The sequence below is a fragment of the Scyliorhinus canicula genome, chromosome 1, assembly GCF_902713615.1.
Source record: "Scyliorhinus canicula chromosome 1, sScyCan1.1, whole genome shotgun sequence".
In the NCBI taxonomy this organism is placed as follows: Eukaryota; Metazoa; Chordata; class Chondrichthyes; order Carcharhiniformes; family Scyliorhinidae; genus Scyliorhinus; species Scyliorhinus canicula.
This window is the reverse complement of record NC_052146.1, coordinates 140546579-140690757: the sequence shown is the minus strand read 5'-3', so window position 1 is coordinate 140690757 and position 144179 is coordinate 140546579. Positions and strand designations below refer to the sequence as shown.

At 47.9% G+C, this 144179-nt stretch overlaps 1 long non-coding RNA gene across 1 annotated transcript; it reads left to right on the top strand.

Moving 5' to 3' along the window:
* Positions 1 to 47389: 47389 nt before the first annotated feature.
* On the top strand, positions 47390 to 90889 carry LOC119968033. Its single transcript, XR_005461098.1, has 2 exons — positions 47390 to 47533; positions 90847 to 90889. It is a non-coding gene; the product is annotated as an uncharacterized LOC119968033 (long non-coding RNA).
* The last annotated feature ends 53290 nt before the right edge of the window (positions 90890 to 144179 follow it).

The following is a 144179-nucleotide window of genomic DNA, read 5'->3' as shown; positions in this document are numbered from 1 at the left end:
GCCTTCACTGATTAGGCAACACAGATACATTCCTCATCTTATGTAAGATTACAGTCAAAACATTGAGGAGCTGTATGAAGAAAATACGATGATCCACGTTAAAGGCAAATCCAGTGATTATATACGCTAAAAACCCAAATACATTCTTCTTGAGAGATTTATATTTTCCGTGAATGTCCGAGTGGCTTAATATCATAGCTCAAAGACACAGGAGAAAGAATAAAGACATTCATTGTTCATTCCATCACAAGACATCGAACAGAAAATCTTACTCCTCAAAAAAGATAGTTGCATGATATACCCATAACCTACTGCCGACAAAACACAGAAGGCCACTGATTGAGGTTAATGAGATTTCTAGCTGTGTTCTGCCATTGTGATAAGAACGGGAATAGCATTTGCAGCACTAATCACTTCAGGGAGATGAAGCTATACTTAAAAGCATGTACTTTTCACCTGAGGCACTCCTTTATTGGGTATCTCACGTGCGTGTCGAGCAACTGAAGAACCATATTGCAAAAACTTCTGGCATAAAAACAAGAATTCAACTACATTTCTTGCTCCATCAGTTAAAGAAAGAAAAGCAAGACATTACATTTATATGGTCCCTTTCGTGACATCATTGCACCCCAAATTACCTTTACAGTCAATTTGAAGCCCTTTAAGTTCACATGGATCACCTGGGGCCTGAGCGGTTGGGGGATTTGACTTGTATTTAAGTAAATGCAGAGTATTATTAATAAAATCGTTGAATTGGAATGAATCATTTGAGATCCCTTACTTGAGTCATTTTAAAATCGACGCTCTGAAATTTATAACAATTTCTCTTACTTTTCATTCATCCTCGTTTTCAAAGTCTCTCCTCTCTCTTTCTCTATTCCAGCCCCGCAACCCTGTGAGAAATTTGCTTCCCTCCAATTCTGACCTCTTGCACATTCTTTATTTGCTTTGCTCCTTTATTGCTGGCTGTGCATTCAGATGACAATGCCCTCAGTCCCAGAATGCTCTGAATAAATCTCTCCATCTCTCTCTACCTTGTCCTCTTTCTTCAAGACAAAACTTAAGACTTACCTCATTGACCAATTTTTTGGTCAGCTCTCCACGTACCTCCTTATAATTTTGTTTGATCATAGGCATGCCGCGTCCAGGGAAATACTGAAGATACGGACTGGGGCTGGAGATGTGGTGTCGGAGCCAGGGAGCATAAATGAGGCATTTAGGGAGAACTACCAGGGACTTTCTGAGATGAATCCGGGGGGAGAGGAGGGGGGCATGGGGCGATTTCTGGATAAGCTGGAATTTCCCCAGGGGGAGGAAGTAAAGAGGCAGGCGTTGGAGGAGTGCCTGGAGCTGAGTGAGATGCTGGATAGTATCAGGGGTATGAAGTCGAGGAAGGCCCCTGGGTCGGATGGGCCCCTGCCGGAATTTTATAAGGAATTTGCGATGGACCTGACATCACATCTGTTGGGGGCATTTAATGAATCACTGGAGAAGGTGGAGTTGCCAGAGACGATGACGCCGAGGTTCTTGTGTATCTTTCAAGCTCTCCCGATCTTTTTACCAAAGGTCTTTTTTCGGAAAGTGACACGATCTTTTCGGACTTTGCATGGGCAGAGGCAACTTTCTGGGCGTGGGCGTTGCTGAACTTTCTTCATTAGTATTGGCCGGTGAATGTGGACAAGGTGCGGTGGTGATGGGAAGGTAGAATGGGTTAGGATGGAGGAGGAATGTTGTAACGGGGTCTAGTTTGAGGGCTATGGCGACAGCAGCGTTGCCAATGGCTCCAAGTAGATATTCAGGGAGCCCGGTGGTGCAGTCCACGGTGAAGATATGGAATCAGTCGAGGCGGTATTTTAGGGTGGAAGGGATGTCAGTGCTAACGCCGCTATGCGAGAATCATGGGATTGAGCCGGGGTGGGGGTGGGGGGGGTGGGGGGGGGGTGGATAGTGTATACAGGAGGTGCAGGGAAGTGAGGCTGGTCAAGATGAGGGATTTGTATTTGGAGGAAGGGTTCGCCAATCTGGAGGAGTTAAGGAAGAGGGTAGATCTGTCAAGGGGGAGTGAGTTCAGGTATCTGCAGGTTAGGAACTTTACGTGAAAGGTCTGGAGGGGGTTCCCTAGGTTGCCGGGATATACTCTGCTGGAGCGACTGCTGCTTCTGGATGTGGAAGGGGAGGGAAGAATTGGGAATATATATAAGTGGCTGGGGAAGCAGGGAGGCGAACGGGTGGTGAAGATCAAGGGAAAATGGGAAGCGGAGTTGGGAGGGGAGATCAACTGGGGAGTATGGAGTGAGGCACTGCGAAGGGTAAACGGGACCTCCTCTTGTGCAAGAGTGAGCCTGATACAGTTTAAGGTGGTGCACAGGGTGCATGTCACTCGAGCAAGAATGAGTGGGTTCTTTCAGGGAGTTGCAGATGAGTGTGAGAGGTGTGGGTAGGGGCCAGCGAATCACACGCACGTTTTGAGGTTGCGGAAAATTGGGAAGATTCTGGGCGGGAGTGTTCGCGGTCTAAGCCAGGATAGTGGAGGAGGAGGTGGATCCAGACCCTTTGGTGGCAATATTTGGGTTTCAGAGAAGCCGGAGCTCATGGAGAGGAGGAGGGCCGATGTCATGGCCTTTGCCTCTCTGATTGCACGGCGGCGAATTTTGCTGGAGTGGCGGTCAGCATCGACATCGGGGCTAGCTGCATGGTTGGATGACCTGTAGGACTTTCTGCGGTTAGAGAAGATAAGTATGAGTTAAGGGGCTCAGCAGGGGAGTTTGAGAAAACGTGGGGGATGTTTGTGACCGTGTTTGAGGAGCTGTTCGTCGCAGGGGGTTGGGGGGAGTGGATGGAGGGTGAAAAAGGGGAAAAATCTGTGCAGACGGTATAGTTGATGTTGGAAAGTATGTTTCTGGGGTGTTTATTTGCTGTAACCTGTTTTGATGCATGTTTGTCATAAAATACATTTTAAAAAAATAATAATAATTTTGTTTGATTAATGCTCTTCTGAAGTAGCTTGGGATATTTATCTGTGTCAAAAATGGCATATATAAATGAAAGCTACCGTTATTTACAAAAATTCAACAATACATTCCAAGAAGCTAAGGAAGGTAAGTGTTGGAGCATTGATAATGTTCCACCCATATACTTTGAAAATGTGTTGTGATGTAAAAGCCATTTTTATTTTTTAAATGTGTTTTTTTACTGATTTTCATCTTTTTATGGCACATAGTCCAGCAATCAGTGAAAGGTAAATGCTTTCATATTTACAGAGCTCCCTCAGAAAGGCGGGTAGAGGCATAAAAACAGAAAGAGAATATATGCATACTCAACCAAGGAACCTTATGACGATTTACACGTCTCCCCCGCCTGCCTGTGGATGCGGACCCGATCTGGCAGTTCCACCATGATTGGGCCCAGCACGCCAGCATTTTTCTCTTTCACTCTCTTGTCCTCGGGCCCATCTTCGGCGGCTACGCTACCTATATCCCGTGGACCTCCTGTGGGTTTTTTACCCCTTCTCGCTCCCTTAACCCCCCCCCCCCCCCGTTAACCCCCTCCCTCCCCTCCGCTCTCCTTTGCAATTTGTGGCTCGCCTGGACCTCCCACCTCTCCTCCCTGCTCTATTGGTTACTGGCTATGAACAGATCTTGGAACACGTTGGTGAATGGTTTCCATGTCTTGTGGAAGCCCTCTTCCGACCCACAGATGGTGAATTTGTTTTTCACCGTACGGCATTGGGGCAGTTCTGTCCCGTCGAATGAGCAACGACCATGTCCGTCTCATCGCATTTGCCTCCCGGACGCTGGCTGCAACAAAAGAAAATATGTCCAGATCGGAAAAGAAGGTCTGGCGGTCGTATCCGGGATAAAGCGATTTCACCAATACGTCTATAGCTGCCAATTTTTATCATCGCCAATCACAAGCCACTTCCGTGAAGACAAGACAATCCTGCCAATAGCGTCTGCAAGGATTCATCATTGGGATCGGCTATTGGCTGCTTACGAATACTCTTTTGAGCACCGCCCAAGGACGCAGAGTGCGCATGATGATTCTTTGAGCCATCTTCCCGTGCAGGTCGAATCCATGAACCCTCCTCTGATAGACAACGTGATTTCTGAACTGAATTTTATGGAATCCTTGCCTGTCACTGCCTCATGTGTTGGTAACTGGACGCAAACCGACCCTGTACTTAACAAGGCGCGACATCTGATGCTGTACAGTGGACAGCATTGGCAGCTACCAGGGGAGTGATGTGACCATCAATTCACTAGACCCACGATTGGAAGTAAACTGTGGTTTTAATAGTCTTACAACTAAGCCAGCCTGCGACCAGAGGAACTGAGAGCAGGCTTACGGCTGCAGTAATTTATACTTCTGGTTAGTGGGAGGAGCCATGGGCGGAGCAAAGGGTGGAGCCCAGTACAAACTCCTCATCTCCCCCTATGGGCAGAGCCGCGCAACGGTTCACATACAGAGCCCACAAGGACACAATACATGCAAGGCAATACAGTGTGAATTACGAGGCGTATAATTCACCACATTCACCCCCTGTTAAAAAAAAGGGGTCTTACAACACCAGGTTAAAGTCCAACAGGTTTGTTTCAAACACGAGCTTTCGGAGCACGGCTCCTTCTTCAGGTGAATGGAAAGGCTCAGGAGACGCGACAACGCAAAATTGCTGAGCAAAAACTTATAGCTAAGTTCCGCACGCATGAATGCGGATTCAACCGGGATCTGGGATTCATGTCGCATTACATTCGGCCCCCACCAACAAGCCTGGACTTGCAGAGGCCTACCGACTGAACTGGCTTGGGACAATTCACACCTCTTTAACCTGGAGTTACCTCTCTCTCTGCATCTTTGATGATTTGATTGCCTGCAGGTGCTCGCATTCCGGGGCATCTCTGACTGTGTCTATATAAACATTTCTGGAACAAGCCTTTCCATTCACCTGAAGAAGGAGCCGTGCTCCGAAAGCTCGTGTTTGAAACAAACCTGTTGGACTTTAACCTGGTGTTGTAAGACTTCTTACTGTGCTCACCCCAGTCCAACGCCGGCATCTCCACATCAAAAAAAAGGGGGTGACGGGTCTACAAATTGAGCCGGTCCGGTGGCCGAGTCGTCCTTTGGGATCGGCGGAGAACCGGGGTTTCAGCCTCTTCGGGTGGCTGGGTGGTGGCTGTCGGTGAGGGTACGATTGTGGACTCCGGGGGTGATTTGGTCCGAGCTTCGTACCCGACTGGTGCGACGGGCGACGGGGAGCGCAGGAAACCTATCGGCGCGGGGGCGCGGTGCATGGGCAGTGGACCTATAGGTGTGGGGGCGCAGGGCGCGGAGGGTTGTGTGGGGTGTAGCGTGGGGGGTACCTCAGCGGTAGTGGTGGCGGGATTGGATTCTGCAGGCGGCAGGTCCCGGAGGGAAACAGTGTCCTGACGGCCGTCGGGGTATTCGATGAACGCGTATTGGGGGTTCAAATGGAGTAGGAGCACTCTTTCTACGAACGGCTCGGTTTTGTGTGCCCGGACGTGCTTCCGGAGGAGAACCGGGCCCGGTGTCTTCAACCGAGCTGGGGACGAAACCCCCGTGGTAGTGCCCCTAGAAAAAACAAATAGCCGTTCGTGAGGGGTCTGGTTGGTGGCGATGCATAGGAGGGACCTAATAGCATGGAGCGTGTCGGGGAGGACCTCCTGCCAATGGGAGGTCGGGAGATTCCTGGACCGGAGGGTCAGTAGGACGGTCTTCCAGACCGTCGCGTTCTCCCTCTCCACCTGCCCGTTCCCCCTGGGGTTGTTGCTGGTAGTCCTGCTCGAGGCGATGCCCTTGTCGAGCAGGTACTGACGCAGCTCGTCGCTCATAAAGGACGAACCCCTGTCGCTGTGTACGTAGCTGGGGAAACTGAACAGGGTGCAGGGCTCTGATGACTGTGTGAGAGGTCATATCGAGGCACGGGATGGCAAACGGAAAGCGGGAGAACTCATCAATGATGTTCAGAAAGTACACATTTCGATTGGTTGAGGGGAGTGGCCCTTTGAAATCGATGCTCAGGCGTTCAAAGGGCCGGGATGCCTTTACCAGGTGGGCCTTGTCTAGTCTGTAGAAGTGCGGTTTGCAGTCCGTGCAGATCGGGCAATCCCTGGTGATGGCTTTTATCTCCTCGGTGGAGAAAGGCAGATTTCGGGCTTTGACGTAGTGGGCGAGCTGGGTGACCCCCGGGTGGCAGAGGTCATTGTGGATAGCTTTCAGGCGGTCGTCTTGCGCGTTGGCGCACGTGCCACGGGACAGGGCATCTGGGGGCTCGTTGAGCTTTCCCGGTCGATACATAATATCATACTTGTAGGTGGAGAGTTCGATCCTCCACCGCAGGATTTTATCATTTTTAATTTTGCCCCTTTGTGAGTTGTCAAACATGAAGGCAACCGATCTTTGGTCGGTGATGAGGGTGAACCTCCTACCTGTGAGGTAGTGCCTCCAGTGTCGTATGGCTTCCACGATGGCTTTTGCTTCTTTTTCGACTGAGGAGTGTCGAAGTTCCGAAGCGGAGAGGGTTCGGGAGAAAAAGGCGACTGGTCTCCCTGCCTGATTCAGAGTGGCTGCGAGAGCAACCACTGAGGCGTCGCTCTCCGCCTGGAAGGGGACGGATTCATCCACCGCCCGCATGGCCGCTTTGGCGATGTCCTTGATGCAGTTGAAGGCCTGGCGGGCCTCAGCTGACAGAGGAAAGAGTGTGGCCTTAAATAGTGGGCGGGCTTTGTACGCATACTGAGGGCCCATTGGGCATAATAAGAGAAGAATCCCAGGCACCTCTTGAGGGCCCTGGGACAATGAGGGAGAGGGAGTTGTAAGAGGGGGCACATACGGTCCGGGTCGGGGCCCAGGGCTCCGTTTTCCACGACATACCCGAGGATGGCTAGCCTGGTCGTGCGGAAAACGCATTTCTCCGTGTTATACGTGAGGTTTAGTTTCTGGGCAGTTTGGATAAATCGGTGGAGGTTGGCGTCGTGGTCCTGCTGATCATGGCCGCAGATGGTGACGTTATCCAGATACGGAAATGTGGCCCGCAGACCGTACTGGTCCACCATTCAGTCCATTGCTCGTTGGAACACCGCGACCCCATTCGTGACGCCAAAGGGAACCCGGAGGAAATGGAAGAGGCGGCCATCTGCCTCGAACACTGTGTAGTGGCGGTCCTCTGGGCGGATTGGGAGCAGACTTCAGATCCACCGTGGAGAAGATGCGGTACTTGGCGATCTGATTCACCATGTCTGCAATCCTGGGGAGGGGGTACGCATCAAGGAGAGTGAACTGGTTAATGGTTTGGCTATAGTCCACTACCATTTGAAATTTTTCCCCGGTCTTGACGACCACGACCTGAGCTCTCCAGAGGCTGTTACTGGCCTCTATGACCCCCTTACGTAGGAGCCTCTGGACCTCGGTTCTGATAAACACCCTGTCCTGCAGGCTATACCGCCTGCTGCAAGTGGCTACGGGTTTGCAGTCCCGAGTGAGGTTAGCAAAGAGTGGAGGGGGTCGATTTTTAGCGTCGCTAGACTGCAGATAGTGAGTGGAGGTAGGGATCCGCCGAAGCTGAGTGTGAGACTCTTGAGGTTGCACTGGAAGTCGAGTCCCAGTAAGAGTGGGGCGCAGAGTTCGGGGAGTACGTACAGCTGGAAATTAGAGTAGCTGGCGCCCTGAATTGTTAGGGTCGCGACGGTGCGCCCTTGTATGTGAACACAGTGTGAGCCCGAAGCGATGGAGATAGTTTGCCGTGCAGGGAAGATAAGGAGCGAACAGCGTCTTACCAGTTCAGGGTGTACGAAGCTCTCGGTGCTCCCGGAGTTGAAGAGGCACGGTGTCCTGTACCCGTTGATTTTAACGGTCATCAGAGAGTTCTGGAGGTGTTTTGGACGCGACTGGTCCAACGTGACCGCGCTGAGTTGCGGATAGTCGACGGCTCGATCAGCTGTGCTGGAGTGGCCCCGTGATGACTGTCCGCTGAGGTCGTAGTCTTCGAGATGAGGTTCGGAGGCTGGAGAGGATGGAGCCCAAGATGGCCACCCCCGTGGATCGAATGCAACGGGTGGCCCCCATGAGTCACACGTGTCAGGTGGGGGCGGAGTCGGCATACACACTGCAGCATTACGGGGACTGCGGGCCTGCGAGTTTGGGAAGCGAGTGCTCTGGACTGCGGGAGAGTTTGGAGTTTTCTTCGCTAGGCATACCCGGGCATAGTGTCCTTTGCGACCGCAGCTGCTGCAGATCGTGTTGCGGGCCGGGCAGTGCTGCCGTGGGTGTTGGGGCTGCCCACAAAAATGGCACGCTGGTGCTGCATAGTGAGTGGGTGGCCGCGCGGTGCAGGCCTGGGGCAGTCGCTGGTCGGGGGCCCATGATGGGGTCGCTTGGTCCGCGGGGAATGAGGTCAGACTGCGGAACGAGACCTCCATGGTTGTAGCTAACTCTACAGTGTCCTCCAAGTTCTGGACCCCTTTCTCAAGCAACCGTTGGCGCACATAGTTGGACCTGAGCCCTGCCACGTATACATCACAGACAGCGAGTTCCATATGCTGGGTGGCTGTTACAGCCTGAAAATTGCAGTCCCGAGCAAGGGCTTTTAAATTGCGCAGAAAGTCTTCTAGCGACTCCGCGGGGCGCTGGCGGCGGGTCATGAAAATGTGGCGCGCGTAGTCCTCGTTGATGGGCCACACGTACATTCGGTCGAGCATGGCCAGGGCCTCCGTATATGAGGTGGTACAGTTAAGTTGCGTAGAGATACGATGGCTCGCCCTTGCGTGCAATAGGCTGAGTTTCTGCTCCTCTGTAGTTTCGGAAGTGCTTGATTCAGCCAGGTAGGCCTTGAAACATCTGAGCCAGTGTAGAAAGATTTCATTCGCCTCTGCAGCCTGCGGGTCGAGTTCTAGTTGGTCAGGTTTGAGGGCTGATTCCATAGTAGTTTTCTTCAAGTTTTCTAAGACTATTAAATTGATGTGACCATCAATTCACTAGACACACGATTGGAAGTAAACTGTGGTTTTAATAGTCTTACAACTAAGCCAGCCTGCGACCAGAGGAACTGAGAGCAGGCTTACGGCTGCAGTACTTTATACTTCCGGTTAGTGGGAGGAGCCATGGGTGGAGCCAAGGGTGGAGCCCAGTACAAACTCCTCATCTCCCCCTATGGGCAGAGCAGCGCAATGGCTCACATACAGGGCCCACAAGGACACAATACATGCAAGGCAAGACAGTGTGAATTACGAGGCATATAATTCACCACAGGGAGTTGTAAGCTTTCCCCTCAAAATTGTCAGAACTGACCGTAGAGGATGGCATCCTCTTATGGGGCACTGATTTTGTTGTCCCGGTGAAAGGAGGGACAGGCTGTCATGTTGAAGGACCTTCACAACCGACATCCCAGAGTGTCCAAAACGAAGATGGTGGCCAGGTTCAGACACGGATATCGAGACGTTGGTCCAGCAGTGCTCCATTTGTCAAGAGCACCAGAGGTTCACCACAGCAGCAACCTTGCACACATGGGAATGGTTGGTTCGCCCTTGGGCCCGTGTGCACGCTGATTTCGCCAGTCCCTTCTTGGGCACCATGTTTCCCGTCCTGCTGGACTGGTGGTCCACAAGAATGCGTTGATTACCTCCCGGCCGACCATTGGAGCATTTCTTTTTCCGCCCAAGGAATCCCAAACCAATAATGTGGCCTCCTTCAAAAATGAAAACTTTGCTGCTTTTGTGAAGAGCAACAGGATTCGCCACATCCGCATCGCCCATACAATCCGGCATTGAATGGTTTGGCAGAGAGGGGCGTGCAGATGGTTAAATGCTGGCTCACGAAACAGATACCTCGGCTCGATGGACACAAGACTGGCAAGATTTGTATTCTCGTACAGGACGCCACCACACGCAGTAACTGGGGAAGCCCCCGCTGAGATGTTACGTACATAAAAAGCAAGAATGTAGCCAGGGAAAGGGTTGGCCCACTGAAGGATAGGCAAGGGAATCTATGTGTGGAGCCAGAGGAAATGGACGAGGTACTAAATGAATACTTTGCATCAGTATTCACCAAAGAGAAGGAATTGGTGGATGTTGAGTCTGGAGATGGGTGTATAGATAGCCTGGGTCACATTGAGATCCAAAAAGACGAGGTGTTGGGCATCTTGAAAAATATCAAGGTAGATAAGTCCCCAGGGCCGGATGGGATCTACCCCAGAATACTGAAAGAGGCCAGAGAGGAAATTGCTGAGGCCTTGACAGAAATCTTTGGATCCTCACTGTCTTCAGGTGATGTCCCGGAGGACTGGAGAATAGCCAATGTTGTTCCTTTGTTTAAGAACGGTAGCAAGGATAATCCAGGGAACTACAGGCCAGTGAGCCTTACGTCAGTGGTAGGGAAATTACTGGAGAGAATTCTTCGAGACAGGATCTACTCCCATTTGGAAGCAAATGGACGTATTAGTGAGAGGCAGCATGGTTTTGTGAAGGGGAGGTCATGTCTCACTAACGTGATAGAGTTTTTCGAAGAAGTCACAAAGATGACTGATGCAGGCAAGGCAATGGATGTTGTCTATATGGACTTCAGTAAGGCCTTTGACAAGGTCCCTCGTGGTAGACTGGTACAAAAGGTGAAGTCACACGGGATCAAGGGTGAGCTGGCAAGGTGGATACAGAACTGGCTAGGTCATAGAAGGCAGAGAGTAGCAATGGAAGGGTGCTTTTCTAATTGGAGGACTGTGACTAGTGGTGTTCCGCAGGGATCAGTGCTGGGACCTTTGCTGTTCGTAGTATATATAAATGATTTGGAGGAAAATGTAACTGGTCTGATTAGTCAGTTTGCAGACGACACAAAGGTAGGTGGAATTGCAGATAGCAATGAGGACTGTCAGAGGATACAGCAAGATTTAGATCATTTGGAGACTTGGGCAAAGAGCTGGCAGATGGAGTTTAATCCGGACAAATGTGAGGTAATGCATTTTGGAAGGTCTGATGCAGGTAGGGAAAATACAGTGAATGGTAGAACCCTCAAGAGTATTGAAAGTCAGAGAGATCTAGGTGTACAGGTCCGCAGGTCACTGAAAGGGGCAACACAGGTGGAGAATGTAGTCAATAAGACATACGGCATGCTTGCCTTCATAGACCGGGGCTTGAGTATAAGAATTGGCAAGTCATGTTGCAGCTGTATAGAACCTTAGTTAGGACACACTTGGAATATAGTGTTCAATTCTGGTCACCACACTACCAGAAGGATGTGGAGGCTTTAGAGAGGGTGCAGAAGAGAGTTACCAGGATGTTGCCTGGTATGGAGGGCATTAGCTATGAGGGGCGGTTGAATAAACTTGGTTTGTTCTCACTGGAACGAAGAAGGTTGAGGGGCAACCTGATAGAGGTCTACAAAATTATGAGGGGCATAGACAGAGTGGATATTCAGAGGCTTTTCCCCAGGGTAGTGGGGTCAATTACTCAGGGGCATAGGTTTAAGGTGTGAGGGGCAAGGTTTAGAGGAGATGTACGAGGCAAGTTTTTTACACAGAGGGTAGTGGGTGCCTGGAACTCGCTACCGGAGAATGTGGTGGAAGCAGGGACGATAGTGACATTTAATGGACATCTTGACAAATACATGAATAGCATGGGAATAGAGGGATACGGACCCAGGAAGTGTAGAAGATTTTAGTTTAGACGGGCAGCATGGTCGGCATGGGATTTGAGGGCTGAAGGGCCTGTTCCTGTGCTGTACCTTTTGTTCCTTGTTCATTGTTCTTTGTTAGTGGGCCATAGACTTTGTACGCGACTGGGTTTTACTCTACTGGACATCGGCACAAAGGGGTGTCAGAATCAAGATTTGCAAAGGCGTTGCCCAGTCCAAAGTCGACCTCTTCACCGCTTCACACCTGATGATGCGGTGATCTTTTTTAACTTCAACGACGGTGCTCGCTGGCTCTGTGGGATTGTTGTTCGTCAAACGGTACTAGCCTCTTACAAAGTTCAGATCCAGGGGTAATTAATGAAACAGCACCTGGATTACATTCACTCTCGGAGTTTGCTCCCTTGTGATGTGCCTCGAAAAAAGCCTGCCCTGGATCGTCCAGCTCCATTGTCGAACCAGCCTGCTGTGATGCCTCCAGTCTCTCTCGACGGCGACATGCCCAAAGTTGTATCTTCTGACTCCGAGATGGAGACACAGACCTCGGAGGCCGCCACACTGACTCCGTAGTTCAGCTGTTTCCTGACCATCATTCACCACATTGTTCCTGCTACAGATGACATTTCACAATGCGGTATATGCTGACTGATTCAGTGCATCAGCTCCATGAGTACTTAACAGAGCCAAAGAGACTCCGATATCCTCTGCCTGCTCCTACCTCTCCATCTCTTCGCTCGTCAAGGGGCCTTCGGACATTGCGGGGCCGGAATGTATTATCCTCCGTCAGTTTATGGCGTGGGAATGCAAGTCTTCACCATGCTCCTTGTGGAGTATGGGCTCCCCTGCGAGGGGCAGAGTAAATAAATTACCCAGTGTATGGAAGATTGGCCAGTAATGCACCGACCAGAAGGAACCTGGTAGGGGTTTATTTACAGATAAAACTTTGTAAATAAAACGTTGTTCTTATTTTCACTCGGTATGGACTTCCCGTGTCCTTATTAAACTCACCTGGATATAACAAATTCCCTCTTGAAAGCCCAAATCAAATCTGTGTGCGCCGCTTTATCAGGTAGTGCATTCGAAATCCAAAAGACTCATTGACCTGAATTTCACATTCCCGTATGCCAGCGGGCATTTAGGTGGGGGAGTGTGAAATAGCATGAACAAGCTCCCTGCTGATTCCAGCCCACTTCACAATCTCAGCCATTTAATGCAGGGGTGGGCAAAGTCTTGGACAGCCTGCCCGCCCTTGCCTCAGTTAAGGCCCTGAAGTGGCCAATAATTGGCCGAAACTCAATCGTTAAGCTGACAGGAGGATTTCCCGGAGTGGCGCTGAGACCTCAAAAACCAACCTCTCCATCCATCCCAGTTAGGCTCTGCTATCTTCACGAGGCACCTCTTCTGTCCATTGCAGCTTCTTTCACTGCAAGGACTAAAGAACTGGCGGCCGGTAGCTCTCTAAGGTGGGTCTTCCTCCTGGGTGAGAGGTGGAAGTCTCGCCTGCAGCCAATTGAGGCTCAATTGAATGTGAAGTGGCTGCGGGGCAGGAAGAGCCAGGTGGGATTGATCCTTTGGATGAAGGAAAACCCTGCCATCTGAAATATCCTGGTCGTTATGCAAAGTCATCATTCTTTATGTGAACTCTGGTACTTTTGGCATCACCTTCAGTCTGTGGCCTGTGCTTATTAATCCTTGAACCATTGGGAACAGTTTCTCTTCATTTAATTAATCCAAACCCATCATGATTTTAAACACTGCTCTCAAATCTCCTCTTAGTTTTCTTTGTTCATATGCTTAAGTCTCTGCTTATAAACACTGTGCAGGGACTGTACACGGAACACTGGATCACATAATCCATGTTTAAATTAAGGTCCCTGGCCTGAGTCATAAAGTAGTTTTGAAAGCAAATAGAGTGTTCGGATGCAAAGCTGAAGCAGTTAAATATAAATCAGAATTAGAATCCTCACTGTATAAACCTTGGTCTGGCCACATCTGGAAAATTGGAACCCGAATCCACAACCTCACACTCCAGAGATAACAGTTCCAATCACCGAGTCATGGCAGACATATTGGTATTAATAATTAATTGGCATTTTTCTAATCACAGTTTCTAAAACTGATAACGATGTTAATTTCCACATGTTTAAACCTGGGGCAGTTAGCTGTTAGATACATAGAATTTACAATGCGGAAAGAGGCCATTCGGCCCATCGAGTCTGCACCGGCTCTTGGAAAGAGCATCCTACCCAAGGTCAACACCTCTACCCTATCCCCATAACCCAGTAGCCCCACCCAACTCAAAGGGCAATTTTGGACACTAAGGGCATTTTTACCATGGCCAATCAACCTAACCTGCACTTTGGACTGTGGGAGGAAACCGGAGCACCCGGAGGAAACCCACGCACACACGGGAAGGATGTGCAGACTCCGCACAGACAGTGACCCAAGCCGGACTCGAACCTGGGACCCTGGAGCTGTGAAGCGATTGTGCTATCCACAATGCTACCGTGCTGCCCTGGAATGGGAGAGAAGTAAACAGTCAAACTGCCTAACGGTTACAGAACTTGCAGATTGCACATCCTTCCCTCAGCAAGATCATTGAAACCCGCCATTCCCACTCTTTCCCAACATGTCAATGTAATGTCTGAATGCCTTCTCCGGATCTCCATTTGACTACCAACTGACTACTGACTCCGTGGCCCCAGCAACCAGCGTATTTGTTATTTTACCAGCTTTAATAACTCGGAACAAAAACCAATACAGAATTATGATTTATTACACAAAAATATCTTTGGAAGGAATATTATCTAAATGCTAAATCTTTAAGAATCAGTGTTCAGATCTCAACTGGAGTATTATCCAATTCTGAATGTCACAGGCGAAACCTTTGAATGGGTATCGAGGAGATTTCCGACAGTAATACCAGGTATGAGGGACTTCAGTTATGTGGAGAGACTCAATGATGGAGCAAGCCTAGCAACTTCAACCAGAAGTGATGAATGGACTTTAATGATGGTGACCGAGTGACCTGAATAAAACTGAAGTAAATGGAAGTCGGGGGGGAAATTCTCCACTGACTGGAGTTATACTAAACACAACGGAAGATGAGATTAGCTGATGGATGCAAATCATTTCAGCCCCACGACATTGTTCTCGGCCTAACCATCTTCAGTTGCTTCATCAATTACCTATTCTCTATTATTTTTTTTATTTTTTTACTCATTTTTGAGATTTGGGTGTTGCAGCTGGGCCAGCATTTATTGCCCATCCCTGAGGGAGTCACGTGCAGGCCAGACCGGGTAAGGATGACAGATTTCCTTCCCAAAAGGACGTTAATAATAATAATTTTTTTTTGTCACATTAGCATTGCAATGAAGTTACTGTGAAAACCCCCTAGTCGCCACATTCCGGCGCCTGTTCGGTTACACAGAGGGAGAATTCAGAATGTCCAATTCATTTAACAACATGTCTTTCGGGACTTGTGGGAGGAAACGGGAGCACCTGGAGGAAACCCATGCAGACACGGGAGAACGTGCAGACTCCACGCAGACAGTGACCCAGACTGGGATTCGAACCTGGGACTCAGGCGCTGTGAAGCCATAGTGCTAACCTCCATGCTACTGTGCTGTCCACAGTGTGAACCACATTAATGAACCAGATGGGGTTTTACAACAATCGACAATGGTTTCAATAGACTTTTAAGTCCAGATTTTTATTGAATTCAAATGTTACCTTCTGCCAGAGCGGGATTCGACACGGAGGCAGCACGGTTGCACAGTGGTTAGCACACTTGCTTCACATCTCCAGGGTCCCAGGTTGGATTCCCTGATTGGGTCACTGTCTGTGCGGAGTCTGCACGTTCTCCCCATGTGTGCGTGGGTTTCCTCCGGGTGCTCCGGTTTCCTCCCACAGTCCAAAGATGTGCAGGTTAGGTGGATTGGCCAGGCTAAATTGCCCTTAGTGTCCAAAATTGCCCTTAGTGTTGGGTGGGGTTACTGGGTTATGGGGATAGGGTGGAGGTGTGAGCTTGGGTAGGGTGCTCTTTCCAAGAGCCAGTGCAGACTCGATGGGCCAAATGGCCTCCTTCTGCACTGTAAATTCTATGAAAATCTATGACACAGGTTTCCAGAGCATTACCCTTGGTCTCTGGATTACTTGTCCAGCGACAATACCACTATGCCGTTGCCACCCAAAATGTTAGATATGGGGATGTTTGCTGATGGTTACACAACTTTTCACCATTTGCAACTCTTTAGATACTGAAGTAGTTCATGTCCATATGCAGCAAGACTCAGACAGCATTCAGGCTTGGGCTGATAAATGGCAAGCAACATTCATGCCAAAGAAGTGCCAGGAAATGATCATTTTCAGCAAGAGAGAATCATAATAATTTCCCCTTGACATTCATTGAGTTGCCATCAGGGCATCTCTACCATCAACATCCTGGGGGTTGCCAGGGACCAGCACCATAACTGGACCACCCATATCAACAATATGGCCAAAAAAACAGGTCAGAGGCTGGGAATTCTGCAGAGTCACTTCCTGACTCCCCAAAGCATGTCCTCCATCTACAAGCCATCAGCTTGGAGTGTGATGCATACCCTCCACGTGCCTGAATGAGAGCAGCTCCAACAGCACTCAAGAAGCTCAACACCCTCCAGACTGAAATGCCTGCTTGGTTGGCAACCTATCCATCACCTTTATCATTCACTCTCTCCACCGTTAGTGCATACAAATGCAGCACAGCAACTTTTGATCGACATCTGAATAGGTATTAATTGCAGGATTGTGGGGGAAGAACTGGAGTGGGGATAATTGAATAACTCTTTCAAAGGGCCAGCATAAAGATGATGGGATGAATAGTCTCCTGTGCTGTATGATTATAAGATCCTGATAACATTTGGGGAAATCCAGTTCAATTTCTGTTTCCATTTGATTGTAGATTTTTGTTGCTTCTCTTAGTTGCCAAATTTTGATTTTCTATTAATTCATTAACATGACATTTTATTGCTGATTTTTATATGTGAAATTGAATTACTTGAATTACTGAAAGTAAATTGAATTAATTCATTTATAATTTACCTATATTCAGTGAGATGCAGGAAGTACATCTAGATTCATTCTCTTATATTACAATGTATACAATATGTATCGGTAATTTGTTGAACGTCTTAATTATTTCCATGTCGTCCAGTTGAAATAGTGTCCATGGCTGGATCTAAAACTGCTTTAATCTGTGAACTTCGTCTTCTTGCCATCTGGTGTGGCCATGTCATGTGTCCACAGGGAAAAGCCATGGCCAGAGGTAGAGCAGCTGGAAAAGTCAAGATCTCTGCAGGGAAAGAATGAAGGAGGGCAAGAGACCTAATGAGAAATGATTCCTTCTCCCCAGGCAGATGCTGACCATCTGCACAGATGTAAAACTAGACTGAACAACAGAAAATTGGCAAACAGTGCTCTTTGTTCATCCTGGTCCATCTGTCAAAAAGAGACAACCAATAAGCTAAGTGTCTGGGAGAATAAGTAAATGCAAGGCAAGGTGTATTACTCTTTTCAAAAGAACAGTAGTATATATTGGGAGGGAGGGTAAATGATGTTTTAATTTTACGTTAAAAATTTTAAGATGTCCATTATACCTTTCTTTTCTGTTACAAAACAGTATTTCAAGATAATATTTTTAGACGTTAACTTTAGCCAAAATATTTAACACTCACACGATCCATGTACATACTAATATAGAGAACATGAGTAGCCATTCAGTCCCTCGTGCCTGTTTTGTCATTCAGTTAGATCATGGCTGACCTGTAACAGAACTCCATAAAGACACTGGAGAGTAATGGGTTAATGGTTATGCTCGTGAGGCCATGATGGTATTAATGATGTAAGTGTGATATCAAGGGTTAGATGGCCAAGAGGCTCAAAGAGAGCAGGACACAGAATAGTTTGTGCCTCAAAAATCATCGGTGGGATTCTGCGTTTCAGAAATTAAGAGTTGGCGCCGGGACTGAATCGGTGGACGTCTATGACAACTAAATTGGTGCTGGTCCCAGAGCAATTCATGATCCGTTAATAGGTTCTCACCGGTGCCACAAGGAATATGATTGATTCCAATGAAAAACAATGTCCGATTCGCCGGGGTCAGGGTTGCTACCCGAGAGGCTGACAAGCTGCAGTGAATATTAGCACTCCACTCCCCACACACACTCATCCCAGTCAACAAGATGGCAGCACGGAGAGCGGTACCCTGATTTGTGAAGGCAGAGATGGAGACCCTGCTGGACGCTGTGGAGGAGAAGCGGGCTACCCTGTTTCCTGGGGTGGGAAGGAGGCTGCAACCCACTGCCTTCACCAGGATTGAGCACAGGTAGCAGAGGCTGTGAGCGCCAGGGGCCCCACTGCCAGGCCTGGCCAGTAGTGCCAGAAAATGCAGCACAACCTCCTCAGGTCAACAGCACTTGTCCCAAACACCCGTAAACTGCCCCCACCCCAACCCCAGGATGCTGAAGCACTGCTCGATCACACTCCTGATTGTGGCATGGGCATTGTTGTAGTGCGTCAGTTTGTTGCCTCCCCTGGATGACTGCCATCAGCCACGCCCACAGTGGATAATCGCAGTCATCCAAGAGCAAACCCCTCAAACGGAAGTGAACCTGGAAGGTGGCAGGAACCATCGGATTTGCCAATTGAAGATGCTGTGCACACTGCCCAGGTATTGGGCGCAGACGTGCATGATGCGCATCTCATGGTCACACACCAGTTGCACGTTCATTGAGTGGAAGCCCTTTCGATTTGTGAAGATTGGCCTGTCAAGGGTCGGTGCTCGTAGGGCGACATGCATCCCATCAATCACCCCCTGGACCTGGGACATCCTGGCGGTGGTGGTGAACACCGCTGCCCGGGCATCCTGGTGGGCTCGGTCCGCATTGAAATGGGTGTATTTTGCTGACAGGGAATTTTGGGCCTCCGTGATGGCAGGGATGCACCTGTGCACCGAGGTCTGCGAGTTCCCAGCCAAGTCCCCACTTGGCGCCTGGAAGGACCCCATAGCATAAAAGAACAGGGCAACCGTCACTTTGACCACCACCGGGAGCTGGTTTCCTCCCCCATATCCCCGCAGTTCCAGGTGCGTCATGATCCAGTAGAAATGCCGTATGGCCCCCAGTCAGCTGGAGTCTTTGACGGCATGTCTGGTCCGGCAGGTTCTTGAATGATAGGTGCTTCCGATACACACGAGGCCTCCTGAAGTGCCTCCTTCTCACTCCCTCCTCAGCCTGTTAGGCAGCTGGCTCTCCATCCTCACCGGCTGCATACTGTTCCAATCGGGAAGGTTGCACTTGTTGCTCGTTCTAGGTGAGTGTGCTTAACACTCGATTTGGCTCTATTTCGTTACTTCGCTCTGGAGTCGCCAGGTATCGTAAAGATACCGCCACAAGTTTCATGGTCAAGTTCAAAGCAATAAAACCATACACCAATTAGTAAGTTCAAACAAATTAGTTTATTATAATACAATTATAATCTACTCATGCACACGCTAAGATGACTAAACTATTCCTACCACTATATAAACCAATACTTATCTTAAAGGAACTGCCGGATCAGGGGACAAGGCCTCTTGCTCTGCACTGAGTCCGCAGACTTCAGGTTGGTACGGGTTAAAAAGGGGTCAGGAGTGTCTATCTCTGGTAGCGATCGTTGTGAGACACTTACTTGCTGGCGGCTGCTGTCCCAAACCTCTCCTCTCTCTCGGTCAAGGTCTTCTTCAGTAAAAGCTGGTCGAGAGGGCTGGTCCAGAGAGGAGGGCTGGTCAAGAAGAACAAACTAAGTTTGGGACCTGTCTTTTATAGGTCCTAGGGCTTTGCGCCCTTTTGGGCGGACCCTCTATCTGCTGGGAATCGATTGGGTCTCTTCCCAATCAATTTGTTTGAATCCCCCCAATACTGAGGCTGTCCCTCGGTTGCTGGGCGGGCCTTCAGGTGCTTTGTCTTCGAACCCTGCTGGTGCCGGGGTGTCTGGTATCCTTTACAATGTTGCAATCACTTCCCTATTTGTGTCCATTGTCCCTGGGATCGTTCCATTACCATGCTAACTGTCCCAGAGATTGCCTCATTAGTATGCGGAATGTTCGTTTCGGTGCTGTCTGCTCTCTTAGCAGACAGAATACACAGTGGCTTGTTGCAGCCTGCTTGTGCTGCAAACTTTGTCCATTTTAACCTGCAAGCTTTGTGTTCCTCCATTTTGTATTGAGGGAATGGCCAACTTTGGTGGCTACACACTGCATCAGAGTCCTCCTTGAGCAGCTCCTGCTCGTACAGCCTCAGGGTATCCCTGAGGACTGCGACAGCCTGTTGGATTCCAAAAGTCCATTGTCTGTAAGGGATGGAAGGCAGATATGTTAGCATGGGTACCCCTGTGCCCAACTAGGCCCAACGGGCTACAGGGTGGCCCAGGCTGCACTGTGGCCCCTGCCCCCGTATGGCCCCCCTACTCCTCCCACCCATGCCCGTACCCACCCCTGGCCATTCCCTCTGGCACCATGCCCTTTGCACCGTACTCCTGGCTCCGTCAGTGCCCAACACCATGGGGGTCTCTGGCCCCAGCACCCGTCATCGCCAGCATGGGTAAAGGTGTCTGGCCTTACTCTTTCTAGCAGTATTCTCGAAGGTCCCCTTCTGGCGCCCCCCTGTAGAGGTTACAGCCCTGAGGGTGTTGGTGAGGTGGAGGTGGGTGGAGGGAAGGGTCGGGGTTGGAGTTGGCGTGGGGTGGTGGGTGGGTGCATCCACACGGCTGGTGACACTGTGCACAACCGCAGGCTACGGTGGGCAGTCAGTGGGGTGTCAGCAAGATGGCTGCCTTGCAGGCTATGGCATTGGCGGTCCGTGCCACGACCCCCCGATCCCGGGGGTCACCTTGCTCCCACGGGCCAATCCCCTGGTCACCCCTCTCCCCCCCCGTCACTCCCCCCGCTACTCCCTCGGCCTGGCCCCCCACCCCAGCCAGCCATATCAGCAGAAGGGCTGACAGCCCACGGTTGGGCCTCTGGGAACATATCATACCTCCTCTCCCTCAGCAGCCAAAGCATCTTTTTTAAAACCACAAGTGAAACCCGTCATCGATAATTGCTGCTGGCAGAGGCGGAGCATCGTGAGAGCCCTGGTGAATACTGGGTCAGGCCCGTTAATGAAATGCCAATGGCATTTGCTGTACGTGTGGAGTAGCTGCTGCCGAGGCACGGAGCATGGCATTCTGTCGGGCGCGCGGCACTGGCCTCAATTTTTGCCTCGCGCGCAATTCTCGGCCCAAACGCATTTTGCGATTCTGGTGTCGCTGGACGGAAATCCCGCCCCATGTACTCACCCTGACATGTTTGTAAACAGTTTCTAGAATATTTATACACCGACTATCTGAGCCTGTCATTGAATCAGCAAAGCCACATCGAGGTACGTGAAGACAACAATGCATCGTAAAAGCAAAACCTAATCAAAACACAGTGACAACACAAAACAACCCACCTTGGTGAAATAACTCTGGACATTTTAAATCGATCAGTCTACTCTTGAACTGGCATTGGGGATGGCAAGCAATATGCCTCTCCTCACCGTGCAATTCAGCCCAATGTCAGTTTTCACACACCGCACCATACCTAAGATCACCTGTTCTACCCCCATTTCATTGACTGTCTCTGACACTGCCTCAGCTCATCTATTGCTGAAACCTTCCTCAATGCCTTTGTTACCTTTCGACTTGATTGTTCTAATTCACTCTTGGTTGACCTCCCTGCTTGCTGTCTCACATTCATTCTTGGTTAAGTCAGCATCGATTTTAAAATGATCACATTCGAATTTGAATCTCTCCATAGTATCATCTCTCCCTATCTCTGCAATCTCTTCCAGCCTGAGAATTCTCCTAAATATATCTAATACTGTAATTCGGGGCAGCACAGTAGCATAGTGGTCAGCACAGTTGCTTCTCAGAGTACCAAGTTCGATTCCCGGCTTGGGTCACTGTCTGTGCGGAGTCTGCACGTTCTCCCCACGTCTGCGTGGGTTTCCTCCGGGCGCTCCGGTTTCCTCCCACAAGTCCAAAGATGTGCAGGTTAGGTGGATTGGCCATGCTAAATTGCCCTTAGTGTTCAAAACGTTTGGGTGGAGTTACGGGAAGGGTGGAGATGTGGGCTTATGTAGGGTGCCCTTTCCAAGGGCCTGTGCAGACTCGATGGGCCGAGTGGCCTCCTTCTGCACTGTAAATTCCATGAATTCAGCACTTTTGTGCAACCCTGGTGGTTTTGCCTTCAGCGTTTTGGGACCAAAGCTCTGGAATTCCTTTCCTGATTCTCACGGAGGTGTGTTTGTGTGTGGGGAGAGGTGGGGGGGCTAGTCCCATATGGCTGCAGGTGGGGCAATTCCATGGGGGGGTCATGGGGGTGGGCATACCATGAGGGAGTGCCAACTTTGGGATGGGGAGAGTCCCCTGGAGGGAAGGGTGGTGTTTCAGGGTATGGGGTGTCCCATGTGTGCATCGGTCTGGGTATTTAAAATAGTTACACAGAAGTTAGAAGAAGCTTTCTTCCTTCTAATGTTTTCTAAGTAACTGTTAGCGTAACCCTGGCACAACCATCTGAAGTTAGTGATTTAAATCGCTTTGTCGGATGGTTTCCAGCACAGTGCAATTGTCCAGGGGAAGTTAGCGCATCTGGACAATTGTTGCGTAAATCCTTACCTGGAAACGTCCGAGAGGGATTCCTCAGTGGATTTTTGGGATATCCCCCAAATCTGGGGCGCAATTCTCCGCACTCACGACGGCGCGGAGAATAGCGGGGCTCGTAAAATTTTACGGCCACGCTAGTCTGACGCCCTCCCGCTATTCTCCCCCCTCCCCCCCCCCCACGCCCGACTCCCGATACGAATCGCTGCCACCGTTTTTTTACGGCCAGCAGCGATTCTCAGCTGGCCGATGGGCCGAAGTCCAAGCCCTTTACGGCTGTTTTTACGAACGGCAAACACACCTGGTCTGGCTGTTCGTAAAAACGGCCGTAAAGTGCCGATTTTTAAAACCATGGCACCGATTGGCACGGCAGTACCACGGCCGTGCCAAGGGTGCCATGGGCCCGCGATCGGTGCCCACCGATCGCGGGCAGCGGGTCCGATACCCGCGCACTCTTTGTCCTTCCACCGCCCCGCTGTATCACTTCGCGGGGCGGCTGAGGGGCATCCCGGCCCGCGCATGCGCGGGTTTCGCGCAAATGCGCGATGACGTCATCCGCACATGCGCGGGTTGGAGTCTTCGTTAAGCCCGCGATGCCGGAGTTCATGGCTGCGGCGTACTAGCCCCGACCGGGGACCAGAATCGGTTCCCGGTCGGGGCGGGGGGGGCTGGCGTCAAACCCGCCCGGATTTGACGCCAGCCTTACGATTTCTCCCTCTCTGGGAGAATCGCTCCCCTGATTCTTGGGAGCCAGGAAGTTATAGGGCATTATACATTGCGGGCGGGATTCTCCGTCCTGGGATGCCTGGATCACGTTCCCTGATGGGATGGAGAATCTGACGTCAGTTCAAATTCGGGATTGATCCCAGGCACTGACCTGAAAGCGATGCTCCGACTCCCAGAATTGATGTCCATGCCATATGTGCCATATGCAATGGGAGCATGTAAATGAATGCACATTTGCATCTATTTAGCGGGCCCGGCAATTTATGCTCTGGCCTCCTGTGATTGTCTGGTCCCCGCAGCTGGAAATCATGTCGGCATGGATCACTTGTAGTCTCTACCAGCATGGCCCTGGCCTCGTGAACCATCGGGTGGGCCAAGGGGGTAGCACCCCCAAGGAGTTACCCCTTGGCCAACCAAGAGGTCCACCATGCCAGAGCCATGCGACTAGAGACTATCCAAGCCCAATGAGGGACCACACCCCACAATGCACTGCTTGCCCTCTATCAGACACCCCCGCATGCCCCCTCCCAGGGACCACTGTAATAGGGAGACCACCCACAGGGATCAATGTTATAGGGAGATCCTCCCAGGGACCCCTGTAATAGGAAAGTCCCCCATGGATCTCTGTAGTTGGGAGATCTCCACAGGGACCATGTAATAAGGAGACCCCACCCCAGACCCCTATAATAGGGGCACCCCCACCGCCCCCCCCCCCCCCCCCCCCACAGGGACCCCCACAATAAATCCCAGAAGAAGTTTTATGATTTAGCATCCAGCTTTCCATGTTTCAAAACATCCCAGCAAATTACTACTAATCAGTATCCAAAAGCCCGTTCTCCATGTTTTCAAATCCCAGATGAGCCCCCACTTTTGTTATGATTGCAGTTGCTGTAATTTAAAAAAAAATTTAGAATACCCAATTAGTTTTTTCTCCAATTAAGGGGCAATTTAGCATGGCCAATCCACCTAACCCGCATATCTTTGGGTTATGGGGGTGAAACCCACGCAGACATGGGGAGAATGTGCAAACTCCACACAGACAGCAACCCAGGGCCGGGATTCGAACCTGGGTCCTCAGCGCTGCAGTCCCAGTGCTAACCACTGCGCCACATGCCGCCCCCCCCCCCCCCCCAAGTTGATGTTATAACTGGATTTGAAGGTTCCAGAATGGCGCTCTGGCTCAAAGACTGTAATTTTAAATTATATTTGTAAAACGTGAAGGAACAGAATCACAGGACCAGCTATTAGTTTTTACAAGAAAAATACTTTTATTAAACATAACAGGTTGGATTATTATACAATACTCCTTTACTTCCTCTAAATTTAGCAAATACTTGCTGATTTTTAGATTACATGGATTACAAAGACATCTTGAGGCACAATGCTCCCTTACCATACCAAGTCCCTTTTAAGCACACAGAATGACTGTTGTAAGACCCCCTGATTCTTATACCATGAGCCACCTGGTCTCACTGAACTCTGGCTTCCACACCAGTGATTTCAAATTCCACTTTCAAAGGTCACACTTACAAATCTCCTTTTAAACTATGCTTTCCATAGAATGCTTACAGTACAGGAAGAGGCCATTCAGCCCAGGGTCTGCACTGACCCTGTGAAAGGGCCCACTCCGCTGCCCTATCCTCACCTAACCTGCACATCTTTTGACCATGGGCGGAAACTGGAGCACCTGGAGGAAACCTACGCAGACACAGGGAGAAAGTGCAGACTCCGCACAATTACCCAAGGCTGGAGTTGAACTCGAGTCCCTGGTACTGTGAGGCAACGGTGTTAACCACTGTGCCATTGTGCCACCCTTAGAGGTTTGTATGACAAAATCCAGACCAGATTTTCCAAGTGACACTTTTAAACAAAGCTGTGGCTCCACTTTTAGCAGCCTCTTTACAGCTCCTGTCCTGTCCAGCCTTTCTTCTGGCAGGGGTTGAGATATGTTCACTCCCTGTGGTCCAGTCTCCAACTTCCAACAAATTCAGCTAAAACCAAAATCAAAAAGCTTTTTTAATCCTTACGAGAGCCTTCAGTCGCTAAGCAACTCCTGGTAGTTCTATTTATTCTTCACATTGTAACCCTCTCTAAGCACAATAGAATCACAGCTAGGATTGAAACCAATCCCCACATGTCTTATCTCCCTATCCAACATATCACAGTGGGGTGTCTGTGGAAGGGACACCCTACTCCATCAGTGCTTAAAATGCACATCAAGATCCTGAGCTGAACATAATAATTATATTCAAACCAATATCAGGAAGGCTCCTCAGCCATCTAAAAAAATTTCCTTACAGGATATTCAGGTGGAAATGGAGCAGGAACAGTGCGGTAAGTCTTCAGAAGCAATTTTAACTGTGCATTCCTCCATTTCTAGCCAGGCAAGATGGGTTTAAATCTCTCCAGTGGTGTCTTAATGCCGTTTTGTGAGGACACTGGCATTAGCCTTGCATGATTTATAGGGAATGACTTGCATTGATCCATTAGATTAATGTTTTGGGGGTATCTTTAGGAGCAACCTCAGCGCTACCTGCCTGACCCCAGAGTGAAATGGAATTACTTTCAGAGGCTCGTCTGATTGAGATGTAACTCTTGGAAATTGAAAAGCTTGGAAATTGATCTGATAGGCTTTCTGACAAAGGAGCCTAACGCTGATGGAGGATGGTGAATAAAATAATGAATCAAAATATTATGTTTGAAGATTAAGGCAAAAAATTTTCAGAATTAAAAACAATGTACAAATGTTACCAACCTTCGGTTACTTGGTGCTCTGAAGTTTCATATGAGGAAACTAGACGATTTTCCCCCTGCTAGCTGTGGTGTTTTACTTTGCAAAATGCCTTTTTGTCATTTACAGGTTCCTTGTCCAGATTTTGGCATGCTGACAGCCATGGCTTCGGGTCAGAAGGAAGTATTCTGAGGCGATATGCAGGATTTAGTTAGTCCCGATCCCCGATTCTAGGGGCAGGTCCAATTTCCTGGGCGTCTGATCCTTGAAGCTATGGATCTTTTGTGTGGGTTTTTTATGGTGGGTTGAAGCTTGTGGGCCTGGGTAGAAGCACTCCTGCTATGTTGGCCCACAGGTAGCACTGCAAAGGCTTCTTTCCGAAACTGTCCTCGTTTCCCTTCAGCTATTGGGTTTCCTGTGGCCGAAGAAACCCAACACCCTGAGTAACTAAACAGACTAAATGGGTTAAGCGGCCTCATTAAAATATTTAAATTTACAACCCATCCCCCTGGGAGCTGATTGGCTGCCCCGTTCTTCTCCCATCTCCATCAAACCCGGTCAACGTCAGATTTGAGATTTTAAAATTTTAACCTCTGATCCAATGTCAGTCCAGACATTTTTGAGTGCTGAGTCCCGTCCAAAGTTGGCAAATGTCCGAGCTGATAATGGCACAGCAAGGGAAGCAGTGTCTGTGTAGGCAGTTGCTTGAAATCAAGGCTTGGTGGGTCTTCAGAAGACTGAGGACCCCAATTCTAGATCCGGGTTTCAGGCGCCCAGGAAATTGGATCTGCCCCTAGAATCGGGGTTCGGGCCTAATTAAATCCTGCATATTGCCTCAGAATTCTTCCACCTGACCCGAAGCCTTAGCTGTCAACATGCCAAAATCTGGACCAGGAACCTGCAAGTTTTTCCGAAATGAGGCTAAGTTGTTACCTGGGTGAGTGGAATTCACAGCCTAGGTTAACTTCCCTCTCCTTCCTCTGTCACCGCCATTCTGCCTCACTGTCTTGAAGTGGTTTGCGTCTTGATGGACCAGGTGGAACCCTGTAGTCTGTAGTCTTTTCCTACCAGTCAACGGTGTTAACACCTCTGTGCTCTAGGACAGCCTTGAGCGTATCCTTATAGCTTTTCCTTTGGCCACCCTTAGAGCGTTGGTCAACAGGGAACTGGGGGAAGAGATCCTGCTGAGGAGAGTGTTTTCTGGGCACCCAGGCGCAATGGCCTATCCATTGGCGTTGGTTCCATTGAAGCAGGTCTCTGATACAGATAGATGCAGCTTAATGAAGGATGCTAGCATTAGTCTGACGGTCCTCTCATTTAATCCCCAGGATTCAATGCAAGTAACCACTGAAGGAAGCTCTCAGGATCTTAATGTGTGGTCACTAAGCTGTCCAGGTTTGCTACAATAATGGAGGGTGTTCAACACAATGTCCTTGTAAACCAGGACCCTAGTTGACTTCCAATGGTCCCTGTTGTCAAAGACAAATTAGCACAGGTTAAAGAAGGCAATGCTGGCACCGTTGACCGGGTGCTTGACTTCCTCATTGATGATAGCCCTTTGGGAGAGGTGGCTGCTGCAATATGGGGAGTGCTGCACATACCCCAGAGCCACTCCATCTGCATCAAAAGCCCGAGGAATGCTCATCTGACCTGGGGAAGGTTGGAGAAGGACTTTCACCCTGGGGATATTTAAAGTTGGCCAAGCCTCTGATAGGAAATGTTGAAGATATCAAGCATCCTTTGTATGGCCACTACAGAGTGTGAAAAAGCATCGCAGTCATCTGCAAACTGTAAGTTGTCCATGGTGGTCAATTTTGTTTTTACCTGGAAGTAACCAAGATTGACAAGCTTCCCATCCGGATGATACTGAATGCTGAAACCAGGTGGTAGGTCATCCCGGACGAGGTGGATGATGGCATTCAAGTAAATGGTAAACAAGGTCGCACAACCTTGTGTAATCCCGATTTGGATTTGAAAGGAGACAGTTTAAGATCCTCCACTCAGGGCACTGGCAGACATATTGTCCTGCAGAAGCCTCAGGATGGGGATGAAATTCACTGGGCAACCAAAGTATTGCCTAGCTACAATGACTATTATGCACAGTACCCCAGGAAGGTCGGAAGCCACACTGGATTTCTGGGAGGATCTCCTCAGCAACAAGATGAAGGTGGTTCAGGAGGATGCGGGCCAGGATCATACCCATGATGAACAGGAGGGAAATCACCTTGTAATTTTTGCAATTAAATTCATCCCTCTCTTGCGGATGGTAATGATGGTCACATTCTTGAGAAACTGGAGGAAGTGCTCTTTGGCCCGGAAGCCAACTGTTAGAGGTGTGATGTGAACATGGTAGACCTCTGTGGGTATATGTGTGACCCAGAAGCTTTGTTGGCTTTCATCTGTTGGATGGCCTGCTTAAGCTCATCGGTGGCTGGTGGATCGCCGAGGGATTCCCCCACAGCGTGTTGATAATGGCACAGCAAGGGAAACAGGGTACCTAGGACATGAATGGACAAGACTCCAAGAAGGATATCTCTTTAATGTGAGATTTAATGGGGAAATAAAAGGGTGAAGAAGGTAATAGGTTAATACGAGTGTGTTGTCAAATCAGGAAAAAGAGAGAAATGAAGAGCAGAAAAGAAAGTCTGGATTAAGAGGGACCATTAAAAGGGACAGAAAGGAAAAATAAGAAATTAAAATGTCAGATTTAATATTCTTAAAATCTGCCTGAAAAATTAAAGAATGAAGGAATGAGACTCCACATTTGTAATTGTTCATCTTCAGTATCAGTGAGGCTGATTATCAGAAATGATCACGTGGTTAAAATATAGATTTGAAGGGGACCACCAAAGCATTTGCTTCTGCCTCCTTGTGAGCAGCAGTCTCAACTACCCACTCTATCCTTTCATCAACTTTCCAACCTCCTTCCTATTACACTCACTCCTATTGCTGACCACGTGGACTCTGCCAGTAAATCAGTGTAAAGATGCACTTTCACAGATTTAACTAGTTAATACATAGGTATTTAGTAATAAGAATTGTACAGCAGCCTTATGGCTGTAGCTGACTCCCAAAATATTTCTGCTGAGGAACCTTTCTCACCAAGTATTCCATACTCTTAGTCCCGATTGGTCACGCAGCTCATGTGACCCTTAATCCGCCTTTAAAGGGACAATCACCACATCCCTCCCTCTTTGAGTCCTTTATACAATCTTCAATAACTAATTCACTCGGCCCTAAAATTAACTAATTATTATGTACATGAGTTGGACAATTATATGTTTGAGAGGGTTTCCTGTTCCTTGTAGAGCGGTCTAATTATGTCGTCTGAGATGCTTCCACAGGCTTAATGTTAACAGAAACTGCAATAATGGGTACCTCTTCCAGTACAGGCAATTCATCACTATTTTCTTTCATGGAGACATCAGTTATGCCGACAACAGGTCGATCAGGTACTTTGGTGGGTACGGGTTTGAAAACATTATTTGACGGCAAGACCGACTGCTGGAGCATCTCTACTCCTCAAGTGGTCCACGTGTTTATGATAATCTACCCCTCCACATCCACTTGATATGAAAGGGGTCCGATCTTAGAGAAAATAATTGCAGGGATCCAACTTGACCAACGACTGAAGTTTCTCACGTGTCTGGCTTCATAAACCATAAATGATTGTGCTATACTATGTGAATCAGGACTTGCTTTCTGATTACTTTGGCTGGCTGCTACCCTCCCTGGTAAATTTGGAAACATGAGGCTCAGTCTTGTTCTGAGATGAAGTTTCATTCGCAGTTCTGCTGTTTGAACTCATGTTGTTACACGTGGAATGGTACGGTAGCTAAGGAGGAATCGTGAAATTTTAGTCTTCAAGGTTCCTCCTGATAGTTAGGCCAGACATGAGAGTTTGGATAGCATTCTCAGCTGATCCGTTAGATGCTGGGTGATAAGGCACAGTTCTAGTGTGCTTTATACTGTTGAAGGCTGTGAAGGTTTGAAACTCAGCACTTGTTAATATAGTTCCATTGACTGATTTCATGACTTGAGGTAATCTGTGAGTTGAAAAGCATTTTTTCGATGGTAACATGCGATCTAGGTCACTTAATCTGAAAATATCCATTATTTTTGAGTGTGCAACGATCACGGGCAAAAACATTGTGCCCAGAGGTGGAGCAACATAGTTTATATGGATTTGGATCCAGGTCGGCCAGGCCATTCCCAAGGGTGCAGTGGGGCTGTGGCAGGCAACCATTGTTGCAGTTCTCACTGTTGACAGTGCTTGACTAGCTCTCGATAGCAGCATTACTACCAGAACATCACCACACATAACTCCTGGCAAACACCTTCATCTCAGAGATGCCAAGATGAGAGCTGTGTAATTTATTTACGAGAAACTCTCTGCCTGGTACAGGAACGATTACTCTTGCTCCCCAGAGTACGATGTAATCCTCACAACTCAATTCATTCTTGCGCGTAAAGTATGGTTTCATTTCCTCGGAAACCGGCTTATTTACCATCCTATAAATATTTTGTCTCTCACATTGGACAGATATGGATCTCGATTGGTCCAGTTCCTGATCTGCCTTGCTGAGACTGGCAATGTGTCCAAATTATTTAATGTCACAATGATTTCCTGTGGTACTGGAGTACAGGTGATAGTTTCTTGCAAGAGTAGGCGGCTAAGGGCATTTGTATTCGTTGTGTGACCCAGGTCGGTGCTTGAAAATATATTCATAAGCAAACAGAATTAACTTCCAGTGTTGAATTCTTGCTGAGGCAATGGGTAGGATAGCCTTATCCTCTTTGAAGAGACCCAAGAGTGGTCTGTGGTCAGAAACAATGGTGAAGTGTCTACCATGTAAGAACTGGCGTAGTTTCTTGACTCTAAAGACTATTAATAGTCCTTCATTCTCGATATGTGAGTAGCCTTTTTTGGCTTCTGAGAGGATTCTTGATGAATACCCTATCGGCCTTTCAGAGCTGTCATCCATCTCCTGGGACAACACCACATGGAGAGGTGTCGCAAGTCAATATCAGTTCTTTACATGGGTCGAAGTGTACTAACAGGCTTGAGGAATGCAGCAATTGCTTTACTCTGTTGAAAGCTTCTGCCTGGGGAGCCTTCCAAGACCAATGGTGAAGTTTCTTTCGCAAAATATGCAAGGTGGCCAATACCATTGATACGTTTAGTAACAAAACAACCACAGTAATTTTCTATCCTCAAAAATGATCTGAGTTCAGTTGTGTTTGTGGGGAAGGCACCTCCTTTGTCACTTTGACCTTGTATTATTTAAAAAAAAAAATTTAGAGCACCCAATTCATTTTTTTTCCAATTATGGGACAATTTAGCAAGGCCAATCCACTTACCCTGCACATCTTTGGGTTGTGGGGGCGAAACCCATGCAAACATGGGGAGAATGTGCAAACTCCACACGGACGGTGACCCAGGGCCGGGATCGAACCTGGGACATCGGCGCCGTGAGGCAGCAGGGCTAACCCACTGCGCCACCGCGCTGCCCCTTGACCTTGTATTCTAGGGGATGTAATACTTGTGCCCAGTGTCCCAGAATAGTGTACCAGGTATGTCACCTCACTTACTTGAAAGGTGCACTTTGTTTTCTTAAAGTGAACTGAAATATCTTTAATACCTCTTCTAAGTTTGCTCGATGCTCAACCTCTGTCGATGCAGTTGCAAGGACATCATCCTGGTATACTATAACCTGTTGTAGCCCCTGTAGCAGACTCTCCATTGTCGTTTGGAATATTACACATGCCGAAGACATACCAAAAGGCAGGCGCGAGCACTGGAATAGGCCTTTGTGTGTGTTTATTGTTACATACCTCCAGGAAGTGTTGTGTATTTTGAGTTGCTGGGACACGTTACTCATATCCAGCTTTGTGTAAGTTGAACCTCCTTGCATATGGTCTTCAATTCTCAGGGTTGGGTATTTATCCAGCTTGGTGGCTTGATTAACAGTCAGAATAGAATTGCCACAAATGTGAATAGTCTTTTCCAGTTTCAATATGGGGACTAAAGGTGCTGCCCATTCAGAGTACTGAACTGGCTGGATAATGCCTAGTTCTTCCAGCCTGTTTAAATTAGTATCCACTACCTCTTGTAAGGCACATGGTACCGGACTTATCCTAAAGAGTCGGGGAGTCGCCTCCAGATCCACATCAGTCTTAGCTTGTAGCCCATTGATTTTACCTCATTCATCGCAGAAGACGCTCTCATGTTGTCTTATCAGTTCTCACACATGAAAAATCTCGGCACAATTCAACTTGATTTCTTTAAGCCAATCACAACTGAGAAGGTTTGGTCCATCATCCATCACTATTGCCACTGGGAGCTGGGTAGAGTGTTGTCCATGTGGCTGAATGGCCACCTAAGATGGCGTCCTGCATAAGATGCTGTGGGAATTGGCCAAGTTTAAGGACAAGCTAGCTGCAGCTCAAATAAACATTGATGAGCAAGCTGCAGCCCAGACTTTACAATACATAGGAAAAAGGCCATCTTCAGGCCATCCCAGAAACAATGGAAACATACTGTCAATCGCGAATGTCTACCAGACACAATGGCACCTGCATTCCTTATTTGGAAGGGCCTGTGTGCCCCCAACACCTACAGACATGGCCGGTGAGTACACGCCCCACAATCAATGTGGCAGCTCCTGATTGGATTTAATCGATCAGGGTGATTGAACCCTGATCAATTGATTGGTAATGGCCCAGGGACTATGCAAAAGGGCATGAAACCAATAAGGTTAAAAGGTGCTGCGCCACCTTAGAATCACTCTCTGTGCAGCAGCAACAAAACAACTTGTGATCTTCACTGGCCACCATGAGGAAGATCATCACACCATCAACATAGGGAAGACCAGAGCCAGACCAGACCAAGGACCGAACATGGTTCAACACACAAATAAAGGCCAATATTTGTCTGCTACTTGCTAGTCACTCTGAAGTTAAGTTAAGGTCTAGTATGAACTTTTAGTACTCTGTGGAATAACTTGTGTTGGTGGAGTGATAGATTAACTATAACATCGTGTGAGTTTGAATGAATACTATTTGATTAAAAAAAGTTGACTTGCAGTCCTTTTTCCACCCATATTTGTTAAAGACACATTGTGGTAGCATGATCTAGAACAGGGGTGGGCAAACTACGGCCCGCGGGCCGCATGCGGCCCGCCAAAGGTATTTCTGCGGCCCACCAAGTCATTAAAAAAAAAAAAAAAAATTTTTAAAAAAAAAATTTTTTTTTTTTTTTTAAGGTTAATGTGGGGGGGCTGTTGGGTTACTTAGTGGTATAGGGTGGATATGTTGACTTGAGTAGGGTGATCATTGCTCGGCACAATGTCGAGGGCGGAAGGGCCTGTTCTGTGCTGTACTGTTCTATGTTCTATATGAGGCGCCCAGAATCATAACCGGGTGAAGTAATTATTTTACTTAATATACTATGCGGCCCTTTGTGAATTGTGAATTTCTGAATGTGGCCCTTGCACGGAAAAGTTTGCCCACCCCTGATCTAGAACTTACAAATACCATTGTGGTGCCTTTTATTTTTATTGCTTCTCCCGTATAAGCCTTCAACTTGGCAGAAGTGCTCTTCAAGTTCAATGGTTGGACTCCCTCTGTTAAGTATTGAAATGTATGCTTGCCCATCACAGTGGCTAATGCCCGATATCCACTTCTGTCTTAAGAGGCTTCCCGTTTCCCTGGACTGTTGCAGTAATAGGATCTATATTGCCCATTTTTAGATTAAACATGGAGGGAATACCTGAATCGCTGGAGCTGAGCTCTTCTGCATTGTATACTTGTAACACCTTGGTTGATCAATTACCGAGTAATCTTGAATTAGCTCTGCACTGTTTTATCAAATGTCCTCTTTTGTGACAATGAAAACACCCAGCCTCCTTAAACCAACATAATTCAGGAGTGTGGTTACCTCCACATCAGTAACATTCCACTTTAAGCATTGCTGACTGATTGCCTATTTTGTACCTTTTTGTTCACATCACAGTGTAACCTATCCTGTAACATGTCATTTAGAGTGGTTCCAAAACCACAATATTCCAATAATTGCTTCAGTTTAGTAATATAAGTCATAGAATCATAAAATTTACAGTGCAGAAGGAGGCCATTTGGCCCATCGAGTCTGCACCAGCTCTTGGAGAGATCACCCCACTTAAGACCACGCCTCCACCCCATCCCCGTAACCCCCACCTAACGTTTATGGACACTAAGGGCAATTTAACATGGCCAATCCATCTATACTGCACATCTTTGGGCTGTGGGAGGAAACCGGAGCACCCAGAAGAAACCCACACAGGCACGGGGAGAACATGCAGACTCCACACAGACAGTGACCCAAGCCGTGAATCGAACCTGGGACCCTGGAGCTGTGAAGTAACTGTGCTAACCACTGTGCTACCGTGCTGTCCTAAGTCATGATTGATTCGCCTGGGGCTCTCACTGAAATTAAATTTGAATCTCTGGAGCATGATGTTGGTCGAGGTTGCATTTGAGCCTTCATTAAATCACCCATGGGGTGATTCCAGGCTCTTAGTCCAGATTGGTCACACAGGCCATTAGATCTTTATTCTGCTGTGTTGCACATAAAGGGATCATCATAGAACATAGAACATATGGTGCAGAAGGAGGCCATTCAGTCTGCACCCACCCACTTAAGCCCTCACTGCCACCTTATCCCAGTCACCCAATAATCCCATCTAACCATTTTTGGTCACTAAGGGCATTTATCATGGTCAATCCACCTAGCCTGCACACCTTTGGACTGTGGGAGGAAACCGGAGCACGCGGAGGAACCCACGCAGACACGGGGAGAACGTGCAGACTCCGCACAGATAGCGACCCAGTGGGGAATCGAACCTGGGACCTTGGCGCTGTGAAGCCACAGTGTTATTCACTTGTGCTGCCGTGCTGCCCTATCATCACCACAATCAACCATCACTGTCCCTCTCCACATCTCCCTTTGAAATGACAACTTACTTATGAACAAGGCTCTTATCACGGATGAGTTTCTGTGGATGAGTGCATCAACATCATGATTTTGGCAGAATCCTGACTGAGTGGAGATAACATCTTCCCTCTCAATGAAGCCTGGCCACCTCTTGACCAGCCAAACCGCCGCAGTATTGACCTGGCTCTTTTCGCTAAATTATACATTGGTAGTTTCAAACGTGACTATTATACCACACTCTTGCCCGGGTTCCCATCTTCTACCTTCTGTCAACTGCTTGTATTCACTCAAAATGCTGCTGCCCATGTCCAAACCTGTAGCAAGTTTGTTTGTCATGACCCTGTGCTCGTTGGCCTACATTGGCTCCCAGCCAGCAGTTCTTCAGTTATAAAATTCTTATATCCTTGTTTTCAAACCCCTCTATGCTTTACCCCTTGCCACTCTAATTTCCTGCAGCAGGTCAACCCTCTGAATTCTCTCTGCTTCCCCAATTGTGGCTTCTTGTGGATCCTCAATATCGTTCTCTCCACCATTGGTGGGCTACTTGGGCCCTAAATTCCGGGATTTCCACCACAAACCTTTCTGAACATCGAACATTCTCTCAAGATGCTCCTTAAAATTCACTTATGTGACTAAACGTTTGGTCAGCCATCCCGACATCTCTTTACGTGGCTCAATCTTTTTGATTATGCTCCAGTCAAGCCCTCTCGGACATTGTACTATGCTAAAGTGTAGCCATCGAAGTCGGCCACTTCCCGAACCAAAATGGCGATTTACAAAGCACGCAGGGAAAATTGGACACTTTAAGAAAGACAAGCAGGTTGCAGAATCTTCCTGTGTATTCTGCCTGCAAAGAAAGCAGACGGGCACCGAAACAAGCAGTTTGCATATTAATGAAGCGATCCCTGGCAACAATGGACACAACGATTAGCCACATTTGGGACATTCTATAGCAGGTCAGACTTCCCGGCGCCAACGGGAGTCTGAAACAAAGGAGACAAACAAGCCAGGAAGAACCGCCCCGCGATCGAGGGACAGCCTCAGTATTGGGGGGATTCATACCAATCGATTGGTATAAGATCCAATCCATTGACAGTAAGCTCGGGGTCCGCCCAAAAGGGTGCGAAGCCCCTGGGACCTATAAAAGTCAGGTCCCAAGTCCAGTTCACTCTCTTAGCCGGCCCTCCCAGCAGAACACCTTTGCAGCAGCCCTCTAAGAACTTGACCATGAGAAGGAGAGGCCTGGCCAACAGCTACACCGACAAGTAAGTGTCCAACCAACGCTCGCTACGAGAATAGACACTCCTGACCCCTTAGCCCATACCAACTGGGAAGTCTGCAGTCTCAGGGCAGAACAAGAGGCCATTGTTCCCTGATCCAGTGGGTTCCCTTATCGAAGATAAGTATTGGCTTTTAGTGGTAGGAATAGTTTAGTCCGCTAGTATTAGTTGCATGAGTATCGATTTACTGTGTAAATAATAAACGTGTTTGATTGAACCTTACTAACTGGTGGATTGAGTCATTGATCTGAACTTGAACTTGAACTTGAACCTCGTGGTGGTATCATAAAGATACCTGGCGACTCTAGAGCTAAGGAATAAAACAGAGCCAATTGAATGTAAAGCACACTCACCAGAACGAGCAACAAAAGGCACTACATAAATACAAGTTGCTGTTGTTATGTCTGTAGTCACTAACCGTAATTAGCTGTGGTGGGTTTAGTTTGTATCCCCTACGCAAATACAGCAACTTCATGACATTAGGTGGACTTCCAACAGTGAGGCTGACAACAAAATTTACTTTTTTTAACAAGGTTAACAGAAGAGTAATACAAATTGGACAACAACTTTTGTATCTTCACATTAAATCAGACATCTTCTCCCTGCTTGAAGTTACTGTATTATATATTCACAAATAGTGAAGTGTGCCGTTAGCCTCAGTGTTACATTGTCAGCCAAATGTTACCAAGTGCAATTCAGCAGTAAGTGACTGTATCCTTCTGGGTAATGAACAAGAGAGCTACACAGGGCTAGGTATAGCAAGTCTGATTTCCCATTCCATGTTGAAAATAAAAAGGTTAACTCCTAAAATAAAGCAAATGCTGTTGTTTATAATCTGGCCTTGAGCAGCTGTACCTAACCTCCACTTTTCTCAGTTCCTCCACTCCTGTTAAATTGTCAGACTGTTTATCTGACATCCAGTACTGTGTGAGCAGAAAGTTCCTCCAGTTAAATATTGGATAGACTGAAGCCATTGTTTTCGGGCCTCGTTCCAAACTCTGTTCCCTAGCTACTGACTCCAGCCCTCCCCCTGGCAACATTCTGAGTCCATTTGCCACCTTGATGTCACATTCAGTCCTGAGATGAGCTCCCAATCTCATATCCGTGCCATCTCGAAGACAGCCATTTTGTCACCTCCATAACATCGCTCCACTTCATCCCTGTGTCAGTTCATCTGCTGCTGAAACCCTCACCCATGCCTTCCTTACTTCCCAAAGTGACTATTCTAATGCAGGTCAGGTTGATCTCCAGCATATCACCCTCTGTAAACTTGAGGTCACCCTCAAGTGTGGCTCATGTCCCATTCTCCCATCACCCCTGTATTTGCTGACATACATTGGTTCCCGGTCAAACAACATTGTGATTATAATATTCTAACCCCTGATTTCAAACCCACCATGGACTTGCCCTTCCCTATCTCTGTAACCTTGTCCAACCCCATTACCCTCTGAGATATCTGCATTCCTTTAATTATGGCCTTTTTTGCATTCCCAATCATTATTTCTCCACCATTGATTTCCGCACGCTCATTTGTCCAGGTCCTAAACTCTGGAAATCCTTCCCTACCTCTCTGTTTGTCTAACATACGATCTTCCTTTAAGATACTTAAAACCAACCTCTTTGCCCAAGCTTTTGACCATCTGACCTAATGACTTCTTTGTGTCATACTTTCTTCTGTAATGCTCCTGTTAAACACTTTGGCATGTTTCCGTAAAGGGGCTATGTAAATCTAAGTTGTTGTTGTGTGTCATTTATCAGGAATCACACTTTCACTAAATGTGAAGTGAACATCTGGAATTCACTGCTGCAAATTTCTGTGGATCTTGGGCCAATTGAAAGCTGAGGGTGACAGCAGGTAAGGGTATCAAGGAACATTGATCAAAGGTGGAGGATTTGAGTTAAGTTGCTGCTAAGCTATAGTCGGTAGCATGGTGGTTAGCATCAATGCTTCACAGCTCCAGGGTCCCAGGTTCGATTCCCGGCTGGGTCACTGTCTGTGTGGAGTCTGCACGTCCTCCCTGTGTGTGCGTGGGTTTCCTCCGGGTGCTCCGGTTTCCTCCCACAGTCCAAAGATGTGCGGGTTAGGTGGATTGGCCATGCTAAATTGCCCGTAGTGTAAGGTTAATGGGGGGATTGTTGGGTTACGGGTATACGGGTTACGTGGGTTTAAGTAGGGTGATCATTGCTCGGCACAACATCGAGGGCCGAAGGGCCTGTTCTGTGCTGTACTGTTCTATGTTCTAAATTGGGGACCAGGCTTGAAAAGTTGAATGGCTTACTTCTGTTCCTATGAAACAAATGTCAGTGCACCAATACAGTAAAAGTAAAGTCACCATAGTCCCAGATGACCATAGGCTGCTTTCCCCTTTGACAGGGATAGCTGACTGGTGGTGATTTAACCTGACAATCACCACATATCAGGCGAAGGCCAAGGTTAAGAAGGCAGAGCCTTCATGAGTAACGTCAGCCTGTACAGGAATTGAATCCTCCCTGTTGGCCATGCTCTGAAGCACACCAGCTATCCAGCCAACTGAGCTAGACCGGCCCCCAAGAAACTGGCTAAACCAGCCCCAAGTGCACCAATATATTTTCCCATTGGAATGTATAGATTGTGGTCTCAATGTCAGTGCCACTGTCAGCCTAGCTAGGATGGCCACACATTAGGAAATCCTGGGCAAGTGCATGGTCAATTGCAGCCCTACTTGGCCCAGAGTCACCACACAATTGAAATCAACAATTAATTCATAGAAAATACCTAATGTCTTTGGCTGCCCAATTACTATAAATTTAAACACAATAACAATTAATAACAATAACTACAATTAAGTGGACAGCAAATACAACTGGTTAACTATTATCTAATTTATAACCCCTCCTCTTTATCTCGTCCCACCCTCTACACACATACATAGAACATAGAACATAGAACAGTACAGCACAGAACAGGCCCTTCGGCCCTCGATGTTGTGCCGAACAATGATCACCCCACTTAAACCCACGTAACCCGTAACCCAACAATCCCCCCATTAACCTTACACTATGGGCAATTTCGCATGGCCAATCCACCTAACCCGCACATCTTTGGACTGTGGGAGGAAACCGGAGCACCCGGAGGAAACCCACGCGCACACGGGGAGGACATGCAGACTCCACACAGACAGTGACCCAGCCGGGAATCGAACCTGGGACCCTGGAGCTGTGAAGCATTGATGCTAACCACCATGCTACCGTGAGGCCCCATATACAGGACAAATAAACACAGAGGGGAAAGAGGGGTAGAAAAAAATTGAAAAGTGGAAGGATAAGAGTCTCTATTTCAGATGGACAGCTTACAGTTAGATTTTTCTTCAGCCTAGTTCTCCAGTTGGATGAGGTCTTTGTTTGTAATTAATAATGGCTTTCTCCGTAGATTTTTCAGAATCTCAAGACTTCTCTGCAGATTCCGAAACAGCAGGCAGGAAGCATTTTAGGAGAGAGAGAGCAACTCACAGCTCCTTCTCTCAGCATTCACGACCTTTCTCTCCTCCTCCTGGGTCCTCTGAAAACATCTCGCCTGGCAAGACACAATCATCGTCTATTGGCCAAAGACTTTGGGTATTTTCGAAGAGTATGCTCTTTGGTCAATCCGTTGGCCAACCAATTGAATTGAATCCCTCCGATCTCTTAGGTGCCAGAAAGTCTGAGTTCTTCTGCTTAAAATCTAAATCTCCAACTACTATTTTGCAACTTTTGAGTTCCGCACTTCCTCTGCTTAACTTAAGGGTCCATTAAATATCCATGGATCAAAAATGATAATGACAAAGCAAAAGAAATGGGAAATAAGTGAATCAACAGGAAGGGTACTTACAATTCATAGAAGTCTCCTCTTAAAATAAAATTAGTTTCTCTACTCATACCAGATGTTATACATTTTAGAAGATCGCTTCAGTAGTTAGGAGATAAACTAATTTTGCTGAATGAGGATATTTCTACTTAACACATTTCATATGATATTTTTTAATTCTTTTAGACTATGGTTAGAGAAGAAAGAAAAAATTGCATTTTAGTAGTGCCTTTCACAATCTCAGGATGTCCCAATGAATTTTACAGTGATGAACGTACTTTTGAATTGTAGTCACTGCTGTAATGTAGGAAACAGAAATGTGATAATGACCAATTAACCTGTTTTGGGGCTGTTGATTGAGGAATAGGTGCTGGCCAGGACACTGGGAGAACTCCCCTGATTTTCATTGCAATTATGTCAGGGATTTGTTGTGGCGACATAAAGAAGTGAGGCATACATTTATTGCCTCATCCAAAAAAACAGCATCTCTGACAGCGTAGCATTCCTCAGTGTGATTCTGAACTGCTCGCTTCAATTTTTGTTCCAGCCTCTGGAATGGATCTTAAACCCATATCTAATGACACTGTGGTCAAAGTGCCATCACTGGGCCACGATTGACACCTACGCCAAGCGTCAGTAGTTTATAATGGCACAGTTGAATGCAGTTTAATGGAAGGACAGCTGAGAGGAAATTAAAAGTTTTCATATCGAATACACTTGATGTTCATAGTGACTGGCACTCCAACCAAATGCCAGTAATTTTAATTTTCTAGAGAAGCAAGGGGATCGCATTGTTTGATATATCTAAGAATACGGGTAAATGGATAGTTGCTTGTTGAATTGTTCTTTTCCATGTAGATTACATTTATAAGAGGATTATAGGTTCTGACCTAGATTCCTCAAGTAAGAAAAATAGCAAATTGACCTTAAGGCAATTTGCTCAGCTTTGCCCTTATTTCATATTAATATTTATTTTTAATTCTCCATTTTTATCTCAGAAATCTATGTTGGGAGTCATAATGCTCTTCATAAATGTTGTGGACTTGCCTAATTAAGTTATATGATGCCTGGCTGTCTCATGCTGCCTTACTGAAGTCTCTTTCAGTTAATTATCCCCTGACTCACAGCTGGAAGCCGCACAGGCAAAGAAAAGCTACTACTGTTACAAATAAAAGCGAAAGAGGATTTCCTGTAGCATTCTTGTAATGGAAAGATGGCTCATTGTGTGGAAATAATTGCCAGGCCTCGAATGTTCCACGAAAAACTTTGGAAAAGTTGTAGATGTTATTTGTCCGGTCAGGCTACTGAGGCTTATGGAGCCAAAACGCAGGTAAATGGAACTGAGGTACAAATCAGGGGCAAAATTCGGCGACACCCAGCAGGGTCGGAGAATCGCCTGGGGCCGCCGAAAATCCTGCCCCCGCCGTGGCAGAGATTCTCCGCCACCTGGGAATTGGCGGGGGCGGGAATCTCGCCACTCCGATCGGCGAGGCCCCTGTGGCGATTCTCCGGCCCGCGATGGGCCGAAGTCCCGCCGCCGAGGTTTGAACCACCTCTGGTGGCGGCGCGACCGGGCCCCACGGCCACCGCCATGGCGGAAGCGGAAGAGAAACCCACAGCGCGCATGCGCCGGTGGTGACGTCAGTGGCAGCTGGCCACTGACGTCACCGCCGGCGCATGCGCGAACCGGCGAAAGCCTTTCGGCCAGCCCCGCTGCTGGCCGGCGGGCCTGAAAGGCCGCTGGCGCCGGTTTTTGTGCCAGTCGGCGTGGTGCCAACTGCTCCGGCGCGGGCCTAGCCCCCAAAGGCGCGGAGAATTCCGCACCTTAGGGGAGGCCCGACCCCGGAGTGGTTGGCGCCACTCCCCTACGCCGGGACCCCCCGTCACGCCGGGTAGGGGAGTATCCCGCCCCAGTTATGATCTAATTGAATGGTGGAGCAGACCCGAGGGACTGAGTGACCTATTCCTGTTCCTATGTATTGGATGCCCATTGTTGAACCACTAATAGTTCAAATGAAGCAACCAATGTAGAATACGGAGTTGACAAAGGATTAAAAAAACACAGAAATTATAAGTAGATCTGGGCTGGATTCTCCCAAAATGAGGCGAAGTGTCGACGCCGTCGTGAAAACCATGGGACGGGATTCTCCGAAACGCCGGCTAAGTGTTGACGCCGGCGTAAACACCGGAGCGTTTCACACCGGTGTCAACGGGCCCCAAAGCTCAGCGATTCTGCATCCTACAAGGGGCCAGCATGGGCGCCACGGGAAGTGCAGGGAAGCGTTTCCCCAGACAGGTGCCAGAGACGTGCACCGCATAATTTACGCGGCACCGCGGCGCACTGATATAGATGCGGCCCCCCCAACACACAGCTGATACTTGTAAGATGGCCACCCGCTGCGCAGCGCCAAGGTTCTGGGATGCCGACCTGGACGCTGTTGAGCAGAGGAGGGGGTCTCAGTACCCCGGACCCGGCCGCAAGACCACACGCAACATCGTCCGGCATATGTGGAGGGATGTGGGCGATGCCGTCGGCACCGTCGGGATGACACCCAGGACAGGTGAGCAGTGTCGCAAGGAGCTGAACGACCTACTCAGGGCAGCCAGAGTGAGTACCCAGCACTGTGCCCATGGCACAAGTCCCCCTACCCCCCACCCATGTGACACTGTCCCCCCCTCCCCAGGAGGATGATACAACCCCTGCTGTGACCCACATGGCTGCACCCACGCATGCCAGCCGCTTAGGCCGGGTGACCTGTACATTATGCCATCATATACCCAACTGCTGGGCTGCATGCGTCAGACTGCCTAACACTGCTGATGTTTGTGTGACCCCCGCCCCCAGGACAAGAGTGCCCATAACCGGCAAGAGCGGGAGAAAACCGGAGGGGGTGCACCTGAATGCACCCCCTCACTGTGCATGAAGAGAGGACACTGGATGTGGCTGGTGGACCCGAGGTCCGGGAGGTTGCCCATGATGAGATTGGGGGCCCGCCACAAAGTGAGACCCCCCTGCCTGGCCCCACCCCTCACCCCACCCATCATCCCACCCTTCACCGCTGTCCGCCTATCTGACCATACATGCTGTATTGTGTCTTGCAGGACGACCCTGCGATGGACCCGGCCCATCAGGCAGACCCCGCCTGATGGTACTAGGGCGGCCACCCCCCAAGGACTCAAGCAGCGACGGGGACGACGGCCGCAACAACAGCCCTCCGGCTGAGTTGAGCCAGGAAACCACGACCCAGGGGACGGAAACAAAGGGGACAGACAGACATGACACCACAACCCACGGGAGGAGCAGTGGAGGTTGGAGAAGCCGAGGGGTCTGACAGTCAGAGGGCAGACCGGCCCTAGCAACCAATTGCTGCCCAAACGGGTCCCTGGTTCCTGGATTTCCACACCCACCCATAGACCCGATGCAGTCAGAGACCCAGGGACGAGAGAAGGGGATGACGGCTGGCTTGCAGCACCTGCAGACACAGGTGGAGGTGTTCATCCGCATGCAGGACCAGAGAGTGGTGTCAGTCATGGCTGTCACCCAGGTCGAAACCGCACGGGTGGCATCTGCAGTGGAGGCAATGGGGGTTACAGGTTTCAGAAATGGGTCGGAGTTTGAAAGGCCTGGGGCATTCTATGCATGCAGCGTCGATGGCCTAGGACAGGCTGCCCTCTCACAGGCAGCCATAAGCCAGAGCCAACTGCAGTACACAGCGACGCTCAGCACCATGGCCCAGTCTCAGCAGGCCATGGCTAAGAGCATCGGCGCGATTGCCCAGGGATGGCCAACTCCCTGAGCTCCACGGCTGCTAACTTACAGCCCCGAGTGATACCAGAGCAGGCATCCAAGACTGGCAGCGCCAGGTGCCGGGGGTGCCTCGGGTGTCCCATTGAGAAGCCCGGGGGCCATCGGGCACCCCCAAGGTGGAGGAGGTGTTGGAGCCCGTTCCGGGCCTCAGGGGAGGTCCCGGAGCCCCGTGGCACCTCCATCTCCCCCCTCTATCATCCCTGGCACATCTGGTGGGCAGCAGGAAGAACAGGGTGACAGCATGCCATCCCGGTAGCCCAAGGCACAGCCTGGCCCATCCAGGCCGGGCCACCCCAGGAAACGACCACCAAAGGAGACCTTCGTCGCAGCGTAGGAGTCACAGCAGTCCACCTCCACTTCTGCTGTACCGTCTGTGGAAAAACCGAGACGTAGTCATAGCGCCTGTAAGGCCAGAAAGGTAGACACTTAGTAAGTTGGCATGGGTGCAGGGCACAGATTAGTTATAGGGGCTAGGGCACATGTACAGATTTTATCTTATTAAACACACAGATACACCTATGAAAGCTGCCTCTGTGATCTGTCCGATGCGTGCGGGGTGGGGAACTAAGGGCGAAATTCTCCGCTCCCGCGAAAAATCGGGAAGGCCGTCGTGAACTTGGCCGAGTTTCACCACGGCCTCGGAGGCCGCTCCTCTCACCTTATTCACCCCCACCCGGGGGGCTAGGAGCTGCGCTCCGTAACTCTCGGCCGCCGGGCCTTGGCTCTTGCGTCAAGGCAGCGCGCCGAGAATGACATGACGGCGGCGCCTAAGTGACGTCATTTGCGCATGTGTAGGTTAGCCGGCTCCAACCCGCGCATGCGCGGCTGACGTTATGACGGCTCAAACCTGCGCATGCGTGGTTGCCATCTTCCCCTCCGCTGCCCCGCAAGACGTTGCGGCTTGATCTTGCGGGGCGACGGAGGGGAAAGGGTGCGTCGCTTTGAGACGCTGGCCCGACGATCGGTGGGCACCAATCGCGGGCCAGTCCCCTCCCGAGCACGGCCGTGGTGCTCACTCCCCTCTCCACCCCCCGCAAGCTTCAAACGAGCATTTGCCGCCCATGTTCACGACGGCAGCGACCAGGTGTGGTTGCCGCCATCGTGAACCGGTCGCGATCGGCAGGCCGCTCAGCCCATCCGGGCCGGAGAATCGCCGGTCGCCGTGAAAAACGGCGAGCGGCGATTCTTCCGAGCGGTGGGTGGGAGAATCGTGGGAGGCGCCAGGGGGGCATGTCGTAAGTCGCCCAGCCCTCCCGCCATTCTCCACCCGGCGTGGGGAGCGGAGAATCGCGCCCTAAGTGCCAGCGTGTGTGAGGGGTGCTGAAACGTTGAGCTTCGGTGATATGTGGCGTGCTTGGGTGATTTTGTGGGGTTAGGGGGTTCGGAGAATCCAAAATCGGCGCAAAACCGGTGTCAAGCCCGATTTCGGAGTTGGAGCCAATTCTCCGGCCGATCGCGTTTCGCGATTTTAGTGCGATATCTCAGAGAATCCAGCCCTTTGTGTGGTTGGAGGGAAACCTCCAGGTGGTGTTTTTCCCTTGAATCTGATGCCTTTGTCCTTCTAGATGATGGAGGTGGCAGATTTGGAAGTACTGTTAAAGGAGCCTTGGTGAGTTGTTGCAGTGCATCTTGTAGATGGCACACAGTGCTGCCACTGTGCGTCGATGGAGGAGGGAGGGAATGTTTAAGATGACAGATGGTGTGACAAACATAGAATCTATTAGCAGGAGTAGGCCATTTGGTCCTTCAAGCCTGCTCTACATTCAGTATGATCATTGCTGATCCTCAATCTCAATGTCATATTGCTGCAATCTCCCCATGCCCCTTGATGCCATTGAATTCATTCAGTGACTTGGCCTTCTGTGGTAGAGAATTCTACAAGTTCACTACCCTTTGAATGAAGAAATAGTTCCTCATCTCAGTCCTAAATTGTCTACCTGTATCCTGAGACAGTGACCCCTGTTTCTAGATATCCCCCAACGAGAAAACATCCTCCCTGCATCTAGTCTGTACAGCACTGTTAGAATTTTATACATTTCAATCAGGTCTCCTCTCATCTTCCTAAACTCTAGTGAATGCAGACCCAGTTGAACCAATTATTGGACAGTCCTACCAACCCTAGTATTCTCCTGCATTCCCTCTATGGTAAGTATATCCTTTCTCAGGTAGGGACACCAAAACTGCTCGCAACATTCCCAGTCTAGACTCACCATGATCCTGGATAACTGCTGTAAGTAATATGTACTTCTGAACTCAAAGCCTCTTAAAATGAAGGTGCACATGCCATTTACCTTCCTAATTGTTTGCTGCACCTGCCTCTCCACTTTGATTGACTGGTGTACAAGGACACCCAGTTCCCTTTGTACATCCACACTTCCGAAGTGTACAACTTCACATTTAGTTGCATTATACTTCATCTGCCATGTGTTTGCCTGTACACTCAAATTGCCTAAGTCACCATGAAACCCCCTTGCATCCACCTCACAACTCACAATTTCTCCAGGTTTAGTGTCATCAGCAAAAGTGGAAATGTTAGATTTTGTTCCCTCATCCAGTTGATTTATATATATCGCAAACAGCAGAGGCCCTAGCACTGATCCCTGTGGTGCCCCACTAGTTACTGCCTGCCACTTGGAAAAACCGGTGTCATTTGTTCCTAATTTTTGTCTCCTGTCTAACAACCAATTCTTGATCAATGCCAATGCATTATCCCCATCCCATGTACTTTGATTTCTGAGGGACTTTATCAAAATATGAAAGTCCAAATACACCACATCCATTGATTCTCCCTTATCTATTCTACTACTTACATCCTCAAAAAATTTTAGTAGATTTGTTAAGCATGATTTGCCTTTCATAAACCATGCTGGCTTTGTCTAAATTGTCTAAATCCCATTAATTATTTCCAAATATTCTGTTCTCACATCTTAGACTCTAGCATCCTCTCCATTATGGCTGTCAGGCAAACTGGTTTGCAATTCCCCTTTTTTAAATAGTAGGGTTACATTTGCCACCCTCCAGTCTATAGGATTTTGGAAGATGACCATTAATGTATCCAATATTTCCAGAGCAAGTTCTTCAATAATCTGGGATGTAGCAGGCTGCTTTGTCCCAGATAGTGCCAAACTCCTCGAGTGTTTTTGGAGTTGCACTCATTCAAACAAAGAGAGAATATTCCACCACACTTCTCAGTTGTGGTTTATGACAGAAATTTGTTACTGGGAAATAATTTATTAAAAAATAGACTTCGAAACCTACAGGACAAATGTATTTGTGTTTACTATTAGCAACTGTAAGGGGGAAATAAATAGTAACGATTAAGGTTTTAGTATGATTTAAGAATTAGGTTTGAGTATTAATAAAATAACAGAAAAGGGGTTTCAGACTGTTACAAAAATCTAAGTGACCTTTGTAAACCTGAAAACCCAAATCAGCAGAATCTGCAGCTGTGCTCTGGCAAGGTCAGCGGGATTCAATAACAAGAAACAAGATTGGGAATAGAAGGTAATGGTTGTATCAGCAGCAGAGAGGGAGAATAGACACAACCAAGATAAGCTAGAAGTGTCTGCAAGGGTAGGTGAAAGTGCTTATTTACAAGCAATACCAGATCGAAACTTTAAACAATGGCTGTGCATGTGTTTATAAAAAAGTATAAATATGTACCACTTATTGTAAACAACAGAGTTGGTTCAGCGAGCACGCTTGCTGAGCTACCTCTCCCTGCATATACCTGAATAAATGATTGTAAAGCTGCTCTGAGACTCCTGTGAATCATTTGACTGTAGAAGTTAACGATAACAGATTGACCAGCTGTACCAATTGGTGCTTCATCAGACCCTCGTGATGGCTCTGTAAAGGGGTGAGTATATTTTATTTACCACCCACAGTTAGTGCAGTAAGCACACACTGGAACAGTCCATTCGAGTATCAGAAGTACCAAATGAAACCAGTAAATAAAATTATAAGAGTAATCTGCGAACATCAAAAGTTTTCATATACAATAAAGGAGAACTCAGACTAGGTTAGGATAGATAAGTGAGCGCAGAGAATGTTCGCACACAAGCGGGGGAGTGAAGTAGATTATTGAGAAACTCTTCCCGTGCGAGTATGAGGTGAAGTTTTCTTTGAGGGGACTTCCTGAGCACGTGGATTTGCACGGGTGGTTTAGAAACCATGAAACAAATAAGACATGTTGAATGCCGACAAGGCAAAAGCCAAAAAGCCAAAACCGCGTTTGGCACGGGTGCGGAGAATCCACTTTTACGACAGGATCGGGCCCGGTGCTGCTCCCGCGATTCTCCGGTCCCAGGAGAATTGCTTGCGCGCGAATTAGGCGGCGCAGCTGGGGGGGGGGGGGGGGGGGTGCATTGCAGAGGCCCTCCCAGCGATGTTCCGGTCCCGACTGCCGGAATTCCCGGCGGCGTGATTCTAACCATGTCTGGCCGGTCGGGACTCACGCGCGGTGACTGCGGCCGGGGCGGTGACGAGTGGGTTAGATTGAGCGGTTCAGGGCAGATTGTTGTGACTTTCTTTGTTGGTCCAGGTCCGCCGGCTGAGTCCGCCATCGCGTTCGACTCGGCTGCTGCTGACCACCGTCACACGCATGCGCAGACTCGCAACCGGAAGTGCGGGGGCCCGTAGCCGCAGCTGAAGCTGCGAGAAGCACTCCGGGAACCCACCAGCCCCTTCAAGTTAGGTAAATAGCTGTAAATCTTTTTAAGGAGAGTCTGGAGTGAAACACCTGCGTGGGGACATAGCCCCATTTTTGGGGAATCCAGCCCAATGTCTCCTTTCCCCGCTTAGAAGCATCGCAAACTAATTGCTAAAATGCAGAAGCATGGGTGTACCCCAGATTAGACCCCCAAGGGCCAAAAGAGCTGTTGGGTAAGTCAGACGAAAGACGAATAACAGAAAGGAGTAATGCTTGTCACCAGTTTATATTTACAAATAGTTTGACAAATGAATGACAAAATCCAGTACAGCCAGTGGCTGCAGTTTGTAGCGACACTGTTGAGCATATTGGGCTGGGACCACCCGGTACGATAAAACACAGTCACTGACTGCCACCTGCGGCGAGGACACTAATCCCACATCCCCATGGCCATGCCAATAGATTTAGCAAACCTAGAAAATGGGGTAAGACTCAACCTGCAGGAACTTGAATTTGTTGAGCAGCGGGAAGGTGAGGGGACAATGTCACATTACCCCGCCTGAATGCATAGGAAACCGATCGATAAAATGAAAAAATTAGGCTGGCCAAACTGTAAATGAAATACAGGCTTGTGTTAAAAAAATACCTTTTGTTAAAAAGCATTTTTCAAACCTTAATTGAAGGCCATTCTGAGCTGGACATAAATTGAAAAGGAAAAGTGCCACTCCTTAGGCGATTATGAAGGGAGAAGTTGTCCTCGGTCCAACCCCAAGGCTAGAAATAGAATCCAGCTCGAAGTCGATTTTTGAAGTCCCTCTGAGTTTCACAAACACCCAGTCATCTAGTCCCTTATACAAGCGAGTTAGGAACAGCTAATGTTAAAATGTAGCAAATGAGTTCACAGTTTTTGTTTTGAGATATACCAGTAAGAGTTTTGTTATTGTTGTGTTTAGTTCCCCAGGAACAAAAATTGTAAAATTAGTTTGGATAAGAAACTAAATTTCATTTAATTTGAACTGCTGTGAAATTCTGTTTAAAATACATTCAAATTGTGCCTAGAATTTTTTTTGCATTTGAAAAGGCCATTTTGTTCCCAAAACAAAGATGAGCTTGTCATTTGGCAATGATCCAATTTGTACCTTTCAAAACATTATGATTAAAAAAAATTGTTGAGTTTCTGTTAACAACACGTTTCACAAAGTATTTATTTCAAATTTGGTTAAGTAGCAAATATTGGAAATTGAAGGATAGAGAAAAGGGGCTGCATTCTCCGCTGTGGGGATTACCTGTTACACCGGCAGCTCGGGGATTACCCGACAACGTGGGGCTGCCCACAATGGGAAGCCTCATTAACCCATTGGCCGGCTGATGAGACGGAGAATCCAGGGGTGTGCACCACACCAGAAATCCAGTGTGGGGGGGAAGGAGAATCCCGCCCAAGGTCTCACACAGCAGATTATTGTGTGAAGTTAAAGCGCATGGGATTAAGCGTACTGTCTTGAGATGGAAAGAAAGCTGGTTAGCAAACAGGAAGCAAAAAGTTGGAATAAATGGGTCTTATTCCGATTGGCAGGCAGTGACTAGTGGGATACAGCAGGGATCTGTGGTACAATCCCAACTGTTCAAATTATATATTAATGATTTGGACAAGGGGTCTAAATGTATTATCCCCAAATTTGCAGATATACAAAGTTGGGTGTGAGGGTGAACTGTGAGGAGGATGCAGAGATGTGGAAAGGCTGACAGAGTTGACATATGCGCAGTAGATGCAGTATAATGTGGATAAATCCACATTTATTGGTTCAGAAAGAATGGGCGGGATTCTGCGACCCAAAACCGGGTCAGAGAATCGTCGGGGGTGGGGGTGGGGGGTGCGATTCACGTGGCGGCGCCCTGATGCCGGTCCGCCGATTCCCCGGTCACCGGAGAATTGGCACCATTGGCACCGGCGCGGTCGACGTGGCGCCGGTCGGGGGCGCTCTACGCAACCGCCGGGCGATTCTCCGCACGCGGTGGGCTGAGTGCCCGGTACGATAGGCCGAGTCCCGCCGACGAAATTCACATGTGGTCCTACCCGGCGGGACCTCGGCGTTCATGCTGCGGGGGGGGGGGGGGGCAGCCTGGTTGGGGGGGGGGGAGGGAGGGATCCAACCCCAGGGGGGGCCTCCACAGTGGCCTGGCCCGCGATCGGGGGCCTACTGATCTGCGGGCGGGCTTATCCTGCTGGGGGCCTAAGTTCTTCTGCATCGGGCCCCTGTAGCTCTCTGCTATGTTGGTCGGGGCCGGCGCGGAGAAGGCAACCCATGCGCAAATTCGCGCCAGCTGTAGCACGCATGCTCGGATCCATGGCGCCTGGTGCGGCGCAGGATCGCTGCTCCTAGGGGCCTGTTGATGTTGCCATAAAACACAATGGTGTTTACGATGGTGTCAACACTTGACCTCAGGGTCAGTGAATCTCGCCCAATGTTCCCAATGGTGGGGAGTTCAGAATTAGGGGCCATAGTTTGAGGATAAGGGGTAAATCCTTTAGGACTGAGGTGAGGAGAAATTTCCTCATGCAGAGAGTGGTGAACCTGTGGAATTCGCTTCCACAGAAAGTAGTTGAGGCCAAAACATTGTGTAATTTCAAGAAGGAATTAGATTTGGCTTTTGGGGCTAAAGGGATCAAGGGATATGTGGGAAAGGCAGGACTAGGGTTTGAACTTGAAGTGCAGCCACAATCATAGTGAACAGTGAGCAGGCCCGACGGGCCAAATGGCCACCTTCTGCTACTATTTTCCGTGTAAAATAAATGAAATTGGAGCAAAATTGATGCTAATGGAACATTAGAAATTTTTAAATCACGTAAAGTGACGCAATTGTGCACCAAGCTTTCTTCGCCTACTCCCCATCCATGTAGGTTCTGTAGAAAAATTAATCGTCTCAGCAAACATTTGATTCATTTCAAATTGCCCATAAATTTGTGTGTCGATGATTATGCATGTGTATATGTTAATTTATATAGGTGAGTGTGTTGAATCTAGGGAGACCTCTCACAAGATTTACGAGGTTTCGGGACCCCTCGTGAGATCTAATGCGATCTCGTGAAACGTTGCAATCTGGACCTCGCCCTCACTGGTCAGGATCCAAATTTAAATATTCAAGTGTGTGGTTAAGGTCACTTAAATATGTTTGAGCCTGAGTAACGCAACGCTCAGGGTCGAATGCCAATGGCATGGAGACCTTGCCGTGGCACTGTTTAGCACTGGTCACCAGGCATAATGGCACCTGGGGGAGCTCTTGAGAGATCGGAGGTCCACAGTTGGTCAGGCTCTGGACAGGGTGAGGTATCTGGCACATCCAATGCCACCCAGGCACCTTGGGGCTGCCAGCCGGGCACCCTGTAAGTGTCCTTGCCAGCCTCACAGTGTCACCTGGACACCCTGGCAGTTCCAGGCTACCCAGGTAGCATTGCCAAGCTGGCAAGGGCACTGCCACAGTGCCAGGTTGGCAGTGCCAAGGTGCCCGGGTGGCAGGTTGTCCAAGCCGGGCTTCGGGCCCGGGGTGCCCTACCCTATTGGGGTGGAGTGAGCGGGGCTTGAGGACCCTCTACTTGATAAATTGCGGGGGCTCGGAGGCCACGGTGGGGCATACCGATCTACTACTGATCTCTTCCTGTACTGGCGAGCTGAGCTGAGCTGAGCTGAGCTCGTCAGTGCAGAAAATAAATGTAAATGCAGCCTGAGCGGGACTTTCCTCGCCAAGACCCAAAAAGACTGAGTCCCATTTAATAGTGGGGTTGTTCTCGGCACTGCAGGTGCCAGAAACACTGCTAAACCCGCCCAAAACGGGACTCATTTTTTTCTTGTCAATTTTCACCCATAAGGTTTAATTGTATATTTGTGGAAACTTAACAACACCAGTTGATAATGTGGAAATTTTGAACACGGTAGTATGGTGGTCAGCACAATTGCTTCACAGCTCCAGGGTCCCAGGTTCAATTCCCGGCTTGGGTCACTGTCTGTGCAGAGTCTGCACGTTCTCCCCCTGTGTGCTTGGGTTTCCTCCGGGTGCTCCGGTTTCCTCCCACAGCCCAAAGATGTGCAGGTTAGTTGGATTGGCCAGGTTAAATTGCCCTGAGTGTTCAAAATTGCCCTTAGTGTTGGATGGGGTAACTGGGTTATGGGGATAGGGTGGAGGTGTGGGCTTGGGGAAGGTGGTCTTCCAACACAGGAGATGGTCCAACACTGTTTTATTGAACTTGCTGATTGCTGTACATAATCTGCTGTGGGTTGACACTCTATTAACCTAACTAATAACCTCCTACTGGCTTGACCAGACTAGCTCTCTCCGACATGGTGATGATGTTCATTGGCCTGTGCACTGCGACTATCTCTTTGGCCATGTCCTGTGGGAGAGGGAGAGTCTTAATGCCCTGTGGGCTTTATAGTGGTGGTGTCCTGTCTGGTGATTGGTTGTTCTGTGTTGTGTGTGTTCATTGGTTATCCTGTGTGTCAATCACTGCCTGTCTGCATCTCATTATATACATGAGTGGATATTATGACATCTCTCCTTTTTAAAATAAATTTTGGAAGTTGGCTGTATATACATGCATGACTATGTACAAGTGGTGAATGAATGAACATATGTACATGGGAAGGTGTCTATCGTGCAGATACAGAGCAAACTGAACAAAACTTACAAGATTTAAGTCTAAAGATTCAGCCTTTGTGGAGGGCGACGAATTCTTGTCGATCGCCTCAGAGGTAGAGGGCAGGGGCGGGGGCGGGGGTGGGGGGGGCGCCTACAGGCGGGATGGCTGCCATTTCGGTGGCCTCGTGGACAGGCAGGATCGCTGCCAGATCGGTGGCCTCGTGGTACAAGATGTCCGGAGGAGGCATGATGACATGCGGAGAAGTGCGGTCAGGTGGTGGGCAGGGAATTTTACGCAACGCCCTCCTGTTGCGCCGTAGAATGGAGCCATCAGGCATTTGAACAATGGAAGACCTGGGGGCAGCCTGTCTGACGACAACAGCTGGGGCTGACCAACCTCCCTCAGGCAGCTGAACGCGAACAACATCGTCTGGAGCCAGCGCAGGCAGATCCGTGGCCTGAGCATCATACATGATCTTCTGCTGGTCCCTGGACCGCTGCACTTTCTGCAGCACCGTGAGGTGGTCAAGATTTGGAACATGGATGGCTGGAACAGTCGTCCTCAGGTTGCGATTCATGAGCAACTGCGCCGGAGACAAACCAGTCGACAGAGGGGTTGCCCTGTATGCCAATAGCACCAGGTGGAAATCTGAGGCTGAGTCTGCAGCCTTTCACAGCAACCCCTTGACAATATGGATCCCTTTCTCGGCCTTCCCGTTTGATTGCGGGTAATGGGGACTGGATGTGATATGACTAAAGTAGTAGGATCGTGCAAAGTCGGACCACTCCTGGCTGTAGAAACATGGACCATTGTCACTCATTACTGTGAGTGGTATCCCGTGTCTGGCAAACGTCTCTTTGCAGGCTTTGATGACTGACTTGGAAGTGAAGTCCGACAGTTTCACCACTTCCGGGTAACTGGAGAAGTAGTCGACCAAGAGCACATAATCACACCCATTTGCGTGAAAGAGGTCTATCCCCACCTTGGACCATAGAGAGGTCACAATCTTGTGCTGTTGCAGTGTTTCCTTGGGCTGAGATGGTTGAAACTTCTGGCATGTTGTGCAGTTGAGGACTGTGTTGGCAATGTCCTGGCTAATGCCAGGCCAGTAAACTGCCTGCCGAGCTCTGCGTCGACATTTCTCGACCCCAAGGTGACCCTCATGGATCTGTCCGAGCACCATAGCTTGCATGCTTTGAGGAATGACGATTCTATCTAGTTTAAGAAGGATTCCCTCAACAACCGTCAGCTCGTCCTTAACGTTGAAGAACGGGGGACACTGCCCCTTTTGCCAGCCATGGGCGAGGTGCTGCATCACGCGCTGCAGTAGAGGATCTTTGGCAGTTTCTCCATGTATTTGGACAACTCGTTCATCAGTGGCTGGGAGGTTTCTGGCACACAACTGCACCTGTGCTTCAATGTGGCAGATGAAGTCGCCCTGTTCACACGGCGTGGTGACGGGTCGGAATAGGGCATCCGCGACGATCAGCTCCTTGGTGTGTAGACGAGTTCGAAGTCATATCAGCGGAGACGAAGAAGAATTCACTGTAGCCGAGGTGTCATGTCATTTAAATCCGTCTGGATTATGTGGACTAAAGGCCTGTGGTCTCTTTCGACTGTGAACTTTGGCAGGCCATATATGTAGTCATGAAGCTTGACTATTCCTGTCAGGAGACCCAAGCACTCCTTTTCGATCTGGGCATACCGTTGTTCGGTCGGAGTCATGGCCCTGGGGGCATATGCCACTGGAGCCCAGGACGAGGAGTCGTCTCGCTGGAGTAGCAGCGCCCCAATGCCGTCCTGGCTTGCATCTGTGGATATCTTGGTATCCTTGGTTGGGTCAAAGAACGGCAGTACTGGGGCTGTGGTGAGCTTCGCCTTCAGCTCAAGCCACTCTGCTTGATGTGCGGGAAGCCACTGGAACACTTTCGACTTTTTTACGAGATGCCGTAGGGCCGTGGTGTGGTCTGCCATATTGGGAATGAATTTCCCGAGAAACTTTACCATCCCAAGAAAAAGGAGGACCGTCTTTTTGTCCTCTGGGGTCTTCATGGCACTGAGTGCCAGCATCTTGTCAGCGCCAGGTCGCACACCCTGCTGTGAAATGTGGTCATGTAGAAGTGGATTTCATTTGGAACTTCACTGATAGGGTTAATATAACAGTTCTGAAAAGCTCTGTGAAAGAGATATCAGAAGGTCATGGGATGGAAAAAGGGGAGTGTGGCTTTAGTACTATTTAATGTTCTGACCGGCATCTGTGAAAGCAGAGATATCAGAAGGTCATGGGATGGAAAAAGGGGAGTGTGGCTTTAGTACTATTTAATGTTCTGACCCGCATCTGTGAAAGCAGAGAGGTCAAAAAGTCAAAGAATGGAATGAATGGGAAGCGTTACTTTATTGCGGAGATAGCGCAATTAAGCTTGTTTGACCAGTTGAGACAAATAAACATTGAAATGTAAAAGGAATGGGCTTTGGAGTGAGTTAAGCCAGATGGCCATGGGATACAAAAACCTTTGTAATAATATTAATAGTGACTTGTGCTAATGATTATGTCAAAAATAACCTCCCGACCTCGAAGAATAATTCCATATATGTACATGTTCTGGATCCTTGCCAAATCATAGGTGTATCTAGGAATTTAAGGGGACCACCCCTAAGCTGTAAAATGTATAAAAATACAGTCCTTATTCTGGGATTTTGGCACTTCTCGAAGGTGGTTACCCGACTGCTTAGAGATTTGTTCCGGCCGTGAATAAACGAATATTCGTTACTGACGTGTTCGAGTGTTTTACTTCTGGACTGACGATCAGATACGTGAAAGCGCAATTCACAGTCACCCAGAAACTTGATAGCGGAACTACCAAATGAGCATTTGGCCCTGTTGAGCTGGAGGCCATTTTCATGAATCCTTTGGAAAACCTGTTTGAGGCGAGCGATGTGATCCTCGAGCGTCGTGGACCAGATGATCACGTTGTCCACATAGACTCGCACCCCCTCGATGCCCTCCACCTTTTGCTCCATTGTGCAATGAAAGAGTTCGGAAGCTGAGATGATACCAAAAGGCATGCGGTTGTAGCAATACCTGCCGAACGGAGCGTTAAACGTGTACAGCTTCCGACTGGACTCGTCCAGCTGTATCTGCCAGAAGCCACGGGAGGCGTCCAGCTTGGTAAAGAATTTGGCAGGAACCATCTCACAGGTTAACTCTTCACGCTTCGGGGTCGGGTAGTGCTCTCGCATGATGTTGCAACTGGATGCAGTGAAACGAGAAACAGGCTTCCGACACAGAAGATGGTCCAACAGTGTTTTATTGAACTTGTTTATTGCTGTACATTATCTGCTGTGGGTTGACACTCTATTAACCTAACTGATAACCTCCTACTGGCTTGACCAGGCTAGCTCTCTACCACATGGAGATTATGTTCACTGGCTTGTGCACTGTAACTATCTCAGTGGCTGTGTCCTGTGAGAGCGGGAGAATCTTAATGCCCTGTGGGCTTTATAGTGGTGGTGTCCTGTCTGGTGATTGGTTGTTCTGTGTCGTGTGTGTTCATTGATTATCCTGTGTGTCAATCACTGCCTGTCTGCACCTCATGATATACACGAGTGGATATTATGACATTTCCCACACTCCTAATCCCACCTTGTCAAAAGTAAATTGGAGAAAGTAAGAAATTAAATTCATAGCCTACACTATACTTCAGATGCTCTAAGTGTTGTTTAGTGTCAGTGAACTCATGGCTTGTTAACCCCCCGTAGTCTGGTCTTGTATGCCTTCCTTGCTTGTTTAATGTGTGTATCCAATATTTCAAGGGGTTCATGGCATTTTGAAAGTGTGAATGTGTTTGCATCATGTTCCTAAATTTTTATGTGAGGAATTGTGAGTTTGCAGTGTTCTGTCTTTAAGAAGCTACAGCTGTGAGAGAGTGCTGAGAATTAACGGTTTGACATTCACAGCTGTGAGAACCTGTGGCAAATAAAAATAATAAGAAGATCATGGGCAGGATTCCCCGTTCCAGAGACTAAGCGTGCGATTCTCCGGCCTCGTTGCGCTGTCGCTCAAGTGAAACGAGGCCGGTGAATAGCGGGAGAGGCCAAAAGCGAGATCCGTGGTAGGCGCCAAACAGTTTGCTGTGCACCCGGCCCGCTCTTGTCGGCAAAATCAGGATCTCGTCATGGTGCAGCGAGAAGCCAATTATCTACATTTAAGCCCTATTTCCATACAATTAACAGGAGCAATCCCGTATCCAATGGCCTCCCATCATTCAGCGACCTCCCCAGCAAGTGGTCATGCTGGCGCCGATTAGTACTCTTTTGATAAACGTGAACCTGGCGAAAGGGCTTCTGTGGGGAGCTGAGGAGGTGAGTGGCCATCTTTGCTCACAGGCAAATAGCTCAAGGGTGCTGGGCTTACCAACCCAGTGCTCGGCTGCGGAATGGGGGACCCTCCACAGGGGTCGGCTGCCATGGGAGGGTGGGAGGGAGGCACTAGCATGTCAACCCTGGATCGTGTTTATCCATCCCTGCCTGTCTGCCCCACTGACCACCTATAACCCCCACCGACTGCTGAGGCCTCTGGCCGTGTGGCTGAAGGCTGTCACTAATTGGAAATTGGCAATCATGGTTAAGTGAGCACTTCACAAAACCCAAGTGGATTCCCGTCGGTGGGTGGGCCATGTGGCAGGTTGGAGTCATTGCCTAGCATTCCAATCACACCTTGATGCATAGACACTGTGCCTGAGCACTGCAGGAGGCAACACCACATACGCAGCAGCCAACATCCAAACACCCAGGAGAGAGGAAACAGCTCCAGGGACATGTCCACGCTGGAGGGTGGGTTGGTGCCACGGGAGGGAGAGATGCCTGGAAAGATGGGCCAACGGTTCAGAGTTCGGCCCGCATTACAGAAGAAAGTGACAGAGGCATCATACTAGTTATGCACAAGGGTGTTTCTTGTGTGTAACAATTCCCCACTCCCCCGTTGGTGCCACCCTCCCGTTCCCCCTCCCCGGTGCCCTCAGCAATCCTCAATGTGTGTGGCCCTCCGAGTTCTACTGCTACATCTAGGTGTGTCCAAAGGATGCACATCAGAGGAGAGGGCAGCCAGCTGCTTACCGCATCCAGTGGCATTAGATGCCCCTGGCAGGCGTCCTCTGGGGACTCTGGGGCCGGAGGTCCTCGGCTCACTTGTCGGCGGCGCATGGACAGCTCTGTCCCGTGTGTTGGCTGTGAGACGCCGCCTCAACAGAGAGGTGTAACCTGGGGGAACTGGTGGCCACCATCACTACTCCATGGGACAGGTCCGGGTAGTCACCCAGCGCTCCCTCCTCCCGATCGGTGCCCATAGGGCTCTGGCATTCACCTTGGGATGGAGGGGCAGCTGGTTTGAGCCCTGACTCCCCCTGCATCATCTGGTTCTGCCAGCCCTGGCGGTTCCCCATGGTCCGCACCATCATGGTGACGCCATCGGTGATGCTCCTCAGTGATTGGTACATGCTCTGCAGTGCTTCGGCAATGTCCACATTACGACTGGGAGAAGCTCCACAGCGCCTCGGCCATTCCAATCTGACAGTGGGACATGTCATGCAGAACCTCATTAAGGTCAGCCTGGAACTGGGCCACATTCCCCAGAGAGTTGGGCTTTCTGCGAGACCCTCAGCCAAGGCCGTCACTGACTGCATATTGCCTTGGAAACCTTTACTAATGGTGCTCACGTCGTGCACCCGGCGGTCACTGCGGTCACCACCCTAGCAGTGTTTGCCTCCGTACCACGCATTGCCGGCACCATCTCCTGCACCCATATCCACTGGGACTCCTCCAAGCAGCTATGGACCCCCTGGAGTGGCGCTCGAATCACTCTGGAATTCAGTAGTTTCATTACCTCCGGTTAGTTGGAGTAGTAATCAGTTAGCAGTATGTGTTCAGTGCCATCCAGGTAAAAAAGATCAGCCCTCGACCTTCATCCATGGTTTATTTACTAACTCGCTTTCAGTCATGGGTTGCTTGCATTGATGATTCTGATATCTTTGGCATGTTTCACTGTTCATTCAATGTCGTGATTGATCCCTGGCCAATAAACCGATTCACTAGCCCACCTCTTGCACTTCTAAATCCCCAAGTGCCCTTTGTGAATCTGCATGAGGATCTTGTGCCGTAATGATTGAGAAGAACTATTCTGTTTCTTTTGAGCATAAATCCATTGATGTAGCTCAGTTCGTGCCTGACGTTCCAGAACTTGGAACTCTCTCGGCCATCCCTGTCTCATATGATGGATTACCTTCTGCAACTTTTATCTTTCTCTGCCTCAACCTTTATCATTTTGGGCTTGTTGTCCGATACAGGCAGAGTTTCCATCACCAGTTCGACCTGTCCCTGTAATATTTCAGAAATGTCTTTCCTCTCCTTATTGTCACTTGCTCTAGAAAGCGCATCCGCAACCACTATGTACTTGCCCGGCAAATACAATAGGCCAAAGTCTCATCCTGAACACGTAGCACTCGAATGTTTTGTTTTTGTGAGGATCGCAATGAAGGGGAGGTTCAGCAATGATACCTCTTAAAACTGAATAGTTAGCATGCCACTAGAGTAGTTTTACATAAGTTATTTTATTAAGGATTGAGATGAATTATAGGACTGAGTAATCACTATTAACCATTAAACATGTATTTTTAGGGCAAAGCAGTAATAAGTAATCAAATGGGATTTAGGATAGCTAACTTGACCAAAACTTGACATCACTTCTGACATCTGGGTCGGAGAATCGTCGGGGGGGGGGGGGGGGGGGGGGGGGGGGCAGGCACGTGAATCCTGCCCCGCAGCTCCGTGCCGGCTGCCGGATTCTCCTGGCGGCGGTTTTCAGTCGGGGGCGGGGTTTACGTCACACTGATCAGGGGCTGTTGGCAGCGGCCCCCCCGGCAATTCTCTGGACCCCGATGTGCAGAGCGGCCCCCCGTTTTCGGCCAGTCCTCCTAGCGCGAAATGGACATGGTCCACCACAGCAGGACCTGGCTGGTAGGCTATCTACCGGAGTCCCCGGGGAGCACAGGAGGATCCGGCCCCGGGGAGGGGGACCCCACGGTGGCCTAGCCCGCAATCGGGGCCCACCAATCTGCGGGCGGGCCTGTGCCATGGGGGCGCTCTTTTTCTCTGCGCTGGCCTCTGTAGGGCTCCACCATGGCCGGCGCGGAGAAGAAACCCCCTAAGGTTCTGTGCATGCGCGGGACCATGGCGGCCCTTTGTAGCCGGTTGGGGCAGCGCGAACCCCTCCGTCGCCGGCCTAGCCCCAGGAAGTGCGGAGGATTCCGCAACTTCCGATTGGCCTAACGCCATAGTGTTTTGCGCCGTTCTTGGCGCCGATTACTGGAGAATCCCACCCCTTGTCTTTGTGAAACAATTCAGGGTGCTGGTTCTGATGTTCTGTTTCTCACAAACACTCAGCACAGGCTGCTGTGATTGTACACAGCTGTCTGGATGAGGATCAATCATGCACTGCTTGCGATTCTATTGGGTGAAGTTTAAACGCTGGATAAGTTTAAAACTAGCAGCTTCAGGGATTGGATTACGTCCAACTGGGGCAGGCTATTAATTTTTGAATGTTGTATAAGTACTGTGTTCTGGTCTTTGTTAGACTGTGTTCGGCAGAACAGGTCTTGGCCGATATCCAGTCTGTTCTCCGTATACACATAACAAGCTAAATTAAATAAGCCATTTTGTCCAGGTTGTTGTGTTTGTTCCTCTCTGTACTGAGCTGAGCCACAGGGAATAGCCCCACATGGAAGCTGACTCAATACACAGGCCTTGAAACTGCTCCAACATCAAGCAATAGTTGTCGAATTGCTCTTGAAGTAGCTCTTCTTGTCTTCCTCCAAAGCGAATTGAAAGGTATTGTACGAATTAATTGTTTGAGGACCAGCTACAGTCATTAGGAGCACTATTTTTCTCTCATCTGAAGCTTCTTGGAGACCAAGAGCCTGCACGTAAAAAGTGAACTGTTGCTTGAAAGCATTGCAACTCGCGTCTACATTACAAGTTGTGAGCAGTTGGTTGGGAGTCTTCAATGCTTCCATCTTGCTTTGACGATCCTGTTAGTATTTTGTTTTACAGCCAATTTTTTCCAAGTCTCCGATTGTTCTCTTGTGTCTTCTCGTCGTCCCTAACTTTCCCTAACTGCTTTCTATCAACATCCATTCTTAGGTACCATGTAATGTTCTTTGATTATGCTGATGATGTTGAATCTTGGTGTGGTAGTGTTAACAAAGAACATTAGACACTATTTTGCAGCAAAACTATTTATTACTGACACTACTCTAAAGGATTATTATAATGTCTAAGATTAATACAGTTGGAAATAATAGTCTAACACTAACTTACACTAAGATACTACAGAGCTAATCTAATATGCGACTGCTACACACTCCTCACTAACACCTTCTTCTGGAACACATGGGACGGGCTTCTCTAATAATGGGGCTATGTCCCCACGCCGGCGTGATAAGCGGCGGCAACCACTCCGGCGTCAACGGTCCCCGATAATGGGGAAAGCTCCCCTTCCTCGGGGGTTAGGTTGGCGCCGGAGTGGTCCCCGCAGCTCTAGCTGGCACGGAATTGCCCGTGCGAGTTCGCGCATGGGCGGAACGGCCGGCGTGATTCCGTGCATGCGCACTACGGCCGGCATATTTCCACGCATGCGCGGGGTTAGCTTCTCCGCGCCGATCCCCGGGCAATATGGCAGAGCCCTACAGCGGCCCAGCGCGGAGTAAAATAGGCCCCACGGAACCAGACTGCCCGCCGACCAGTAGGCCCCGATCGTGGGCTAGGCCCCTGCGGGGGCCACCCCCCCCCTCCCCCGGGGTCGGATCCCCCTGCTCCCCCCTCCAGGATGGCCTCTGCAGACGCACCTTCCAGGTCCCGCCGTGTGGGGCCTGAGTAACTCGCACCAGCGGGACTCGTACAAACTCGGCGGCCACTCGGTCCATCGGGGCCTGGAGAATCGCCGGGGGGGGGGGGGCGCTGTCAACGTCCCCCGACCGGCGCGGCGGGAATCTTGTGGACGCCCAAGAATTGGCGCCGGAGAATGGGGAAGCCGGGTCAGAGAATCCTGGCCATGGTGTATCTGGGTCATGTATCTGTGTACTCACACCACCTGATGGTTGGATGCTGGAACTGCAATATTTATACATATATTATTTACATATAGATGATAATACAGGTGATAATATACTTATCACACTCAGATTCCGCTCTTTTTAAAGCTCGCCCTTACTCTCAGCTCCCAATCTTTTTAAATCTCTCCTCTTACACTCAGGTCCCACTCTGTTTAAATCTCCATTATGATTCTCACCTCTCACTCTTTTTACATCTCCATTCTGACTCAGCTCCTATTCTTTTCAAATCTCTGCTCCTGACTCTCAGTTCCAACTCTTTTTAAATCTCTGATTTGATTCTCAGCTCCTGCTGTGACTCTCAGCTCCCGTCCTTTTTAAATCCCTTCTCTGACTCTCAGCTCCCACTCTGACTTTCAGCTCCTGCTCTTTTTAAATCTCCCCTCTGACTCTCAGTTCCCGGTCTTTTAAAAAAAAAATATTTGGAGTACCCAATTATTTTTTTTTCCAATTAAGGGGCAATTTAGCGTGACCAATCCACCTGACCTGCACATCTTTGGGTTGTGGGGGCGAAACCTACGCAGATTCAGGGAGAATGTGCAAACTCCACACGAGTGACCCAGAGCCGGGATTTGAACCCGGGTCCTCAGTGGCGCAGTCCCAGTGCTAACCACTGCGCCACATGCTGCCCAGGTCCTGGTCTTTTTAAATCTTTTCTCTGACTCTCAGCTTGCGCTCTTTTTAAGTCTCCATTCTGATTCTCAGCTCCTGCTTGTTTTAAATCTCCCCTTTGACTCTCAGCTCCCCCTCTGACACTCAGCTCCCACGCTGACTCTCAGCTTCCCCTCTTTTAAAATCTCCCCTCACATTACCCACCACTCCAACCTGTAATCCAATCATGCGTTATGTCTGTGTCTTGCAAGGTTACCTGGTGACAAGACGGGCCCTTCAGCTGTCCTTAAATGGATTCCAACAAGGAGGTGGCAACGGAGAGCAAAGGGAGCCCCCAAACACCAGCCAAGACACCCGGAGCAGCAGTGCAAGGATGATATTGATTTTCCATCACAGCTGTTGCCAACACCTTCCACCATCCCAGAGACACTTACCTCGGTTGGGCATGTTAGTGAAGAGGCTCCTGGGGCACTATCTGGTGCGCACCAGACATGTGCAGTGGTGAATCAGGTGCAGGTAGGAACCCCCGATTGGGTGGAAGGTTTGAGGGCAGACTGACCCCAGGGATTAGCTGCCATCCAGATGGGTCTCGGGCTACTGGAAAGGGCGATCCCATCGATGCAGATACAGAGCCGGGACTCCATGAAGGGGTGTCGACAACCATCCTGCGTCTGCAGGTACAGCGGCAGCAGGCAGTGCCAACCATGCGTGCCACCCAGGCCAACACCACACGGGTGGCATCTGCGATGGAGATTTTGAAGGTGAAGGTATAGCCACGGGCCATGATGTCCAAGGCCTGGGGCACTCTGTGCAGGCGATGGCTGAGGTACAGGACAGAGCTGCCATGTCACAGGCAGCCGTGCACCACGACCACCTGGGCATTGCAGCGGCGCTCCAGAGTGTGGCTCAGTAAAAGGGCTTAAGCCTGCGGGTGTCGATGGCATTGCCTGGTTCCTGGCTGACCTGAGCCAATCCCAGAGGGAGGTGGCACAATCACTGGCTGATGTCCCAGAGGGAGGTAGCCCAGTCCCTGTGCTCCATGGCCACGAGCATAGAGAGCCTGGTCGTGATGAGAGTGGGATTCCAGGACTGACAGCACCAGGTGGCGAGGGAGTCCCAAGAGTTTTCTCCACCTGCACCCTGTCCCAAGGAGTAGCCTGGGGGCAAACCGGGCACCCCAATGGAGGAGGAGGTGATGGTTCCCGTGCCAGTGACTCCTGCAAGGAAGGTGCTGGAACACCAGAGAGCCTCGGACTCCACCCCTCCTGTATCTGCCGCAGCTAGTGCTCAGTGGGCTATAGATGGAGGCACCAGGCCATCTCGGATACCCAAGCGACTGCGGGGCTCATTCGGAACCGGTTGATCCAGACAACGGCCGCCAAAGGGGAGCCAGGTCACGGGGCGGGAATCACAGCAGGCCGCCTCCACTCCTGATGTACCACCTGGGGATCCATTAGCGTTAGGGCCCATAAGGCCAGAAATGTAGACACCATTTCAGTTGGCATGGGCGCAGGACACAGGACAGCGTTAAGGACGAGGGCACAAACAGTTATAGAGATGTTCACCTTTTATGTTCAAAATAAACACCTTTGCACAAAAGTTCCAAACTGCCTCGATGCTCTTACAAATGGGTGGGAGGGATGGCCTGGGCTGGGCTGGGCTGGCTACAGAGTGGTGTTGAGGGGGTGCTGGTGGAGATGGGCGGATATTGGAGGTGGCATGGATCGGGGACCTGAGGTCGGACACCGCACATGCGTACCCGCCCTTCCCTTTCCCCCTCAACTCCAACCTCCGCCACCCCAAGGGTTCGGTGGGACCATGTGATGGGATGGCCAGCTTGCATGCAGGGATCACCTGGGTGGATGGTGGAAAGTGCTACCGTGGGCAGGAATCTGGAGCACCAGAGTTCATTGCAGCATGGGTTTGTCATCATCTTCCATCCCATGGAGCATACCCACTGTTACGGTCAACCCCAGGCCTGCACCCCATATTGAGGCAGCTAGGAATCATGCAGGCGATTGCAGGGCGTGGGTTGTGGGTGGTGGTGCAGGAAGGGTCATGGGATTTGATGCTCGGCTGGTGGGGGTGTGGGCCAGTGTGGGGATGGGATTGGATGTTCCTGCCGTCGACCAGGCCCCCTGGTCAGTGAACCTGGAGGCGATTAGAGTGTTTTGTGCACACCTGTCCTGGTGCACACATTGTGCAGCCTCCTGTGCCTGCCCGGCCCCCCCCATGCCCTGAAACTGCCCGCATAATGTTGGAGGTGGCAAGGATCCACATGCTCCTCCTGGGACGAGTCCTGGCATTCATTCCCCCTCCTCCAGCATGTCGCCCCCTCTGCCGCACGATGTTGTGGAGGATGAAGCAGCGACCTGATGTTGGAGACCCTCCTAGAGCTATACTCGAGGGCCCCTCCAGAGCAGTCCAGGCACCTGAACTGCAGCCTGAGGATGCGCATGCACTGCTCAATCATGCCCCGGATCGCTCTGTGAGCATCATTGTTGTGGGTCTCCACAGTGGTTTGTGGCCTCTGGATAGGCGTCATCATCCACAACTGCCACAGATAACCCCTGTTACCTACAAGCCAATTCCTCACCCAGGAGTGCACCTCGAAGGTGTCAGGAGCCTTTGAGTGTGCCAGAATGAAGGCAACATGCACGCTGCATGTGTATCGGCACGGACGTGCATGATGTGCAGATCATGGTCATGCACCAGCTGCACAGTCATCGAGTGGAGCCCCTTCCAGCTTGTGAAGAGCAGCCATCATGGGTCGGCGCTCATGGGGGGACATGCATCTGTTGATCACCTCCTGAACCGGGGGCACCCAGATGATGCGACGAACTCCACTGCCCGGGCATCTGGTCGGCTCGGTCCACATGGAATTCAATATGTTGTGCTGATTGGGCATATAGTGCATCCATGATTGTGCAGGTGCACCTGTGCACCGAAGCCTGTTTGATGCCACACAAGTCCATACTCAGCGTTTGGAAGGACCCCGTGGCACAAAAGTTCAGGGTGACTGTCACCGAAGAGGGGTGGGGTGGAATGCTAGGTGGTGGTGGGATGGCGGCACCCATACGGCCGGTATCACTCTGCACAACCACGGTCACGGTGGGCCATCAGTGGGCTGCGGCAATGGAGATCTGTGCCTGGTCCCGGAGAGGTGGGGGGGGGGCGTGATCACCCCGACCAATGGTCTAGCTCCTGATTGCCGGCCACTACTCTCTCTCTCTCTACCCCCCAACCAATCCACCCCCCCCCCCCCCCCCCCCCCCCAACCAATCCACCCCGCCACCCCGGCCCTGGCAGATGTATTGACAAACATGCTAGTGAAAGGAAAGTGTATACGTGATTGATGAGTTACCAAAGTTTCTCTTGGAGATAGTTGCATCTTTGCCTTTGAATTTTTAAGAGAACTGAAAGTACACAGTGCAATCCCTGTAGACAAACATTCCACAAATGCAAAACAAGGGTTTGTGGGAGAGGGCAGAGAGTTGCCAATAAACACGGCAAAAGAATAATGTCTGGTTAAAAATACACATGAGAGAGAGATAGGGAAATGTGTGAAGATGGCTTACAGATGTACAATTCCAATAGAGGATAAAAGAAGGAATTGGAACACTGATGTGAGAATGCAAAGGTGGTTTGTAACTTGTAAATGAGAGTGCATGCTGCAGCTGCATTGATCAATGAGACTTGCTCAGCTACTTGGCAAACAGCATGACATGAAATGGTGAATATGGCCTGGAGAGTAAGAAAACATTTTCAAATGATCAAGGCACTCACACAAACTCTATAGAGAAACTGACTTAAGATGAAATTAAAGTAAAAATAAAAAAAAGTTGGATTGGGGAAAACAGAAGGCGAGGGAGAAATAATACTTAATAAGAATTAGCTACAAGATGTATAGAAGTGAAGGGAAAGCTTGAGAATCTTTTAAATCTGTTCAATTATACTGCAATTATACTGTTTCAATTATATCTAATTATTAGTTGCGGGAAGCGGAGCATAAAGGGAAAGGAGGTTTGCTACTTTGGGCTAGGCCATGGGCCAAAAGCTGTGAATGGTGCCGAGACTCCGATGTGTAATTTTCATTGTAAGAGTGCATTTTCTTTTAAAATTTAAAGCACCCAATTCTTTGTTCCAATAAAGGGGCAGTTTGGCATGGCCAATCCACCTACCCTGCACATCTTAAAGTTGTGGGGGTGCGACCCACGCGGGCCCGGGGAGAACGTGCAAACTCCACACGCTCAGTGACCCAGAGCTGGGAGCAAACCTTGGTCCTCGGCGCCGTGAGGCAGCAGTGTTAACCACTGCGCCACCGTGGTGCCTCAATGTGAGAGAGAATGAATAAATTTAGTAAATGGGAGGATAGATTTAGCACACCTGCATTAGAGTACAATGTCTAACAATAAACCTACATTTGGGAAGAGGGGAATTTTAAATTAAATTAAGAAAAAACTTTCGAAAAAATGAAGACAATAGAGAAAACCAACCGTAAGAGAATCTTCAGATGACCGTGAGAAAGAGAATAGAAAAATGATCATTTTATTTGAAACAGTTTGAAGGGCAAGGAGAACTTTTGTTACTTAGTAACAATTCACCACAAGATGGATTCAGGAAAAGAGAGGAAGAAAGAATAGAAAAGATGGGTAGAAATCTCCCACACAGGACTGCACAGCCAACATGGTGGATGAGATAATGTTGGAGGAAGTAATTCTCCAGTGGGGCATGTCAGTTTCAGATCATGGCACAGGTTTCACTGGGCAGGTGCTCAAAGAAATATGTAACTTATCAGTGATTAAACAAGTTTCATATTCCCCACCATCCACAAGTTCAGACATGGTCAAACAAATGAACAGAACTCTAAAGAAAGCATTAGCCAAACCAAGAGACAGGAAAAGAATGGGCTGATGGGATTTAGGGAAACACCCAGTTAGGTGACTTGGGGAAACACCCAGCCTTTGAGCTGATGACGGGAAGAGCTATGAGATTGCCAGGAGATGTTGTGACAAGGAGTGAGGAAATAGGGTCAGCAAGAGAGAGTGAAACAGGTTGTGCCGGAGCTGTACAACGGACTGAGACAGGAAGTCAGGGATCAGCAGATCATATGGGCATATAGAAGCGGAGACCAAGACAGTGCAAGCTGAGGTGCCGGGAATACGGGAAAATGTGATGGTTAAAATTGCAGCTGACAAACCAGGATTCACACCTAGATGGGTTGCACCGTTTGAAGTAATTATGACCAGTGATAATTGCGCTTGCGTGGACATCCAAAGATGAAGGCGTTGGAAACACTGGTCACAATTGAAGCACTTTATGAACTGATCTTGTTTTACCGAAATTGACACTGGCCGCCAGGTGATGGCTGGGGCGGTCATTTGCTTAAGTTTACAGAATGTTCGCAGCTTCATTGATTCTCGTCGGACTGATGACCATAGACACAGGAATGGGAGGTGTACCTGCTCACCCAACATCACCATCAGGACTCTGGTACACCACAGATCATGCAGAATGCAATGTGCAACGAGGAATCCTAAATGTGACAGTAGAAGAACAAGTGGCTTTACAGTGCAGTCAAGGCCTCATCCTCACCACCAGTCGATTGCCACACTTGTCCAGCCATGAATCCAGGACCAGAGAATGGTGTTGTATTAATCAATGGGAATACGGTTTTGTATGGTAATGAAAACCATGAGCTGGTACCCATCATCCTGAACATTGCAGACATAGCCCTGCCCCAATGGGGTTCGACCCATACTCAACAACTGTATCTGGCCTTGATGGATCAGCTAGTGACCAAAGCAGCCTGGTCTAACGACGCAATACAGCCAATAGTGCAGCCCCAATCCCTGGAAATAAAAATCCGTTAAAACGCAGCTTGATAAATAATGCTGCAGCATTCAATACCTGAATTTCAGTGGTTAAATCTATTGATCCAGCAATTGTTAACGAGCAGGTTTGGACTTTAAGCTTGCAGCTTAACAGGATTCTGGGTAAGGAATAAGGTATTTAATACACTCAACTAGGTACAGACCAAGACGTGGCATGGATAATTCAGAACTTGTAATACAAGGTCACGCAGTCATCATTAATAAATTAATTGGGATAGGGAAAGATATTTTGGATGAAGCAAGTAAGAATGATATCTGTAGCACTTACGGACCATGGGTGCTTGAACAGGCAAGGGAAAAATTGAGGTAAATTAGCAAAGGCATAGTTCCATTGTGGGTTACAAATGAACACTTGTTTAACCCTTCATGACATACAAACTATCTGGTGACTGGATGCCAGCTCAGGGGCTTAATATGTGTATATAGAACGAATGTTAAATGTATATTGAATAGCAATATGTTGGTCTGAATGGTTTTAGTCATTATAACCATGCCAACACCTGGCAGAGCATTATATAGAGTCGAGAATGTTGGGGTATTAAGGCAAGATCATTATACCAGATATCATAACATTCCATCATATGCTGCAATAATGGAAGATATTGGGCTGGATTCTCCATTATGGAGACTATGTCCTGACGTCGACGTGGGAACAGTGGCGTTCTACGGCCATAAAAACAGTGTAGCATGGCCAGCGATCCTCTGTCTGGTGGGGGGCTAGCAGGCACGCAGCGTAGAGCCACCGGCTCTAGCTGCGGATATGGTGGAGAATTGCCGGGTCTGTGGCCGCACATGGCGGTGGCCTGCAGTGGCCGTGCCGTGCAACAGGGCACTGGTCACGTGTGGACCCAGCCTGCCAAATAGTGCCCCCCCTTTGGCCAGGCTCATCATCCCCCACCAGTGTTCCCAGCCCCCACCTAAGCCCCCCCCCCGCCCTTGGATCTACTACCCCCCCCCCCCCCCCACCCCCCCCCCCCCCCCCCCCCACCCCCCCCCCCCCCCGACTGTGGCGGCACTGACTCGGTCCACAGCCGCCACGCCGAGTCCCTGAAAAAAAAAGGACACGTGTCCCACGCCCATTGGGGATGGAGCATCGGGGGGAGGGCCTCAGGTAACATCCTGAGGCCATCCCGATTGCGTGCGGCGTACTACTAGAGTATGCCGTTTTGGAGGGGGCAACGCATCGCAAAAGCGGCGCCGCTCTCGATAACGGTGCCAACGGGGATTCTCCGGCCGATCGCTGAACAAGATTTCGCCGTCGGAGACCGGAGAATCTCGCCCAGTATGTTTAGTACAACATTAGAGGGGTGTAGGATAGAAGTCACTTCTGTAGTATGTGCTCATCCAATATATGACAGTAAAGAAGCACGGTATGGGTTTAATTCCACAGCCAATTGTACAATGGAAACTATATTGACTGCAAAAGGACAAGCGCAGATGCAAATATGGGTGATGGGAGACTTTGTGTGACCACGGACAACAGGAACCCTAGTATGACAATAACCAGGTGTGCACATAGTCAATATTATGGTGTGTTTACACCCACAGCTGTCAGCAAGAGTGTGGAAGATAGAACTGGTTGAAATATATACGAGAGATATTCATGCCATGGAATGCATAAATTATTTTTTTCCCATTTTAAAATAAATTTAGAGTACTCAATTCTTTTTTTTCCAATTAAGCGGCAATTTAGTGTGGCCAATTCACCTACATTGCAAATCTTTGGGTTATAGGGGTGTGACACACTCAGACACGGGGAGAATGTGCAAACTCCACACAGATAGTGACTTGGGGCCCTCCTCTACAGAGACCCCTTGTGAATTTCTCATGTCCCCAGTTTCTATCCTTTGCAGATTGAAATTGATGTTGGACACCAAACTTTGCTTTATGAGCCAGTTCAAAATTGTCCGCCATTTCTGCAACCTGTCTAGCCATTTTTACGCTCTGCTCTTTCATGTGAGTTGTCACTACTGCTGGAAGTGAATCTTTAAATTCCTCTAAAATGATCATCTCCCGAAGCACCTCATACTTTTGCTTTATTTTTGCTTTACTTGTCCAGCTACCAAAGCTAGCTTGTTTAATTCTTTTGAAATCTGTATTGATCTGACCTGGTTCTTTTCTTAGATTTCTAAACTTCTGTCTGTAGGCTTCTGGCGCTGGTCCATCGGCACTTCATATGACTTTCTGCACCACATCATAATCCCCAGATACCTGCTCTGATAGTGAAGCAAACACATCACCAGCTCTACCTCCTAACATTGTTTGAACCAACACCACCCAAATGGTCTTTGGCCAATTCAATTGTTCAGCTACTTTCTCAAAGAATATAAAGTATGCTTCAACATCATTATCATTGAATTGTGGCAAGGCTTGTGTATATTTAAACATGTTCCTACTAATCTTTTGACTAGGTGGTATTTCTTTTTCTCCTAAAACTTCCTCAGCTCCTGCCTTTACCTCCAACACTCTAAGTTGCTGCTCTCCTTGCAGTGCCAGTTTCCAAAGTTCAGATTCTCTTTCTTTCTGCTTTGCTTCATTTGACTGCTTCATTTCTCTCAGTTTTTGCTGCATTTCCAATTCTTTCATTTTTAGTTGGAGTCAAGCTAATTCTGATGGGTTAGAATGTGTCGCTGGTAAGTTTAAATATCGAACTATGGCTTTTAGTATCTCTGCCTTTTTTGCCCCTTTTGACAGTGCTAACTGTAGTTTCTCTGCCACACTCAACAGCTTTGCTTTTGATTCCCATTTTAAATCCTCTAGAGTGATTTCCTCCACCCCAGGACATCTTTTACAACTGCAATGGCCATTTCCAGTCACTCCCTATTCAGTATTTCAAATGCGGAAAGAATGCAATCGATTCACACACACTCACTCTCTTTAAGTTCGCTAACCTCAAGCCAAACAAGGAATTATGCATAAAAAACCCGGCCACGAGTTCCCAATTTGATACGGACGCCTGGTCAGCTCTCAACAGTGGCTATGCGTCTGGATCAGATGCGTGATGTTTTATATCGGTATGGAAAGATCGGTTTGTTCCTTTTTAAAAGTAATTTACAGATATTGGCATTGCTGGTTCGGCAGTTTATTGCCCATTCCTAGTTGCCCTTCAGAAGGTGGTGGTGAGTTGCCTTTTTGAACCGCTGCCATCCTTGAGGTGTAGGTACACCCACTGTGTTGTTAGGGAGGGAGTTCCAGGATGTTGCCCCAGCGACAGTGAAGGAACAGTGATATATTTCCAAGTCAGGGTGGTGAGTGACTTGGGGAGAACCTCCAGATGGTGGGGTTCCCAGTATCTGCTGCTCTTGTCCTTCTAGATGGTAGTGGTTGTGGGGTTGGAAGGTGCTGTCTAAGGAACCTTGGTGAGTTACTGCATTGCATCCTGTAGATGGTGCACATGGCTGCTGTTCATTGGTGGTGAAGGGTTTGAATGTTTGTGGAAGGGGGAGCAATCAAGCGGGCTGCTTTGTCCTGGATAGTATCACCATAGCACCTGTGGTTAGCACTGTGGCTTCACAGCGCCAAGGTCCCAGGTTCAATTCCCCGCTGGTTCACTGTCTGTGCTGAGTCTGCACGTTCTCCCCGTGTCTGCGGGAGTTTCCTCTGGGTGCCACAGTTTCCGCCCACAGTCCAAAGACAAGCACGTTAGGTGGATTGGCCATGCTAAATTGCCCTTAGTGTCCAAAAAAGTTTCGGAGGGGTTATTGGGTTATGGGGATAGGGTGGAAGTGAGGGCTTAAGTGGGTAGGTGCAGACTCGATGGGCCAAATGGCCTCCTTCTGCACTGTATGTTATATGTATCTGTACATGTTCTATGTATCGAGCTTCTTGAGTGTTGGAGCTACACCCATACAGGCAAGTGGAAAGTATTCTATTACACTTCTGACTTCTGTACACCTTGCAGACGGTGGACAGGCTTAAAGGGGTCAGGAGGTGAGTTACTCGCCATAGGTATCCTAGCCTTTGACCAGCCCTGGCAGCCACAGTATTAATGTGGCTAGTCCAGTTCAGTTTTTGATCAATGGTTACCGCCTGGATAATGATTGTGGGGGATTGAGCGATGGCAATGCCAATGAATGTCAAGGGGCGGTAGTTACATCCTCTCTTGTAGAAGATGGCCATTGCCTGGCACTTGTGTGGCGTGAATGTAACTTGCCACTTGTTAGTCCAAGCCTGGATATTGTCCAGGTCTTGCTGCATTTGGACATGGCTGCTTCAGTGTCTGAGGAGTCGCAAATGGAGCTGAAGATTGTGCAGTCATCTGCAAATGTCCCCACTTCTGACGTTATGATAGAATGGCGGTCATTGATGAAGCAGCTGTAGATGGTTGGGCTGAGGACACTACCCTGAGGAACTCCTGCAGTGATGTCCTGGAGCTGATATGATTGACCTCCAACCATCACAACCATCTTCTTTTGTGCCAGGTATGACTCCAACCCCCGGATTCCCATTGATTCCAGTTTTGCTGAGGTTCCTTGATGCCATGCTCAGTCAAATGCTACCTTGATGTCAAGGGCAGTCACTCTCACCTTATCTCGGGCATTCAGCTCTTTTATCCATGTTTGAACCAAAACTGTAATGACGTCAGGAGCTGAGTGACCCTGGCAGAACCCAAACTGAGCATCCGTGAGCACATTATTGCCAAATAAGAGTAGACTGATAGGGCTGTAATTGGCTGGGTTGGATGTATCCTGTTTCATGTGCACAGGGCACACCCAGGCAATTTTACACTTTGCCAGGTAGATGCCAGTGTTGTAGCTGTACTGGAACAGCTTGGTTAGGGCTGCGGCCAGTTCTGGAGCACAGGTTTTCAGTACTATTGCCGGGATATTGTCATTGCTTATAGCCTTTGCAGCATCCAGTGCCTTCAGCGGTTTCTTGATATCACATGGAGTGAATAGTATTGGCTGAAGACTGACATCTGTGATGCTGGGGACCTCCGGAGGAGACCGAGATGGATCATCAACTTGGCACTACTGGCTGAAGATTGTTGCGAATGCCTCAGCCTTGTCTTTTGCACATATGTGCTGGGCTCATCTGTCATTGCGGATGGGGATTTTTGTGGAGTCTCCTCCTCCAGTGAGTTGTTTAATTGTCCATCACCATTCACAGCTGTATGTGGTAAGACTGCAGAGCTTAAATCCAATGCGTTTGTTGTGTAATCACTTAGCTCTGTCTATTACTTGCTGCTTATGCTGTTTGGCACAAGTAGTCCTGGCTTCACCAGGTCGACACCTCATTTTTCGGTATGCCTGATGGAGCTCCTGGCAAGCTCTCCTGCATTCTTTATTGATCTTGAGTTGATCCCCTGGCTTGGTGGTAATGGTAGTGTGGGGGATATACTGGGATATGAGGTTGCAGATTGTGATTGAGTACAATTCTGCTGTTGCTGACGGCCCAAAAGTAACTTAGTCTGTATAGCATTCTGATGATTACCTTACCACGTGTAAGTCAATAAATCATCATTCTAGTTAAGTGACTAGCAGTTCTGTGTGAATCATTGCAAAGGCAAGGTCACAAAACACAACAGGTCTATCCTGCCAGTGAGACAGGACATCGAACATAGAAGACCATCGAACATAGAACAGTACAGCACAGTACAGGCCCTTCAGCCCATGATGATTTGCCGACCATTTATCCTAATCTAAGAGCAACCTAACCTACACCCCTTCAATTTACTGCTGTCCATGTGCCTGTCTAAGAGTCACTTAAATGTCCCTAATGACTCTGACTCCACCACCTCTGCTGGCAGTGCATTCCACGCACCCGCCACTCTCTGTGTAAAGAACCTCGGCGGGATTCTCCCATTTGGCAGCAGAGTGTCCACGCCGTTGGAAACGCTGTTGCGTTTCACGACGGCGTGAACGGGCCGCTGGGAGTACTGATTCTGGCCCCTACAGGGGGTCAGCGCGGCATTGTTGCGGTTCACGCCGCTCCAGCCTCCCATCCCGGCACGAACTGTGTAGAGTCTGCACATCCTCCCCCTGTGTGCGTGGGTTTCCTCCGGGTGCTCCGGTTTCCTCCCACAGTCCAAAGATGTGCGGGTTAGGTGGATTGGCCATGCTAAATTGCCCGTAGTGTCCTAATAAAAGTAAGGTTAAGGGGGGGGGGGGTTGTTGGGTTACGGGTATAGTGTGGATACGTGGGTTTGAGTAGGGTGATCATGGCTCGGCACAACATTGAGGGCCGAAGGGCCTATTCTGTGCTGTACTGTTCTATGTTCTATGTCTATGAACCGTGCGCCGCACCAACCCGCGCATGCACGGTGGCCTCCCTCAATGTGCCGGTCCTGACACAACATAGCGCGGGAGTTCAGGGGCCGGTGTGTAAGAAAATAGGCTCAGGGAGCGAGAGGCCAGCCCGCCGATTGGTGGGCCCCGATCGCAGGCCAGGCCCCATCGGAGGCCCCCCCCCCCCCCCCCCCCCCCCCCCCCCCCCCCCCCCCCCCCCCGGGGTCAGAGCATCCCTCCCGCCCACAGGCCGCCCCCCTACCCTGCGCGCAGAGTTCCCACCACCTGCGACCAGGTGTGGACGGCGCCGGCGGGACTCTGCCTTTTTAGAGCGGCCGCTCGGCCCATCCAGGCTGGAGAATCAGCAGCCCGGCCGCGCAGAGCGGCCCGTGACCGCGCCAAATGCATCGGCGCCAATGGCGTTGATTCTCCGCTCCGAGGAGAATCGCGGGCCAGTGTCGGGGCTGCGTGGAGCGGTTGGGGAGATTCTCTGGCCCAGTGCGGGGCTGGGAGAACCCTGCCCTCTACTTCTGACATCTCCCCTATACCTTCCTCCAATCACCTTAAAATTATGTCCCCTCGTGACAGCCATTTCCACCTTGGGGTAAAACCTCTGGCTGCCCACTCTATCCATGCCTCTCATCACCTTGTACATCTCTATCAAGTCACCTCTCTGCCTTCTTCGCTCTAGTTAGAAAAGCTCTAGATCTCTCAACCTTTCTTCATAAGACATGCTCTCCAGTCCAGGCAGCATCCTGGTAAATCTCCTCTCTACCCTCTCCAAAGCATCCACATCCTTCCTATAATGAGGTGACCAAAACTGGACACAATATTCCAAGTGTGGTCCAACTAGGGTTTTATAAAGCTGCAGCAAAACCTCATGGCTCTTAAACTCAATCCCCCTGTTAATAAAAGCCAACACACCATATGCCTTCTTAACAACCCTATCAACCTGGGTGGCAACTTTGAGGAATCAATGTACGTGGACCCCAAGATCCCTCTGTTCCTCCACACTTCCAAGAATCCTGCCTTTAACCCTGTATTCAGCATTCAAATTCGACCTTCCAAAATGAATCACTTCACATTTATCAAGGTTGAACTCCATCTGCCATTTCTCAGCCCAGCTCTGCATCCTGTCAATGTCCTGTTGTAACCTGCAACAACCCTCAACACTATCTACATCTCCCCCAACCTTCGTGTCATCGGCACACTTACTAACCCACCCTTCCACTTCCTCAACCAAGTCATTTATAAAAACCACAAAGAGCAGAGGTCCCAGAACAGATCCTTGCGGGACACTACTGGTCAATGACCCCCAGGCGGAATACTTTCCATCCACTAACACTCACTGTCTTCTTTCGGCCAGCCAATTCTGTATCCAGACAGCCAGATTTCCCTGTATCCCATGTCCCTAATTTTCTGATTGAGCCTACCATGAGGAACCTTATCAAATGCCTTACTGAAATCCATATACACCACATCCACTGCCCGACCTTCATCAATGTGTCTCGTCACATCCTCAAAGAATTCAATGAGGCTTGTGAGGCATGATTTGCCCCTCACAAAGCCATGCTAACTATCTTTAATCAAACTATGTTTTTCTAAATCATCATAAATCCTATCTCTCAGAATCCTTTCCAATATTTTGCTCACCACAGACATAAGACTGATGGGTCTGTAATTCCCAGGGATTTCCCTGTTGCCTTTCTTGAACAGGGAACAACATTCACCTCCCTCCAATCATCCGGTACTACTCCAGTGGAGAGGGGGAATGGAAAGATCATTGCCAACGGCGCAGCAATCTCCCTCCTTGCTTTTCGCAGTAACCTTGGGTATATCCTGTCAGGCCCAGGGGACTTATCTATCCTGATGCTTTTCAAAATTTCCAGCACATCCTCCTCCTGACCCAGGAATGGTGATGGTGGCGTCTGGGACATTGTCTGTAATATATGATTCTGTGAGTATGACTATGTCAGGCTGCTGCTTAACCAGTCTGTGAGACAGTTCTCCCAACTTTGGCACAAGCCCCCAGATGTTAGTAAGGAGGACCTTTCAGGGTAGGCAGGGTTGGGTTTGTCGCTGTTATTTCTGCAGCCTGGGTCGATGCCGGGTGGTGCGTCCAGTTTCATTCCTTTTTTGTGTTTTCGTAGCGGTTGAATACAACTGAGTGGCTTGCTAGGCCATTTCTGAGTCAACCACATTGCTGTTTGTCTGGAGTCACATGTAGGCCATAGCAGGTAAGGATGGCAGATTTCCTTCCCTGAAGGACATTAGTGAACCAGATGAGTTTGTACCACAATCGACAATGGTTTCATGGTCATCATTAAACTTTTAATTCCAGATATCTTATTGAGTTTAAATTCTACAACCTGCTGTGGTGGGATTCCAACCTGGGTCCCCAGATCATTATCCTGGGTCTCTGGATTACTCGTCCGGTGACACTACCATGATTCCGTCACCTCCCCAGTAGTTCCAGTATGATAGATAAGAAACAAGGCTTGATTATTTTATAAACAAAACTTATTGAATCAAAAGAAAAGAAAACAATATTTAAACTTATATATCATACTCTAACACTAACAGATTACATGCAGTTTCTTAACCTTATCACATGAGTTCCTGTTGCACAACACAGGGCATGATTTAACGGAAATGTTTCTAAGTGTGGTAACGAGTGGGAACTGCCGCAAGCTTCCCGTCTCTCGGCCCAGCGAGACCATCACAATGGTAAAAGATTAATTTGTCCATTTAACGAGGCCCCATGGGCTTCTCACTGCAAATCATGGTCCCACCGGAAGATTTGCTGGGATCACGCTCGCCAATCCCCCGCTAAAATGGGAGGGCAGCACTTAAACCGATCCTGCATAGCCAACTGCACACTGCTCGCAGCCATGCTGCCGAAACGACCAGCCCCATGATTCGGCAATGCCAACCTGCACAGACTACTGGAAGTAGCAGAGGCCAGTCGGTGTGAGCAGAAAGACCAGCACCACCCAGTGCTGCAAGAAGGTCACCCATCTCCACCGGGCCGCTCTGGTGAGTTTACACCGGACCCCCACCCCGTTTGCTCCCCAACTCCTCTATACTCCCCATTCCCAACCCCCCCACACTCTCTTCCTCATTCACCCGATCACACACCCCCACACTTCCCATCCAGCCCCCACCGAAGGCCCATCTCCACAAGCCCCTTCCCCCAACCCCCAGCACCTATCTCCTGTGATAAATCATGCGTGCGGCTACCACTGTCCCCTCTGTGTCTCCGGAGGTGAAGTTGGCCCACAACCGACGGGAGAGGGTACAGATGGGTGGCAGGGTTCCGGATAGCAGAGTCCTCACCCCCTATGAGTTACGGGTCCTGGAGGTCGGGGGCTGGCCGAGGATAGAGCAGTGACCAGCGTAGAGACTGGCGCAAGGCAGAGAGGTGAGGATCCACTGGCCCCCACCAAATGACCTGTCAAATGTGAGTAATTAATGCCATTCAGACTGATCCATCCCTCCCACTGACCACATATCCATTATCCCACAGGAATTGCAGCCGACGGCTCCGGCCCATCTGGAATGCCCTTCCTCCACCTCTCAAGAGAACATCCAAGAGGACAGCTCCAAGGATGCCACCATAGATGTGTTACAGCTGTCATCCCCTACCTCCACCAGTGCGGAGACACGCACCTCGGTGAGCAACAGTCATGGTCAGGATTGTGGGTCACATTCTGGTGAGCACCACACAGATCTGATGCACACCAGGTGGAAGCAGCAACACCCAGCTGAGACAGGAGTATCAGGGCTGCTGGATCCCAGGACCCACCTGGGTTCCAGTTTGATGCTGAGCCTTTCAACCAGGTTTGCATAGAGTTGATGCAGACCATAGCGTGTGGCTGTGAGATTCAGAGGGGGGGGGGGGGTGTCAGTGACACTCCAGCAGGTCCATAGCCGATTGGAGGAGGCCCAGAGGCTACAGGTGCAGGAGATGGCTCTGGCAATGCGTGGAACCAAGGCCAACACTACTAGGGTGGCGACCGCAGTGGGGAGCCTGGTGCACGAAGTCAGCAGCATTAGTGGAGGTGTCCGCAGCGTGTCTCAGTTAGTGACGGCCATGGCTGAGTGCCTTGACAGCATGTCCCAGACCTAGGTGGGCATAGCCAAGGCACTGTAGAGCATGTTACAGTCTCACGTGGGCATAGCTGAGGTGCTGCAGAGCACGTCCCTGTCACTGGGGCACATGTTCCAGTCACTGAGGAGCATTGCTGAGGGTGTCAACACAATGCTGCAGACATTGGGGATCTGCCTGGGCTGGCAGATCCAGATGACGCAGGAGTAGCCCGAGGTGAACCCCAGGGCCCTATGGTCACCAACTAGGAGAAGGGTGTGCTGGATGTCAACCCGGAGTCATCCTATAGAGTGGGGATGGTGGCCACCAGCTCCCCCGACTTCCACTCCCCTGACAATGGCGCATTTCACAATCAGCACCCAGAACAGTGTTGGCACAGTGGGGCATGTGCCGACTACAAGTGCGCTGGGCCCACTGGCCCCAGAACCCTCAGAGGACACCTGCCGGAGGCATCGAAAGCCAAGGGACGCGGTTAAGCAGCAGACTGCCTCCACCTCTGATGTGCATCCTGGTGGCACACCTAGATGCAGCGGTGGAGTATGGAATTCTAAGCACATCAAGGATCACTGAGAGGGCACTGGGGGGGGGGGAGAGGGGGGGGGGGGCGGGGAGTAAGGGGAAGTAGGATAAAGGGGGGTGTGCGGCGGGAGGATCTGTGCGCGGTGGGGAGAATGGGGTGGCACTATCAGGAGTGTCAGGCAGTTGGGACACATATGTACATCATTAAAATCTGTTGACCTCGACCAAAATGACGCCTCTTGCATTTCCTTTCACAATGCAGAACGGTAGCACAGTGGTTAGCACTATTGCTTCACAGTGCCCGCGTCCCAGGTTCGATTCCCGCCTGGGTTACTTTCTGTGCGACCCTGACTGTTCTCCCCGTGTCTGCGTGGGTTTCCTTCGGCTGCTCCGGTTTCCTCACACAGTCCAAAGATGTGCAGGTTAGGTGGATTGGCCATGATAAATTGCCCTTAGTGACCAAAAAGGATTGGGAGGAGGTACTGGATTACGGGCATAGGGTGGAGGTATGGACTTAAGTAGGGTGCTCTTTCCAAGCGCTGGTACAGATTCGATGGGCAAAATGACCTCCTTCTGGACTGTAAATTCTATGATTCTGTGAATGCGGACTAAGCACCAATTCCATGCCCCATTTCTCCGCACACGGTGGTCCTGAACTCCTACTCCCATCCCCCCTTGGATGGGGTGAGGGGGATGGGAAGGGGGAAGGTGGGCTTTCGGGAGAGGGGTAAAGACGGGTGAAGCCATGTCCTATGTGAAATGGACGGGGATGAGGGTCTCCTTGGTCCTCCGGGATTGCCGTATTCTTGCCGCTCCCACCTGGACTGCATCCTCCAGCTGGACCTGGGTGTCCTCCCTGATCTCGTCCTCCAGCCCCTCCTGGTCCAGCATTTCCTCGTCCTCCTCCTTCTCCTCGGAGGTGGCTATATATTCCTCCCCCTCCACCTCCAGCACGTCACTCCGCTGCTGTGTCAGGTTGTGGGGGACACAGCAGACCACCTCAAAGTGGGCGATCTTCTGGAGGCTGTACTGCACTGCACTGCCAGAGTGGTCGAGGCATCATAACTGCATTTTGAGGAATCTGCTGCACTGCTCAATGACAGAGTGGGTGGCCCCATGGGACTCGTTGTATCGGGTCTCCGCATTGGTCAATAGCCTCCATACTGGTGTCATTAGCCAGGTCCTCAGTGGTATCTCTTATCCCAAGAGCTAACTGGCCATCCTGGGGTGGTCTTCAAAGAGGCTGGGGATGTCTGACTTCCAAGGATGTAGCTGCCGTACACACTCCCTGGGGAGCTTGCACATAAGTACATGGTGGTTGCAAATGACCTGGACATTCAGGGAATTCAGGGAAGCCCTTGCTGTTGGGCACTTGATGTCCCAATGCACTCAAGGTGATTTGCGTGCCATCTATTAGTCCCTGGACCTGGGGCTCTTGATGGTCAAGAATCCTGCTTCCCGGGCATCCTCTTTGGCCTGGTCCATGTCAAAGTTGACATAGTTTTCTGCCCGGGCAAATAGGGCATCTGTGACTTCATTTGTGAGCTGTAGCTTGTTAAGTGCCACACGAGTCCCCTCTCGAGCCCTGAAATGATCCTGAGGCAGAGGTCTAGGGCTGCAGTGGCCTTGATGGCACCGGGAATGGGTATCCTCCTCCTCCACATGCTGCCAAGTCCATGTGTACATGGCACAGGTGCCGCACCATCCACTTGTTGCGGTGGAGACTCCTGTGGCACACGCTGCCCATTATTTGTTCAAAAGACCAGCGATGCCTGTACACCTTGGGCCATTGTGGGCTTACTCCTTGAAGTCACTCGCTGGCTGAATGGGCGGCCGGGTCCTCAGGGTGTGGGGTGGGACCCTGCACATGGGCTACCGCCTCGAGTCTCTGTTGATGCTGATGCCGCTGCCTCCTCTGGCATCTGGCGGCCTGGCGTGCCAGCAGCACCACTAGGGCAAGTCACACGGGTTCAAGTATCGTTCATCTCATGCAATATCAGCAAGGAATTGGAGAGGGTGGGAGACTGGCAACTGGTGTCTTCCACCCCAGAACCCTCCAGTCCACCTATTGCTCCTCCCACACCCCCATCCGAAACGCCCATCTGACGCATGGTCAGCCGCCATGGGGGCCCCGGCTCACCGGACCCCAGACCCGGTACGCCAGACACCTGCACGTAACATTAACTGGACAGGGCGCTGGTTCCCTTCTCAGTGCACACACCCACACTATGGTCACTGATATGCCCCTGGTAATGGGGCCCAGCCCCTGGGTGTTCAGATGTTGGCCACTGTGGCCTAGGTGTTGCCTTTCGCAGTGTGCAGGCACAGTGCCCAGGCATCACGGTCTGATTGGGATGCTAGGCAATATCCCCCACATGTACATGGCACGCCTACCCACGGGGATACACGTGGGATGTGTGAAATGCGCATTTAATTATGATTGCCAATTTCCAATTATCAATAGCCTTCATCCACGCAGCCAGAAGTCCCTGTGGTCTGTGGGAGATGTGGGTGGTCAGTGGGATAGGCGGGCAGGTCCTGGAGCTGCTGCTAGGATGAGACCACGTGGTCCAGGTGTTGGCGTGTTGGACCCTCGGGCGCTGAGACACCTATCTCCCCGTCCCCAAGCCTAGCCCAGGCCATGTGTGACTACCCACCCCCCTGCTCACCCAGCCCCCACTGATGGGACCCACCCTGACTGAGGCTGGCCCCCTGGTGGCTGCCTCACCCCCCTCTGAGCACCAGGGCAGCAACCCCAGTACCCTGGGCACTTTGCCCAGGAGCGAAGCTGGCTACTTACCTCCTCGGGATGCCGCAGCAGCCCTTCTGCCAACTTCACATTTTAAAAAAAGAATGTTAATTGGCACCCCCGTGTCCACTTGCTGGGGAGGCCGTTAGATCAGACGGGGATGGGATTAGATAGGGAGTCACCGCGTTAATTGTTGTTAATTGTATGGAGATTGAGTTTAAGTGGTGATTCTTGGTTTCTTGTCATGCTACGGCCTTGTTCACAGCCTTGTCTGTAACTGTGCAAAACAATATTTCTTCCCTCTATATCTCTAAGCTGCGTCCAGCCCATCATACAAAGGTTCTCCCTGCGGTAGCCTGTCTTGAATCCATTATTGCTATCTGGGCTGTCTGGTTTCCCACTCCCTTTTCTACAACAGAACTTCATATGCAACTAACCTTCCATTGATGGACAATAGGTCATCAGACTCTGTGCCGGGCTGATTGCCGGTCAACCAAGGTTGTCCTGAATGACAATGGATCTTGAGCGGATCATCCTGGCTGAACTGGGACTTCTTGTGTATTCCCACTAATTAGGTTAAATCTCAATGCAACAAGATAACTTGGACTTTGGGCTTATCGTTCTAACTCTGCTGCTAGCAGTCTTTTCCTTCAGTCTGTTTAACCCCTAAATTGCCTGCTTCATCTTGGACCCCATTTCTTTTTTTTTTTTAAATAATTTTTATTGAAAGAGTTTTTCCATACAGACATTTACCCCTACTAATTTTTAAATTATTTACAACACAATCCCTCTAGGCAAATATCCCTCCCTCGCCCGCCCTCTCGCGCGCACCAGTCCTCCCCCCCCCCCCCAAGCAACAACTTAACAAACAAGGCAGCCTACAGTTTCAGACATGAGCAGCGAGCAGACTTGCCCGCGTTACAGTCGTGCATGTCCCCCCACGACCATTGCTGCCCCCCCCTCCCTCCCCTCCCCCCCCCCCCCCCCCCCCCGGGTTGCTGCTGCCACGACCCCGAACGCCTATCTCTGATCTAAAAAGTCAAGGAAAGGTTGCCACCGCCTGGAGAATCCCTGTACCGACCCTCTCAGGGCAAATTTGATCCTTTCTAGCTGAATATAGCTAGCCATATCGTTAATCCAAGTTTCAACGCTTGGAGGCCTCGCGTCCTTCCATTGAATTAATATCCTTCGTCTAGCCACTAGGGACGCAAAGGCCAGTATTCCGGCCTCCCTAGCCTCCTGTACCCCCGGTTCTACCCCAACCCCAAAGATCGCAAGCCCCCATCCTGGTTTGACCCTGGACCCCACCACCTTCGACACCGTCCTTGCCACCCCCTTCCAGAACCCTTCCAGCACCGGACATGCCCAGAACATATGCACATGGTTCGCTGGGCTTCCCAGACATCTGACACACCTGTCCTCACCCCCAAAGAACCGGCTCATCCTTGTCCCCGTCATGTGAGCTCTATGCAGCACCTTAAATTGAATGAGGCTCAGCCTCGCACACGAGGAGGAAGAATTGACCTTCTCCAGTGCATCCGCCCACGTCCTGTCTTCTATCTGCTCTCCCAGCTCCCCTTCCCACTTGGCTTTCAGCTCCTCCCCTGATGCTTCTTCCGCCTCCTGCATTATCTTGTAGATGTCTGATATCTTCCCCCCTCCGACCCAGACCCCCGAGAGCACCCTATCACTCGCCCCCTGACTGGGGAGCAGGGGGAACCCCTCCACCTGCCGCCTAGCAAATGCCTTCACTTGTAAATATCTGAACATGTTTCCCGGGGGGAGCTCAAACTTCTCCTCCAGCCCTCCCAGGCTCGCAAACCTCCCCTCTATAAACAGGTCCTTCAGCTGCCGTATGCCCACCCTGTACCAGCTCTGAAATCCCCCGTCGATGTTCCCCGGGATGAATCTATGGTTCCCTCTTATTGGCGCCGCCAACAGACCTCCCATTTCCCCCCTGTGTCGCCTCCACTGCCCCCATATCTTGAGGGTGGCCGCCACCACCGGGCTCGTGGTGTACCTCGTGGGGGGGAGCGGCCATGGTGCCGTTACTAGGGCCCCCAGGCTTGTGTTGCCACAGGACGCCCTCTCCATTCGTTTCCAAGCTGCCCCCTCCCCTTCCATCATCCACTTGCGCACCATTGACACATTTGCCGCCCAGTAATACCCCGAGAGATTGGGTAGTGCCAGCCCTCCACTGTCCCTACTCCGCTCCAAAAAGACCCTCCTCACCCTTGGGGTGCCGTGCGCCCACACGTAGCTCATGATGCTACTCGTCACCTTTTTGAAGAAGGCCCTAGGGAGGAAGATGGGCAAGCACTGAAATAAAAACAAGAACCTTGGGAGGACCGTCATTTTGATTGACTGCACCCTCCCCGCCAGCGACAGCGGTACCATGTCCCACCTCTTAAGTTCCTCCTCCATCTGTTCCACCAGCCTGGAAAAGTTCAACTTGTGGAGGGTCCCCCAGTTCCTTGCCACCTGCACCCCTAAGTACCTAAAGCTCTTTCCTGCTCGCTTGAAGGGGAGTCCGAAAAGTCTCCAAACTCTGCTAATAGTTCCATTATCTCCGGCATTCCCCCTTCTGGGTCTGCCACGTACAGCAGTAGATCATCCGCATACAGCGATACTCGATGTTCCTCCCCTCCCCTAGTCAGTCCTCTCCACCCCCCTGAACCCCTCAGTGCCATCGCCAACGGTTCAATCGCCAGTGCGAAAAGTAGGGGGGATAGGGGACATCCCTGCCTGGTCCCTCGGTGGAGCCCGAAATACTCCGACCTCCTCCCGTTTGTCACTACACTCGCCGTCGGGGCCGAGTAGAGCAACTTCACCCACTTAATAAACCCTTCCCCAAACCCAAACCGTTCCAACGTCTCCCACAGGTACTCCCACTCCACCCTATCGACTGCCTTCTCCGCGTCCAGCGCTACCACTATCTCAGCCTCACCCTCCACTGCCGGCATCATAATTACATTCAGCAATCTCCGCACGTTCGTGTTGAGCTGCCGCCCCCTCACGAACCCCGTCTGGTCCTCATGGATTACCCCTGGCACACAATCCTCTATTCTAGCTGCCAGGATCTTTGCCAGCAACTTGGCATCCACGTTCAGAAGCGAGATAGGCCTGTAGGGCCCGCACTGCACGGGGTCTTTATCCCGCTTCAATATCAGGGAGATCAGAGCCTGCGACATTGTCGGGGGCAGAACCCCCCCCTCTCGCGCCTCATTAAAGGCTCGTACCAGTACCGGTCCCACCAAGTCCACATTTTTCTTGTAGAATTCCACCGGGAACCCATCTGGCCCCGGCGCCTTCCCCGCTTGCATCTGACCTATTCCCTTGACTAGCTCCTCTAGCCCTATTGGCGCCCCCAGCCCTTCTACCAGCCCCTCCTGGACCCTTGGGAACCTCAATTTGTTTAGGAAGTCCTCCATTCCCCCTCTCCTCGTCGGCGGCTCAGACCGATACAACTCCTTGTAAAAATCCCTGAAGACCCCATTCACTTCTTGCCCCTTCTGCACTACCTTCCCGCCCCTCTCCTTCACTCCCCCAATCTCCCTAGCCGCATCTCGTTTGCGAAGCTGGTGTGCCAGCATCCTGCTCGCCTTTTCCCCATACTCATAGACCGCGCCCTGTGCCCTTCTCCACTTGGACCCCATTTCTGGACCCAAGTTACTAATATCTCCCTATCATAACACTATACACGCTAACAACAAAAGTCTTTGCAAAGGACATTGAACAAATTGATTCCTCTACATTGTGGGAGGATCTGTGGAATTGGGGCTCATTTGTACAAATTGGATTCAAATTATCTCATATACCCTAGTAGTTTCCCAGCTGATAAAGGTTGTGTATCTGACATGCCTGATCCAAATCACCAAGAAATCGCACAAAGAGTGGTGTTGGAGGTTAAGGTTTAGTATACAGAGAAATAGATTAAGAGAATTAAGAGACCAGAGTACTAAATTTAAGAGCTGACTGATACATATGGCTTGACTTGGTACCTTTACGACCCAAATCTGGATACCTGGCCAGTACCAAGAGTGGTGGTGAATAAAGGGAAAAGGCAATAGCAATGTCATCGGCTATCTGGGCTAAATATTCGCCAACTGCCAAAAGGGAGGAAATTTAAAGGGAAATAGATAGTAAAGGTAAAGTTTAAGTGTGATTTAAGAATTAGGTTTGCGTGCAAATAAAATAACAGAGAAGAGGCCACAGACAGTTACAAACATTCTAATTCTAATTGACCTTTGTGAATCTTCAAACACAAGTCAGCAGAATCTGCAACTGTGCTCTCACAAGGTCAGAGGGATTCAATAACAAAATTGGGAACAGAAGGTAATGGTTACATCGATAGCAGAGAGATAGAATAGACAATACCAAGATAAGCTAGGTACCTGTAAGGTAGGTGAAAGTGCTTGTTTTGCAATACTAGATCAAAACTTTAAACAGTGACTGCATGTTAAAAAAGGTATAAAGGTGTCACCTTTTCTGAACAACAGAGTTGGTTCAGCGAGCATGCTTGTTGCGCTATCTCTCCCAGGATGTGCCTGAATAGACAATCGCAAACCTGCTCTGAGACTCCCATGAATCGATTGTTTGAGGAAGTTAGCGATAACAGATTGAACAGCTATAACACTAACCAAATATATTTAATTTCAGAAATGATGGATTCAGGCTCATCCAGTGGTTCACACTATTGTGGCAGTGAATAGCAGCAACACATATTTTACATGAGCTGATTTCAGTTGCAGAGTGTAGGTGATCAGCTGCAGGGTCGTGCATTATCGAACCTGTTGAATGTTTCTGCTCCTGATTGCCATTCAATGATGTCTACTGGAATTACAGAGGGAGAGGACAGCATTAGACTTAGACGTACTGCCCATAAGGCCAAATAACTTGTTGATGTACCATGACCAGCTTACTCCCAAGAGCTTCCAGCTCCCATATAACTATATTCCAGCAAAGTAATGATAGCTTCAGCAGAAAGGAATAGGAAGAAAAACACAGCTTTTATACTGAAGAACATACATCGATTTTTGTGCGATATATTACGAGTTAAAAATGACCAGGAAACAGAAGAAGAAACATTAATTGGTATATCACTGACTAAATCAGACCAAAACAATCTTGCTGAATATGCAGCACCTTCTGAACTTAGCGTATCTGAAGGTTTCTTCGCTGTGCTTTGCTTTCATTGTTAACTGCCATACACGCAACACTCTACAGTTAGGGAACGTTTTGATGTATTCAGACTTGATTTAATTTAGCTGTGCATGACCTAATTACTGGATCTCAAATGAATCTGCTACAGTTCAACAGAGAGAGAACCATCAAACAAAGACACTGAATTAGTAAATAATATCGACGTTTATTGCATAAAGGAGTAAAAGAACAAAATTATACTTTTTAAGGTTACACAACAGACTTCACAACCTCAAGAACTTTGCACCGACAGGAATTCTGCTTCTGGCCCTGAGCACATAGAGCACAACTGGTTCACTTCTCTTGATATACAAAAACAGGATGGTTCCCAAAATCCTAATTCTGGTATTACTTGATCTTGACACAAAGTTGTTGTTCATAGCCAGTTGGTCAATAATGTTTGCAGGGTTAATTTCAATGGACCTGGCTATTTGTGCCCCTATCTTAAACATAAGACAATAGATTATTTAAAGATATTTTCTTCATCTTAAACTGGGCAGATTCCTTTTTCAAGACTAGTGAAGGACAGTTTGTTTTGATTGGGGCCTTGACAAAATAATGCAATTTATTCCCACAGGCACTCTCGAAGCATGTGTAAAATATAGAAAGAAACGCTAATCGAAAGCCAGAAAGAAATAGAATCTGACCTGTATTAACTACCTGATTAAATACTTATTCTAATTGAGGTATTTTTTCCAATGTTCATCTGTTTCTGTTTGGTTAATACTTTACAACATTAGTGTATGTGGTATTATCGTTACTATCAGCATTACAAGGGTGAATGTAGTGTCGAGAGTAGCCACTAGAGGGAGCTACAGAAACAACTATATGAGGCAGTGATGCTCAACCTTAGGTGAGATGCAGGAGATAGCTAGTGAAGATCATAAGATCTGATAATGTGAGCAAGATTAGATTATAGTTTATATCAGTAGTGAGATTAGTAGTGGATGAGTGTAGTCAAATGTTATGATCAGTTCTGTATCTTTAAGGACTAAGTCTTGAATCCCAATTTAGTAGTGTAAATAAAATCATAGCTTTTTAAAATAAAAGCTATACTGTGGTCTTTGCGGACACTACGCCAACCACCCTGAAATAAGCAGCAGAAAGAACACCGCATGGTACCGGGAATGTATTCCTTTAAAGAAAAATAAATTAGATTAGGTTAGGCATTGGATTTGAAGAAGCAATTCAGAAGTTACAACTCAAAAAAAAATCTACGGTAAAGACTGATCAGAAGATGGATGGTCTCAAGAAGCCTGACCACTTCAAGGCACATGGCAAACTATGCCAGAACTGGGCTTTCATTAAGCAGCAGTTTGAAGTCTTTATTTCTGCCACTGCATTTGAAAATGTATCAGACCGATGAAAAATAGCACTCCTATTAAATTTGGCTGGACAGCAAGCATAGGAGCTATTCAATTTGTTTGAATTCAGTACAGATAAGGATAAAAATAAATACAGCATGGTGCTACAGAGATTATCAATCGTGAAAAAATTCTATGAGCGCTATATGTGAAACAAATGGCTGCAGTTCAGGGGAGAGTCTGTTGATTCAGTTATCACAGCTCTAAAGCTGCGAGCGCAGTTGATAATTTTTCCTCAGCCTCCGAGTCTATGCTGTGAGATAAAGTTGTGTTCGGAATAAACGATGAACGTGTGAGCGAGAAAAAATTAAGAAGACTGGTTTTATCGATTGAAGACGCTATAAATATGTGTACGGCCAGCGAACAGGTATCGAGCGAATATGCCAAATTTGTGGCTACGAAAAAGAGCACAAAATCGATAAACATGGCTGACGTCATTAATGCTGTGTCGCAGCAAAGAAAACTGGGTACAATAGCCGGTGGCCATTTTGAATGTGACATCACAAGCATGATGACGTGCACACACTGTGGACACGCCCACAGTCAAAAGAGTTGTCCGGCGAGAGGGAAATATTGTTCCAAATGCGGCAAACTGAACCACCTTGCATCCTGTCGTTTATCAGCAACGATTCCAGTAACCAAATTTAAACAGTCTTATAGTGATTGCAAAGAGGCCAGAGTGCTGAGAAAAAAATACAAAATCATAGTGGATAGAGAGGATTGCTCACCATATTCACCTCCAGATGCATTCATGATAGAGAATTGATCCCATTTACGATTGATACAGGAGCACACACAATTATTATCACATACCGCTCTTTAAAGCAAGCAATTGGAAAGCCTCTGATAAAGCAATCCACTGGTAACACGATATCCACAAAGGGATCATGCTGTCTCAACATGAAGAATGGGAAAAAAGAGATGCCCATCGGACTTCGAGGTGATAGAGGGTGAAAAATCGTCATTGATTGGAGTTGCTGCTTGTGAAAGATTGCAGCTAGTCGAAAAGATTCACTCAACCAGTACTTCAGAGGACCACGATGAAGAGTCCAGAGAAGACTTAGGTGTTGTGAGTGACCTCTCCAAAGCTACCACTGATGCTGGCACATCAGAAGACAGGGCAACCACTGATGCTGAAACATCAGAACCAGAGTGATAGGAATCGTCTATTTCCTGATAGATATGAAAGGTAAAAGCCCCAGTTTTAATACCATTTTAAATTGAGGATTTCAGCACTCATGCCCTCAGGTCATGATAAAACACACAGCTTCAACAGAGACACAAAAAGCCTGAGACATGCATAAACTCATTGGAGATTAAAACAATATTTTTACGAAGCATATATTTTTATGAAAAAGCTATTGTTCTGACAAACATATTTTCAAAGACAGTTTGACATTAAGAAATGAGCTGGACTAGTGCTCTGATCAAGGATGAAGCAGGCACCATAACAGCATGAAGGCACTATTGTTCATAATGTGGATAAAGCGAAGCCAGCAGAAAACCAGTAGAAACCAGTAGAAACTAGTCTTGATAATAGCACAGAATCACATCCATAACATACATGAAATATTCAGAACTTACGTTGCACATTAAGGATTGACAACTAACCATCGAATCAAATACATTTGATTCTAACCCAATCCAATTAGGACGACATAGAGGTGTAGGTAGATGGCTGAATAAGATTTCCTACAAAACATAATGGTCCGTACGGCCATCTTTATTCCGGGATCATCCTGTACTTTGATCTAACTATTCGCTATCTCTATTTTTTCATATTTTCACTTTTCCACTCTAACTCTTGAAGTAAATGCAAGCTGTTTTGCCATAAGCAAGAAACCATTTCTGTATTATTTTGAAAGTTAAATTGTTAATAAGTTACTTCTCTTTAAGTCCTTTTGCTAGCTGGACTTTATTGAGAATAGATTTAGGTTTCTCTCAATTGTAATCAAATAGAGGCAATAAAGATTCTTGTTTGCATCCGAGAAGTTTAACTCCAATTGCTACTGAATTTCAGTGTCGCTAAACTTCGCTAATTCCACATGGTAGATCTCATCAATTTGGCGGAGTCGGAAGAGGGGAGGAACGCTGAGAAAAAAATCGGACGAAATCAGAACAAGTCGGAGACGATCGGAGGACATCGGAAGACCAAAGATCGTACCATTAACGGAAGCCCAGAAGGACGGAAGACTCAAAGCAAAACGGCTAGAATGGGATAAGAAACATCTTTTCCATCCATTAAAAGTCTTAAAGCCGCATCAAGTAGTGCTCCGACCCCTTAGAAAGGACCTTTTTTCAGACTGAGTTATTCAATCGGGTGTCGGGCGTTTAAATTCAAAATAACACATGGCTGAAAGGTAAATAGTCACGGTAGTTTCCCAAGTTGCACATAATGTGGTGGCGACCAGAAAATTGGGTGTAAGGCTGAGTTTATGGTGGACCTGACTCCCAAAATAGATTCAGGACTTTCAAATGGTAAAGAACTACTTCCCACTACTTCCAAGGAAGGTCGCGCTGTACTGGATGTCTCTATTCATGATATATTGGGATATCTTAGATCTTTGATTTATAGACATTTTGGCATGCCTGAAGTAGCCATATAAATTGAGTCAAAATATGACATCCCCAAAGGGCAGTGGTCCCTTGACAATATCAAGAGGGCATGGGGAAAAACCACACGCTTAAATAGAGGAAAACATATGAAATGGTCTTTTGCAGTAATGGCACAGCTCCACAAACGTCAAGAGACAATCGCAAAAAACTAAATTCGATCATGACCTTAAGTCCACTAAAGATCAACTAGCAGCAGTTGTTGAAGAATTACAAGATGCAAAATCTAAATTTGAACAATGTGATCAGATTAAAACATTACTGGAAAATGAAACCTTTAAAGTTCAACAACAACCATTTCAAATTGGTGAATTACAATTTGATTGGTGCGGAGTGTTGCACTTTCATTCCAGATAACTCACAGTAAGTTAAAGATCTGGCATCACATATTCAAAAGGAAATCAAGAAACTTGAGCCACCCCCAGATACCTCTATCTGGGAGAAACTTTGCGGGTTGTTGGGTCACACTGGAATGTTCACAGTAAGAATAATCTTATTCTCCTGTGTAGCAGGATTCACTATTTACATAACATACCAATGTATCAAGTGCATTAAACAACTATTCATCGAAAGCAAGGGCCCAACAGTCAGAATGATTCACACTAACCCCACTGCACCATGATTAGATGAAATAGAAATGCAATATTATTGTTGAAATGTGACAGATCAATCAATTATTTGACTATTATTAACATATTGCTAATAGATTAATACTGAATCAGTAGAATCAAATTCAATTAATTAATCAATTGTTATTTTATGATAATGATTCTTTAAGAACTCTAATAATTTTTGCTGAAATGCTTATAATGCAATGCTTGCCCACTCTATTGTTTAAAACTGCAATGACAATATGAATGAGTTATTCTTTGCGCTTTTACCTATCCTATCGTATTTATTATATCGTTTATCTTATTGTGATATATATCACTTGATCTTTCGATTTATCAAAAGTGTGGACTGATAGGAATTGACTATTTCCTGATAGATGTGATAGGTAAAAGAAGATTATTTAGTGGAACTATTAAGCCCCAATTTTAATACCATTTTTAATTGAGGATTTCAGCACTCGACCTCAGGTCATGATAAAACACATAGCTTCAACAGAGGCACAAAAAGCCTGAGACATGTATAAACTCATTGTAGATTAAAACAACATTTTCACTAAGCAAGATGAAAAAGCTATTGTTCTAACAAACATATTTTCAAAGACAGTGTGACATTACGAAATGAGCTGTACCAGTAAACTGATCAAGGACGAAGCAGGCACCATAGCAAGATGAAGGCACTATTGTTCATAATGTGGATAAAGCGAAGCCAGCAGAAAACCAGTTGAAACTAGTCTTTGATAATAGCACAGAATCACATTTCATGACATACACAAATATTCAAACATGAAACATTCAGAACTTATGTTGCACATTAAGGATTGACAGCTAACCGTCGTATCAAATACATTTGATTCAAATCCAAACCAATTAGGACAACATAGAGGTGTAGATAGATGGCTCAAGACTGATAAGAATTCCTATAAACATGATGGTCCGTACGGTCATCTTTATTCCGGGATCATCCTATACTTTGATCTAACTATTCGCTATCTCTATTTTTTTATATTTTCACTTTTCCACTCTAACTCTTGAAGTAAATGCTAGTTGTTTTGCCTTAAGCAAGAAACCATTTCTGTATTATGTTGAAAGTTAAATTGTACAAGTTACTTCTCTTCAAGTCCTTTTGCTAGCCGGACTTTATTGAGAATAGATTTAAGTTTCTCTCAATTGAAATCAAATGGAGGCAATAAAGATTCTTGTTTGCATCCGAGAAGTTTAACTCCAATTTCTACTGAGTTTTAGTGTCGCAAGACTTCGCTAATTCCACATGGTAGATCTCATCACCAAGTTAGTCCGAAGAGTGGGACCTCAAGCTTGTTTAATTTCCAAGATACCACTAGTATCTGATGTTATGGGCCAGGGTTTAGAGAACCCCAAAATGTATCATGGAGTTCACCTGACCCACAACTTTTAATAGATTGTGGTCTGGGGAGCACATAGCCAACTTGACCTAGAGTATTTAAACATCCATCCCTAACCTCAACATCTGTCATGTCCCTCTCCTTGGTGAATACCGATGCAATGTACTCATTAAGAATCTCACCCATTTCCTCTGACTCCACGCATAAATTCCCTCTTTTGTCTTTGAGTGGGCCAATCCTTTCTGCAGTTACTCTCTTGCTCCTTATATACGAATAAAAGGCTTTGGGATTTTTCTTAACCCTGTTAGCCAAAGATATTTCATGACCCCTTTCAGCCCTCTTTATTGTGTGTGTTGAGATATGTTCTACTTTTCCGATATTCCTCCAAAGCTTCATCAGTATGTTTAAGTATGTCCAAGCTGTCAAATGCATCAGCCTGCACAGAGCAAGGAAACTATGCCCCAGATGGAAATTGTGACAAGTCCATGGAACAAAGTGGGCTTGGATTTATTCCATTTCCAGGGTCATGACTACTTGATAGTCATAGACTATTACTCCAGCTTTCCAGAGTTGATAATGCTGAAAGATAAGACTGCCAGATCAGTGATAAAGGCAACAAATCAAATATTTCAAGCCATGGGATATCTCTTAATGTTGTCTCTGACAATGGTCTGTGTTTCTTGAATTGGGTAAAATGGACAAAGTTTGCAGCACAAGCAGGCTGCAACAAGCCACTGTGTATTCTGTCTGCTAAGAGAGCAGACAGCATCGAAACGAACATTCCGCATACTAATGAGGCAATCTCCGGGACAGTTAACATAGTAATGGACCGATCCCAGGGACAACGGACACAAATAGGGAAGTGATTGCAACATTGTATAGGATACCAGACACCCCGGCACCAGCACCTGAAGGCCCGCCCAGTAGCCGAGGGACAGCCTCAGTATTGGGGGGATTCAAACAAATCGATTGGGAAGAGACCCAATCGATCCCCAGCAGATAGAGGGTCCGCCCAAAAGGGCGCGAAGCCCTAGGACCTATAAAAGACAGGTCCCAAACTTAGTTAGTTCTTCTTGACCACCCCTCCTCTCTTGACCAGCCCTCTCGACCAGCCTTTACTAAAGAAGACCTTGACCGAGAGAGGAGAGGTTCGGACAGCAGCCACCAGCAAGTAAGTGTCTCACAACGATCGCTACCAGAGATAGACACTCCTGACCCCTTTTAACCCGTACCAACCTGAAGTCTGCGGACCCAGTGCAGAGAAAGAGGCCTTGTTCCCTGATCCGGCAGTTCCCTTTAAGGTAAGTATTGGTTTATTTAGTGGTAGGAATAGTTTAGTCAACTTAGCGTGTGCTATTATAATTGTATTATAATAAACTCATTTGTTTGAACTTACTAATTGGTGTATGGTTTTATTGCTTTGAACTTGACCTTGAAACTTGTGGCGGTATCTTAACGATACCTGGCGACTCCAGAACTAAGTAACGCAACAGAGCCAAATTGAGTGTTAAGCACACTCACCCAGAACGAGCAACAATACTAGGCAGCACCGTTATCAACGGGTCTCTCACTATCACAAATGTTGATGGTGAGAAGACTAAGAACCACTTTACCAGAGGTCATCAGTCCAGAAACTGATAATAAGAAGATACGTGAAAGAATCACAACAGAAAAGCAGCTGCAAGAGGTCCACAATAGACATACTAAACCTCTGGCGGAACTTCAAGGTGACTTTGTGAAAATTCAGAATCCAGAAGGTGGCTGGCAAAATGTTGCACAGGTTCTGAAAAAAAGTAGCACCTAGGTTTTACATAGTACAAACAGAACAGGATTCGCTGTTCAGGAGAAAATATGATGTGGAGATGCCGGCGTTGGACTGGGTTGGCACAGTAAGAAGTCTTACAACACCAGGTTAAAGTCCAACAGGTTTGATTCAAACACGAGCTTTCGGAGCGCAGCTCCTTCCTCAGGTGAAAACCTATTTTACAGGAGAAAATTGAGGAGCATTTCTGTGTGTCAAGCACAAGGTGCAAACTCAACATGCCTTTCAGATCAGCATTTAGCGCAGGCACAGCTAAAAGATGTGGCAGAGCAATCCAACACCTTGAGCATTCCACTGAGGCAGTCTATGAGAAGAAGACGACTTACAGAGAGACTAAACTTGTGATTGTGTAATGAACTTATACTCATCTAAGTGAAGTAATAGTCATTACAAATTACTGTAGTGTATGATAATAAGTTAGTGCTAGTTACTAGCTATTAGTCATAATAACACCTGTAAGGTCAGGGTGGAAGAAAATATCACAACCAGTGTTATAATAATTTTCATTTACAAAGAAGGGAAATGGTATTATCATAACTATCAGCATTGCAAGGGTTAATGTAGTGTCGAGAGTAGCCACTAGAGGGAGCTAAAGATACAACTATATAAGGCAATGATGCTAGACCTTAGGGGAGGAGTGTATGCAGGAGATAGCTAGTGAAGGTCATAAGAGCAGATAGTGTGAGCAAGGTTAGATTCTAGTTTACAACAGTAGTGCGATTAGCAGTAAATGAGTGTAGTTGGATGTTATTGATCAGTTCTGTATTCTTAAGGACTAAGTGTCGAATCCCAGTTTAATAGTGTAAATAAAATCATAGCTTTATTTAAGTAAAAGCTGCACTGTGGTCTTTGCAGACACTACGCCAACCATCCTGAATTAAGCAACACAAAGAACACCAGGGTGTACTAAAATGTTGAAATTTGACAGCAGGTGTTCAACTCACAAAATGGCTTCTTTTAAATGAGGTGTTATATACAAAATGGCACCTGTCAGATTAGGATGTTCAGGGCGAAAGGGTTAATGTGCTGGACTGGCGAAACAACTGCCCACATGATGATGGAAGAGAGTCACACAACTAGGAGTTCCCACTCTATGGCCTGAATGTTTTAAATGGCAAGGGTTTGCCTCCCGCCATCTGAAGAATCGGTGGGAAATGCATCCCCGCTGATTCTGATTGTCCCGTAGTCAATTTCTGCTCCTTGAGTATTATTGGCTGCAGGCGGGACATTCACCCCTCATTTGGGAGTAAGTTCTACCTCAGAGAGCCACTGACCAACCAGGAATTACACAAACCTGCCAGGATCTAAGTGCTGGAGCCGGAGGACAAGGTAACTGTAAATGGGTCCAGGGTAGAGTAGGCTGGGGAGGGGGGTTGCGAGTGGGATGATTGGGGTCACAGGAGAGGGGGAGATCCGGAGGTCACTGGGCCTTGAAGGAGGGCACCGCCAGTCAGATGGGAACTTCTGATGGAGGCACCCCATCCCCTTCCTGCCTGAGATGAAATGAAATGAAAATCGCTTATTGTCATGAGTAGGCTTCAATGAAGTTACTGTGAAAAGCCCCTAGTCGCCACATTCCGGCGCCTGTCCGGGGAGGCTGGCACGGGAATCGAACCGTGCTGCTGGCCTGCTTGGTCTGCTTTAAAAGCCAGCGATTTAGCTGAGTGAGCTAAACCAGCCCCTAACTTTGATCTAACAGATCTAACTTTGATTCTTTTCAGCATTCCCCCACAGAAGTTCAATGTTCCTACCAGCCTAAAAAGTGAATCTGAGCGGGAAACACCCCTTAAGGTTTCATTACTTGATCACTGAAGGGCCTCAATTGGGGTAAGGCCAAGCTTCTCAGCCAAGGCCTTTCCATCCCAACATAAAATTGCTGTGTGGTCGGGGCAGGTCAGATGGAATCCCGTCTTACAATTTTGAACGGCCCCAACCCCACCCCTCTTTGCCTAAATCCTGCTGAAGGAGGAGCCTAAAACTCAGGCCAAGGGCATTAGTCAACAACAAATCAAGGGTGATGTTTCACGGGGAGTTTTCGAGGTGATTTCTTTTGGATGAGATTTTAAACCGAGGCCTCATCTGCCACTCAGATGGATGTAAATGTTTCCATGGCATTAAGAAGAGCAGGACAGTTATTCCTCAGATTTAGATTTAGATTTATTGTCACGTGTACCAAGGTACAGTGAAAAGTATTGTTCTGCGTACAGTCCAGGCTGATCGTTCCATCCATGAAAAATATAGGACATACGATAATTACACATTGTAAATACATAAACATCGACATCAGATGAGCATACGGAGTATGGTGCTACAACAGTAGAGAAGATGGATAGAAATATCAGTTCAGTCCATAAGAGGGTCATTCACGAGTCTGGTAACAATGGGGTAGAAGCAGTTATTAAAGCGCTTAGTGCATGTTCTCAGACTTTTGCACCTCCTACCCGATGGAAGAGGTTGGAAGAGAGAATAACCTGGGTGGGAGGGGTCTTTGATTATGCTGCCTGCTTTCCCAAGGCAGCGGGAGGTGTAGACAGAGTCAATAGATGGGAGGCAGATTTGTGTGATGGACTGGGCTGTGTTCACGACTCTGCCGTTTCTTACGGTCTTGGCCCGAGCAATTGCCATACCAGGCTGTGATGCAGACATATGCAATCAACATTGCAATAAAGATTGCCTGGTTATTACAACATTGCTGTTTGCTGTAGATTGGCAGCTGAATTTCTTACATTGCAACATGACTGCATTAAAAAAAATACTTAATTGGCTGCAAGGAACATTTGGTCGAGGTGAAAAGTGCTGCCGAAATACAACTTTTTTCATTTGGTTTGTTTATTTACCATTCGACTTGAAAGTGAAGGGTGGCACAGTGGTTCGCACTGCTGCCTATGGCGCTGAGGACCATGGTTTGAATCCCAGCCCTGGGTCACTGTCCGGATGGTCTGAAACTTTGTCTTGTCTTGGCCTCCGGTGAAGTGAAAAGAGTTGAAGAGTTCGATGGCTTGATCACCCACTGTTGAGAGGAGAAGCGCGATCTTCCTTGCATCAGACGCACCCACGAGGTCTGAAGCTTCGATGTACAGCAGAAACCTTTGCTTGAATATCCGCCAGTTGGCACTGAGATTGCCGGAGGTCCTGAGCTGGTGAGGAGCCTGAATCTTCTCCATGGTGCCGGGATACATTTGCTGGTTGTCACGGAACGGACTGAGGTAAACCACCTAGCTTAAGCAGTCTCCTGGTAGAATGTTGTGTTATGTACTCTGGGATAACACAGGCTGCAACTGGATGCAGCTTTAACCAAAAGATACTCCAGACCTTGAAGTTAGTTCAATCTGATTTATTGAACCAGTAGCGCAGTTAGCACAGTTCTCTATGAGCTTGACTCTCTGCTAACTTAAGTGTGGTTACTCTGTCTGACTGAACCCGACTAGCTCTTAGCCACGTGCTGGAGGTGTGATACTGTACATACACCCTGACTCACTCTGTAGATGTTCATCAGTGGAAAGAGGCGGTGTGTGAGTGCCTCGTGCCTTTTATAGTGAGATCCCACCCCTGAGTGTCCTGCCTGCTTATTGGTCATGTCCTTTTCTCTGTGTTCATTAGTTGCCTGTCTGTGCCTGTCTGTATATCATTATCTGCATGTCTGCATGTCATGACATGGAGTTTGCACGTTCCTCCCGTGTCTGCATGGGTTTCGCCCCCACAACCCAAAGATGTGCAGGATAGGTGGATTGGCCACGCTAAATTGCCCCTTAATTGAAAAAATAATAATTGTGTAATCTAAATTTTAAAAAAGAAGAATGGAAAGTGATACGGAAAACTAAATGAATTCCGGCCTTAGGTGACTGTGTGGAGTTTACACTTTCACCCTGTGTTTGCGTGGGTTTCCTCTGGGTGCTCCGGTTTCCTCCGACATTTCAGTGCTGTGCAGATTCAGTGGATTGGTCATGATAAAGTGGGGTTATGGGGATAGGGTGAGGGAGTCGATCTAGGAAGGGTCGGTGCAGACCCAATGGGCCAAATGGCCTCCTTCTGCACTGTAGGGATTCTGCAGTTCTATGGTTCTATGGATTGTAGGATGGAAGTCAGGGATCAGAGATAACTAATTACCTACATTAAAGAAGCCAACGTGATTAGTATAAGGAGGCTGGTCCAAGGCAGGATGCTAACGGAAGGAGGGAGAATTACTTCGCTGAGCAAAGTTCTGTAACCTTTTGAATTATATCTTCTGGGTGGGTAGAAAGAGATACCATTGGAACCATCTCCAAATGCGGCAGCGTGTCACTGAAGAATAGTGGAGTGGTGGAAAGGGGAGTCTGATTAAAAATTGCCAATTACTGATTCGTTCTTCTTACTGTTGGCTGGGCCAAGTGCCAGAGCTCAGCTTGTGAGCTGATTAACTGAAGGGGCGACGGAGAGCAGTTTGGAGTATGTTGAAAGTTCAACCATTCTTTAAAGAATGTCTCTGCAGTACTCGGCCATTAGACAGCCATTGTTGAAAAAATTACTGCTAAAAGCCTTGTGGCTCATTATGAATTTAGGAGGATATGACATCAAGTGAAAAGGTCAATTAATTCCTTTGGGAACATCAGACATTTACTCCAGCCACGTTCATATCCAGTGTCATCAGTTTTAATTGCTGCGTTTGCAAGCTTTTACTGAAAGGACCAGTCTGGGAAAAAGGCCACTAAAATGATTTCCCCGTCAATAAGAAGAATGCTTAGCAACTTGTTTGAATAGTTTTCTTGCCAAATATGTGGACTCAAGGTACAGGAGTGTGGCGTGAGATAGATTGGAGGGTTTCATACAAAATGAAGGATCTTAATGGGGTCATTCCTTTGGGAGGCAAAATGTTCCTTACACCCATTTGTCACTGCAATGAATGTATCCCAGAAGGACAAACCAGCTCAACAATTTCAAAGCCTAGTAAAAATCAGCAATACTGGCACTTGGCACTGGAGGTGTGCATTTGAAGGTGTACAAGACCAGTTCGGACAAGTTTTACTTTATTTTTCACATGTTGTTGAGCAGTAAAGTGTCCTTAAACTGCTGAACTAATCCAAGAAATTATATTAATGCAATGCTTACCTTAATTGTCATTCTTTACACTGGGATCACTAATGTCATCTGCAAATGTCCTTTTCAATGTGATAGGATCCATGGATCCAATTTCTGTCGTGTTATAGCCTCAAAATGAAGTCAAATACTGCAGATGCTGAAAATCTGAAATAAATAGGAGATGCTGGGAATACTCAACAGATCGGACTGCATCTGTCAGGGGAGAGATAGAGTCAACAGGGCAAATTTAAAATATAAGGAATGGTGGCGCCTGGGTGGACGGTTGGTTAAAAAAAGATAGAGAAGGTGCCTTATCTCCACTTGTGGATTTAATGGAGGCAGGTTGGAGGGCAGCTCACTAGCTCTGCAGAAGGGGTCTGTCCTTAGAAGCTTTTGTTTCATTTATGACTTTTGGGCCTCTTGCCACCAAGTTTCCTGGGCCCCCTCCCAGTCCAACTCTTGGCAGCTGGAGGATGGTGAGAATGTCTGGAATACATTGATGCTTTTTCAGCACTGTTTGTGGGCCAGTATGGGCAAGATTGCCCCCCTCCCACCCGCAGCCTAGCAAGTTACCCTGTGACTGAGCACTCAAATGGCTAACGTCCACCATGCAATTAGACCCCTGATGCCGAACCTCTGATATACTACTCTCATCCCAGACTTCAATGATCCATTCGCTCTTTGAGACGTGATATGCTCCAATCTTCTAACCACCTCCAACATTGCCCTCATCCTCTCCCTCTTCCCAAGTCCAGCTCATCACCACTCTGCTCCACTCCCTGGCTGCCTAATTTTCAATGCAATCTGATCCAGGAGGGGGATTAAATCAAACAATTTACTTCCCAGCTGCTGGATCTACCCCCATCCCATTTCCTTTTGACCTTTCAGTTATCATTGGCCTACGACAGACCTCATCTCCTCTGGAGATTTCCCTCCACAATCTCCAACATCATTGCCTCCTAACCCCATAGAGCCTGCTTATATCTCCTTCCCAAAATCTACACAGAACTATCCTCGGAGGCACATCATTTCAGCCTGTTCCTGACTCATTTCTACCTATCTTGACACTATTTTCTCTCCCTTTGTCCTGTCTCTTTCCACCTACATTCATAATTCTTCTGGTGTCTTGCATTGTTTTGACAATTTCCAGTTTCCTGATCTTAATTGCCTGCTCTTCACTCTGGACATCCAATCCTTCTATACTTCCATCCCCCACCAGGACAGTCTAAACATTCTCCACTTCTTCCGCCCATTCTCCTCCGCCTGGTTGAACTTGTTCTTTCATTGAACAATTTCCCCTTTCACTTGTCTCACTTCCTCCAAATAAGAGGTGTGGCTCTGAGTATCCACATGGACCCTAGTTGTCTTTTTGAAGGGTATCTGGAACATGCCTAGTTCCAGTCCTTCACAGGCCGCTCCCACAACTCTTTTTCCAATAAATCAATGTCTATATTGGTGCCACTTCATGCTTTCATCTGGAACTGGAAAAATTAATATATTTTGCTTGCAATTTTCATCCCTTCTCAGCTTCACATGGTCTATCTTTAACACTTCCTTTCCCTTCCTTGATTTCTGTCTTCATTTCTGGTAATAGACTGTGTACTAATATTCTTAACAAGCCGACTAACTCCCACAGCTACCTCGACTATACCTCCTCACACCTCACATCCTGAAAGGACTCCATTCCATTTTCCCAAGTTTCTCCATCTCTGTCAGATCTGTTATGATGCTATCTTCCTTGTTCCTCAGCAGAGGATCCTCCCCCACTCAACGGTTGACAGGACCCTCAAACATGTCCGATCCATTTCTCGCTCTTCATCCTCACCCCTTCCCTCCAAGAACCATGATAGAGTTTCCATTACCTTCTCTTTCCTCACCACCATATTCAAAGGGTCATCCTCCACCATTTCTGCCAATTCCAGCACGATGCCCATCAAACATATGGGGCGGGATTCTCCCCTACCCGGCGGGGCGGGGGTCCCAGCGCCGAGGAGTGGCGTGAACCACTCCGGCGTCGAGCCGCCCCAAAGAAGCGGAACCCTCCGCACCTCCAGGGGCAGGCCCACCTGGAGTGGTTTGCACCCTACCGGCCTGAGAGAAAGGGGCTTGGCGCCACGCCAACTGGCGCCGAAGGGCCTCTGCCGGCCGGCGCAAATTGGCGCATGCGCGGGAGCGCCAGCGTATGCTGGCATTATCCCCACGCATGCGCAGAGGGCTTTGTTTCTGCACCGGCAATGGCGGACCGCTACAGCCGTCGGTGCAGAACAATAGAGTGCCCCCACGGCACAGGCACGCCCGCGGATCGGTGGGCCCCAATTGCGGACCAGGCCACCGTGGGGGCACCTCCCAAGGCCAGATCCCCCCGCGATCCCCCAAGAACCCCAGAGGCCTCCCACTCCAATTTACGCTGGCGGGCCGGAGAATTCAGGCGGCCCCGGGGCCCAGTGAGTAGCACCGGTCCCAGCCATTCTCCGAGGCGGGTGGCGCGATTCACGCCGGGGCGATTTTTGGGAAGCCGGAGAATCCCGCCCATGTTATCCGCACCATCCCTGTCAGCATTCTGATCGGATAATTTTCTCTATGACACTCTGGCCCATGCTTTATGCCCCTTCCATGGTACTTTGCCTTGAACTCATAGATGGTGTAACACCCGCGCCTTTTCCCCCGCCCTCTTTAATGTCCATGGCCCTAAGCATAACCTCAAGGTAAAGCAGTGATTTACTTGCACATCTTTCAATTTAGTCTGCTATATTCACTGCTCACGATGCATTCTCCTCTACTCTGGGGAGACTAAACATAGCTAGTTGACTCCTTTGCAGCGTGCCTTTGGTCAGTCTACAAGCATGACCCCAATCTTCCTGTCACTTGACATTTCTATTTGCCATCTTGCTTTAATGCTCATATTTCTGTCCTCTGCCTACTACAATGTTCTAGTGAAGGCCAACACAAGCTGGGGGGAGAGCACCTCATATTTTGATTAGGCACGTGACAGTTTCTGGACTGAACATTGAGTTCAACAACATCAGACCATGAACTCAGTCCCCCTTTTTGAATTTTCTTTTCTCCCAAGTGCTAGTTTGTACCTTCTTGTCATATTTTTGTTTTTAGACCGAGGTGACTCTTTTTTTTGCCATTATCCCATTCTGCTATTTTGTGTTCAGACAATGCTGACCTTTATGCATCTATTAACACCTACTTTGGACCAAAGCTTTTTGTCTTTAATACTATCTCTACTACTCCCATTGACTTGTGTTCCGTGAAATATTTGTCATTTAATCTCTCCTGCCCTTTAACCTGCCCCTGACCTACGATTCTGTTCCACTTGCTCGACCCACCTTTTCCACACATTTCTACCACTCTCCAGTTCCAAAGATGAAGCATATTGGACTTGAAATTGTTAACTCTGTTTATCTCTTGGTGGATGCTGCAAGACCTGTTGAGTGTTTCCAGCATTTTCTGCTTTTAGAACATAGAATTTACAGTGCAGAAGGAGGCCATTTGGCCCATCGAGTCTGTACCGGCTCCTGGAAAGAGCACCCTACCCAAGGTTAACACCTCCACCCTAAACCCATAACCCAGTAACCCCACCCAACACTAAGGGCAATTTTGGACACTAAGGGCAATTCATGGCCAATGCACCTAACCTGCACATCTTTGGACTGTGGGAGGAAACCGGAGCACCCAGAGGAAACCCATGCACACACGGGGAGGATGTGCAGACTCCGCACAGACAGTGACCCAGGGGGAATCGAACCTGGGACCCTGGAGCTGTGAAGCGATTGTGCTATCCACAATGCTACCGTGCTGTCCCAAAACAGAGCAGGTATAATTGCTTAAAGCAGAACAGCATAAGGGCCATAGAACTATTAAAACTCTCTCAAAGGGGTGAACTCCTGGGTATGTTCTGGAGAAATCAGTTTAATACCAGAGAGGCAGAGCCCAGCCTCAGCACCAGCCCAAACCTCTTCCACTCCTTGAGCTGGATTTCCGATTCTGTGTCGATGTCCGCAGGATCCGCCTGGCCTTATGACCAGAAAGTTGGTGCCGCCCCCGCACCGATCCACCACCCGGTGGGGTCAGCAGCTGCGCAGTGTAAAGCTCGTTGGCCGCGCACACGCATGGCAGTGGCATGTGGCAGCCGCGCCGTACAGCATGGCACTTCCGCGCGTGGACCCGGCCTGCCAAAAACTGCCCCCCGTAACCTCCCTCGCCACCCCAGATCACCCCTAACAGTCTCCCGGTGCCAAAACGGTGCCAAAGAAGAACCAGGCAATGTGCCTCAATAACTACTGTCCGGTGGCCCTGACTTCAGTTGTAATGAAGTGCTTCGAGAGGTTGGTCATGAGGCGCATCACCTCCATACTCCCAGAACGCCTTTATCCACTACAATTCGCAAACCGCCGCAACAGGTCCACAGCAGATGCCATCTCCCTGGCCCTACACTCATCCCGAGAGCATTTTGACAACAAAGACTCCTATATCAGACTCCTATTTACTGACTGCAGCTCTGCCTTCAACACCATAATCCCAGCTAAGCTCATATAAAAGCTCTAAAACCTAGGACTTGGCTCCTCACTCTGCAACTGGATCCTCGACTTTCTGCCCCTCAGACCACAATCAGTAAGAAGAAACAACAACACCTCCGCCACAACAGTCCTCAATACCGGGGTCCTGCAAGGCTGCGTACTTAGCCCCCTACTATACTCCCTGTACGCACACAACTGCGTGGCAAAATGTGGTTCCAACTCCATCTACAAGTTTGCTGACGATACGACCATAGTGGGCTGGATCTCGAATAACGACGAGTCAGAATACAATAGGGAGATTGAGAACCTAGTGGAGTGGTGCAACGACAACAACCTATCCCTCAATTCCAGCAAAACTAAAGAGCTGGTCATTGACTTCAGGAAATGTACACACCCCTGTCAGCATCAACGGGCTGAGGTGGAAATGGTAAACAACTTCAAATTCCTGCCTGGGGAAAGCGGGCAGGATAATCAAAAACTCATCCCACCCAGTTTACTCACTCTTCCAACTTCTTCCATCAGGCAGGAGAGACAGAAGTCTGAGAACACGCAAAAACAGACTCAAAAATAGCTTCTTCCCCGCTGTTACCAGACTCCTAAATGACCCTCTTATGGACTGACCTGATTAACACTACACCCTTGTATGCTTCACCCAACGCCGGTGTTCATGTAGTTATATTATGTACCTTGTGTTGCCCTATTATGTATTTTCTTTTATTTCCTTTTCTTTTCATGTACTTAATGATCCGTTGAGCTGCTCGCAGAAAAATACTTTTCACTGTACCTTTGTACACGTGACAATAAACAAATCCAATCCAGATTCAATCCAATCCCCAACCCCCGCCATAACCTTCCCCCTGCCAATGGAACGCCCCCCCCCCCCCTCCCCCCCCCCCGAGGGTGAGGACCCACCTCGGCCCATCGAGTGCGGAGCATCGGGGGAGGGCCTCAGGCGATGTCATGAGGCCGGCCCGAAGGCTAGCGGCTTACTTCTCTAGTATACCATTTTTGAGGGGGGGGGGGGGGGGGGGGGGGGCATTGCATGGCAAAAACGGCGCCGTCCCCGATTCCAGCGTAAAAGTGGATTCTCCGGCTGATCGCCGAACGCGATTTCAGCAATCGGAGAATCCAGCCCCTGCTGTTTGAGTGAAAATGGGAGTATGGTTCAGGTCTAAAGTTCATTTAGATGTTAAGGTCGGAAGGCTGTAAATGTCCAGTAGAGGCGGCATTCCTCAAGCTTGCTTTGAGCTTCATTGGAAGAGTGTCCTTGGGGTCCTAATATCTTTGCAGCTCAATCCCATCTTCCAGTTATCACGTCGGACTGGCAAGTAAAAGAATATGCTGCACCAACTTAATTTATGCAGTATCTTCTGGAGGCGTGACATTACTTTGCTGTTTGAAGAAAGTGAATACATTTCCCAAAATTTAATTGCTCATTTTGTTTGAAAAAACATAAAGAAACTATTACTTGAGTGATAACCAGAAATTAAAATATTCTTCTGGCATAGATAAGGAGCTGGTCAATGAAGCAGAGAGAAGTTGGAACAGGCTGTGAAAGACCAGATGCAGCTGAAAAGTGGTGAAAAACACAGTGAATGATCTGAGCTGGAGAGATAAGCACTGACGTCGCTAGCAAATTGCAAGCAACTCACTAAAGCTGGAAAAGTCTTGGCACGAGGTGACGTTATTCGGCTATGTCTAACAAGGAATTTCTATTGCACAGTGAAGGATTAAAGGTAATTGGTAACACTCTTAGCCCAGAGTTCAGAGTTCAAATTGAGCCTTTGGCTGGAGAGGTCAATGATGTGTTGGGCAGGTTGGGTCGATGTGGACTGCACTTGATGCAGTGTAGCAAGAGACAGACCTCTAACACTGGAGAAGATCCAACACGATTTTATTTAACGTCTTAACTACTATACATGTTCAACTGTGGGTTGACACTATGCTGCCTTGACTGGAGACCGAGTACTAGCCTGACCAGACTTATTAGCTATCGCATGGTGTTTGCACTGGCTAGCTCACGAACTCTGACTGTCTCAGTGGCTGGGTCCAGAGAGAGCAGGAAACCTAGTGCCCTCTGGCTTTATAGTGGTAGTGTCCTGTCTGGTGATTGGCTGCTCTGTGCTGTGTGCTTACTGGTCATCCTGTGTGTCAATCACTGCCTGTCTGCACTCCATTATATACATGGGTGTATATTGAAATGAAAATGAAAATCACTTATTGTCACGAGTAGGCTTCAATGAAGTTACTGTGAAAAGCCCCTAGTCGCCACATTCTGGCCCCTGTTCGGGGAGGCTGGTACGGGAATCGAACCGTGCTGCTGGCCTGCTTGGTCTGCTTTAAAAGCCAGCGATTTAGCCCGGTGAGCTAAACCAGCCCCAGCCCATCTCGCCCCCTTTTTTTTGTAGATAATAAATATTAAGGTGCGCGTGCGTATGGATATGTATATGTGCCTGACTATATACAAAATGTGTCAAAATGAACGTATATACATAGGAAGGTGTCGATAGTGCAGATACAGGGCAGTTGAAACGATATTTACAGAGGTCAAAACGATGAGGTCACAAAATGTACAATAGTTCAGTCTATAGATTTAGTCTTTGTGGTGGGCAACAAATTCTTGTTGACCGCCGCAGGGGTGGATCAGGGGCTGCCTGCACTTGGATAGGTGGGATCATTGCCATCGCGGTGGTTGCGGGGGCCGGCAGGATTGCTGGTAGATCGGTGGCCTCATGATAGGGTACGTCTGGAGGAAGCATCGTGGGTGGCGGGGCACTTCGGTCAGCTGGCGGGCGCGGAACTCTTCGTAATGCCCGTCTGTTGCGCTGTAGCAGGGAGCCATCAGCCATGTGGACGAGGAACGATCTTGGGGCCACTTGCTTGATCACCACAGCTGTGGCTGACCAGCCGCCCTCAGGCAACTGTACACAAACATGATCAGTTGGGACCAGCTCGGGTAGATCCGTGGCATGAGCATCATATGTGGATTTATGTTGGGCCCGAGACTGCTGCATCTTCTGTATGACCGTGAGGTGGTCAAAGTCTGGAACATGGATGGGTGGAACTGTGGTCCTCAGAGTGCGATTCATGAGCATCTGCGCTGGAGACAACCCAGTGGACAGTGGGGTTGCCCTGTATGCCAACATTGCCAGGTTGAAATCGGAGCCTGAGTCTGCAGCCTTGCACAGCAACCGCTTAACAATATGGACCCCTTTCTCGGCCTTCCCGTTTGACTGTGGGTAGTGGGAGCTGGAGGTTACATGATGGAAGTTGTAGGACCGTGCAAAATAGACTATTCCTGGCTGTAAAAACAGGGACCATTGTCACTCATCACCATGAGCGGTATCCCATGCCTGGCGAATGTTTCTTTGCAGGCTTTGATCACTGCCTTCGACGTGAGGTCGGACAGTTTCACCACTTCTGGGTAACTGGAGAAGTAGTCGACCAGGAGGACATAGTCACGCCCCTTAGTGTGGAAAAGGTCGCCACCGACTTTGGACCATGGGGAGGTCACTATCTCATGTTGCTGCAATGTATCTTTGGGTTGAGCTGGATGAAATTTCTGACAGGTAGGGCAGTTGAACACTGTGTTGGCAATGTCCTGGCTGATGCCCGGCCAATAGACCGCCTCCCGAGCTCTGCGTCGGCATTTCTCGACCCCAAGGTCACCCTCATGGAGTTGGCTGAGCACCTTAGCTCGCATGCTCTGAGGAGTCACGATCCTGTTGAGCTTCAGGAGGATGCCTTCCACCACCATCAGGTTGTCCTTTACGTGTAGGTCTGGGGACATTGTCCCTTCTGCCAGCCATTGGTAAGGTGCTGCATCACACGCTGCAGCAGAGGATCCTTGGCCGTTTCCTCATGAATTTGGACCACCCGCTCATCAGAGGCCAGAAGGTTGGTGGCACACAATTGCACTTGCGCTTCTATGTGACAGATGAAGTCAGTTTGTTCACACGGTGTGGTAATGGACCTGGATAGGGCATCTGCAACAATGAGCTCTTTGCCTGGCGTGTAGACAAGTTCAAAGTCGTAGCGGCGTAGCTTAAGAAGAATTCGCTGTAACCTAGGCGTCATGTCATTTAAATCCTTCTGGATAATGTGGACTAGAGGCCTGTGGTCCGTCCTACCGTGAACTTTGGCAGGCCATAAACATAGTCGTGAAACTTGACTATTCCCATTAGGAGGCTCAGACATTCGATCTCAATCTGAGCGTACATTTGCTCAGTGGGCCTCCTGGCTCTGGAGGCATACGCCACTGGAGCCCAGGACGAGGAGTCACCTCGTTGGAGGAGCACCGCCCCAATGCCATCCTGGCTTGCATCAGTGGATATCTTGGTTTCCTTGGTTGGGTCGAAGAACGGCAGAACCAGGGCTGTGGTGAGCTTCGCTTTCAGCTCACGCAATTCCTCTTCATGCGCGGGCAGCCACTGGAATTCCATCGACTACTTGACGAGATGGCGGAGGGCCGTGATGTGGGATGCCATATTGGGAATGAATTTCCCGAGGAAGTTGACCATCCCGATAAAGCGGAGGACCGCCTTCTTGTCCTCCGGGGTCTTCATGGCGTTGATCGCCGAGACCTTGTCGGCATCTGGCCGCACGCCCTGCTGCGAGATGTGGTCACCTATGAATTTGATGTCCGATTGACCAAATGAGCACTTGGCCCTGTTGAGCTTGGAGACCATGTTCATGAATTTGCTGGAATACATTCTTGAGGTGAGCGATGTGTTCCTGGGGCATTGTGGACCAGATGATGACATATGACATTATCAACATACACTCGCACCCCCTCATACCCTCCATCATCTGTTCCATGATGCAGTGAAATACGTCTCAGGCAGAGATGATGCCAAAAGGCATCCGGTTGTAGCAGTAGTGACCGAACGGGATATTGACTGTGCACAGCTTGCGACTGGAGGCGTTCAGCTGTATTTGCCAAAAACCCTTGGAGACGTCCAACTTCATAAAGAATTTGGCATTTGGTATCGGGTAATGCTCCCGCATGATGTTGCAGTTTAGATCCTTAAGGTCAATGCAGATCCGAAGCTCCCCTGATGGCTTCTTGACGCAGACCATGGAGCTGACCCTGTCTGTGAGCTCTGTGACCTTCGATATGATGCCCTGGTCTTGGAGGTCCTGTAATTGCCACTTCAGGCATCCTTGAGTGGTGCCGGCACCCAGCGTGGTGCATGAATTACAGGGGTGGCGTTCGGCTTGAGCAGGATTTTCTATCGGTATGGGAGCGTGCCCATTCCATCGAATACACTGTGGTACTGCGTGATGATGTCATCTATATCAGTTTGGACGTTTTCATCAGGTGAGGCCGTCTTCGGTGATGATGACATGGTGTGGACTCGCTGAACCAGGTTAAGGAGCTTGCAGGCTCGAGTACCGAGCAGGGATGCTCTGTCAGGTCCGACGATTTCAAACCGCAGTGTCCCCTTGATCGCCTTATTGGATACCCCTAGTTGACACGAGCCACTGGCAGCTATGGCATTGCCATTGTAGTCAAGGAGCTGGCAGGCCGGTGGAAGAATACTGGGTCTGACGCGGATGGTGTCGAGGTTGGATTTTGCGATGAGGTTCGCCGATGCGCCGGTATCCAGAATGAACCGGATGCGAGCCTTGTTAACTGTGAGGACAGCACACCACCCATCGTCAGGATCCACGCTGAGGATCGAGAGGTGCTTCACTGCCTTGGTGAAAGGCAGTGCATGCTTTGTTATGATGCCCACAAGGTATGGGGACTTGAGGCATTCAGCATCAGGGTCCGTTGGACTGTCGGGATCAGAATCTGGTATGCCTTGCTGAATTGAACGGACACTTCTGCGCCGTGGCTGGGATCGCTGGCTGCTGAGCGGTGCAGCAGATCTGCAAAGGGCTGCGTAGTGGCCAAGCTTGCCACACTGTAGACACCGGCATCCTTTTGCCGGACATTGCCGCTTTAAATGGGTGGAGCCACAATTCGGACACATCATGACACCAACGTCAGCGCGTTCTGTGCACCATCGGGCATGCGCATTGCGGTCGATCGACATACGCACCTGGGCAGTCTGGTCGTCGGTCTCGTTGTCCACTGGGTCGTGGGGCGCATGCGCAGGGGCCCAGGAAAAGCACCCGAAATGGCCACTCTCGTCGATACTTAGGCCCTGCATTTGTGCGATAGCCTGTACCTGTTCCGCCTCGTGGAAGGCTAGCTTCGCAGCCTCTGCCGCCCTGACGTGGGAGTACCGATTGTTAGCATGTTCGTGGGCAACGTACGTCTCGATGGCGATGGTGAGGGTGAGCTGCTTGACTTTCAGGAGCTGCTGGCGAAGGGAATCGGAGTGGACCCCGAAAATGATCTGATCCCGGATCATGGAATCAGCTGTCGAGTCATAGTTACATGACTGTGCGAGGATGCGGAGATGGGTCAAAAAGGACTGAAAAGGTTCATCCTTACCCTGAAGCCTCTGCTGGAAAACGTACCGTTCAAAGCTCTCATTCACCTCAATGTCGCAGTAGCTGTTGAACTTCAGCAGGACTGTTTTAAATTTCGTCTTGTCTTCGCCTTCAGCGAATGTAAGGTAGTTGTAGATGTGGATGGCGTGCTCCCCCGCTCTCGAGATAAATAGCGCGATCTTCCTGGCATCCAATGCGGCCTCGAGGTCAGTGGCCTCGATGTATAAGAGGAACCTTTGCTTGAAGATCTTCGAATTGGCGCCAAGGTTGTCGGAGATGCAGGGCTGCGGAGGATGGTGGACGTTTTCCATGTCACCGGATGGTTGGTCAACGCTGATTCACTCAATGTTGGTCCGTCAAATTTCAGTTTCGCTCCGTGGTACCATTATGTGTTTGGCAGATTCGGTCGACGTGGGCTGCACTTGGTGCAGTGTAGCGAGAGACAGAGCTCTAACACAGGAGACGATCCAACACGATTTTATTTAACGTATTAACCAATATACATGTTCAGCTGTGGGTTGACACTATACTGACTTGACTGGAGACCGAGTACTAGCCTGACCAGACTTACCAGCTACCGTATGGTGTTTGCACTGGCTAACTTATGGCCTCTGACTGTCTCAGTGACTGGGTCCCGAGAGAGCGGGAAACCTAGTGCCCCCTGGCTTTATAGTGGCAGTGTCCTGTCTGGTGATTGGCTGCTCTGTGCTGTGTGCTTACTGGTCATCCTGTGTGTCAATCACTGCCTGTCTGCACTCCATTATATACATGGGTGTGTATTATGACAGTCAACATATTTCATTACAAAATAATGAAAAAGCTGGATAACATGCTAGTCGATAGATTATTTCAGTTTAATAGATTGGGAAGGACAGAAGACATAGGTATAAATGACAGAAGAGTAGAATCACGTCAGATGTTAGTCAGTTCTTCTTTTCTAAGAGGCTGTACATCTTTAGAGGCATGTTGCTGACTGCTGTGGTGTGTGCTTCCCTTCCGAATGCATTCAAGAGGGAATTATTTTTGAGGGGGCAGAGAGCACATTATATGGGAGACACAGGGTGGTATTTTATGCTCTCCTCTGGTGAGTTTGGTCGCAGGTGGCATTTATTAGGGCAGGTGTAGACCATCCACTTTGATTAAGTTCGTCACAGAAAGGCCCATGGACAGCCTTCCTACACTACCGTCAATTGAGGCCCTTACGGGGCATTTAATGCCTCATTTAGGTTTCTCCCCACTGCCAGTCGTATTAGAGAAGCGGTGAGCCGACCTGTCACCATGTGGGGAACACAACATACAAATATGCATTTCTTGTGGTCTCCTGGGTGTGGGGAGCAGGTGTTTCTCATTCAAAAGTATTCAGTGCTTGATTGAGGGACCCAGCATCGGAAAGGCCGGGGGGGGGGGGGGGGGGTTGGTGGGAGGTGGCTGGAGGCCACTGAGAGCCACCTCCACTTTAACTGGCCATGCCCTAAATCCCCCACCCCTGCGACCCCCCTCCACCCTATAAAATCCCTCCCACTATCATATACCTCTGCACTGGGTCACTCCGCGATCCAGGGCCTCAGGTCGGTGATATTCCCGCAGCAGCCATTGCCTCCCCAGTGGCACTCGTCTTTCTTCATTGGACCTGCTGACCTCTGATTATTGGCAGCTCTCAGCAGAAACGACTTCTCACTCCCAGGTCTGTGAAACTCTTGGGACATAAACAGCGATAGAATCAGCCAGAGACATTTAGAGTCAGAATTATGCAAATGGTGAAACATGGATCCTTTAGTTTCCCTTCCTAGCAGACACCCTCTACTTGTACATGCTGGTATGGTAGCCTCAAGTGGATAAACTGCAATTTTCAATACCCTACAGGATTCTGATGGCGTGGATGTTCTGCCGGTGACCATTCAACTGCCTGATTGATGTGTAATGCTGGCGGGCCTTCCCAAAGTAGGCAGCGCGAGTTACTCACTAGCTCTGCAGCCGGTAGCCATGACCCATTAAATTCCCTTCACGTGGTTTTACACTTGGCCAATGTGATTTTATGAACTGGTTTTTATTACCAGAGAGGATTGGAGAATAATTTTTCAGAGCACCTTTTCCCATACTGGCCTTGTGTTTGCCCCTGGAGTTTTGCCTGTCCAGGTGATTAAATGGCTGCGGAGGCTGGCACAGTGGCGGAAAGTCATGATTCTTTGACTATCATGAGTGCAGGCAGGACTGATGAACCAGCTGATCTATTTTTGTCTGTCATGTATGTGAGTTTGTATACATAATTCATAACCCTCCCCAATAACTGATTTCCTGATGTCTGATGCTGCTTCATGAAGCTCTGTGCCAGGACGGCTAACACTTACATCTGCGGGAGACAGTGGCAAAGTGGTATTGTCACTGAACTAGTAATCCAGACACCCAGGAGACCCATGTTGATTCCCACCATGGCAGATGGTAAAATTTGAATTCAACAAAAATCCTGGAATTAGAAGTCTAATGATGAAACCATGTCTATTGTCATAAAAATCCATCTGGGTCATTAATGTCCCTTACAGGATAGAATAGTGCCTTTGTTATATGGTCTGGTCTCCATGTGACTGCAGATCCACAGCGGTTGACTCTTAACTGCGCATTTCAAGGGCAACTAGGGATGGGCTAGCCAGTGGAATGTAAATTATACAATTTCATTGCATGCCAACGATTTGCTGTTGTTGCTTTTGTTTGGATTATGTGGTGTAATTGGATGGTTTATCTATCATGGTCCATTAACTGGCTGACACTCCGGGAGCGATTCTTTTGCTGCATTGCGCACAAGGCGGCTGAAGTATCTCGGGAGTGGCCTCCAACAGACCTCCTGTCAGCTCCACGCCTCGCAGGATTCGCCGAAGCCCCGCGAGATGTTGGAGTGGGAACGCTGCCCAAAATGGGCTGAACCGAATGACGCTCGCGGGTGGTCAGGGTAAGTGCTAGATGGATCCTTGGCCCTCCCCCTGGAACATAGGCACCTTGGCACTGTCCAGCTGGCATCTTGGCACTTCCACCCGAGCAGTGCCAAGGTGTCCATGTGGCAATGCAAAGCTGGCAGGAGTACTGCCTGGGTGCCAGGGTGGCAGTGCCAAGGGGCAGGATGGTGAGGGGGGCTATGGCCATGAATTGATGGTGGAATGGGGGTTTGAAGGGTGGGGGAGTGCAGGGTGTTAAACGTTTAGCTGTTGTAGTATAAAGAGTAAAAGGTTCTGCTGCTTTTCCACAAAACACCTTTAATTGCTTCAACAGACTTTGCACAAAACTTTTAACACTACATCACCTGACACAAGGGCCACCTGAAGCCCCTTTACATATCAGTGTTAATTATTGGATGCTTAACATAAATGAGACAACTAATTGGAATGTCTCTTAACCCATTACTTAACGCAGGGCAGGTAAGCAGGGGCCTCTGGGAGGTTGGAGGGATGACGGGTGGGGGTGTTGGAAGAAAGGGGGTGCTGTAAGGGGTCTAGGGGGGTCCTGAAGTGGGTTTCCTCACAGACCCCATAGCAGGGTTTCTTCACTTGGGGTGTGTGGGGTAGTGCCCATGTGTGTGGGGAGTTACATTTCCTATGGGTGGGGGGAACCCCCAAGTGCACTTAGAGATTCGGGCACCCTTTCAAAATGGTGGTCCAATCTCGGAGACAGCTCCTTAGTGCTGGCAAAAATTCTAAGTATCATGTGAGAGTACCTTTAAGAAATGGGTGTTTAAGAAATGTACCTTTAAGAAATGGGTGTTTATCAGTGATGTCAGAGTGTAGGTGGAGCTGGGCTGTCGGTCAGGTTTTTACTTTCGTTTTAGGATGTTTGCTGCAGGGTGTGTTTTAGTTTCATTTTCCAAGCTGGATAGCTGCAGTCACAGCCAGAAGGTGTATGAGTCTCTCTCTCCGTATTCTAAAAACTGTAAATCGGTCCTTTGGTGATTTAAAACTAATAACTGCTCTCAGTAGTGACTTTAACCTGATGTGCTTCTGTTTGAAGGTTTTTTTTTAAGTCTTAGGGATGTTAAAAGGACAGCTTAAGGATTACTTAGTGCCAAAGGTTAATTGGGATTACAGGGTTCGAGGGATAGTGTAGGGTGTGGGCCTCTGTGGGGTGCTCTTTCAGAGGGTCAGTGCAGAATCCATGGGCCGAATGGCCTTCTTAAGCACTGTAGGTATTCTATGATTCTGTGATTCTATGTAATGTGTCGGGATGACAAACATCAAATCCATGAGCAAATGAGCAAATTGTGCAATGCTACAACTATGTGATTCGCATTGCCATCGTTGGTTTGATTCCTCCTTCTCTATCAAAGTTAGCTGCTTGAAGGCAAATCTGTCCTTTTTCTCAAAATTTCCTGTTGGGAACAAAAAGAAATATTCAGAAAATAGAGATATAAATAAGAAATTGATGTTGAGACATGATGCGATAATAGTTAAAATAAAATAGAAAAAGACACTGGGAAATTCCTCTGTGCAATCGAAAGAACAAATCACAAAACCTTCTTATAAAAAAATACATTACAATCTCACCATACCTGATGCACAGAGGAAATCTGCTCCTATAGTAAGACAAAGCATGAACTCTGTTAATATTTATGATTAAAAGGAATCCTGTCCAACATAAATATTTTAAACACAACCAAAATGTGTATCATTTTTCAGCATTTTTTGATGTACCATTGGTTGTCATTGAATAATAGCCTAAGGATTTCATTCACACAATTCTACTTGATTTTACTCAGTGTTACCCTGGACACTTTAGCCTAAAATTTGAAGGAGTTCAGGGGTTATATTGTTAGCGGAACAAATTGCTATATGTATTAAAAAATTGATATAAGTAATAATAAAGATGTTCCAGGTTTAGAGCAGCACATGGCAAGGGGAAAACCAGTAGGCAAGGGGTTAAAATGTTGAACCTTAAAGAAAGGTCACCTGCACTCGTGATAATTCAATCATCCTACAGGACATTAGAATAAGAATGGGGACCCATGTCACGGAAACCATGGCTCCAGCCTGTCTGTAAGAGATTCATTGTCCAGCCCATAGCAGGGAATAAAAACACATTAGCACCCCATCAATGAGTTCAGGTTAAGGGGAATATTTTGAACAGGATCCAGGAGATTGTAAAGATGCATTGTATTAGTAAATCATTTTCCCATTAAGGGGCCCAGAAAAATATGCCTACTGATCACCTTGTATTGTTTAGAATAAATCGATGATGTCAATGCCTGCTTGTAACCCTGAAAGAACTTTAAACATGTATGCATGTAACCCTGAATATGACCAAAGCTGACTTTTGCGAGCTAAGGGTAGCAGCAGAATCTGTCTCTCCTGCGTGCACACAGCAATTTCAATTAAATGCAACTTTTACAACTCCACGCGGTCAAGATAAGACAGAGCATTCCTTCCCTCCAAAAATATTGACTGCACAGACTTCTTTGAAAGATAGGCTGCATAGCTAAAGGATTTGTACCTGAGCTTAACCTCTTGAATAAAAGCTTCCCTAGTGAGGGACAAGAGTTATTCAAAGAAATAACTGAGAAAGCAAATTGCACTTTTTCTCCTATCGCTGTAACTTCATGATAGTTCAAATACCCAAAATGCAAACCAGTTAACAAGCACCTTGTTGAGGTGAATATTGAAAATATAAGACAATCAGAAACACTGGCAGATGGAGAAGAAGTATTTTATGAGTAGACCATCCCTAAATGAAGTAAGTGGAAGTTCTAATGCCGGATATTGTACTCTATGCTTTAGTGCGTGGAATGGACCTTCTCATCGTGTGTCTCATACAATTATTGATTTTGCAGTTCCCTTCACCTCTGTCTTTGATACAACCTTTCTTTCTCTCCCTACATATTTTAAAACTTTCTGAGGCCTCACCTTTTGATCAAGCTATTGATTTCCCTTTCTAATCTCTCCATAGCTTACTGTCTATTTCCTCATCTATCTCTCACTCTCTGTGTAAAATATCGTGGGGCATTTTTATCTTAATAGTCTAGACTGTTATTGAGGCATTGTTCGGGACAGTTTTGGCATGTTTCATCTGTGTTTTATTCTGGAAAGCCAGTGGGTGAAGGATGCTATTCGAGTCAATCTTTACTCAGCCTTGTATCTATTTACATATACCCCCAAGCTCAATCACATGGATAGGGCAGAATCTTATGTCCACCCCCATTGCAGCTTTAGTGTTGGGAACAACTAATTGGGTGGGAGGGTTGTGGGTGGGGTTATGCCACCTTCCTACCTCCATTCAGTTAAGTCAGGGTGAAAAAGCTTATGGAGGGCCTTCCCCTCCATATTGAGACCCATATATGGCCAATTAATGGCGACATTAGGGACTCATCCTTCCACTGCTGTATCAACCCAGTTGGGAGCTTGCTATGCAGGGAGCATGGCAAGCTTGAGGGCTCCCAAGGGTGACCCATTGTTCAAAGGCACTCAGTACCTGATCGAGGGACTCCAGCATTGGGTAGGGGCCTACTGAAAGCCACTCCCTGCCATTCTTGCAGATCACTCTCCCCCGTGGCACCCTTCCTGCAACCCCCTTCCCACCATCACTCACCTCTTCTCTGGGTCCCTCGTCAATCCAAGGCCTCGGGTGGATGTCGTATCGGCAGCAACCACTGCCTCTCCTGTGACACTGCTGAGTACAGAAGCGGTGCCAGCAGCTCTCGATGGGCAGATCCTCTGCCCTTGGTACCCTTGAATCCAGGGGAAGGCCCACCGCTCACCTTTCAAGTGCCTCTGCAGCTTAAGAATCAACAAGCCTTACCAAAAAGGGGCAACATGGAGCTTTTGCCAGCTCTACAACCAGTTTCAGAGAACCATTCCCTCCGCAAAATTCTGTCCAGTTTCAGTAATGTCTCCCTTTGTGCTCTTCTGAGAGTACCAATAAAAAAAATGAATAAATAACAAATTGACAGCCCCTTAAAGGGACATGTTTTTTTTAATACTTGTTGTGCAAGGCCAAGTGACGAGGCAGTGTTAAATCACAACTGTAATTTATTTAACAAAGAAAAACTTTATATACAGAACACTACAACTCCAACATGTGTCTGGTTTCCACGACTCACAACCTTACTCTGATGATATCCCACCAGCCAGATCCATGCCCAGCCACTCGATAGGCTGAGCTTTGTGCGCTTCATTTCCAAAGGCTTTGGGTGGTTCACGTGGCCCATGAAGGGCCGGCCCTTAAGGGGGCCACACTATCACCTTCCTCCCTCTTAAGTTCTCGGACACATTTCTGAAATACAAGAACAGAAAATCTCTGATGAACAACTACATAGAGTGAAAGATGGTTACAGAGAGGGAGCTCAAAGCAAAATCCATGAGGTAAATCCATCAGGTGACTTTCTAACTCTTGCTGAGTGCCTCAACTTGGCAACTGGCTTCTCCAAACTCGAGGTCCAGAGGAGGGGCAGGCAAATTTGTAGATACCAAAGAAGGCACGGTATAAATACCTCTTCAGCTGCTTCTGTAGCCCCTCAAGAAGGCCTTGGTTCTAACACCACTGACTCAGTGAGTTGTACACTGGTAACCGGGACTGGGTCAACATGCCCAGGTGTGGAGACGACAGTTTACCGCCTTTTCAAATGCTCCACAGGTTTTCTTGCTTCATGGTAATGTCGGTCGAGGACATAAGGCACCGGACCAATCCTGGCAACAACCCTTCCAGGTATCCATTCTGATTTTTCTCCAAAGTTTCCATATGTAAACTAAATCTTCTGTTTGAAACAATCTGTCCCCCTTTGCTGCACCTTGAGAGCCTTTCTGTGAGGCTTGCTTATCCTCCACACTCCATGACAAGTTTTGAAAAACGAGGTTAAGCCGGCTCCGTAGGCGCCTGCCCATTAACAACTCATACGGGGTAACTCCACTGGTGGTATTCGGGTTGTATTCGACATGAGATAAACCACTAAACAAAGCAGCAGTGGCCAGTTTGACTGTTTTTTCAGCGAAGCCCTGTCGGCCAGCTCATTCGAAGTGGGGCTGCAGGGGGCCGTCCTCATGTGTTGAATCCCATTGGACTTTTTAAAAATGAATTTAGAGTACCCAATTATTTATTTATTTGTTCCAACTAAGGGGGAATTTAGCGTTGCCAATCCACCGAACCTGCACATCTTTGGGTTGTGAGGGTGAAACCCATGCAGACATGGGAGAATGTGACCCAGGGCCGGGATTCGAATCCGGGTCCTCAGCGCCGCAGTCCCAGTGCTAGCTACTGCGCCACATGCCGCCCTCTAATCCCATTGTACTTAACGAAGAGTTGAAACTCTTCGGCCGAGACGATCATCTCAGGCAGGCCGTGTATGGCAAAGATTTGGCGCAGCTTTTCAATGATGGCTGTTGCAGTCGTCAGACGTTTGAGCTGGGCATCCATCCACTTTCAGTGCACATCTACGACAATTAAAAACATAATTCCCACCAAAGAGCCCACAAAATCGATGTCGTGCCTTGTCCACAGTCATTCTGGCTACTCCCAAGGGTGCAATCTTGTTGCAGGTGGAAGGGTGTGCTGTGTGGTTAGCACTGCTGCCTCAGAACTCCAGGGACCCAGGTTCAGTTTCGGTCTTGGCGACTGTCAGTGTGGAGGTACACTTTCTCCCCGTGTCTGCATGGGTTTCCTCCAGGTGCTCCGGTTTCCACCCACAGTCCAAAGATGTGCAACTTAGGTGGATTGGCCATGCTAAATTGCCCCATTGTGTCCAAAAGGTTAGTTGGGGTTACTGAGTTACAGAGATAGGGTGGGCTTAAGTAGGGTGCTCTTTCCAAGGGTCGGTGCAGACTCGATGGACTGAATTGCTTCCTTCTGCACTGTAAATTCTATGATTCTATGTTCTGGGTCCAGCTGAACGGTATATGAATATGCAGCCAATGGTAATGCCCATCTTTGCACTCTGGCTGATGCTATTGGTGGGACAGGCTTATCTTCACGAAAAATGCCAAGCAATTGTTTATGGTCTGATGGGATGGTGAAATGCCAGTCATTAACTGGAATTTTGTTTTATGGCATAAGTGATCGGCAGACTTTCCCAGACAATCTGGGAATATTTCCTTTCACTTCCGAAAGGGTTCTGGTTGCAAAATCGACAGGCCTTTCCACAACATCATCCAACTTGTGCGAAAGTGTCGCACCAACATCATAAGGTGATGCATCGTAAGTGACTATTATGGGTTTGCCTGGGATAAAATGGACTAGTAAGGCGATGACTGCAGGGACTGTTTGACCTGGTTGAAAGCCTTCCCTTAGGAATCTGTTGCTTCCAACGTTGGTGCTTCATCAGCAGTCGATGCAAGGGCTCCAAAACGGTGGACAGATTGGCTGAAAAGCGATCGTAATAATTGACGATCCCTAAAAAGGACTTCAACTCCGACATATTGCTTGGTTCAGGTAGGCCTTTAGCACTGCTGCCTCAGAGCACCAGGGACCCGGGATCAAATCCAACCTTGGCTGACAGTGTGGAGTTCGTACATTCTCCCCGTGTCTGCATGAGTTTCCTCCGGGTGCTTCAGTTTATCCCACAGCCCAAAGATGTGCAGGTTATGTGGATTGGCCATGATAAATTGATTGGCGGGTGGGATTCTCCGCCGGCGTGATGCTCCATTTTGCAGGCGCCTGGGGTTTTCCGAGGGTGTGGGGCTGCCCCACAATGGGAAATTCCATTGACCGTCCGGCGTAACAGAGAATCCCTCCGGCGTGGTGAGGCAGAAATGTGGCGCGGCGAGACGGAGCATCCTGCCCTATATGTCCAAAGTTGAGGTTACAGGGATAGGGTGGGGGATTGGGCCTGGGTGGGATGCTCTTTCAGAATGTTGGTACAGACTCCATGGGCCAAATGACCTCCTTCATGTAGAGGTTCCATGATTCTAATGGAGAGTTGGGTATTGTAATGGTCCCTGACTATTTGCACCGATTAATCAAAGGATTTTGAGTCCGGCTCCTCTGGAGATATTAGGCTTCGCACAAGGTTATATGTTTGTGGGCCGCAAACCAGAAGTAATATTACTTTCTGTTTATCTTTTGCCATGATTTCATTGCAAAAAAGTGTTGAAACCTTTTGACATATTGCCCCCCAACTTTCAACCTCCTGATCAAATGGACCAATCAATTTTCCTGAATAGTGGCATCGCTATTGAACTGCTGATGATCTTTTACCTTTTCAGGACTTTGAGAGGCTACTCTCCCCACCCTCCCCCCCATTTTAATTTTCTGACGACTCTCCTTTGAGTAGATTGATTTACTCTCGTCGCCAATGTTATAGTGTGAGGTGAAGCAAGAAGGCAGTGTTAAATCACAACTGTGATTTATTTAACAAAGAAGAACTCCAACACAGGTCTAGTTCCCCCGACTCCCAAGCATACTCTGGTGATACCCCAACAGTCAGGCCTGTGCCTAGACTGAGGTTCACATGCTCAATCCCCATAGACTCGGGGTGGGTCTTGTGGCCCGAGAAGGATTGCCCCTATTATGATCCCAGACCAGACCACAACAGTCGCTAGGATACTGGGCCATAACCCCAATATTTTAGTTTATTTGTAAGATTGTGCAGAAGGAATGATTCGCTCAAGGAATGATTGCATGAACAAATAGAGTTTTGGTATTTCTAAATCAAAACTTTATCATAAATACAATATTAACTTTTTGATTTCACACCTGAAAAAGAACAGCTCTTAACACTACTACTTAATTTCATACAGCTCACAATCCAGCTTCAAAATCAAAGTTAGAGTTCCTTCAGACTCTGGCTGAATATCTTCAAAATAGCTGCTTCAACTGGGTTGTTTCAGCCTCTTCCTTGTCTTCAGACAAGACTCCTCTGCTTTTAAAATATTATTACTTTTTTTTCAACTCTTTACTTGTGGTCTAGAAAAAACAAGGGTTGAAGATCAGCCTTCAATTCCAAAAGCCTTTCTCCAAAACTCTGTCTCTAATGTTTTCAAAATGTTTCTCTGCCTTCCTTGGCTCCACCCAACAATGACATAATCTCCCCAAGCTAAAAGCCAAATGAACTTTCCAGGGACTGAAAGCACATTAGCTCTCCCGGGACTTCCCTAATCAAACCACTAATCATTAACCCAGATTGAAAAACACATTCCTTCATCAATTTCACTTGCTGGCTGCTAAAACCACCCAGACCCTGTATAATAATAATCCTTAGTGTCACAAGTAGGCTTACATTAACACTACAATGAAGTTACTGTGAAAAGCCCCCAATCACCACAATCCAGCACTTATTCGTGTACACAGAGAGAGAATTCAGAATGTCCAATTCACCTAACAGCACGGCTTTCGGGAATTGTGGGAGGAAACCGGAGCACCCGGAGGAAACCCATGCAGACACAGGGAGAACGTGCAGACTTCACACAGACAGTGACCCAGACTGGGAATTGAACCTAGGACTCTGGCGCTGTGAGGCAACAGTGCTACCCATTGTGCTACCGTGCTGTAGAACATAGTTTTTTTCTTTAAAAAACATGACCATTGCTACCAAACACATTCTGGCCATTGGCTTTTAACCCTTAAATTTCCCAATGCATTATAATCCCATTTTCCTAAAATGTTCTAATCGTCACACCCCTTAAAGGGGCCACATTACCACAATACCCTTTTGGTATAAAAGTGAATAAAATGGGCAAATTAATCAAGTTATCAAGTTAAGTTAAATTGATGGTCCCTTAAAGGGACCTTGTAACAGACAAAACCTTAACCGAAACTTGACTAATCAAATTAAAATATTTGTTTATTTCATTTTATATGTTCGCAAATAAAACCCGAGTTAATGTGCTCCACCTGCATGGAGTTAAACATTGTTAATGGACAAATAACCTGTTCTCCAGTGCATTGGCAGGGATGGTAATGGCATGTCACTCACTTTGTTTGCATGAGTGCATTTGGAACAATGGAATTTATTGTCTCATTGTGTGTGTGGTGCAATGAGACTTGACAATGAATGTGAGTGCATTTAGAATACTATTCATGGTATGTCTCAGGACATTGAGATTCAACACTGTTTTGATAAAGCGGCAATAGAACTTTTCATTTGGTGCTTGTGGGGTTTCAGATGGGATGTAATTGTGGTTGCTACAATCTCATGTTGAATAATAATAAAAGCTGAAAACACTGGAAACATCCTGTACAGCTGGCAGTATCTGTGGAGCGAGTAATAGATTTAATGGGCGGAACGTAATGAGGTGGGTGGGGGCCTAACATCTGCCACTGAAGGCGAGCTACCCCCTCCAACTTGGTATCCAGGAGCCCTGAATGAATTAAGTACCTAATTGGTAGTAGGATCCCTGCCACTGGGGGCTCCTGACTGTACTGGGGACGTTTAGTTACTGCTCTTTCCCCTGTTGGGCAGAAATCCTGCCCCGTCTGAGAGCATCCTGTCAATCAGCTCTCCTGGTTGCTGTCATTCACTTGGGCCTTCGCCAGGGATCATCATTCGAAAGGTAAGTGAGGAGGTGATGGGGGTTGCAGAGAGGAGGTCATTGTGACCTTTCATCAAAACTAGGAAAAGCTAGAAATATAATAGATTTTGAGTAAGTGAAAGGGAGGAGAGTGGGAAAAGAGCAGAAGGCGAGGTCTGTATTGGGAGAGGGCAAACAGATTAAATGATCAAATGTTTCTTGGTTCAAAGACAAAGGGAGTGATAGTGGGACAAGTAAAGAAACTAAATATGTGTCTGGATGAGGTGTAAATCACAGGATAGTAGTCATCCAAGTGCAAATTAATGGAATTAATAAACACGAGGAAAACTCAACCAGCAAAAACAAATTTAGTAAGGAAGGCCGTACCGTGCCCAGTGGAAAGATGAGGCTCTATTCATTAAGCCTGTGTTGATCTTCATTGGAACCCTGTCTGGATTGTTTAATCTCATTTACCTTCACGCTTGAGTGGATTTCAAGTAGCCAGCTGTGAAACTAACCGCATTATTTATGAACATCTCGCTATGGTTGACAGCTCTTGGACCACATCAAAGACAGTTAAGTGCTTCCCAGAGAGAAAAAGAGAAGGCGAGAGTTCAGCATTTGCGATCACTTCTGTTCACCACAATGATTTTGATAAAGGCCTAGAGACATTGAAATTCGGTGATAGTAGATGCATTTAATTAATTGAAAGATTAATGGAACCTGCAAAAAAGGAATGAGCTGAAATGTGGCAGGTGGAATTCAGTGGCATGAAACGTGAGGTAAAGCATTTTGGTAAAACAGAAATAACAGCAGTAGTTATACCCTAACTGGGTTTTGGTAAAGTGATGTGGAAGGGATTTGCACACATCACACAACAGTAAACACCCGCACCTTGGGTTGATGAGGCTGTTTTTAAAAAAAGCTATTGAAATTCTATACTGTAGCACAAAAGATACACAATATAAAAGCCAAGGCACAATAATGAGCCTGTATGCATTCTTAATATGGCCACATTTATTGGGTAGCAATGGACTCGAAACACCAGGAAGGACATTTTGGCGTTAGTGGGTAAGGAATGCAAATTTACTGGGAGGAATGTTGCCTAATTTGAGGAAATACAAATATGAAGAAATACATTTATTCAAAAATTGCATATTTAACCATAATAGATTGAAGTGTTTAAAATGAAGAGAAAATGGAAAACATAGAAAAAAGAAGCAGGAGTAGGCCATTCAGCCTTTGAGCCTACTCTGCCATTCAACATGATCATGGTTGATACTCTATCTGAGTACCATAATCCAGTGTTCTCTCCATACCCCTTGGCATCTCCAGAGCCTAGAAATCCATCTAGCTCCTTCTTAGATATATTCTCTACCACAGCCTTCTGTGGTAGAGAATTCCATAGATACGCCACCCTCTGAGTGCAGACATTTCTCCTCATCTCAGTTCTAAATGGTCTTTCCCATATCCTGAGATTTTGACCCCATGTTCCAGACCCTCCAGCCAGAGGAAACAACATCCCTGCATTCAATCTGTCCACCCCTGTCAGAATTCTATGTTTCAACTCGATCCCCACTCATTACTCTAAACTCCTTTGAATATACCCTAGTCAATCCAATATCTCCTAATACAACAATACTGCCATCCCAGGAATCAGCCTGGTGAACCTTCCAACCTATCTTAGGTAAGGAGACCAAAACTGCACACAATATTCCAGATTTCCTCTCACCAAGACCCTATACAGCTGCAGTAAAACCTTCTTGCTCCTGTACTCAAGTCCTCTCGCAATGGAGGCCAACATATACCATTTGTCTTCGGCACTGCTTGCTGGAGAGGTTGGATAGAATTGAATGTTTCTAGTAGTTCAGGAGTCTAGAATGTAGGGCTAAAGGTAGATTATAAGCAGAAGCGATTTAAAACAGAAGGTAGGAGAAAATTCTTTGACAGAGTCCTGAGGATGTGGGAATTTATTTCCAGGGTTCATGAAACAGTGATTGTTCAAAATTAGATCGCATGGATGGATGAAGGAAAGGGTTGAAGGTGCATAAGAACAGGACAGGTAAAAGCGATTAGATTTATTCGCTGACATGAAATGAAATGCCGACACGGACTATTTATTTTGAATGGCTTGTTTCCGTGTTGTAATTTCTATGTATAATTGCTTTTTCCACTGTTCTTTTCTAGTCTTGTTATCATTCAGTGGATTTACATCAGTAGTGTTCAGAGAGATGTATGTAAATAAGGTAATTGCGCAAAAACATGCGTGTGTCTTCATGCGAAGAGCTCACCGGGAATAATTGCTTGCTTCAGGAGAAAGACTTTGACATTTCTCATCAAAATCTCTCACTTGTCTATCATTATTATTGTTGTCAATATTATGACTGATGCCATCTACAATGCCATCACTACATGCCGGTTTTAACTGCATATCCCGAACATTACAGACTTGTTTCAAGTGCTTTCAGTAGCTAATATTTTGCTGCCTGTCATGCTCGGCATCTTCTTCCAAGAGCTTAAAGAATGCTCATTTTCACAGATTTTATTTCATGTAGACAGCGTTTCCAGAGAAAGTCTTTCAATTATTCCCTTCGCACAATTGCGCAAAAGTTTCCTTTGACAAATTTTTTTAATGATGAAAGAGTTACTTTCTATGCAACAACATACATCAATAGATAGAATTCATACAGAATGATGAATCAGAACCATACAGATATTAACTTATTTATGATGCAAGAATAACGAAAATGACTGCCTTGTTCCTGCCTCATTGACACAGGAGAATTAATACTGCCTCCTTTCTGCTCTCCCACTGAGAAAGTGCCACCGTGTGCCCGAGTGTAAAGGATTAGACATCGATCAAGAAGTTGGCTGGTCGAAGCACCATTACCTCTAAGTTAGATCTGTCTTGTTGTGTGGTTTGACCATTATCTTCATTATTTCCATGCTCTGGAATGAATGTCTGGAATCGATTGTGCAGGGGTGATGCAGAAGACCTTTTATGTCATGTTAGTTTGTGGACTGTGTTGCGACAATCTGGGCTAGTGCACAGTCAATTCCAGCCCCACTTGACCTGGAGCCACAACACAAGTGAATTAACCAATTAATCAGTTCAAGGTTTTTACTGCAGATTCATTCAGGCCTCTGTAGATTTAGGAAAACAGCACTCACAGCCTTTCTGGCGGGAGAGAGAGTCCTTTGGCGGGATTCTCCATCCCACCAGCCCCTTTTTCCGGTGCGGCGTGCGCCTGCCGGCAGGGGGATTCTCCGTTCCTGCAGCCGGCCAATGGGGTTTCCCATTGTGGGCCACTCTACGCCATCGGAAACGCGCGGGGGTGGGTACGCTGTCGGCGGGGCGGAGGATTCCTCCGACGGAGAATTCCACAGCTTATCTTTGTGTGCAGGCTGTAATGGTTTTCCTGTAGATTCATGTAATCAGGTTCTCTGCAGCCTCAGGAATACAGAACTCACAGTCTTTCTGGGGAAAGAGAGTGTCCTACTGCAGGATTCTCCCATCCACCAGCTGTGTGTTCCTCGGCGGCGCATCCTCATCATCTGCGGGTTCTCCATTCCGGCCACCTGACAATGGGAGTTCCCATTGTTGCCACCTCACGCCGCCGGGAAACCCGCAGGGGTGGGTGCGCTATCGGCAGAATGGAGATTCCTGCCAACGGAGAATCCCACCCCTGGTCTTTACATGCAGCTTGTAATGGTTTTTCTGTAGATTCTTTCATTCTGGTTATCTGCAGCTTCAGGAATACAGCACTCACAGACTTTCTGGAGAGGAAGAAAAAAATATGTCCTCATCTTTCTGTGTCCAGGAGTCAACGTGAAACGCCTTGGGACTCTGAAAACCATTCCACTGGGGCAAGATCCAATCACCCCTGCTACATTGCTCCCCAGCCAATTAATCAAACAGAGTCCCAACCCATTTCTCTCTCTGGTGCCAACAAGTCTGGAACTGCTGTTCAAACTAGCAGAAACTAATAGAATGTTTTCTCCTGCAATTTCTGAATTCCTCATTCTCTCTGCTGCTTGACTTAAAGATACATGCCCATTAATCACTCAGGATCAAAAATGATGATGGCAAAATAAAAGAAAGGAGAACTAAGGGAATAAACAGGAAGGACTCTTACAACTGAGATGACCAGTCAAAAAATGTCCTCTTTAATACTGCCATTCATGTGCCACAGGTTCTCCCAGGGAATATAAAGAGTTTTGGATATCTTAAATTCTGATATCAGTTTTATATAATTGTAATACGTTTGGGAGACGATTCTCTCCTGATCGCATTTGAATGAGCTGCTCTATTCTAATTTAGTGACGTTCACACTCTATGGAGATTGGGGTCAAAGGTGCCTAGAAATATGTATGTCAGCGAGGTAATTGGAAATGTACACTCAAACACCAACAGTAAAGTTAATGTATTCAGGGTTGAAAATTAATTTCTCATCAGAGATAAGATGAACCAGAAAACAGGACATGGGCAGATCTACTAAAGCCTCCATTGATTGATTCCAGCAACATAGTCTATTGAGACTAGCTGTGAGAACAACTGTGACTAATTAAATAAAAGCTGACTTGGATAATATCAGAGTTTTTCACGTCAAAATTTGTACCTTTTTTTGTATTCTTCTGATTATTATTGCAGAAATATTTCTAACTGAATTAACGCTAAGAATGATTGCAATCTCCTCCTTCCTTCATTCAGTACCCCTTCAATTATATAAATAAACCTTTTATCTTCCTCCATTGTTGAATAAGCCTTATTATCCCTTTTCCAAACAAAATGATTAAAGCTCTGATCATGCTGCCTTGCAATTTATATTTTAACCTTTTGGGAAGTGTTACAATTTTACAGTTTTGAAATGCCTTGCTGTCTCCAGTATTCTTCTGGTTTCTGCCTCTGTTCCGATGTCACCTTCCACACCATAAATTTTGACATGCTTCCTTTTTTCTCCAACAAGGGTTTCCCTCTGTTATGATTAGTAGGGACCTTGACCATGTCTGTCCTATTTCCTGCACATCTCCTTTCATCCCTTCACCTCCCTCCCCAAATCATGATAAGGTCTCTCTTGTTTTCACCGTCCACCCCACCAGCTTACATATCCAACTGACAATGCTCTGTTATTTGCCCGAGTTCCAGTGTGATAGAACATAGAACATACAGTGCAGAAAGAGGCCATTCAGCCCATCGAATCTGCACCGACCCACTTAAGCCCCCACTTCCACCCTATCCCCCGTAACCCAAGAAGCCCTCCTAACATTTTGGGCCACCAAGGGCAATTTAGCATGGCCAATCCATCTAACCTGCACGTCTTTGGACTGTGGGAGAAAACCGGAGCACCCAGAGGAAACCCACGCAGACAAGAGGAGAACGTGCAGACTCTGCACAGACAGTGACCCAGCGGGGAATCGAACTGGGACCCTGGCGCTGTGAAGCCACAGGGCTAGCCACTTGTGCTACCGTGATGCACCCACTAAACATATCTTTCCCACATCTTCTAGTCTTCTGAAGGAATTGTTCCCTCTGTATCACCCTGACCCACTTTTCGATCACGCCCAACACCCACTCCACTTCCTGTAACATCCCTCTCCTTGCAAGGACAGAAGATACAACACCTGCCCTTTCACCTCCTCCCTTTCAACTGCCCAGGTCCCAAATACCTTTTCCAGGTGATGGGTGAGAGCAAAAGGAATAGGAACAGGAGAAGGCCTTATATCCCATCGAGCCTGCTCCATCATTCAATATGATCAAGGCTGATCTTGGCTTCCTGCCCACTTTCTATGTCCTTTGTTTCCCTGAAAAATCTGCCTGTCTCAGCACTTTAGGGCAGTATGGTAGCATTGTGGATAACACAATCGCTTCACAGCTCCAGGGTCCCAGGTTCAATTCCGGCTTGGTTCACTGTCTGTGCGGAGTCTGCACATCCTCGCCGTGTGTGCGTGGGATTCCTCCGGGTGCTCCGGTTTCCTCCCACAGTCCAAAGATGTGCGGGTTAGGTGGATTGGCCATGATAAATTGCCCTTAGTGTCCAAAATTGCCCTTAGTGTTGGGTGGGGTTACTGGGTTATGGGGATATGGTGGAGGTGTTGACCTTGGGTAGGGTGCTCTTTCCAAGAGCCGGTGCAGACTCGATGGGCCGAATGGCCTCCTTCTGCACTGTAAATTCTATGAAAAAAATTCTTTAAAAATTCACACTTAAATATGTTTAATATTGGCACATTCCCATCCCTCTGGAGGAGAGAATTCAAAGATTTACAACCTTTGAGTGAAGGTATTTCTTATCATCTGAGTCCAAATGATCATTCCCCCTAACCTGAAAATTGTTCCCGATTCCCCAGTCCGAGAAAGCAATGTTTCGTCATCTGCCTTGTCAAACCCCTCATAATTTTTTTTTTTGTGAAAATATTTTTATTGAGCTTTTTTTGTTTTATATCATAAATTCACAAAGCCAGGCAAAACCAACACATATATCAACAAAAGAAGAAAGTACCAACCAGCGGCTGTAACAAAATAACGAATATGCTTCTCTTGCAGACTTTACATTGTCAGACTTGGCCAAAAACACATATTTACAATGGTTTCTGTACAGTGTGGTTCAAGCATTAATTGCCAGCATACCAGTCTCTTGTATTTTCCTCCCTTCTACATTTCCCCTGTGTACCTCTTTGGTACATTAGACCCTCGACTCTCCCCCTTTCTCTATCTTCCTTGTTCTGTGACTTGCTCTATGTCTCCCCCCACCCATGTTATTGGTTACTTTCTACGAACAGGTCTTGAAACAGGTTAGTGAACGGCTTCCACATCTATTGAAAGTCTTCTTCCAACCAACGGATGGCGAACTTTATCTTCTCCAGCCCGAGAAATTCCACCCGGTCGGACAGCCAGTCTTCAGCCTTGGGGGTGTTGCTAAGTGACAGCCGAGCAGGAGTCTCCGGTGGGCGGTCAGGGTGGCAAAGGCTGGGGCATCAGCACCCCTTTCCATGAAGAGCTCTGGCTGCTCTGATTCCCTGAAGACTGCCACTAGTGGGCACAGCTACACCCTCATTTCCACAACCCTGGACATGGCCTCAAAGAAGGACGTCCAGGTCCCCGGCCAGTCTGAGGCATGCCCAGAACATGTGGGCATGGTTGGCCGGGCCTGCCTGGCACCTTTTGCATTTGTCCTACACCTCTGGGAAGAACCCGCTTATTCATGTTCTCGTTAGGTGTGCTCTGTGCATCACCTTTAGTTGCATTAAGCTCATCCCTGCGCATGTGGAGGTGAAGTTTGCCTGTGCAGTGCTTCGATCCAGAGTCCTCCCCCTATCTCCCTGCCTAGCTGTTCCTCCCACTTCTTCTTTGTCCAGCAGTAAGCGTACCTCTTCTTTTTTTTTTCTTTTTAAATTTAGATTACCCAATTATTTTTTCCAATTAAGGGGCAATTTAGCGTGGCCAATCCACCTACTCTGCACATTTTTTGGGTTGTGGGGGCGAAACCCACGCAGACACGGGGAGAATGTGCAAACTCCACACGGACAGTGACCCAGAGCCGGGATTCGAACCTGGGACCTCAGCGCCGTGAGGCAGCTGTGCTAACCACTAGGCCACCGTGCTGCCCTTAAGCGTACCTCTTCTAACAGTTGTCTATACATGACCAAACAGTTCCTTTGACCTATGTTGCCAAGTTCAGTGGTCCTTCTAGTCGTGACTGTCCTGGTATCTGGGGTGTGTGGTCGTTTCCTTGTGGAGGAAGTTTTTGACCTGTATGTATTTCAGGTCATACCCACTCGGGAGCTGAAACTTCTCTGTGAGTTACATCAGCGTCACTACCCCACCACCTGTGTTCATGTCCCTAACCATCAATGTTCCCTTGTCCTGTCTCCACGTCTTGAAGGAAGCATCCATTGTTGCAGGAGTGAACCTGTGGTTCTAGAAGTTGTAGGTCATGGTGGACATTTCAGTTGGTCTGAAGTGCTGCCTCATTTGATCCCTCGTTCGGAGCATGGCTACTACCACTAGGCTTTTTGAGTATCTGGCGAGTGAGGGGATGGGAGTGCAATTGTGGCTTGCACTCAGAGGGTTGTCCCTGCACAGGAACTCTCCTACAACCTCACCCATTCCGCTCCCATACACTTTCTGCAGTGGCCACCCAGTGGTAGAACTGGAGGTTAAGGGGGCCAAGCCTTCCACATTTCTCCTCCTTTGCAGAGCCTTCTTTCCAACCCTTGGCTTCTTCCCTTCCGCCCTAAAGAAACACCATGACTAACTTATGAATCGTGTTGGAAAAAGGCCTTGGGGATGTAGATAGGGAGGGACATGAACATGAAAAGGAACCTGGGCAGCATGTTCATCTTGATCGTTTGCACTGTCCCTGTGAGAATGTGAAGCAAGGGTTAATAGCTAGAACAAGCCAGAATTAATTGGACACATTAGTGGAAAGTTACAAATAAGGGAGTTGTTATTGAATTCGTGAGCCGACTTATGACTGTAAGCCGAATAGCCTTGAGAAACAAGGAAGATGGCTGGATGACGGAATATGAAATGTGGGAGCCGCTTGCAATTATGGCTAACACCTGCTGTTTATGCTAAAACTGCTACATACTCATGTGCCAATAGATAACCTCAAAGTCTGTAAAATCATGTATCGAAATTATGACAATAACAAGTTAATCATGTATTGGATCTATGGTAAAAACAAGCTATGCTTTGTAATGGGGGCAAGCTCAAGTGAATGCAAGGGACAGCCCTCTTAAAAAAACATATAAAGAAAGGATGTTTTGAGCAATATTTTGGCACTCTCAGAGGTGGTTCTTTGGAATACCTAGAGAGTGGCCCCGACCGTAATAAAGAATATTCTAAAGTACGAATGTGTTCGAGCCCGTTTCTTCTGGACTGAGAGACAAGTGAATTAGAGACGCATTCACATTTTGGTGGCAGCGGTGGGATTTCAAAGAGTCTCCGCTGGGACTGGCGGCATAAGCGACTGATCGAGTTCGGGAGCGAAGGAGGAATTGGGCCACCATTGTGAGTAAAGTTTTTGCCACTTTGGTATTCCCCTCCGCTGTACCGTCCACGATTCGGCCCCGCTGTCAGCGCTCAGAGACGCTCCTACGAAATCCAGGTCAGCCCGGCGAACCCGTTTAAGGGAGGGAGTGTGACCCCTACAGTAATTGTCACTAGGCATAGTCAGGGACTAGTGCTTTAAGGGAGGGAGTGTGACCCCTACAGTTATAGCTACAGAAGAGGTTTCGGCATCATCATGATCCTTGCCTTTGTCTAAAAGTGCCTCTGCGATAAGAGGCTTTAGAAGGGTGCATGATCACCCCTAAGGTAATAATATAACAAGGACGTTATAACCTTGTAATTAGATAGGCTTGCAGGCACGGATGAGCCTGCCTGAATTGGGCAACGGAGCAGGATAACTCCGTTTAAATTCATGATTGAATATAGTGGTCCAGGACCATTTCGCCAAATAAACAATAATCGCAACGATCATTAACTGCCAATAGTGTTAGAGATGGGTAATACGTTAGATACAACCTCTGATAGTGGAAGCACGCTTCAAACCTTGTGTGAACAATATCCGGAATATTCCAAGCAACTGAGACAATTGTCAGGAGAATTGCATAAAAATTTAGGAGAAGAAAAATGGCCACTGGGGGGAAAACTAATGCATTAAAATTGGGTATAAAATTGACAGAGAAATGAATAGTTAAAACAGCCAAGGTCTTAAAAAAAAGGAATGCGCATATGGGAAAAGAACCAAGTCATTAGGCTATCCGCCTTGAATCTGTATATTAATCCATGTGAGTTTAAGCTTAAGTGGGATAAGGTGCTGTCAGGGACTGCGGAGTTCCCAAATCTTATCTCCCAGAATTCTGACATAATAAACTGCTTTGTTACTGATACTCAGGCCTTCGTGTGAATATTTTCACCCCTAACATTTAGTGTAGGTCTGGAAGGATTTGCTGAGCTGGACACCGCTCGAGCCAGTGGACAAGGCGAGTAGTCAAATCTTTGACCGCCAAAAATTAGAATCACTCGGCAAAGCGGACAGACGGTGAGGTAACATCCAATAAATCTAGTGTCAAGGCCAAATGAGTAAAAAAGTTAGTTTAACATTTTTTTTTGGTTTTTGAAGAGCAAAATACTCTGAAAAAAAAACAATGATCAAAGATGGGTGTGATTTCTGTGGAACAGAGAAAAATGGTGAGATACACAGAAGTAAAGATAAGACAAATAAAGTTAGAAGCACAAATTACATACATTTAACCTTCACACCATTTGGAAGTCAGGCTGGTTTAAAGGAATTGAGCTCTAACTCCTTTAAGCAGAGCAATAAAGCGGGTAAAAATACGGCAGTACAGATAACGGCAAACTAGCAAAAGACCTCACAAAACTGCCAACAATTACGGCTAATTGCTGTCCCGGAATGTCTCAAGGAAAAAAAACCAAATTAAGTGAAGTCCAAAAGATCAGAAAGGGGCTAAAACACTCAATTAGTTTTGTTCAGGAATATCTGAGGATGACTAACCCCCCCCTCCCAAAACAGAAAAAATGGGGAGGAAAATCAATACAAGATTACGGTTAGAAATTTAACAATGGATACATGTCGAGAATAACTTCAGATCGTTTCAAGCCGTCCAGATAAATTCGGCAGTAATTCAACTCATTTGAAATAAAAGAAAAATAAACATCCAGTAATGTCTCTTTCCAAAAACCGGTTAAATAACGAACATTGAAAATTGAAAGAAAAGATGGATAATGTCTGAGGTCACATAGCGGATGGAGATGGCATCATGCCAAGTTCTCCACCACTTTCGATTCTGTACAAAAATTTAACCATTTCAGCAAGCAGGTCATCTGCACAAAGAAATATACATCTCTAAGAATAGCTAATGCCTCTAAAATTAATCAGTGGAAATTGACTTAAATGGAATGACACAGATAAAGTTTTCGAAGGAGAGTGAAAAATTTTGTTCAGTATTTTAATTGAGCTCCATTTTAGAGAAAGAGGAGAGGGTTAGAGAGAGAGAGAGAGCCAGAGACAGAGAGAGGGACTGATAGAGACAGCGAAAGTTGAAAGAGCGAAAGAGAGCGAGTCAGGGAGAGACAGAGACGGGGAGGGGTAGTTAGATAAAGAGAAAGAGTGACAAGAGTTCCAGAGACAGACAGAGTTAGGTAGAGAGAGACAGAGAGAAAGAGAGAGTTTTAGGCATCTAAGCTTTGTTCTGAACTATTCACTGTCTCTGTATTGAGACTTTGACTTCAGACCTTGACTTTTAAAAGTTTTGTTACGAGCTGTGATTATTTGAAAGCTTCAAATTGTCTGCACATTGTCTTTAAAGATTATAGTTTGAGTACAGTTAACAATTTTTTCTTTTCAAAGGCTATCATTGGCATTTCCAGGGTAATTTTGATACACAGGGAATTTTAATCAGGGTGCAAAATCACGTATGTGAGAATAAGAAAATATTAGTTTTATGGTGTTCAGTGGAGGTTAGGATAGTTGAAATACATATGACAAATATGCTCAAGCCGGTGTTTCATTAGTTCAGGGTTAAAACTTCTCTGACACAAATAATCATCAGTAGGGTGAAACTAACCTGTCTCACAACGCAGATGTTTTAATTATGAGATTGCAGAATTGCTTATAAACAACAGATGGGTAAATGAAATATGTCCATGATCATGCTCGTCTGATACAGCGCAAAATTGGTTCACTCAGAGTTTCAATAACATATTGTGTTTGCTGAAAGACTTGATAACGGGAATTTGGCAGCACTCCAACTTTTACTCCCAGTCCATTTGAGTGAAAAATATAAAAAAAAGTTTAGAGATGCGAATGGCATCATTCCAATTTTTGTCTTTGCAAAACAATTAACCCTTTCAACAAGCTTTTGTGTGTAATCCAGAAGATGTCTTGAGACTCCCATGCTGGTTTGCCTGAGCTCTGGCCCTTTTAATTCTGATAAAGTAATGAACAGTCCACACAGCTGAACATGCATTTTAATTAGAACTTACAAATCTTAAGTTTTGAATTTTCACCCTCTTAACGACCCAGACCTGACCATGTTCACAGATGGAAGTGCTTCCATCGGTGAAAGGGGGGAGCAGTTATCAGGATATGCTATAATCAACCAGGGTGGGGAGACAGTAGAATCAGCAGCATTTGAAACTCCATTCTCGGCCCAACAAGCAGAAATGTTCGCACTAATACGCGCATGCGCACTAGGAGCAGACAAAAAAGTAAATATTTATACAGACTCCAGATATGCTTTTGGAGTCGTACATGATTTTGGACAATTATGGAAGAACAGAGGATTCTTAACATCCGCTGGCACCCCAATTTCCCATCAGCAACTGATGACCCAGTTACTCCAAGCTCTTATGCTCCCAGAAAAGGTAGCAGTGATAAAGTGTACTGCCCATACGAAAGGAAAAACTCCAGTAGATGAAGGAAATAGGCAGGCAGACCACCAAGCAAAAGAAGCCTCCCATTCAAAGGAAATGGTGGTGCCTAAAATGATGAGCCAGACTAAAAGCTCAAAAGACAAGTCTCCCTCTGAAAAACTTATGCCGACCATTACTGACGTAATCCAGCTACAGGAGGACGCTCCTGCTAGCGATAAAAAGTTATGGGAAGAATTGGGATGTACATATGATAAAGAAAGTAAGCTGTGGGTCACCCCAGCAGGGCAGACATGTATGTCCGATGGTTGGCAGCCTGGGTGACTGAATGTGTACACTTTGCAACTCAGTGTGATGCTCACGATACAGGTGATATATTGTTAAAAACCTGGTGGCATCCCAGACTGCAGGAGATAGCCCAACGAATTAGCAATTGCTGCTTGATACGTCAGCAGTATAACCCTGGGAAGACTGTCCCCTGCGAGCAGTGGAAAACACCATTGCCCGAGGGTCCCTTTGAGACCCTGCAACTGGACTGCATTGAGTTGGAAAGATGCCAGTGTTATAAGCATGTATCAGTGATTGCTGATGTGTTTAGTAAATGGATAGAGGCCTATCCTACTGTAGATAATAAGGCTTCAACTGTAGTAAAAGTTCTTATGCGTGAAATTATACCAAGATTTGGAATTCCCTATCGTTTAAGCTCTGATAATGGACCTCATTTTGTGGGACAGATTAATAAAGAATTCTGCACTCAACTGGGAATTAAACAGCAGTTACACTGCGCCTACAGACCCCAGGCAGCTGGGATAGTGGAAAGAGCTAACCAGACTCTGAAAACCAAACTTGCTAAGTTACAAGCAGAGACCGGAGCCACCTGGCTCAAACTTTTACCTGTTGCACTTTGCCAGATCAGAACCACCCCTGTGGGAAAGACTCGATTGAGCCCCGCTGAAATCCTGTACGGAGGACCCCTTCACACCTCCTGGGACTGTCATACATCCCGAGACATTCAGTTCCACCACATGACTACAGAAATGGTTAATTATATAATAGCCCTCACTAAAGTCTTAAAGAGTCTCCACTTGCGAGTACGTGCCACGCAAGTGGAAGTGCCACCCTTAGCTAGCTCCGATATTGTACAACCAGGAGATCATAGAACATAGAACATAGAACAGTATAGCACAGAACAGGCCCTTCGGCCCTCAATGTTGTGCCGAGCCATGATCACCCTACTCAAACCCACATATCCACCCTATACCCGTAACCCAACAACCCCCCCCTTAACCTTACTTTTTTTAGGACACTACGGGCAATTTAGCATGGCCAATCCACCTAACCCGCACATCTTTGGACTGTGGGAGGAAACCGGAGCACCCGGAGGAAACCCACGCACACAGGGGGAGGACGTGCAGACTCCACACAGACAGTGACCCAGCCGGGAATCGAACCTGGGACCCTGGAGCTGTGAAGCATTTATGCTAACCACCATGCTACCCTGCTGCCCCCAGTGATGATCCGCAATTGGACACGGAAGGGGTTGGAACCACGTTGGGAAGGAACGTTCCAAGTTCTCCTAACCACCCCCACGGCAGTCAAAGTTGAAGGACGCAATGCGTGGATTCACACCCACCACTGTAAGCTAGTGACATTTGAGTGATTATTAACTCTCGTTTTAAGTTTTAGGTACATACGACCTTACTCGGACTAGGAGCAGGACCCCACGATGAAGCTGCTCTTTTTACTAGTGATCCTCGCCAGCGCCATCCAGTTTACATTCACTAGCGACCGGCGATGTAGACCTGGCGGACCAATTCTGCACCTTTGTCGTGAGGACACCTTTAGCTGTGCCAACAGCACCACAGATGAGACCTTGTGGACGGTGACCCCGGTAGATACCTGCACCACCATCATTCATCAAGACGAGCAGAAGCCTCGGTTCCTGACTACCCGCGGATCCATGACCTGCGATCGCTACGCTTGCTGGTGGGACCACCGGTGTACGAGGAAAGGCAAGCCACGAGTTCCTGAATGTAAGACTATTCATACCTACCAGGAGGAAGCGGGCAACGCACCATGTGACTGCGAATTCATTCCTGTTTATGTCTTATAATTATGCAAAGAAATTGAATGTCTCCTCTTGTTGGGTATGTACGCATGTTCCTAGCCATGCCCATGGGGGTATTCCCTTGGTCCCTCTTTCCTATTTGTTCGAGGAGGTCGCAGAATGGGCTCTGCGACGTAATCGCACCGATCCTGATAATGATACACAAGATATGATAGATTGGCGATCAGCCGGGTTTGATATGAACAGGTTTCAAGGATGGTGGTGGCTGAAGTTTAATGTAACCCATCAGCCGCCCTACCTGATCCTCCCCAAGTATGCTAAATTTCCAAAAGGCAGTATATGTTTTAAAAAGGATCATGCCAATGGGACCCACCCGGTAGGTACCAGCCAATGTAACCAGACCTTGATGTGGCAACCACCCACAACTAATCTTACACAAAAAGGCTTGTTCACCTTTAATTGATCAGCAATAGAAAACCATACAAGTGGCGGCCCCTGGAGGGGGGAGCCGACTAGAATCATGATGACGGATGCCAAGGGGAACTTGACCTCGTACAATGATACCTATTTTGTATGCGGACATAAAGCATATCCCTGGTTGCCGGAAAATTGGTCAGGTTCTTGCTATATGGGCTTTGTAGTCCCTGGCATCACCCATTATACAGATATATCTAAACATCCCCCTGCCTGAACCACTTGGTCCCTTGTGCCTTGGGAGGTGATAGCTACTGTCCTTTGGCCGCAGTTCGGCAGAATTAGATCTCTCCAAAAAGTCACCAAGCTTCGGGATATATTGGAGCAGGAGGCTAATGATACCGCGGAAGGACTCAGTGAGCTCAACGTAGAGTTAATAGCTGTTCGGACGGTTGCCTTACAGAATCGCATGGCTCTAGACTACCTCCTCGCCAGCGAGGGAGGTACATGTGCTGTAGTGGGTTCTGAGTGCTGTACTTATATCGGAGAACATTACTTACCTAGTGGACCACATTAGGGATGGGGTAAAGAGACTCCGCCAGTCTACCTCGGATGACTGGTGGGGATGGCTGTGGTCTAGTTCCTGGACCACCTATCTGTTTCATGGATTTATTATCTTTATCATGATTTGCCTTTTGCTATGTATCATTGTAACCTGTGTTAAATGCTTTTGTAATCGTTTAGGCGCCTCTGTGATGCCACAGATGCTGCAGCAGCTTTCCCAGTTAGAGATGCAGGACTTAGTAGATGCCGGAAATGTGTATGAGGACATTGGACCAAAGGATGATTTCCCGAAGGAATTCCTCAGACTCTCCAGGATAAGCCACTGAGGGCTGTGTGATCATGGAATGATCAAAGGGGGGAATGAGAATGTGAAGCAAGGGTTAATAGCTAGAACAAGCCAGAATTAATTGGACACATTAGTGGAAAGTTACAAATAAGGGAGTTGTTATTGCATTTGTGAGCCGACTCATGACTGTAAGCCGAATAGCCTTGAGAAATAAGGAAGATGGCTGGATGACGGAATATGAAATGTGGGAGCCGCTTGCAATTATGGCTAACACCTGCTGTTTATGCTAAAACTGCTACATACTCATGTGCCAATAGATAACCTCAAAGTCTGTAAAATCATGTATCGAAATTATGGCAATAACAAGTTAATCATGTATTGGATCTATGGTAAAAACAAGCTATGCTTTGTAATGGGGGCAAGCTCAAGTGAATGCAAGGGACAGCCCTCTTAAAAAAACATATAAAGAAAGGATGTTTTGAGCAATATTTTGGCACTCTCAGAGGTGGTTCTTTGGAATACCTAGAGAGCGGCCCCGACCGCAATAAAGAATATTCTAAAGTACGAACATGTTCAAGACCGTTTCTTCTGGACTGAGAGACAAGTGAATTAGAGACGCATTCACACCTGCAAGGGAGAATGGGAGTGAGCTCCATCTCTGCAAGTCTCTTTTAACTTCCTCCACCAGACTCATCAGGTTCCACTTGCGGATCCATGTCCAGTCATGGGCTATTTGGATCCCCAGGTAGCTGAATCTGGTCTGGGCCAGTTTGCACGGCAGTCTCCCCAGCCTGGCCCAAACTCAAACCGCTTCAGTACCTCTGTGAGGACTTCCATTCAACCCTGTCAAAGGCCTTTTCTGCATTTCAGGAGATGATCACTTCTGGTGCTTTCTCCTCGGATGGGATCATCACCATATTCAGCAAGCATCTGATGTTCACTGTTAGCTGCATGCCTTTGACAAAACCCGTCTGATCTTCTGCACTTCTGCACTTGGCCAAGTCTGCACCAATGTCATTGCACACACTGATTTAGTGTCCCTCCCACTTACAGGACTGTGTTTGCCTTGCCCAGTTCAAGATCTTCTCCCTGTCCAGGTGCAGGTGCAGCTTCGCGGCAATGGCCCAGGGCTGCTCCCCCGATTTGGGCCTCGGCTGGAGTGGCCTGTGGGCTCTGTCTACCTCTCGGGGTTTCGGGAAGTTCTCCTCTCTGACTAGTTTCCCCAACATATGTGCCAAATACTCCACGGGGCACCTGTCTTCGATGCGCTCTGATAGGCCCACAATGCAGAGATTCTAGCATCGCGACCAGTTCTCCTGGCCCTCAACCCTCCCTTTCAGCATTTCCTGGATCACAAACTACTTTGCCACCTCCAACTTCAATGAAGTAATCCGGATGCTCTGGTTGGTTGTTGCCTTCTCCAGCTCGCTGATGGTTGCCTCCTGCGCTTCCAGCACCACCTTGAAGGGGGCTTGGGCATGCATGACCGCCGCATTCACCATTGCCATCATATCTAGCTTGATTCCATCTCTGTACTTTAGGAACTCCTGCATTAGGAGGTCCATCCACTCACTTATTGGGGGATAGCCCGGCATGTGCCTCGGCCCTGTTTGTGTACAGCCAGCTCAGTCCCACTCCGTGTTCTCGTTGTTGTGCATCCTTCCATTCCAGGCTCTTACTGATCCTGCATCTTTTTGGCCCCTATAATTGTTTGAGGGCATTTTTTAGCAGCTGTGGTGGGTTCAATCCTCGCCTCAGGTGATTGTGTGGAGTTTGCACTTCCTCCCCGTATCTGTGTGGGTTTCCTCCAGGTGCTCTGGTTTCCTCCCAAAGATCCAAAGGTGTGCAGGTTAGGTGGATTGGCCATGCTAAATTGCCCTTGTGTGCAGGGATGTGCAGGTTAGGTTAAGAGGTTCTTGTGATAGGATGGGGAAGTGTTCTCGGTTGGAGTGCTCTGTCAGACGGTCGGTGCAGACTCGATGGGCCAAATAGCCTCCCTATGCACTATAGGGATTCTATGATTCTAGTGAACCCCTGTTCTACCATCTCCAATGTAAGTATATCCTTTGTTAAATACGAAGACCAACACTGCACACAGTATTCTGGGTGTGGTTTCAGCAGAGCTCCAAACAATTGTCGCAAGACTTCTTCACTCATGTCCTCCAATCCCCTGACAGTGAAGTCCATCATTCCATTTGCCTTTCTGACGAATGGAGGATTTTAGAAATATTGGATTCTAAAAATTGGGTCAATTTAAGGCTTAAGGCCTGGGATTATAATGTGTTTGACTAAAGTGGTCATGTTTTTAAAAAGGGATTTTGTTTTCTAAAGACCTGGGAGCTTCTAGGGGCCTGAGGGCGAAATTGACCAAAGGGATGTTATTTTTCAGTCTGGTCTATTGCCCCGTGATTTGACTGGGGAAGTCCCTGGAGAGCCAATGTACTTTCAGTCTGCTGCGATAATTTGTTTTCAGTTTGGGGAGATGATGCCATTGCTGGTTGGAGCCAAGGAATGCAGAGAGTCAGTTTTGGAGAAGGATTTGTAGAGAGAAGGATTGAAGTCTGACCTGTCTGACACTGAGTCCTCAATTCCCTCAGAGTATGATAATTACAAAAGATTAATAATATGTAAAGCAGAGGATTTGGGGATAAGGAAAAAGCTGAAATGCGCCAGGTGAACTAACCGTATGAAGATAATCAGCCAGAGTCTGAAGAGGTTCTAACACGAGCCAAATCTGTTTTATAAAGCAAGTAGTACTCTATGCCATGCTAATTTTAAGATATATTGAGAGGTGTATGTTTCTTTTCTTGTTGTTTAATCAGAAATTGAGTAGCAGTGCTGAGGGGGTAATTGTAAGGTATTCTTTTTGGGTATGGAGTTAAAGAGTTTAATATTATATTCATAATGAAACTTTGTTTTAAATATATATTTCTTCATGCAATTAATCCTGGAGCAAATCATTCTTTCTGCACAGTCTTACGAATAAACTAAAATATTGGGGTTGTGGTCCAGTATCCGAGCTACTGTTGGGGTCTGGTCTGGGCTCGTAATATTTTCCTAATTTCTTATTGCACCTGCATGCAAACAATTTGTATTTATGTGAAGTTGCACCTTACTCTCACTGGACAGCAACATTTTCAAGCATCAGTGTGTCCACAAATATTCTGCTCTTCTCGTCTTAAGACCAAATTGAATAACCTCACACATCCACACATTGTACTTTATCTGCCACCTTGGTGAGCAATCACTTAGTCTGTATATATATCTTAACATTCTCTCTGTATCTTCCTCACAGCTCACAGCTTGTATTCCCACCGAGCTTTGTAGTTTCATCAAGCCTAGATACTCTCAGTCCCTTTGCCTAAGTTAGTAATATAGATTGTATAGAGCTGAGGCACCAGGACTGACACTGCGGCACTTCTTCAGTCACAACTGGCTAATTTGAAAAGACCCCAATTGTCTCTGTTCTCTGCTTCTTACCCATTAACCAACTCTCCATCCATGTTAATACATCACTTACAACTCCAGCAATGATTTATTTATTACTTAAAACCATGGGCGCGATTCTCCGCAAAGGCGGAGAGTCGTGAAGGCTGCCACGAAACCGGCCGTGTTTCACGGCAGCCTCCGCGCCCCCTCCCGGGACCCGATTCTGCTCCCCGGTGCTGGCCCCGTGAACTCCGGCATCGCGGGCTTAACGAATTTCGCTAAGCCCGCGCGCCAAAGTTAGCGACGGCTGACGCATATGATGATGTCAGCCACGCATGCGCGGATTGGACGACTCCAACCCGCGCATGCGCGGATGACGTCATCCACGCATATGCGTCAGACCCGCGCATGTGCGGTCCTTAATGCCCCTCAGCCGCCCCGCGGACTTATCCTGCGGGGCGGCGGAGGGAGAAAGAGTGCGCGGGAATCGGACCCGCTGCCCGCGATCGCTGCCCACCGATCGCGGACCCATGCCACCCTTGGCACGGCCGTGGTGCGGCTGTGCCAATCGGTGGCATGGTTGTGCAGAACGGCACTTTGCGGCTGTTTTCACGAACTGGTATAGCAGGTGTATTAAAAATTGTGAAAACGGCCGTAAAGGCCTTGGAAATCGGCCCATCGGCCAGGGGAGAATCGCTGCTCGCCGTAAAAAAACGGCGAGCAGCGATTCGTGTCGGGGGCGGTGTGGGGGGGGGGGGGGGGGGGGGGGGGGGAGAACAGCGGGAGGGCGTCGGACCAGCGTCGCCGTAAAAATTTGCGCCGCCCGCTATTCTCCGCCCCGTCGTGAGTGCGGAGAATCGCGCCCCGTAGAATTCCGACAGTGCAGAATGAGGCCATTAGGTTAATCAAGCCTGCACCGACTCTCTGAAACAGTCCCCTACCTAAGTCCTCTCCCCCACCCTATCATGGTAACCCCATAATCCCCATAACCTGCACATCTTTGGACACTAAGGGGCAATTTACCATGGCCGATCCATGTAACCTACACATCTGTGGGAGGAAACTTGAGCACCTGGAGGAAACCCACACAGACATGGGGAGAAGGTGCAAACTCCATACAGTCATCCAAGGCCGGAATTGAATCTGGGGCCCTGTGAGGCAGCAGTGTTGACCATTGTGACACAATGCCCCCCATTTTTCAATTTAGTTCACTGTATTCACATATCACAACACCATAATGATACATTAGGGAGACCAAAAACAGAAAGGGTAAATGTTTGCCGAACAAGTCTGTTCAGTCTTCAAGTGTGGCCCTGAGCTTCCAGTTATTTGCCCTACAAATTCTTTATCCTACTCCCACATTGACCTTGGCCTCTTGTACTATT